This window comes from Oreochromis niloticus, linkage group LG3 (assembly GCF_001858045.2).
Source record: "Oreochromis niloticus isolate F11D_XX linkage group LG3, O_niloticus_UMD_NMBU, whole genome shotgun sequence".
NCBI lineage: Eukaryota > Metazoa > Chordata > Actinopteri > Cichliformes > Cichlidae > Oreochromis > Oreochromis niloticus.
In genome coordinates this window covers 79140379-79284557 of record NC_031967.2, presented here as the reverse complement: position 1 = coordinate 79284557, position 144179 = coordinate 79140379, and the positions used below count along the sequence as shown (strand labels likewise).

The 144179-nt window shown below is 39.7% G+C and overlaps 8 protein-coding genes and 3 long non-coding RNA genes across 23 annotated transcripts; 3 read left to right on the top strand and 8 right to left on the bottom strand.

Annotated features, from left to right (window-relative positions):
* Positions 1-1232: 1232 nt before the first annotated feature.
* Positions 1233-2102, bottom strand: LOC112846125 (uncharacterized). Its single transcript, XR_003218962.1, has 2 exons — positions 1684-2102; positions 1233-1582 (listed from the first exon to the last, which is right to left on the bottom strand). It is a non-coding gene; the product is annotated as an uncharacterized LOC112846125 (long non-coding RNA).
* Positions 2103-15067: 12965 nt separating this feature from the next.
* LOC100711945 (interferon-induced protein 44) lies at positions 15068-20578 on the bottom strand. The gene is made up of 10 exons (XM_019351226.2): positions 20512-20578; positions 20083-20118; positions 19916-19942; positions 19785-19802; positions 19624-19657; positions 16889-17090; positions 16554-16703; positions 16168-16336; positions 15728-15828; positions 15068-15646 (listed from the first exon to the last, which is right to left on the bottom strand). The coding sequence occupies exons 2-10, from the start codon at positions 20108-20110 to the stop codon at positions 15482-15484; spliced, it is 894 nt and encodes a 297-aa protein (XP_019206771.1). The 5' UTR covers positions 20111-20118; positions 20512-20578; the 3' UTR covers positions 15068-15481.
* A 529-nt stretch (positions 20579-21107) lies between these two features.
* LOC109196800 (uncharacterized) lies at positions 21108-28092 on the top strand. Its single transcript, XM_025905376.1, has 6 exons — positions 21108-21121; positions 21349-21380; positions 22195-22241; positions 25804-25837; positions 27086-27283; positions 27510-28092. The coding sequence occupies exons 2-6, from the start codon at positions 21365-21367 to the stop codon at positions 27815-27817; spliced, it is 603 nt and encodes a 200-aa protein (XP_025761161.1). The 5' UTR covers positions 21108-21121; positions 21349-21364; the 3' UTR covers positions 27818-28092.
* A 5874-nt stretch (positions 28093-33966) lies between these two features.
* Positions 33967-34990, bottom strand: LOC100712214 (interferon-induced protein 44-like). The gene is made up of 3 exons (XM_025905239.1): positions 34789-34990; positions 34374-34474; positions 33967-34287 (listed from the first exon to the last, which is right to left on the bottom strand). The coding sequence occupies exons 1-3, from the start codon at positions 34988-34990 to the stop codon at positions 34123-34125; spliced, it is 468 nt and encodes a 155-aa protein (XP_025761024.1). The 3' UTR covers positions 33967-34122.
* A 4890-nt stretch (positions 34991-39880) lies between these two features.
* On the top strand, positions 39881-46866 carry LOC109200894 (uncharacterized). 4 transcript variants are annotated; one of them, XR_002060958.2, is made up of 5 exons: positions 39881-39927; positions 43982-44093; positions 44827-44984; positions 45416-45474; positions 46358-46866. It is a non-coding gene; the product is annotated as an uncharacterized LOC109200894 (long non-coding RNA). The 4 variants fall into 4 exon arrangements; XR_003218964.1 differs by lacking the exon at positions 39881-39927 and adding an exon at positions 43870-43884 and having other exon boundaries at positions 46358-46372; XR_003218965.1 differs by lacking the exon at positions 39881-39927 and adding an exon at positions 43878-43892 and having other exon boundaries at positions 46358-46372.
* Positions 43469-65838, bottom strand: LOC112846124 (uncharacterized). 9 transcript variants are annotated; one of them, XR_003218961.1, is made up of 12 exons: positions 65153-65838; positions 64797-64903; positions 64569-64628; positions 64382-64472; positions 64054-64215; positions 57196-57274; positions 55208-55403; positions 54636-55109; positions 53898-54033; positions 53553-53684; positions 53353-53448; positions 52615-53193 (listed from the first exon to the last, which is right to left on the bottom strand). It is a non-coding gene; the product is annotated as an uncharacterized LOC112846124 (long non-coding RNA). The 9 variants fall into 9 exon arrangements; XR_003218955.1 differs by lacking the exon at positions 52615-53193 and adding an exon at positions 43469-43542 and having other exon boundaries at positions 64797-65836; XR_003218954.1 differs by having other exon boundaries at positions 64557-64628; positions 64797-65836.
* Positions 65839-69777: 3939 nt separating this feature from the next.
* LOC109194479 (interferon-induced protein 44) lies at positions 69778-86708 on the bottom strand. Its single transcript, XM_019356381.2, has 10 exons — positions 86685-86708; positions 86425-86460; positions 72720-72746; positions 72589-72606; positions 72428-72461; positions 71547-71748; positions 71213-71362; positions 70827-70995; positions 70413-70513; positions 69778-70326 (listed from the first exon to the last, which is right to left on the bottom strand). The coding sequence occupies exons 2-10, from the start codon at positions 86450-86452 to the stop codon at positions 70162-70164; spliced, it is 894 nt and encodes a 297-aa protein (XP_019211926.1). The 5' UTR covers positions 86453-86460; positions 86685-86708; the 3' UTR covers positions 69778-70161.
* On the bottom strand, positions 83307-85792 carry LOC112841756 (interferon-induced protein 44). Its single transcript, XM_025905373.1, has 6 exons — positions 85769-85792; positions 85084-85285; positions 84750-84899; positions 84364-84532; positions 83951-84051; positions 83307-83869 (listed from the first exon to the last, which is right to left on the bottom strand). Exons 1-6 carry the CDS (start codon positions 85771-85773, stop codon positions 83705-83707), a joined length of 792 nt encoding a protein of 263 aa, XP_025761158.1. The 5' UTR covers positions 85774-85792; the 3' UTR covers positions 83307-83704.
* Positions 86709-104764: 18056 nt separating the features above from the next.
* Positions 104765-136269, bottom strand: LOC100691509 (interferon-induced protein 44). Of its 2 annotated transcripts, none has more exons than XM_019356368.2 (10): positions 136247-136269; positions 135989-136024; positions 108741-108767; positions 108610-108627; positions 108448-108481; positions 106594-106795; positions 106260-106409; positions 105872-106040; positions 105458-105558; positions 104765-105371 (listed from the first exon to the last, which is right to left on the bottom strand). In XM_019356368.2, exons 2-10 carry the CDS (start codon positions 136014-136016, stop codon positions 105207-105209), a joined length of 894 nt encoding a protein of 297 aa, XP_019211913.1. In that variant the 5' UTR covers positions 136017-136024; positions 136247-136269; the 3' UTR covers positions 104765-105206. The 2 variants fall into 2 exon arrangements, with proteins under 2 accessions (XP_019211913.1, XP_019211912.1); XM_019356367.2 differs by lacking the exons at positions 135989-136024; positions 136247-136269 and adding exons at positions 108949-108984; positions 109300-109376 and having other exon boundaries at positions 104766-105371.
* On the bottom strand, positions 133041-135509 carry LOC112846119 (interferon-induced protein 44). The gene is made up of 6 exons (XM_025905374.1): positions 135328-135509; positions 134643-134844; positions 134309-134458; positions 133922-134090; positions 133509-133609; positions 133041-133422 (listed from the first exon to the last, which is right to left on the bottom strand). The coding sequence occupies exons 1-6, from the start codon at positions 135330-135332 to the stop codon at positions 133258-133260; spliced, it is 792 nt and encodes a 263-aa protein (XP_025761159.1). The 5' UTR covers positions 135333-135509; the 3' UTR covers positions 133041-133257.
* Positions 136270-138408: 2139 nt separating the features above from the next.
* LOC109200780 (uncharacterized) lies at positions 138409-143838 on the top strand. The gene is made up of 7 exons (XM_019356394.2): positions 138409-138457; positions 138817-138848; positions 139386-139432; positions 140762-140807; positions 141110-141211; positions 142912-143106; positions 143339-143838. The coding sequence occupies exons 2-7, from the start codon at positions 138833-138835 to the stop codon at positions 143659-143661; spliced, it is 729 nt and encodes a 242-aa protein (XP_019211939.1). The 5' UTR covers positions 138409-138457; positions 138817-138832; the 3' UTR covers positions 143662-143838.
* Positions 143839-144179: the final 341 nt, after the last annotated feature.

Below are 144179 nucleotides of genomic sequence, written 5' to 3'. Positions count from 1 at the left end.
TTCAGTGAGAAACAGTGAAATGATTTTCCATGTGAAAAGGTGGACAGCAGAAACAGAAAGAAACAGTGAGAACTAAAAGAGAAACAAAGAGCTTTGGAACAACGAGGCAGCAGGAGGACAGCTGCAGTTTAACAGCTTCAATTCACTGACAGGAAACAACATTAGAAACATCATCATCCTCAACTCATCTGCTCCACTGACACTGACACCTTCAACGGCAACACCTTCACTTTACCACCAGTGTTAATGATTGGAAACATCCTGTGAGTGAAAGTGTGTGTCAAAGTGTGTATGTGTGAGTTAGTATCAGGATCAGAGAACGACAGCTTTCCTCTGTTCCAGTCCAGATTCACTCTGATCCTCTGGAGCTTCTTCTGTACTGAGAGATCGGATTCTGCTGATGGTGAGTGTGCTGAGTATTTACCTTTATTGAACCATATTACCCATAATCCAGGCTCTATGCGTCCCTTCCTCTTCACAGATTCTGCTAACACACCCAGTCCCCACCATGTACTGTCTCCAACTTCAACATCCCAGCTGTGAGTCCCTGAGTTAAAGCCCTCAGAGCCCAGGACAGAGCAGGAATGATCAAACCTCTCTGGATTATCAGGAAGCTGCTGCCTCTCTCCTCCTCGTCTCACACTGGTCAGATGTTCAGACAGGATGAGGTCTGGGTTTGCAGTGTTTGGGTCCAGAATGAGAGGAGTGTAGGAGACCATGTCCTTCATGTTGTTCCAGATGTTGAAGGTCAGGTTGCCCAGGTGTTTGGCCTGGTCTATCAGAGCTCCTGAGGGCAGCTGTGGATCATCCAGCAGGGGGCAGCGCTGGACTCTTTCCACTGCAGCCTTGTAGTTGTGCAGGAATGAGACGTCTTCAGCTCTCAGCTCCTCCTCTGTGGCTCTGACTGTGTCTGAAAGAGCTGCTATCTCTCTGCTCAGAGCCTCCATCTTCTCCTTCATCATCCCACTCTTCTGCTCCTCTTCCTCCCTTAGTGCAGCCAGCCTGGCCTCCTCTTCCTCTGCTAGAAACTGCTGAAGCTTCTTAAACTGCTCCTTAATCTGCCTCTCTGTGTGTCGGGCCTGGACCTTAATGTGTTCTGCTGTTTGATCAAACTTCACTTGAACTTCTTCACAAACCTTTAACTTCTTCTTTAAGGGCTCCAGAGTTTCCTGAAGTTCCTTCTTGTGTTGTTGTGCAGCTTCATCGATGGGTCTGAATCTGTGTTTGGTGTGTTTTTCTGAGTCTCTGCAGACGACACACACTGGCTGCTGATGGTCCAGACAGAAGAGTTTGAGTTTCTCAGAGTGCAGACTGCAGAGAGCCTCTGAAGCTCTCTGATCTCTCTCCTGTAAGAACGACTCACACAGGTTCTTTAAAGCTCGGTTTAAAGGTGGATCATACACTGATATTTTATTACAAACTGGACACTCACGTATCTGTTTTTTTCTCCACCATCTCTTCAGACAGTCTTTACAGAAGCTGTGGCTACATGACAGAAGAACAGGATCTCTGAAGACCTCCTGACAGACCGGACAGCAGAGATCCTCCTCTGATCTGGAAGCCATTGAGTCTGTGAGTGAAGCTGAAAACAGCAGACAGGAAGTACAGTCAGTCCTGGCTCCCCTCCCTCCTCTACGACCTTCACTGAAACTTTCTTTGAGTTGTGTTTTTGCTCAAACTCACCTTCAGTGTGTGGAGCGTCAGCAGCTTGAAGCAGCAGTGTTGGAGTTTTCCACTTTTCTCTCCTGTAGCTGGACTCACTCAGAGGAAGCTGCTAGTTTGGTCTGAACTCAGTCTGATCGTCTGTGCGTGTCTCTTTACTGAGGACGAAGAACTTCCTGTTTCCTGGTTTGTCGCATTTCAGTGACATAGAAGCCGGAACTTCATTCAGAGTGTGACAGAGTGCAGACGTTCATTGCAGATCAGAAACGAAACCTTTTTACAAGCGTAGAAAATAAAGTGTGACTCAGTGGTGCAGCTGTTTGGCAGTTTTTATTTCAGACTTTGTTCTGGTTATTGTTCAGGTTCCACAGCAGTGGGAGTGTAATGCAGTCACACAAACACAGGTGGATTTACTTTGGAGAACTTCAAGACATGTTGAGGATGTGATTTATTTAAATCAGCTGTGTTGGATCAAGGACACATCTAAAACCTACAGGACACCGGCCCTTGAGGCCTGGAATTTCCCATCCCTGAGTTACTGTAACAGCAGCCACTTTTCCATCAGACCAACACCAACATTAAATTCTGTCTGACACAAACAACACTTCTAGATGGAGTTTATCCTTTGACTATAAGTCCTCCTGGTTACAAGTGTGTACAAAGATAAAGTTATTCTAAGAACTCAAAGCTGAGGTTCCTCTTTTCTAAGTCTGTATGTTCTCAGAACAGAGGAAGCTGTTTGTTGCTAAATAGGTTTATCACACAAAAGTTGTTATATGAAAAGTCACGTAGACATGTGGTTTGCTTAGGGCACATTTCATGTAACTAATCACACTATGTACAATTTTCTTTTAACAGCATTAAATTAGACTGTATGACTGTATTTGCATTTAACCATCACAATGAATGAACTATTTAAATAAATTAACTATTTATATAGCCAGGGCTACATAAGTGTAAAGAGTGCAGCAACATACATGTTTTAGTGTATGTTGGGGTGGCTGTAGCTCAAGCGGTAGAGCACCTACAGACCTCCGATCACCTACTGATCGAAATGTTAGTGGTTCAATCCCTGGCTCCAGTCTGCATGCCAAGTGTCCTTGGACAAGATATTAGTATCCCTGGGTAAGTTGGTCATTGGAGTATGAATGTCTGAATGTAGTTAGGAGGCACTAGGTATAGCAGAGACGAAAATATGACTCAAACCACTGAAGTGTGTCATAATAAGCAACATGCAGTGACACATGATACACAGGAATATGAGCGTGAACACAGCCTGTCATGTACAGATGTGCTCATGTGGTCTGGTTTAACAGCAGATTTCTTTACATGCAGAGAAGTTCCTGCCTCTTTCACACAAGCAGTGGACAAATATATATTTTTGGGAATATTTCTTCTTTAAAGTATGATGTGAGCCATGTGCTGATATCACTGCTTCTGTCCAATCATCAGTGTCCTTCGATCTCTGATGAATAGTAAGATGTTCTAGCTTTACAGCTTTTTATAGAGCAACATACTGTTTTTCCGGGCTAAATGAAGATCTTCTGCATTACTGAGACATCTTCAGCTTATGAATTATCTGCTTTAAGGTTTCTGAGTTATACCAGGGAGTCAAATTCCTCTGATTTAAGGCGTTCTCCTTTAGAGGAGCCACAGTATCCAGAGCTGTACACAATGAGGATGAAACTGTCATGGTTCAGGGTCAACTGATTCAGTATTTTGAGTTGTATATAGTGTTGGGTCTTCAGTGTTAAAGTCCCCCTGTGTTAAAGTCTCCCTCTCCTTTGTTTATCCCAGTTACGTCTTTGTGTCTTGTCTCCATTTTCTGTCCTCCTTGCGTTTCATTCCATGTTTTCCCAGCCCGTCACTTGTGATGGGAAATTCTACTCTCTACTTTACCCTCACATTTAGATTTATGTGGTTAGAATTTCACTGTATGATTTTTGTGTAACCTTTTCATGCCTAGATGAAGTATGTGTATGTGTCAGTATGACCTCGTGAAATAAAAAACAGCTTAGCTAAGCCTTACAATGTTTCACTTTGTTATCTGATAACCGCTTTGCTCAAAAGAATGAAGCTCAGAGCCAGCGCCAGGTGCTTGTCATGGTTCTGGGTCCGTTGGACCCAGTATTTTGAGTTTATTATGCTTTGGTTTATTTTGCATCTGGGATTGTTTTCTTGTTCTCTTGTTGTGGTTTGATTATGATGATGTCTATTATTAGAGTTTCATGTTTCTGTTTATTTATGTTTAAGGAATTGTTCTCAGTTGTATCTCACGTTTAGTTTAGTTCAGGTTCCTTGTGTCATTCTCTGTCTGTCTCTCAGTGTCAGGTCTGCGTCTTGGTGTAGTGTTCTTGTTTCCTGTTTTATTGTGAAGGTCTGCGTCTCATGTGAGTGTGTTCAGTTTTACCTCTTGTCTCGTCTCATTAATTACTCCCAGCTGTGTCCACCACCTGTGTGTAATCTCCCTGTGTTTCTCTGTGGCCGTTTCTCAATTCTCAAGTACGCGAGTACGTACTCGCGTTCTCGGTGAGTACGTACTTGCCGAGAACGCGAGCACGGACTCGCGATATGTACAATTGGAACACCTGCGTACGTGATGATGTCACAGGTCTGGAGTTTTTACTGCCGTCCCCTCTTAATTTAACTGTGAGTAACATGTGATGAAGCTTAACTGTGATCACAGCCAAACCGGTTTACTCAGGAACAAATAAAACACTGAAATAAACCAAACATTAACATTTAGAAGTGATCTAAGTGACTTATATATCATTTTTAACCTCAGTAGTGAAACCTCTATTAATAAAAATAGTGTACATGTACATACGTGTACATACCTTAATAAAAACAAGCAGGTGAGATGTTAGAACGCTTTTATTTCTATTTTAGTGGACACTCAATACTATAGACAGCTGCTGGGGTTTCTTTAACCTGAGTAGTGAGAAGACCGCGAGCGGGGGGAGGGGGGTTGAAAACGATGTGCCGGGAGTCCGCTGTTGAGTTTTGGACGAAATGCATTCTGGGATATTTAGCTGTACCAAGTCCACACCGATGCATGCTCGATAAAACGGGCGGAGCGAGAACACATCCGGGACTTTTTTGCGTTCTCGGCTTGATGCGTACTTCGAATTGGAACAGTACTTGGTCTCCGACTGATGACGTATCACGAGTACACGAGAACGCAAGTACGCACAAGTACGCATATTGATAAACGCCCTGTGTGTATTTTAGTCACGTCTTTAGTCATTGTAGTTGCTGGTCCGTCTGTGTATCCACCATGTTTTATCCGTGTGTCCCCTGCCGTCATCATTATAGTCTTCCTTCTTTCATGTCCAGGTTCGTGTTCTTGTTCATGCTCAGTAGTTTAGTTGTCCCAGTATAGTTTAGTTCTCCGTTTTGCCGTTTGCCTGCCTTTATTTCGTATTCAATAAATCACCTTCACACCTTCACGCCTGCCTGTATTTGGATCCTTCCTTACCTTTTCCACACGGCTCTTCTCACTCGCCGTGACAGTGCTGGCCTGGGAAAAGATAGCGGGAGTCTTCTTTATTCAGCAACAGCCGGGTTGGACAAAAGACTGTTGTAACTGAAAGATACACAGAGTTTGTGCAATATTATAAAAGGTGTGCTGCGATGCGCCAAGGCCAGAGTGCTAATAACTTAGACCTGTGATGTTTTGATGTGTGTATCCCTTTTCCTGAGCACAGTAATAAATAGCTTGACCACAGCTCTTTCCATGTTGCAGACTATTTACAAAAATTCCAAAACACATGTCTCTCTCCGTTTCTCTCTCATGTGTCCTCACTCCCTCTTGTGTCTGCCTTTTCTCAACCCCTGTGTCAAGCTCCTACTGTCACAGTCCATGTTTCACCATGTTCCTGTTTTATTTTGACAGTCTTGTGTTTCTTGTGCAGTGTGTTTAGTTTTACTTCCCCTGTGGCGTCTTGTTTATTTGTCTCAGCTGTGTTCCCTACGTGTTTCTACTTCCATGATCACACTTGTATCTGTTTATTGTGTAAGCTGTCAGTCATTTGTCATCAGGTATTACATATAGATACACATTACATACAAAATTTGCCAGAGGAACCCACCCGAGGGATTTACAAAGTCACTATCAGCCAATCACATAGCAGCAACTCAGTCATTTAGACATGGTGATACAATAAAGACATCAATGAAGTTCAAACTGAGCATCAGAATGAAGAAGAAAGATGATTTAAGGGACTTTGAACATGAGGGGCTGGTCTTGGTGTTTCAGAAACTGCTGATCTGCTGGGAGTTTCCCACACATGCATCACTAGAGTTTACAGAGGATTGTTGTAAAAACAGAAAATAGCGAGAAAGTGTTTTGTTGAGCTCAGAGGTCAGAGGAAAATGGACAACCTGCCTCATGTTAATAGGACGGCAATAGCGAGTCAAATAACCACTTATTACAACCAAGATCTGCACAAGAGCATCTCTGAGTACTCAGACCACTGAACCTTGAAGCAGACAGACTACAGCAGCAGAAGACCACACCAGGTGCTGCCTCTGTCAGCTAAGAACAGGAAACTGAGGATACGTTTCACACAGACTCACCAAAAGTGGAAAAATATTTCCTGGTCTCATGAGTCTCAATTTCTTCTTAAATATTCAGATGGTTTCATTTTAGTTTAGACAACATGAAAATAGTAAGCCAGTAACCAGTAAGTAATATTAAGTTTGTTGAGTTTAGTAAACTTTGGTGAAATTAGAATACCAAGGAAAAAATAACACTTAAAGAATTATTGCAACCACCGAATATTTCAGACAGTTGGCTACTGGGGGGAGCTAACATAAGAGTTATGAGTTATAAGATAATAAGAATAATAATAATAATAACTAGAAAAATTTGCATTTCCTGCGAAAATGCTGTGTGGATGCCGGAACGCTGAAGCTGTCTGCTGAAAATGACTGAAAAAGATGAAAAGCTGCAAACATTGTATGGCAGTAAAGAAACTGAAAAATTATGCTGAAAACAAGTGAAGAAGCAGGATCTTTTGCTGAAAAGAGGTGAAAAGGCAAAGATTCTGCTTAAAAGGGGTACAGAAGTTCAAATTTGCACTGAAAAGAGGTGAAAAGGTTCCTTCTGAAATGAGCAGAAGATACTGAGATTTGTACTGATAAGAGGTAAAAGGCTGAAAATTCTGCTTAAAATAGGTGAATCAGCAGAATTTCTCCTGAAAAGAGGTAAAGAAGTAGAACGTTGCACTGAAAACAGGTGAATCAGCAGAATTTCTGCTAAAAAATAGATTTCTGTTGAAAACACCTGAAAAAGCTGGGATTTGTGCTGAAAAGGGGTGAAAAAACTCACAATTCTGCTGAAACGGGGTGAAGAACGGGTTTTGGGGTGTTGAGAAGAGTTAAATAAGTTGAACTTATATATTTGGGTACAAATACTATGATTTGGCAATAATACTGTGTTTTAGCACAACTACTGAGATTTGATTGAAATACTATGATTTAGAAGAAATATTATGACTTTGTACAAATACAATGTTTTGGCACAAATAATATGATTTGGTTCGAATGCTATGATTTGAAACAAATAATATGACTTGGCAGAAATACTATTATTTAGTAGAAATACTGTGATTTACAAGAAGTACAATGTTTCTGCAAAAATACTATGATTTTGCAGAAATGCTATGCCTTAGTAGTAATACTATAACATCACAGATATATGATGATTTTGCAGACATTCTGGTTTTACACAAATACTATAATGTGGCAGAAATAATATGTTTTAGCACAAATACAATGATTTGCTATTAATATTATGATTTGGCACATATATACTATATTCAGCAGATTTACTATAACAAAACAGAAAGTCTACGACTTAGTAGTAATACTATAACATAATGGATATACTATGATTTTACAGACAGTCTATGTTTTTGCACAACTAGCATAATATGGCAGAAATACTATGATTTGGCACAAGTACTATGTTTTAGTTTAAATACTCTTATTGGCAGAAATACTATGCCTTAGTAGTAATACTATAACATAACAGATATACTGTGATTTTGCAGACATTCTATGTTTTTGCACAAATACTACAATTGGGCAGAAATACTATGTTGAGGCACAAATACTATGATTTGCTATAAATACTATGATTTGGCACATATACTATATTCAGCAGATATACTATAACATAACAGAAATTCTACGACTTAGTAGTAACACTATAACATAGCAGAAATTTTAATTGGACACAAATACTCTAATTTGGCACAAATACAATTATTTGCCAAAAATATACCATGATTTGGCAGAAATACGATGATATGGCAGAAATACTATGATTTAACATAACTAATATCTTTTGACAGAAATTTCTGCTAAAAGGTACTATTTCTGAACTCAGAATGCTGGGTCAATACTGACCCAGAACCGTGACAAGAATAGCATATGTAGGCAAGTATATTTCTCGTTTTTATTTTATTTTATTTTATTTTTTTTATCAAGCAGCAAAGACCAAAAGGGAAAAAAAGAAACAAGGCAGGGTTTGATGGTTGAATCATCCGTCCCCACCAATGCCAAAACCAAATCTACAGCCTTGGGTCACACCATGGTCAAAGGTCACACATTAGTACAGCAAATAGCATAGTTTTTGTGATAATCTTATGATATTTATGTGAATAATACTAACTACATCAAATATATGGGTTAAATGCTTACATAAAATAAACACTCCACTGTAGGTTTATAGTGTGTGTGTGTACATGATAGCAACTTCATTATGTTGTTTCCTGTACAGGGAGTGCAGAATTATTAGGCAAGTTGTATTTTTGAGGAATAATTTTATTATTGAACAACAACCATGTTCTCAATGAACCCAAAAAACTCATTAATATCAAAGCTGAATGTTTTTGGAAGTAGTTTTTAGTTTGTTTTTAGTTTTAGCTATTTTAGGGGGATATCTGTGTGTGCAGGTGACTATTACTGTGCATAATTATTAGGCAACTTAACAAAAAACAAATATATACCCATTTCAATTATTTATTTTTACCAGTGAAACCAATATAACATCTCCACATTCACAAATATACATTTCTGACATTCAAAAACAAAACAAAAACAAATCAGCGACCAATATAGCCACCTTTCTTTGCAAGGACACTCAAAAGCCTGCCATCCATGGATTCTGTCAGTGTTTTGATCTGTTCACCATCAACATTGCGTGCAGCAGCAACCACAGCCTCCCAGACACTGTTCAGAGAGGTGTACTGTTTTCCCTCCTTGTAAATCTCACATTTGATGATGGACCACAGGTTCTCAATGGGGTTCAGATCAGGTAAATGGTAAATGGTAAATGGCCTGTATTTATATAGCGCTTTCTAGTCCCTAAGGACCCCAAAGCGCTTTACATATCCAGACATCCACCCATTCACACACTGGTGATGGCAAGCTACATAGTAGCCACAGCCACCCTGGGGCGCACTGACAGAGGCGAGGCTGCCGAACACTGGCGCCACCGGGCCCTCTGACCACCACCAGTAGGCAACGGGTGAAGTGTCTTGCCCAAGGACACAACGACCGAGACTGTCCAAGCCGGGGCTCGAACCGGCAACCTTCCGATTACAAGGCGAACTCCCAACTCTTGAGCCACGATCGAGGTGAACAAGGAGGCCATGTCATTAGTTTTTCTTCTTTTATACCCTTTCTTGCCAGCCACGCTGTGGAGTACTTGGACGCGTGTGATGGAGCATTGTCCTGCATGAAAATCATCTTTTTCTTGAAGGATGCAGACTTCTTCCTGTACCACTGCTTGAAGAAGGTGTCTTCCAGAAACTGGCAGTAGGACTGGGAGTTGAGCTTGACTCCATCCTCAACCCGAAAAGGCCCCACAAGCTCATCTTTGATGATACCAGCCCAAACCAGTACTCCACCTCCACCTTGCTGGCGTCTGAGTCGGACTGGAGCTCTCTGCCCTTTACCAATCCAGCCACGGGCCCATCCATCTGGCCCATCAAGACTCACTCTCATTTCATCAGTCCATAAAACCTTAGAAAAATCAGTCTTGAGATATTTCTTGGCCCAGTCTTGACGTTTCAGCTTGTGTGTCTTGTTCAGTGGTGGTCGTCTTTCAGCCTTTCTTACCTTGGCCATGTCTCTGAGTATTGCACACCTTGTGCTTTTGGGCACTCCAGTGATGTTGCAGCTCTGAAATATGGCCAAACTGGTGGCAAGTGGCATCTTGGCAGCTGCACGCTTGACTTTTCTCAGTTCATGGGCAGTTATTTTGCGCCTTGGTTTTTCCACACGCTTCTTGCGACCCTGTTGACTATTTTGAATGAAACGCTTGATTGTTCGATGATCACGCTTCAGAAGCTTTGCAATTTTAAGACTGCTGCATCCCTCTGCAAGATATCTCACTATTTTTGACTTTTCTGAGCCTGTCAAGTCCTTCTTTTGACCCATTTTGCCAAAGGAAAGGAAGTTGCCTAATAATTATGCACACCTGATATAGGGTGTTGATGTCATTAGACCACACCCCTTCTCATTACAGAGATGCACATCACCTAATATGCTTAATTGGTAGTAGGCTTTCGAGCCTATACAGCTTGGAGTAAGACAACATGCATGAAGAGGATGATGTGGACAAAATACTCATTTGCCTAATAATTCTGTACTCCCTGTATCTCTGTTACCATGTTAAGAGATGTGTCTCATGAATGTGCTGCATGAAAAACATTTATTGTGTGTGTGTAAAACACACGCGGGCCTAAAACTCTACATGAAAGTTAATGTATATATTCAGACACATATATAGGTACAAAAATCCACCACATTAGATATATATAGGTATACATGTCATACAAAAATCCACCACAGTCTCCCTTCTCTATTTACTGTGGAGAGCAGAGCAGCAGCGTAAAGGACGTCCTCGCCATACCTGTGTCCATCAGGTCCTCCAGAGGCATGAGCAGTTTGGTGAGTCTCAGCGGTACCACTGTCTTTCCCTTGCCCAGTTTGAGGAGCTGCTGTCCCACGTTGGTCCCAGCATCGCCCGCCTAGACACCACCTGCAGAGCGCCTGTTCATCTGCCCGCAGCTAGTAAAAAAGTTTATTGATACCTGTGCTAATATATGCTAAACCATCCGTTTATACACTGCTAACATGGCTGTGGTATGCTAACAGTGAATGCTGTCGGTGTTTACTGATAGCAAACTGTGGTACGGAGACGACTGTTTAAAATATTTCTAGTGATACTCGAAAGGTCTCATCAAGTCCTGATTTAATTCGATTTATGCTGTTATCAGTGTTAGCAATGATAGCATGGCTGTGGTGTCATATCAATGTATGCTCTCGATGTTTACTGATATCAAACTGTGGTATGAGGACCACTGTTGGTAATCTTTGTAGTGATACTCAGAAGGTCTATCTTATAAAGCACTTTTTTATTTAGACCTTGTTTAATTCTGGTATAGAACCAGTTGAATATTTGTATATAATCCCCGCAGCTGTCAGACTCTGTGACAGAAGTCACCAGCCTTTCTTAAAACTGACATCCAGTAGCGGTTTTAGATACGGGCGACACGGGCGGTTGCCCGGGGCGGCATCGTGGTGGGGGGCGGGATCACGGGCATCGGCAAAAAAAAAAAAATTGCTGCCCCGACATCATGCCAGCGCATATTGGGGATGGCATAGGCACCGATCGGTTTTCTATCGCCCATTTGCTGGAAGTAAGGACGCCCTCCGTTTGCGAGGTGCGCCTGCTGCTTGCAGCGCAGGAAGGAGAGGGCGGGGCGGCGGGGGATCCTCTGGCTGGCTGGAGCAGCATCTAATAACCAACTCGCAAAATAAAACAAAATAAAAACAAACCAACAAACACGAAAACACCAGACATCATGATACAGACTTATAATTTGCACCGATGTTTTTCTTTACACGAAAAGTGAGCGCGAGAGCCCTCGGTGCGCCTGCTCGCTGCTGAAGTCAAAGTAAACTTTATTGTCATCTCCGCTACATACAGTCCAGTATATAGAGAGACGAGACGACGAGGCTCCAGTTACAGCAGTGCAAGTAAACGAACAATAAATATTTAAGAGTAAAAAAATAAATATACACTTTAGGACTCGGGGTAAAGGGATCAATAACAATTTAAATGTATATTTTATATTTTGTTGATTTAAAGTCTCACACACAACCGGTTTTTAAAGTTTAAAAAAAGAGAAAAGAAGAGGAGGAGTGTAGCGACTTCCACAGTCGCTAGAGGCCAGGGACTACCCAGCTCTCATCTCTGTCAAAATCAAACAAGTGAAAGACAGACTGACAACGCCCTCTTAATGTCACCGCTAGCACCCACGTGACTCCCGTTACACATCACCATAGCAACCAAACAAATGAAAACCCAGTGATCATTAAAATTCAATACATTTAATTATGGCTCCTAGAAGGAGAAACGAGCAAAAGATACAGGTAAGCAGATGTGACATTGGATAATGGCAGGTCATCCTAAAACATTCAGAATCAGAATACTTTATTAATCCCTAAGGAAATTATGTGGGTTACAGTTCCTCCAAGAAAAAATGGTAAAAATAGTAACAGTAACAGACTAAACTCCAAACAATATATGCAATAATATAATATTAATTAGTCAGTGTCAATTGTTGATTTGTCCTGTTCTCATTGTATGACGAATTATGTGTTTAGTAGCCGTTTCCATACTATGCATACTCTCTCTCTTCATATGTGTGCGTGCTGTGTGTGTGTGTGTGTGTGTGTGGGGGGGGGGGGGGGGGCAGAGGGAGTGTTCGCCCAGGGCGCCAAACAGTCTAGGACCGCCACTGCTGACATTAGTCATTACAAAAAGTTATTTCAAATAATATTAAAATTCTCAAACAGAAAAACATTAAACACAAATATATAAAATATAAGTATTTACAGAGAGACAGGAATAAAAAGGACCCAGCTTAAAGTGGAAGAGCCTCAGGGAGAAAGAGGAGAAAAATAAGAACATTGTTTCTACCCTGGAGAGCCTGCTGCCTCCAATGTTTGGGTCTAATGTTTCCAAATTTAACACAGCTGTGCTGTTATTAAAAACTAATTAATACATTTGAAATTTCACTAACTCTCTCGTCTGAGGCGGTATGCTCTCCAGAGCAGGAACAAGGCTGAGGAGGAAATGCTCCGTTGGAGACTGACATGGCCCCAGGATGGCCAGCTCCACTGTCGATGGTCCTCGTCCGCCTCAGAGCTGTCCTCCTCTGTGGGCCTGTAAAACACAGCACAAAACACAAAGAAATGATGGGTCTGCTACAAGATTTTCATTTTCAACTTTGCAAAAAACAGGATATAATCAGATTGGTTGTAGATAGTTAGTAAAGGAAATCATGAGGGAATCCAAGCGAGTAAAAGTGCTTGCTGTACATCTGATGCTACAATTACATACCTGTGGGTGCAGCAGCAGCTTTTTCCAGATCAAAAATACTCACCAAGTGGCAAGGGCCCTTCATGGTCACACGGTGGGTGAGCAACGTTAACTATGAGGTGGTGCGGTCAGACAGGGGAAGTGCCACACAAAGATAAGATGCGATATGATTAAGCCTTATCAGTCCCACATATGGGAAATTTCTTGGGTCATGGCAGAAAGTGGACAGTGCAAAGTCCCAAGCAGCAAAAATTAAGAAAAATAATGGAATTGAATAAGATAAAAAGAATAAAATACTATATACAATATAATAAAATATTATCTTTAGTTAGAAAAATTATACTTAGTGGTATTGCAAATGTGTGTATGTGTGTGTGTGTCTGTCTGCGCGTGTGGTTGTCTGCGAAGTGTTTGTTGTGTTAAGTTAATGCAGCTCAACTTCATTCACACCAGGTTAATTACAATATTTACGAGAGATTTCAATCTGGTTCTCGCTCATGTCACAGCACAGAAACTGCTTTACTTAAAGTCACTAATAGGGATGGGTACCGGTGTCCGGTGCCATGATGGCACCGGTTCTGACATAAACGGTAGTAACCAGACCGAAAAGCAGCGCACATTTCGGTGCTTTATTTCGGTGCTTTTTTTTTTTTCCTGAGCCAATTCTAGCCAATCATTTTACGTTTCCGAGGATAGTAGGCGGGGCCAGGTACGTACGTTCTTTTAGAGCAGAGGTACAGATTAAAAACGCCCAAGGCGAAGCGATCAAAAGTCTGGCTGTACTTCACAGCAAAAGATGCAAACTCAGCAGCCTGCAACAAGTGCTTTAAGCTGATACTGTGATACTGTCAAAGGAGGTAACACCTCTCCGATGAAACACCTGGCGACGCATAGCGGTTTTTTAAAAGCCGAGAAATGCGCCGTGTTTGATAGCTTGCTGCTAGACCTCACACCGAGCACATCTACTGCGGGTGTGGTGCCTGTTATCGGACCTGGAGTTAACATCTCCCAAAAACCCGAAGAGTAGAGTGCTGGCCCCTAGCCCTGTTAGCATAGCAGAAATGATGACGGATGATGATGGCAGCAGCAGCCGTTCTCCTCTGCGTGAGTAGCTTCATGTTGTTCGTGTGTAATTTATGTTGAGTAGGCTAACCACATTATTACATTAATGCATGTAAGGTGAACTAGCAAACACCGTCGTAGTTACATGCGGCTGTCTTCTTGTTTGAGGGCAGATACTCCCTTCACCCTGGCCAAAAAGGCTAAAATGACCAAAGAAAAAGTGGAAAACAGCTAAACATGAGAGGTTTTTGGACAAAGTTTGTGTTTTTTCCATTGTTTAAGCACTGCTTCCAGCCAAGAGTAGACCATATATGCCCTATAGCTGAAGAAAAGGCTAACATTGTTATATTTTTACAAAAAAAACAGCTAAACATGAGAGGTTTTTGGACCAATTTTGTGTTCTCCATTCTTTAAGCACCGGTTTGAGCACCGTTTAAGCACCGGCACCGTTTCAAAAGTACCGGTTTGGCACCGGTATCGGATAAAACCTAAACGATACCCATCCCTAGTCACTAATGATCTTTTACTCTGAGCTGATCAGCACATCAAACCTGTTCTTCATGAACTTCACTGGCTCCCTGTGAAACTCAGGATAGTGTACAAACTAATTCTGCTCACCTTCAAGACCCTTCATAACCTCGCTCCTCCTTACCTCTCTGATCTGTTAAGCCCTATCTCTTCTGCCTGCTCCCTTCGATCCTCCTCATCTATCCAGCTTGCTGTGCCTTCCTTCTGCCTCACCACCATGTGAACCAGAGCTCTCAGCTGCTCTGCTCCCAGGCTGTGGAACTCTCTACCCCCAGATATAAGAAACCATTGTTTTCACAGCAAGAGGGGCACCAACAAGATATAAACAGGTGGTCATAATGTTATGCTTGATCGTTGTATGTTCTTCACAGAAAATGAAAGAAAACTCATTCAGAAATATTTATTAATTGTATAATTCTTATTTTAAAAAGGATACAACAGACTTAAATACCATACAAGGTTTAATGCAAATGTATGAGACATTTATTTATCGTAAGTGCACATGTGCATTCTAACATGCAGAGCTGGGTGATGGCTACACAAGCTCATGGCTGGAGTGCATGTGTGAAATTTTTCTGCAAAGACAAAGACAGCTTTATTTTATTTGATTATAAATGTTCTTCGATATATTTCTGTGAAGTTAGTCGTTATTAAGAAAGGAAAAGAGAGAGTTCCTGATTCCTGAAACTTCCTGATTTTTATTTTATCTGGTAGTTAACATCAGTCTGTGTGGAAAAAGTGACTCTTATTATACTGGGATTATGTATTATTCATCGAGTGTATTACATCAGTGTGTATGTCTGAAACTGTCAGGAATGTGTCAGTTTATAATTTAGAGTCAATGAAGTCTTCTCCCAGGTCAATCATCATTCTCAGTGCGCTCAGGATCAAAGTGTCGATGTCGTCATTCAGTTGTGTTTCTTCACTGTAGTTCTTCACAGGAAGGATGAAGTTAAGCGGGATCCCCAGTTTTGAGCTCAGATCTCCCATCTGATTTTTACAGAAACAATAAATTACTATAAGATCTGAGTACAGGTCTGCAATGTTTAATTTTTTTCACCCAAAATTCACCTTTCTCTTCACGAGCTTGCTTTTGTACACATTCTTCAGGTCCTTTTCAGTTTCAGGACAGGCCTCGTCAAATTTGGTAAGAACAGCTAACTGGGGAATACCTGCAATATGAGATGTTTTATGATTAGTCTGAGGTTAACTTGATGGGAATGTTGACTATACATACAGTTTGAACAAATACCACTCGACATCTTGCCTATGAGCGATTCAGTGAAACACTCTGATTGTCTTTCAGCAGAGACTGTGTCCATATTTAACCAGGTATAGTTATAAAACTTTTGTTATCAGATGTTTTAAGACAACCAAGTCTAATGCAGAACATCAGCAATGTTTTTCATGCACATGCATTTGTTTTCTTTTACAAGTAAAGTGTTAGAATAAATAGTCAAGATGTTCTTTAAATGCACTGTAAGTCTGTTACACACTCAGTCCCCTCTTACCCAAGTCGCTGGCTGCCTCTCTGATGGCTTTCATCTTCTGTAACACTGAGCTGTTAATTTCTGTCATGTTACCAGAGTAGACACAAACCACAACATGAACTCTGTCCTCTGGAGAAGGTGAAGGATTGCAGCCAGAATCAGACGTGGACAATGGAGACGCAGGGTTGAACTGCAATATGTTACAAAGATCATAAGCAGTCATTGTATACTGTAACAAGAATCTCAATAATAACATGAATGAAAAAGACTGTGCATATCTGTATTTTTTAAAAAACTTGAATAAATTCATCAATATATGATTTACTTTTTTGATCACAAAATAACTTGAAGAAAATTAGAGAGTTTTACTAAAAGAGTAAACACAGTTCATAGTTTGATGATTGTACCTCATAACCCTCCTTCACATGTCCCATCATGGCCAGTTTGATGTCTTCCACTCTCACTCCTCGTCCACTCCCTTCTTCCAAACCCATCAGGTCATTGAAGACAAATGGGTAAAACTGCCCTGCGTCCTTCTTAATGTTGTGGGTTTCATACTGAAAGACCAAAAAAAAGTTTGCAAACAACTTGGGAGGAGATACGATTTGTTTTAAACATAATCAAATGTTTTAATTACTTATTAAATCTTGAACATGGTGTGTAGGCTGATATTTTACTATAAGTTACAGTTTCACTTGTTACATTTCCAGACATCAAGTCAGTGTAAATAAAAGGAAATTACTTTTTTGGTAAAACTTCCTTTCTCCTCGTTTGTTGTGTTGGTCAAAGCTGGACAGGTTATTCTTCTCCGTAAGACATTGCTGACAGAATTGATGAAGCTGGACTTCCCAGCACCGACTGGGCCATAGAGCAAAGCTCTGCCATGTCTCACTTGGTCATTTTGAAGCTGAAAATTCTTCACATACTGCAGATCTGCCTGGTTCCTGCGAATGGAGTTAAAACAAGTTTAATATAATGTAGATGTAGTTTTAACATGACTAACGGTGTGAAATCATCCTGATACCTCTGTGGGGTTGCTTTTTAAACATCGCTGTTCAATCAGGAAAATGCTAGTTTTAGCATGTTTCCTGTGACCTGTGATAATGCCTGTTATCAGAATAGCATGATAACATTTTCTGAATGACATATCGTCAGGTATCATCAGATTTCCAATGCAAACTAAATACTGACCTCATGATGGAGCTATATTAAAAAAGATAGACGATTACAGAAGCCACAGTAATTCATCCTGAGGAAAACGTGTGTTGTGGAAGTTGTCCATTTAATAAAGCCTGCAGACAAGCGGTGAGCAGTAGCAGAGTGTGAGGCATGCTCAAATCCAGTGGCACCAAGGCATTATACAATAAAATAATGTTAATGATACATAAATGACAGAAATTCTTCCACGATATTCCACCCTTTGATTCTTCAATCACCCTTAAGAATCACATTAATAACAGAATTTCTTTCCTGACATTCTGTAAATCACATCAACATTATTGTACACTTAACCCTCCTGTCATGTTACGGTTCAGATTGACCCAGAACAGAAGAGATGTCACATGTCATCTGCATCACTACAGAAAACGAAAAAAAAAATCAAATCAAAATTATAAAAGAAAATTGTAAAATAATCAATGTCAGTGTTTCTGACACTTTTGTTCCTGGAAACCAACATAACAGAAGGTTGACACTGTGCATCCTCACTTCACTATTCTCTCACCACCCTTTGTTCATCTCCAATCATCCTCACAATCTAAGCTCTCACATGTAAATGACAACAAAGGAAAGACCCTCTCCAGAGTGTCTAATTGTGTATGGCAAAGTGAAACGGTTTAACTCCTCTCTGGGTTGTCGTGCTGGAAATGGTCCCTGTTTCTCACTGGTCCTCTTGAAGCCTTCTCTCCTGTTCTCAGTCTGCATCTGTACCTCAGTCTCTCCTTCCATACTAATCCACCTGTAATTTAAAAAATGAAAGCCAGCCCCGAAAAACTCTCTTTTGCCACATGACCCTTGCCATGTGGCAACTTAACAGAAATAGAGATGCGCAATAAAGTTGCACCTTCTCTCTTAAAAATTTCAGGGCATCTCCCCTGGAGTAGCTCCGCTCCAGGCCTGTAACCCTGTGTTAAAAAAAACCAAAATAAAACACACACATTAGCGAGTGGTGTGTCCTGCTATAAATCATGTGATTAAATCACATGAACAGCCCTCTGCTGTAGAAAAAGTGATGTAGATGTTAGCACAGTGCATCTGTATGCACACTTACTCACAGTGACCTTTGCATTGTAAACAATACAAGGTCATAAATAACACACCGCTGGTAAATTCATAGACACAGAAAGTGGCAATGAAAAGGTTAAGTCGGCAAGGCCCAAAGCTCATGCAGACTAGGATGCTGCTGTCACCTTTCCACTCCTGTAAAAAAAAAAAAAAAAAAACATACATACATACATACGTACATCTACCCTTTTGTCACATCTGGTTGGAGGTAGGTGCAATCTTGCATACTGGTGTCAGGTCAGTCAAGCTTTTGTCAGTCCAGTCAGTTCCCCATTTTTATTGCTGATAGTGGAATCTCTCATGTCACATTGAGTTTCTACTGCCAGCAATATGACGTCATTTCATAAAAGAAAAAGAAGAATTTAGACTGGATTATCTCGGTGAATCCTTTTAAGGACTTTTTATCTGATTGTGTCCCAAATACATGGCTTTCTCATGGATTTCTGCCGATTGTATCCCCGATCTCGTTCTTTCGGTCACTACCCACAGCTCGTGACCATAGGTGATGGTAGGGGCGTAGATCAACCGATAAATTGAGAGCATTGCTTTTACACCCAGCTCTCTCAGACCGGTACAGCGTCTGCATCACTGTGGCCACAGCGTTAATCCATCTGTTAATCTCCCGTCACTTGTTAAGAAGACCCCGAGATACTTAAACTCCTCCACTTGGGGCAGGAACTCGCCCCTGACCCGGAGTGGGGACTCCACCCTTTTCCAGCTGAGGACCATGGCCTTAGATTTGGAGGTGCTGATTCACATTCCCACCGCTTCACACTCGGCTGCAAAACATTCCAAGGCGGCTGGAGGCCATCACCCGATGAAGCCTACATCATCCGCAAAAAGCAGAGATGAGTTCCTGAGACCACCAAAGGTAAAGCCTTACACCACTTGGCTACGCCTAGAAATTCTGTCCATAAAAATTATGAACAGAATCGGTGACAAAGGGCAGCCCTTAGTCACCGATAAAACAATGAAGTTCAACAATATTTTTTTCATGCCTAAAGGTGAATAAAAATACTTGAGAAAAAAACCTGATTGAGGTTGTCATAATTCATGAATTAAAGGGTTAGACTGAATAATTGTTCTTACTACTTATTAGTGCAGCCTTTCAAATGTATATCATTAATTACAGTTAAAGAGAAAAGAATGGGTCCAAGTCAGTCCTGTTCACAAGACTGGAAACTGTAGATTTACCCCCAAGATACTTGTCTCCACGGAGTTTTCAAAGCTGTAAATGTAATTAAAGGCATTTTAGAAAGTGAAATAGATGCAACTGTATTTGTAAAGAGGAAAAAACAGTTTTGTTCAAAATAATCTGCAAATAACAGTAACCAATGTTCTAAAATGAAACTTACTAGGAGAAGGTGGAGGTACTACAAGATCAAATTAAAACACAAACAACATGAAACATATTAGACAGTTATGTGCACAAACATCTGCAAATAATTTGCAGAAATTGCGTTATTAAATTCATGAAATAACTTACTAGGAGGACGTGGTGGAGCTGGAGGTGCTACAAAGTGAAACATACAGGAAGTAATATGCAGTTTCAGTTTCAATTAATATTTCTGAATTGTTTGTTGTGGGAATATAATAAGCAGCTCTTGCCTTGTCCTGCAACAGAGAACAATGTCTTCACTATATGTTACTTACATTTAGGAGAAGAAGAGCAACCTCCCATGGTGAAAACTGAAGAAGTAAAGATGAACTAATAACTAATATATATTAATTAATAACATACAAAACATTTCACTGATCACCCCCCGCCTCCAAAAAGAAAAAGTTTATGGAATAATTATAACCTTAAACTAAATGAGTTCCGAACTTAAACATAAAACCAAAGACTTTGCACAAATATTGTCTTCTACATTAAATTAATGAAGGGAAGGAGGTAAAAATACAACTCTGTTACATTTACTGAGTTCAACAGCAAGTTTTAGAGTATTTGACGATGACTTGATTCTCTAACATATTTTGCAGCATGTGGTCTTCAGACTGAACTTTTCACACATAATAAAACATAAGAAAATTGAACTATATGATTCACTAAGGCTCTTTTTCAACCTGGTAAAGACATCTTACCTGTACTGTGATGCAGGTGCAGATCAAGATCAAGATCAAGTGAAGCTGTTGAAGGAAACACAGTCGGTCTTATATAGATGAATCTCATTCACTTTTACTTTCCTTATGACAAACCATGACTGTTGTAAAAAACCATTTCTGGGAAGCAATTTATCTGATGCTTTGCTTTCCTGACACTTTTTGATCCAAACCTCATCTGACTTTTCCCTTACATGACTTTGCAATTATTAGAAAAGATCAAATGGACAAATGTATTTATCTTTCAAAATGTGAAACTCAGATTCTTTATAAGTGTTTGCAGGCTATAATTAATCATTACTGATGAACACAGCAAATGAAAATGCCTGTTCACATATATTTGTATTGCTTTATCTCTGAAACCAGCAGACTGCTCACTGATTGTTTTTCTGCAAACATTTGTCAATTGCTTAAACATAAATCTCAGAGTAATTGGGGCAAATTTCCAAGACACAGGAGGTTGATTTCTTTTAAACCACATGCTTTATCCTGAAAAAAACAAACAAAGTGAAAGTGGGGAGGCTACTCTATAAAAGACCGAGTGCTTTCTTTAAATAGTTTCACTACTTTCTTGTCACTGCAGCAGCACAAGGTAGGAAGCCAGACTGATGATGTTTTATATTTTTTTGGCATTTTAATTTCTTAAACACTATTAAACCTGAGCGAATTAACTGCTGCAATGCTGACTTTAGTCTGTAATAGACTGATGATCTGTCCAAAGTCTACCTCCTTGTAGAGTATGTTAGCATAGACCTAACATAGTGGACTTGGACATCTGTTACCTTTTGCTTGTTATTTTTATATCTTTCTTTCTTTCAGGTCTTCAGATTTGATCATGGAAAAATCTAAAAGTAAGTGACAAATTGTTTAATGCAGATATCCAACTTAGTCACCACAGTCTTCTTGTTCATGGCATTGATGTAATTCTTATAATAATGACACCTCAATAATACCTCATTTTTATTATAGTGCTGAGTCATTATTAAAGTGCTGACGTTATGCCTGCTGCCTCGCCTCTGTCAGTGCGCCCCAGGGCAGCTGTGGCTACAGTGTAGCTTGCTATCCAACTTAGTCACTGCATTGAATTCATGTTGTTCTTAAAGGCATTGATAAAATTCTTATAACATTTATACTCATAATACCTCATTTTCATTATAGTGCTGAGTCATTATTAAAGTGCTGATGTGATGCCCGTTATGCAGAGTAAAATCTTAAACACTTAAATCCCTCACTCTCAAATGTTTCACACATTATGTTTGTATGCACAACACCAGGGGTAGCCAAGTCCATTCCTTGAGAGCTACTGTCCTGCAGATTTGGATGCATCACTACTCCAACACAGCTGAATCAAATGGTCTCATTGCATCTTCAGCATGGCATCAAGTTTGGCAAAGGCCCGGTAACAAGCCATTCATTTGAGTCCAGTTTGTCGGGACAAGGATGCATTTAAAAGCAGCAGGACAGTAGCTCTCAAGGACTTGGCACCCCTGAACTACACACACAATCATAGCATGGGAGTTGTTTAAGTGGAAAGCCCATGAAAATGCCACCTAACTCCTCTTTTGTTTACTTTGTGTCAATAATGATATAAAAGTCAAATACTATATACTACTACTATAAGCATTTTAAACAACACTCTCTAACTTGTTAAATATTTTTCCCCAGATCAGTCACCCTCTTCACCTTCAGCTGCTCCAACACCACAAGTACAGGTTAGTGAACCTCCTTGGTCCCTCATGTCACAACTAACATAGAACATACACACGCAGAAGTCACTTTATAACAGGAGCTATCATGATGGAGCTAAGAAAAAAGACGCTTTCTTGAACTTTAAGGAGAGAAATGTACTTTGGCCATTAAAATACAAGGTTTGTGGATAATGATTTTGGGGTAAAACTTTATTACAATTACGATGAGCTAACAAAAATTATAAAGTTATTAGAAAATACATAGCTTGTCATTTTTGTAATTGCACAGTTTTAAATATTTTGCTTTCTATTATTGAGTCCATAAAATTTTAACAACAGTGTTTTCATACTTTGCTTTCAGAGTTATGGATTCATCACAAAGTAGAAACCAGTTATTTAGAAGCTTCTAATGCTTAAGATAAGATAACCTTTATTTTTCCCACGCTTGTGAAATTTGTTTTGCTACAGCAGTGGACAGTGCAAAGTTGCAAAGAAAAATTAGAGAAAAACACTGGAATAAGATATCAATAAGATACTGTACATAATAGAATAGGATAAAATAAAATAAAATAAAATAAAATATATAATCGAGTAAAATAGAATAAAATAGAATACAAATGCTATATACAATATGAGTGTAATACAATGATGCCAGAAAGAGAGAGTGTTTCACTTAGTATTATTGCACATGTGTGGATGTGTGTGTTTGATCAGTTGGAGTCTTTGTTGTGGAGTCTGACAGCAGTGGGGAGGAAAGACCTGTGAAATCTCTCCGTCCCACACCGTGGGTGCCGCAGCCACTGAAGGAGCTGCTCAGTGCTGTCACAGTCTCCTGCATGGGGTGGGAGATGTTGTCCAACAGGGATGACAGCTTAGCCGCCATTCTCCTGTCACTCACCACCTCCACTGGGTCCAGAGGGCATCCTAGAACAGAGCTGGCCTCTTCATGGCATTATTCACAATTGTGTGTTTATATGTGTTAAATGATTAACACATATAAACACAAAATGACTAAGATGTGCACAAATATAGTTTATTTATAGAAGTTTTATAAATTATTGCTACTTATTCCAATTCATGGTACAGTTGTTAAGTATTTTATGTGACCTCATCTAAAATGAGGACTATCTATGATTATAATAATGCATTTACACATGAAAATGAAAGGCAAGGTGTCAAAAAAGGTCTCAGCTATCTTTAATCACAAAAAGAAAACTGACAAAGATAAACAGAAATTCAAATATTTATTATCATTATTAGTCTGTACAACGCTTTTCACAAGAGAAAGACAAGAGAAAGACATGTACCATATATATATCTATATATATCTGCCGGTGGTAAATACCACTGGCAGATCTGCTCTGAGATCCACTATCCACTGAGCATTGCTGTTATGGGTTCTTCTCCCATATGCTCTTCCAGTACTGCTCAGTCTCCAGCCTTGATGGTGCTGTTCTCATATGGTTCCCTGCCACTGACAGTACACCTTGCTTGCTATTCTTCTTAGGCACCATGTTTTTTGCACCTTTCTGCAGCTCCCTCCGTGCTTCTTTGATCTTAGGCTCTAGTTTCCTTCTCCTACCGCTTCATGATGACTGCTGCCATGGTATAGATAAGGTTGTTAGTTTTAGTAATGGTGGCGGTAGGTATTGTCGTTAGTGCTGCCTTCACATCATCTAGTAGATCTTCTGAGTGTACTTCACATAGTCTTGGTAACCTGCTACAGAGGATTCATATTTCAAGCAAAGTGTTTGTTCATCCATCAATGTTTCACAAGAAATGTTCGTCCAATGTATTGTTCAGAATCTTATCAAACATACAGACAATCATCACCAAATGGCTCTTTACCTAAACTGTTCTCAGCTCACAGGCAGTAACCTGGGAATTACGATGGATCATATTACGTCCTTGAAATTTTGGTCATATTCAAATTCAAATTCAAATTTTATTTGTCACATACACAGTCATACACAGTACAATATGCAGTGAAATGCTTACACAACTGCTCGTGACCTAAAGAAAAAAGAAAGGGCTATGAATAAGATAGGAAATAAATATGAAAATTAAAAAGGGTAAATTTAACTAGGAAGGAATAAAATAAAATAAAATAAAAAAATTAAAGTTAAAAATTAAATAACTGTACAACACAAATTAGAATGAAGGTTAAATTTAACTGGGAAAGAATTAGAATAAAATATATATAAATTAAAGTTGAAAATAAAATAACTGTACAACAAAATACACAATACACAGTATGGAAATATATAAGAATGTATGAAGAAATATAAATATATATACAATAACAGCAGCTGTACAGTATTAAATGGAAATGAAGAAATATAATGTCCAGTGTTGTGCAAACCACATTGTAGGTGTCTTGTGCAGTGCAAATATGCTTAAAGTGATTTAGTGATGAAGTGATTAGATGACCACGCATCTAATCGAATTAGTGTAAACAATGTCCAGACTGTCCAGTGTGTGTGTAGGAATCATATATGTGGGTCCGTTCTATGTGGTGGTGTGATTGAGAGACCGTATCGCCTGCGGGAAGAAGCTCCTCCTCAGTCTCTCTGTGTTGGTCCTCAGGGAGCGGAATCGCTTCCCTGACCTCAACAGAGAGAACAGTCCATTGTTGGGATGGCTGAGGTCCTTCACGATCTTCCTGGCCTTGGTCCAGCACCGCCTGCTGTAGATTGAGTGCAGGTCAGAGAGCTCAGAGCGGATGGTGCGCTCAGCTGATCGCACAACCCTCTGTAGAGCTCGTCTGTCCTGCATGGTGCTGTTCCCGAACCAGGTTAAGATGTTTCCCGTCAGGATGCTTTCTATGGTGAACGAGTAAAAGTTCCTGAGCACCTTGGAGGGGAGTCGGAAGTCTCTCAAGCGTCTGAGGAGGTAGAGATGCTGTCGGGTCTTTTTCACCATGGTGTTGATGTGACAGGACCATGACAGGTCCTGCGTGATGTGAACTCCGAGGTATTTGAAGCTGTCCACTCTCTCCACTGGGCACTCGTTGATGACTAGTGCTCCTGCTTAGTGCTGAAGTCCACTATCAACTCCTTTGTCTTACTGACGTTTAGAAGGAGGTTGCTCCTCTGGCACCAGTTCTCCAGATTCCTAATCTCCTTCAGGTAGGCCATCTCGTTGTTGTCAGAGATCAGGTGGTGGAGCTGGTAGTGGCATAGTGGCATATATGTAATACTCTATGGTCACAGGCTAAAAATTATTAAACAATTGTCTGAGAAACGGTTTCAGGGCCAAGAAAAACATTACCCAACTATATGACCTTAGCTGTATGAGTATAGGTATAGTTCTGGTTAGATGTTCATCAGTAGTCTCCATTTCAAATGATTAATTCCAAACCAAACTGATATGGGACCATGTTCATGGAAGTCCACTTGATAATCTAAAATACCATTTAGCTTTTAAATTTACTTCATTAAAAACCACAACAATAAACTGTCATTCTGTTAAGTAAGTCACAGCAGCAAATCAACAATAGGATCACACACTTTTTTAAAATAGAGTTTCCTGTCTGAAAAAATGTAAGTAAACAAACAAATTTCAATTTGTCTACAATTTCTTTCAGAGGCCGTGCAAACTTCCAGACAACTGCAGGAAGGGTATGTAATGGTATTTCTAATTCTTGAAATGTATTGCCATTTCTAAATAAAATTATGAAAAGCTTTCTTCTCTGTCATATTGTCATAATGTCATATTTTAATCAGCTGGTTTGTTCGTGTAACTTTCACACTGTGAGAATTTGTTAATGAGTTTCTGACACAGAAAGCCTTCACTTTTATTTCATTTGTTTGTTTTTTTTATAAAGATATGTAAATATCCTCATACATGTTGCGTTTATACATTTAGCCTCTGAACTTGTTTTGATGAAACTGTCCATCAGTGTTTCCTAACCACTGTGTCACGGCACATAGGTGTGCTTTGAGAAATTATCAGGAGTGCCATGGAAGATTAATGGTTCCACCTGATTAGTACTCTAAGCAACCAGCGTAACGGGCAGAATAATCCCATTCTCTTCCATTAGAGGGTAGTACAACTACCTGCTCTAATTAAATGGGTTACCAACTGCAAATAAAACAGAAGAAGAGGGAAAAGAAACTACATAACAGTCATGCTGTGAGTGCGAATGTTGTCATTGTGTTTCTTAAATTTGTAAGTCTTGGTTCAAGCTGTAGGATCAAAGACATTCCTTTGTCTCTGGAGTCAGGTGAGGAACGTTAAGCTCCACAGCCTGGTTCCGATCAGCCTTTCCTCGCTAGCGAATAAAAGACTGGTTGAAGATGTTCTGTCTTGTTTTTGTTCTTCATGAGGAATAAGTCTCTAAACTAGTGGGGTCTGTGGAAGAGCAGACTCAACAGACAATGTTGTGCATAATAGCAAAGGATACATTATTAAAAAGTAAAAGTAGCCAGTCTGACCTGGGTCCTGGAGAAAATTTCAACCCAAAAGAAGACCCTAGCAACAACATTTTTGCTTGCTGCTGTATCGTGTCATTTCTTTAATGAGAAAAACTTGCCGTGGTCCGAAAGGTTGGGAAAGACTCCTCTAAATGACACTGACAGTAAAACAAAATAATTGGTGGATTAACAGTGTTTCCAGAGTTTTTTCCATTAGAGGAAAAGTTTCAACCTCTTACCAATGCCACTCTTTTTATTTTTACAAATCACACCACACTGTGTACCACAGTATGCATTACGTCATTACATGGTAAATACAACCTTGTTTCTTATCAAGAAGACAAAATTTGCCATTTAGTCATGTGTCAGAGTGAGCATCCAATCAAACTTTTTTTTTTAAAAAAGACCTAAAGCTTTTCTGTTAAGTTTTTCCTCTTTTCAAAATGTGTGCAGATGCAGTAAAGATCTACACTTACTGCACAGCTGAGACCTTCGGGGCCGACAAAGATGTGCTGTACCAAGTTGTAAACTTGTCTCAACAGCTACTGGTGGAGAGCACAGACCTACAGAAATGCAACACTGTCATTGTTTTCTGCCCAATCAACTCTTGTGTTAGGTCAGATGTGGAGGCAGCCATGGCTAAAGCACCAGGTACCATTAAGCTTGGTCACAGTAATATGAACTGTGTTCAGTTTTCCATAATTTCTCTTTAACTTTACTCACTATCAATATGCTTATTAATATTTTAATTCAGTTTTGCAGATAATCATGGAAACATCTTTTCTTATGGTTTCAGCCCTCTATCATTCAAAACAGTAACAATGCAATAGCTTTGTATTTGATTTTATTTATTTAGTGTTTTTTCTGCTGTGTGCAGGTAATAAAGACATCATCCTGGTTGTGATGCACCATACCCGAAAGACAGACTACTCAACAAGTGATACAGAGTGGTCTCAAATATTTCCAAATGTCATCCTGCATGTTGATGTTCTCTTTCATGAGACTGAGAGAGGATTACTGAGATGTCAGAAGAATGAACAGGCAATCTGTCAGATACAACAAAAACTACAGGACATTAGCAAACCAACCAACACTGTGGGAGGACTGGGTCTTTTGGCCCCGTTGTTAGTGGCACAGGCGCAGAAACCTAACACTGCAGATAGTAGCAAATGTCTGATTCTGTAGTAACACAGCTCGGACACTGACAATGAAAAAAACGGTGTAGTAGGGACTAGAACAACTAACGATTTACACTTTGCATGAAAAAGGATAAACCTGAATAGTCTAAATGAACAACATATTACTAATTACAATGTTGAATCTTTACAATATGAGATTTAATGTCACAACCAAACGAATGAAAATGCTGATACTATAAGTGTTCATATCAAAGTGAATGATTGAATAAAGTCTCGTGATAATATGAGTCCTCAGTTTCCTTTGTGGTAACACTTTATTTTAGCAGACCTATTTTGCACTTTTATGCTGTGTATAGAAAAAGATTGCATGGTTTACGGTAGAAAGTAGCATAGTTGTACACAGCTCTAACACATTTTACAAATGTTTAAGATCTTTTTAATGATTGATAATGAAACAAAAGTCTACATGAACATCAAGGAATACTTCAGATGTTATTGATTTTGTTTGTCAATAAATTCTTTGACAATTAATTCGGGCCCAGGGCCACCAAAAGCCCCTCCTTGTTCATGACAGTTTTCAGGAACCAGCCTGGCCCTGCCACCTCCCAGCCTTGGGTTTTAGGGACCCTTCTCAGGTTCCCCAGGGGTGTGGTCCTTGGGGCAGACCCTTGTGTCGTATCTACCATGACCCAGTTCCTGCATCAGTCGGGAGTGATGGGGTAAGCCAGCCCTTATGTGGTGTCAGATCCTTAACATTGGGGGGTTCCAGTTTGCCTGAACTCTAAACCTTTAAAGTTTCATATCTATAAATATAAACACAAAAATATCTGAAAGCATTTTGAACCTGACTGGATGCCTTCCGAGCAGGTTCAGTATGCTCCATCGTCTCAGTGTATCTTTCTCTCTTAAACCCCTCCTACAAACTCAGACTCTTCTCCTGCCTACATTTACTCTGGCAACAAATATTTTAATGTTTTGTATCTGTTTGTGCTTTGTATCATTTTCTCTTGTGAAGATAGGTGAGATTTTTTTCAGTTATGAGCTACTTTTATTTTCATTAATATTCTACTGTATATAGTATTTTATTTTATTCTATTCTGTACAGTTGTGTACTGTATTTATTCTTATTTTATTTTATTCTAATTTTTGCTTCATAACTTTTGCACTGTCCACTTCCTGCTGTGACAAAACAAATTTCCCACGGGTGGGACTAATAAAGGTTATCTTATCTTAAAACAATTTAAGGCGAAATTACGCTTCACTTTCGATGAGGTCACTTAAAATACCTAACAACTTCTAACTGTCAGAAATAACAATCAATTACAAAATAATATAATTATTTAAAAATCATTTATTAAGACACAAACATGGAGCTCACATGTTAATCAATAAATATATAAATTTGCATCTAAAGACTTTATAATTTATTTAGAAAGAATACAATGATATAGGGCTTTATCAAGAATAAATATTTATAAATGAACACTAAGGTGAAGTAATGCTTCATAAATGATGAAATAAGATCTTAATAATGGCTTACTAAAGCTCAACAGTTCACACATCAAATAGAAACATGAATCACTTGTAATGATTAGAAACTTGATAGAATTTCAAATCTAGTTTGGGGAGTCATTCAGTGAGAAACAGTGAAATGATTTTCCATGTGAAAAGGTGGACAGCAGAAACAGAAAGAAACAGTGAGAACTAAAAGAGAAACAAAGAGCTTTGGAACAACGAGGCAGCAGGAGGACAGCTGCAGTTTAACAGCTTCAATTCACTGACAGGAAACAACATTAGAAACATCATCATCCTCAACTCATCTGCTCCACTGACACTGACACCTTCAACGGCAACACCTTCACTTTACCAACAGTGTTAATGATTGGAAACATCCTGTGAGTGAAAGTGTGTGTGAAGGTGTGTATGTGTGTGTTAGTATCAGGATCAGAGAACGACAGCTTTCCTCTGTTCCAGTCCAGATTCACTCTGATCCTCTGGAACTTTTTCTGTACTGAGAGATCAGTTTTAGCCGATGGTGAGCATGCTGACTGTTTATCTTGATAGAACATTATTCCCCACAATCCAGACAGACTGTTTCCCTTCCTCTCCACAGACTCTGCCAACACACCCAGTTCCCACCATGTACTGTCTCCAACTTCAACATCCCAGCTGTGAGTCCCTGAGTTAAAGCCCTCAGAGCCCAGGACAGAGCAGGAATGATCAAACCTCTCTGGATTATCAGGAAGCTGCTGCCTCTCTCCTCCATATCTCACACTGGTCAGATCTTCAGACAGGATGAGGTTTGGATGAGCAGTGTTTGGGTCCAGAATGAGAGGAGTGTAGGAGACCATGTCCTTCATGTTCTTCCAGATGTTGAAGGTCAGGTTGCCCAGGTGTTTGGCCTGGTCTATCAGAGCTCCTGAGGGCAGCTGTGGATCATCCAGCAGGGGGCAGCGCTGGACTCTTTCCACTGCAGCCTTGTAGTTGTGCAGGAATGAGACGTCTTCAGCTCTCAGCGCTCCTTCATCATCCCACTCTTCTGCTCCTCTTCCTCCCTCAGTGCAGCCAGCCTGGCCTCCTCTTCCTCTGCTAGAAACTGGTGAAGCTTCTTAAACTGCTCCTTAATCTGCCTCTCTGTGTGTCGGGCCTGGACCTTAATGTGTTCTGCTGTTTGATCAAACTTCACTTGAACTTCTTCACATAACTTTAACTTCTTTATTGTCATTGCACAGTCATACCTTGTACATTAGTACAACGAAAATGGTAATTAACCCACATCGGCACCACACACAACTAAACACAGCACAACACAGCAACTTAAAGTGGATTTTTGTAAAGTGCAAGAAACGTATGAGTAAAAAAAGGTATCCCTTAATTGATAAATAAAAAAATAATAATTGAATGTTCATTCCACATTACTATTATTATTATTATTACTATTATTATTATTATTATTATTATTACTATTATTATTATTATTATTACTATTATTATTATTACTATTATTATTATTATTATTACTATTATTATTATTATTATTATTATTATTATTATTATTATTATTTATTATTATTATCATTATTATTATTATTATTATCATTGTTATTATTATTATTACTATTATTATTATTATTATTGTTGTTGTTACTGCCCCTCAAGATATCCAATCAGGTCAGCTGTTAGCTCTGATTTGGGCTATTGCCCTGTTGTAAAACCTGACCTTGACCAGACATGAAAAAAGAGAGTGTTGATGAATCATGTTTTCTTCTACATCAGGTGGAGACCAGGTGCACGTGTGTCACTTACCTGAGACCAGTATGCACTATGGAAAGAAGGCAAAGCTGACAGAGGCAGTTTGTAGCTATGGGCAATTTTCTGCTGCTTTAACGTAGGTCCTGTGGTACATGTGTAGGTTACTTTGACACATACATAATTATTATTGCAGACCATGTACACACTTCATGGAAACAGAACTCACTGATGACTATAGCCTATGGCTATGACAGCGTCCTTATGTGCCGACACCGGTGTTTTAGCTAGCAAAGCAGCGTGGCTGATGTGGAGTGAAGCCACGTTAATGACAACGTGTACAACCATTGGAGATGTGAGCAGGACAGACGGAAAAGTTTTGACTTTATACCAGTTTTTAAAGTGTGTTGATAGGCCACGTAAAACCAGAGTTATGGTTAAAAAAATACAGATAAATATGCAATGTTTGTATTTTTCTCTGAATACTATCGTTGTTTATATTTAGTGCGGGAAGAAACGGTAAAAAGGGCACTTTATAAGGAAAATGCTCAAAAGCACTCTCCGGCTTTGAGCTAACCGCCCCCCCCCCATGTCATGTCACGTACCATGTCAACCAATCAAGAAATGATATGGCAACAAGGCATTTAGTTGTTTAGGAAGGGGGAAGTTTTAGGAGTGAGTGTTTTGAGATCTGAGAGATTTGAGACATTTAGCGCAAATCTTGTGTAGTTAGTGTGTAGTGTAGTCAATAGTTTTGTTGTGTGTGTCAGAACAATGAGGCGACTGCTGAATGTTACAGGTGTTACAGCAGTGATACATCTCCTGTTGTCAGGCCTGCAGGTATCAGGCTGTTCTCCTTTATCTCATAGTGGACAGAAATTATTTTTTGGAGTGGCACAAATAATTTGTGTGACATCAAATTTGATGCAGAACAGCTGATTGTGCTGTAAATAGTTTGAAATGTTTATTTAAAAAAAACGCCTTGGCAGCATTTAAAAAAATAGCTGCAAAAAACTTTGTTGTTTGCAAAACTCAGTTACTTTTTTAACTATATAATTAATTGCCCAACATTTGTTATTATATACTGTATTTTGCAGACAGAGAGCTACAGGACTCTTTCCCAGACCACAGACTCATAATACAAGTCAGAGCTTTATAAAACAAATTTTGTGTTTTCAAAACTGGAGGTATTGGAGTTGGAGTTATTTTTACTTCTAATAGTGTTAACATACTACACAGGTCATGAACAAGATTTTTTTTAAATTTTCATTTTCAGTGGGCTAAAGCAGTTAATTAAAAGAAGTTTAAAATAAATGTAAATGCTGTAATTTGATTATTTTAATAAACCATTGTTGCGGGTTCAAAAGTATTAGAGATAGATACAAGAGGAAAACCAAAATAACAACACTGGTCCGGCTGGGTTGAGTCAAACGACGATTTTTAATGAACACACGCGTGGGAGATGAACACTGTACGCAGACAGCATAAGATCTTGCCCAATAACACACAAGCAGTTGTTTTTATGGCATGAGGGTATTGTTTATGGCGCCCCATCATGCATCAAGCAGATACAATACAATAAATGTTGACAACTTTTGACACACTTTTGGAACATTCTCTCCGTCTCGAGGGTAGGCACTGACTCTCACTTATCTCCTGGAGCTAACTGTCCCTTCTGCAAACATAATCGTACAGTTACAAGGTTTTGCAAACTATTTTTCGAATATTTGAACTTTTACCTAAACATGAACCCACTAACTGGGTGTGTGTGTGTGTCTGTATCCTAACCTCAAATGCACCCTATTTCACCTCTCAGCTCGTGTGTAATAATCTGAATCAGGTATGTAATATTGAATAAATGTTTTGTAATCGTATGCGGTCTTCTATGCTCTAAGTCACTTTACTCAATAGATCAGCCAGACATCCCGCTGACTGTAGCTTTTAACCCTTACTAACTTGTGCACAACTCCATAATAAGCACCACACTGCAATATATATAAGGATGATCATGGTTACACCTGCAATGAAAGATCATATGATTATACTAACACCTGTAAATAGAAGATTAATATGAGGTTATAACAATAACTGTAATACAAACTTTAATGCAATGCAATTTATTAATTGTATAATTTTTATTTTGGTAAACACTGAAAAGGATACAACAGACTTAAATACCATACAAGGTTTAATGCGACATGAGACAATTATTTATTCTTCAGTGCACATTTGCATTCTAACATGCAGAGTTGGGTGATGGCTACACAAGCTCATGGCTGGAGTACATGTGCGAAATTTATCTGCAAAGACAATGACAGCTTTATTTTATTTGATTATAAATGTTCTTCGATATATTTCTGTGATGTTAGTCAATATTAAGAAAGGAAAAGAGAGAGATGAAACGTGTTTTTTTTTTCAAATTGATCACACTCAGTCATATCAGCTTTCAGTAACAACTTCCTGATTCCTCTGGACCCAGTGGAGGTGGTGAGTGACAGGAGAATGGTGGCTAAGCTGTCATCCCGGATGGACAACATCTCCCACCTCATGCAGGAGACTGTGACAGCACTGAGCAGCTCCTTCAGTGGGAGACTGCGGCACTCACGGTGTGGGACGGAGAGATTTCGCAGGTCTTTCCTCCCCACTGCTGTCAGACTCTACAACAAAGACTTTTGCAGCTGATCAAACACACACATCCACACATGTGCAATAAGACTGCTATATGTGCAATTCTTCTTCTGACGAAGTTGTGTTTTTGTATTTTCCTACTCAGTTGTATATAGTATTTGTATTTCTATTTTATGCTATTGTATATATTATTCTATTCTATTTTATTCTATTGTATATAGTATTTTATTTTATTGTGTGTTTTCTAATTTCTGCTACATAACTTTGCACTTTTGCTGTAACAAAACAAATTTCCCACCTGTGGGACTAATAAAGGTCATCTTATCTTATCTTATCTTCTCTTATTTTTATTTTATCTGGTAATTAACATCAACCTGTGTGGAAAAAGTGACTCTTATTGTACTGGGATTATGTATTATTCATCGAGTGTATTAGATCACTGTGTATGTCTGAAACTGTCAGGAATGAGGCAGTTTATAATTTAGAGTCAATGAAGTCTTCTCCCAGGTCAATCATCATTCTCAGTGCGCTCAGGATCAAAGTGTCGATGTCGTCATTCAGTTGTGTTTCTTCACTGTAGTTCTTCACAGGAAGGATGAAGTTAAGCGGGATCCCCAGTTTTGAGCTCAGATCTCCCATCTGAGTTTTTACAGAAACAAATAAATTACTGTAAGATCTGAGTACAGGTATCGTTGTAATGTTGAATTTTTCCAGCTAAAATTCACCTTTCTCTTCATGAGCTTGCTTTTGTACGTATTCTTCAGGTCCTTTTCAGTTTCAGGACAGGCCTCATCAAATTTGGTAAGAACAGCTAACTGGGGAATACCTGCAACATGAGATGTTTTCTGATTAATTTTCCCCCAAAATTCTGAGGAATTTTTACTATACATACAATTTGCACAACAACAACAATAGTGTTTCACTCTGTCTTTCAGCAGAGACTGTATCCATATTTAACCAGGTATAGTAATAAATTTTTTGTTACCAGACATTTTAAGACAACCAAGTCTAATGCAGAACGTCAGCAATGTTTTTCATGCACATGCATTTGTTTACTATTACAAGTAAAGTGTTAGAATAAATAGTCAAGATGTTCTTTAAATGCACTGTAAGTCTGTTACACACTCAGTCCCCTCTTACCCAAGTCGCTGGCTGTCTCTCTGATGGCTTTCATCTTCTGTAACACTGAGCTGTTAATTTCTGTCGTGTTACCAGAGTAGAGACAAACCACAACATGAACTCTGTCCTCTGGAGAAGGTGAAGGGTTGTAGCCAGAATCAGACGTGGACAATGGAGACGCAGGGTTGAACTGCAATATGTTGCAAAAATCATAAGCAGTCATTGTATACTGTAACAAGAATCTCAATAATAACATGAATGAAAAAGACGATGCAAATCTGTATTTTTTTAAAAAACTTGAATAAATTCATCAATATGTTATTTACTTTTTTGATTACAAAATATCATGAAGAAAATTTGAGAGTTTTACTTAAAGAGTAAACAAAGTTCAGTTTGATGATTGTACCTTATAACCCTTATAACCCTGTGCTGTTTACAGAGTCATAATTCCTTTGCTGATCTCCCTCTGCGCTGTCACTCTTGGAGCTTTGCACACTCCCTTTATCCCTCAGTTTCCATTCCAACGCATGTGTAGGTTTAGGTTTAACTCCTCTCTGGGTTGTCGTGCTGGAAATGGTCCCTGTTTCTCACTGGTCCTCTTGAAGCCTTCTCTCCTGGTCTCAGTCTGCATCTGTACCTCAGTCTCTCCTTCCATACTAATCCACCTATAATTTAAAAAATGAAAGCCAGCCCCGAAAAACTCTCTTTTGCCACATGACCCTTGTCATGTGGCAACTTAACACAATTAGAGATGCGCAATAAAGTTGCACCTTCTCTCTTAAAAATTTCAGGGCATCTCCCCTGGAGTAGCTTCGCTCCAGGCCTGTAACCCTGTGTTAAAAAACCCCAAAATAAAACACACACATTAGCGAGTGGTATGTCCTGCTGTAAACCAAGTGATTAAATCACATGAACAGCCCTCTGCTCTAGAAAAAGTGATGTAGATGTTAGCACAGTGCATCTGTATGCACACTTACTCACAGTGACCTTTGCATTGTAAACAATACAAGGTCATAAATAACACACCGCTGGTAAATTCATAGACACAGAAAGTGGCAATGAAAAGGTTAAGTCGGCAAGGCCCAAAGCTCATGCAGACTAGGATGCTGCTGTCACCTTTCCGCTCCCGTAAAAAAAAAAAAACATATATACATACGTACATCTACCCTTTTGTCACATCTGGTTGGAGGTAGGTGCAATCTTGCATACTGGTGTCAGGTCAGTCAAGCTTTTGTCAGTCCAGTCAGTTCCCCATTTTTATTGCTGATAGTGGAATCTCTCATGTCACATTGAGTTTCTACTGCCAGCAATATGACGTCATTTCAAGAAAGAAAAAGAAGAATTTAGACTGGATTATCTCGGTGAATCCTTTTAGGGACTTTTTATCTGATTGTGTCCCAAATACGTGGCTTTCTCCAGAGCCCATGTTAATGTGGAGAAGCTCAGTTCGCAATTGTTTCTGACAAAATGAGATGTAGCATTTTCAGTTCCAATTGTGCAGGCCTGCTGAAATGACAGACATTATCAAACAAAACTCTTTGTGCACTGTGAAAGTAAAAAAGAAAAAGAAAAAAAGGCATAGTTAAGTCATGAAGCATGCTCTTCATCTTAGGCGGGTAAATCAAACAAAAACTAATAGGCAGGTTCACCTTGGTAACAAAAGAAAATGTATCAGCCAGATAAATCCCCAAAACATTCATCCATCAGCCCCACACACACCGCACAACCCTAATGAGTTTCTTGCCATGTAACCAGGTGTGTGCCATGGAAAAACTTCCCCCACACATCAGAAACAAGAAATTTCATAATCTATTAGTTTCCACTCATCTGACCCCCCTGCAGCATTCTGTTCGCCCCTGCTATAATTCAGTCATCTTCCCCCAAAACAATACTAGTTCACTAGTCTATGTTTCACTTCTCCACCCACTAAGTCAGTTGTTCCCAAACTGTTTTTGCTGGGCCCCCTTTGTTTTACAAGAACCCCACCCCCATACACGCACACGCGTACCTGCACACAAACACAGCCATATTTTGTTCTATTGCGGTTTATTTCACACTTCAAACATTTAGTAAATAAGCAAATACAAGTAATCTGCAATAAATTACAGGTAGTAAGAAAATAAACTACTAACTCTTTTACGCTGCGTCCGCACCTACACGCGTATTTTTGAAAACGCAGCTGTTTCGTCCACACGTAAACGGTGTTTGGAATCACCGAAAAGGAAGATTTTTTTAAAACTCCTTTTTTGCATTTACGTGTGGACGAGGAATACAGAGTTCATCACGCAACGTCACGTTATTGTTAACATGAGATGAATTGCAGAATGGCAGATAGAGACAAAATACTGTTAATCTGACCATCTACAGGTTTTACACGCTTACATATACACACGCAGTTACTGTCCCTCCATTTAGAAAGGCAGAGGCGTCACGGTGTGATTACCCAGATAGCAAGACGACATTGAATCTATGTTGATTTTTCATCCGAACCGTCGTACATGGTCGGGGTTGAAATGCCAATGTTGTAACAACATTGAAATACTGTGGTAAACCGACGGTCTTACTATAGGGACGTTGTAACAATGTTGATTTACCGTTGTATTTTTGTCATTGATATTTGATCTATTTGTAGTCGACCAGGTGACAACAACAACATCGAGAAAACGTCTATTTATAGTTGACGATCATTCGGCTCTGGTCACCATCAAAAACCATCGATTTGTAGTTGAGCATTAAATTGCATTGCAACTGATCGGGTATAAAGTACCAGAGAAAGTAGATTTATTGTTCATTTGTTATCAATGACTTGGTCTAGTTCACCAGCTTTAAAAAATCGTGTCTACGTGCAATTTATGTATAGTTGACCGGGAAATTAAAGCAGCGATCACTTGGACTATTCCGCAGCACCCCTCTCACATTGGTACATCCCCCCAGGTATTCATTGTCTTCTACAGTAGAGCGGGACATTTGATTTACTCTCAGCGGAATTGACCGGAGAAGGCATCAGGTCATGCACTGCACTGGCCTGCACCACGATTAGTATAAGGTAAGAATGAATGATTTTTTTTTCCTACTCGTTATTTCCATGTTTGCATTTGAATAACATTAAAAAACTCGTTAATGTTGTACATTAACAAGTTTTTTACTGTTATTTACGTTGCTCCCACAAAATGTGGGAGCCCGAAATTGTGTCTACTTCTTACAATCCGGCAACAAATAAATTGCACTGCGAACAAAGTATATCAACAAAGAAAACATTTTCGTGTCATAATTTCTTCGTTATATTCCCTTACAAAGCTAGCTTTAACGCTTCGAGGTTTCCTTTGTTCTTGCCGTCGCCTCGGCGCTTGACCCAGACTTTCGCTCTGTAGTTGCTTAGTACTACAAAAAATTCTAAATCTGTGATATATGATTGATAAACGTAATGGTAACTGTATAAATGTGTTCAAGGACTTTGTTACTTTTAATGATTGGAGAGCACCCGCTTCAATTCACACTCAATTCAAACTTTACGTTGCACGCTCACGTAACTTTACGTTGCGTGCTCACCTAACTTTACGTTGCACGCTCACCTACCAATTGCGTTTGCACCTTTCGTCCACACGTAAACAGCGTTTTTGGTCACTGAAAATGGAGATTTCTAAAAACGCCTGCCAGGGTGGATATTTTCGAAAACTCCGTTTTTGCATTTATGTGTGGACGAGAAAAATGGAGAAAACGCAGCGTCAAAGGTCTGCGCCAATTTTGACGTCACACTGTGCGCCACGTTTTTGTCTCGGTGCCATGAATTCCTACAATGGCAGACTTAGACAAAATACTGTTAATTTTAGTATATTCAGTGTTTAAATGCTTACATATACACACACAGTAACTGTCCCTTCACACATAGGACTAAGTGAACACTGTGATACGTCTGACCTTCAGTCCGAAGCTGAAACTCAGACCAGTCATAAAAGAAAGCACAAGTAAAACTTTTTTTATTCTCAAACATATCTTTGATTGTTAAGAATTTATAATCTTGTCTTTTGTACATATCTGTGATGCTTGAATACTGCAATATAACCACATAATATAGTCCAAAAAGTGTAAGTTTGTAAACTTTTTAAAAATGCAAAGCCATGTACACTTGTGCACTTCAAAAATTCCTTGTATACTGCACCTTCTTGCACATGTCCGTTTCCTGTGTGTGTTGTTATAAATCAAACTGTAACTTTAGGAAAAAATATGCCAAAAGAACATTTGTAATTACTTATGAACTTTTTCTACTTATTTCTTTAGACCAAATCCCCTGTACACATATAGTGACTCAGAGGATGAGCAGCCCACAAAAAAACGGTTTCCCCAGGCCCCTCGAGTGAAAATACCAGGTAATAAAATAATGTCTAGTGTCTGTGTACATATCTGTGTGTGACACATGGAAACTTTTTGGACAAGTTGTCTGTATTCTTAAATACTTTAAAAAATTTATCTTTTTCTAAACAGCCCTCACCACTCCGCAGTCTTCCCCCCAGCCCACTGACAGCAGGCATCATAATGCCCCTCCCAACTTCCAGCACCTTTCGCCACTCTGGCCAACACGTTCTCACTCCCAACTCGTCAAATGTGTGACGCATGGTCAGGCTCCCTCTGCTTCACTTATCGACGCGCAGGGTACCCCCCTGGCGTCGAGAATTGACGTGCAGGGTCCTCTCATTGAATACTATAGCGCTCCCTAAACGTTGTTTATTGACGACAAGAGATTGCCGTGGAAGAGCCTGTTGTCCGTATATTTATACATTTCCGAAATCACATTGTAGTGACGTGTACTGAACACAATATATTATATAATGTAAACAACTACCTGAGAAACAGCAGATACAGCAGCTAAATTAATTATAGGCTATTACTTTTGTATCGTTTATTGCATTTATGGAGGGAGAGGTGTATGCTGGGTAATGGCACAGCTAGCGACACGGTGACTTTATTCACCCGCTTCGGCTGTTATCAGTCCATATAATGGGCGTTATTAGCAGAAATCAGTCCCATAGATATGGGCCATCCACCTGCTAGATTGTTCAGAAGGTTGTTATCATCCATCCAGATGGAGGATCACTAACAGGAGCGTGGGAAGACTCCAGAATCCACTCTGGCTGGAATCCGGTGGATACAGCAGTGTTACAGGTAAGACCATTTAAACGGACAGCATTTATAGAATGACTATTAAAAGTCAGCGAGTGTCAATAATGTTAATGTGGTTATGTTAGTAATACACCGAGTGCTAATATAACAGCTTTAAGATGCATTTGTAGATATTATTACGTGTTTTACCGTCTTTATGGTGCTAGCTTAAAGTTACGGTGTAAACGTTAGCTTATATTGTAGTAAAGCTGTTACTGTTTAAACGATGTTGGGACAGAAATATTAGCTTCTGTCATGACTGATGAAGTTACTAGTTAATAAAGTTTCCAGTAAAGTGATTAATCGCAGCCACAGATTAACAGTAAATATCCCGATTAGCTTCAATGCATCTGTAATAAATATGTGCAAGTTTCAGTGCTTCGTTTAAACTGTATGATACTTATACTGACCCAGGGTCAGTGTAAATACAATCCTAGCTGTGTGAACAAAGCTATGGGCAGAAATCTGTGCCATCAGAAACTGAATTTGAATAAGTTAAATTTGAATTTGAATTACTCAGATTGAATCTGAATTGTAACTTGAATGAAAGCTTTTGAAAACTGAATTTGAATTAGTCTAATTTGAAATTGAATTTATGGTTTGAAAATGAATTGATTTGCTTTGAAACTGCATTTTATCCTTTAAAAATTCAGCTCTCGAATAATTTCAGATTCACTTCTCACCATTCAATTTCAGTTCCAAAATTCAGTTTTTTGGGACTTACATCCGGTTCCGGTTCAAGCGCAGATTAATAGAACTACAGACTGATAGCGTTACTGACGGGAATCTACAGCGTCTTGAGCTGAATTAAGACTTCAGAAGTCATTCGTCATGTCGAATGACCAGCGGATAAACTCTCAGGTTGGTAATAAATGTATTACATGTATAAGAACAAGCGTCATGTTAACAATTGATAGCCGTACAGTAACCTTTATGCTTATTGTAGCTGTTAGCTAAAAACGCTAATTTAGCGTAGTTTGCCCTGGATTCAGCTTTGACAAACAAACATGATCGACTGTTTCCAGTAGAATTCCAAAGTTGTCATCTTGTACCCTGTCAGAGCCCTGTATGCTTGCAGAGACCCCTACAGTAAGGAAACATGCAAAACAGTGTCCAAACCTTTGTATTTGAGCTTTATTTATGTCTTACACAGCATCCCAACTCTTTAGCGAACTTAATAACTTTAGCTAAAGTGAATAGTTAGTCTTATTCATTAGTGCAGCGTTACTGGATCACCTCTGTTTGAAGTGATATAATATGATATACAACTATCACTGTGTTTAACTACCATAATAATTCTTAGCGTACTGAGTGCATGCTTATTAGTTGTTTTTTTTAAAAACATACTGCTCCATTGCTATGTTTGACAGGCTGAAGTTGTCGGGTCACCTCCTAAATCGACCATCTTTTACAGGTGTTTTTGTGCCAGAAATGGAGTGTCCACTGAAGACTGAAGATACTGAATCTCTACGCCGTGCCATTGATCCCTCCTGTGCCTTCATCTAGACAAGAGACATTAACTTAACCACTCTCACATGCTCTGTACCTACATCACCTTCCCTGACAGTCGTAGCTTGGCTCATCTGAGGGTGAAATTATAAGAATGTGTTATTTTGCAAAGTGCTCTCTAGGGTTCCTAAATAAAATATGGCATTGAGGTCATTTCTTTTGAATTAATCCCTTCTTCTGAAATATAAGAACCTCTCCTGGTTTAAATGGCACTTTCTGTTCCTTACTTCCTGTTCCACTCCCAAACCCAAATAGATGCTGACAAGCTGACACAGTAATATGGAAGAGGGAGAGAAGCTGGAAAGGACTACTACAAATAAACCCAATGCCTAACAATGAAAAATGTAAAATAAGAACAATAATAATAATAATAAAGATAAAAGATGAAGTAACAAGTTTGTTGTTTTTTTGTTTATTCCAAATGATCATCCAGATGTCTGTGACATGTGATGACAAACACCATAATGGAAGGCCTTAGTCATCACATGCTTAAACTCATCATATATTTTTGCATATGCTGAACAGGCAGTCAGACATGCTGTAACTGTGGGGTAGAAAACTGCATGAACACCATACAGCAGGGGTCTCAAACTCCAGTCCTCGAGGGCATGGAAAAGTTGCATGACACCGGCTCTCGAGGACTGGAGTTTGAGACCCCTGTCATATTCCATATGACAGGTGTGGTTGAACTTCATGAAGACTCTGAAGTTTCTCTTCTCTTCTGGCAGGACAGGAATGTCGCCTTGTCCTGTGAGCCACCGTAAGGATGTACTTAGAGTAGAACTGGACTGTCACCGGCCTCAGGCTCTTCACCTTTTCAAAGACAAAGCAGTCATTTAGATAAAATATTAGATATTGTTTACCTGTAAATGCACAAAGAGAATTTAGAAATATAATTATTGTCAAGAGTGAACAAGCACTGATAGTGTAATTTACAGCTGTGGCCAAACGTTTAGAGAATGAGAAGTGTTGTTTATTTATAAAGTTTGCTGTTTCAGTGATGGTTATATATATTATTATATTGCTTCAAACAGAGGTGATCCAGTAACGCTGCACTAATGAATTAGACTAACTATTCACTTTAGCTAAAGTTATTAAGTTAGCTAAAGAGTTGGGATGCTGTGTAAGACATAAATAAAGCTCAAATACAAAGGTTTGGACAGCGTTTTGCATGTTTCCCTACTGTAGGGGTCTCTGCAAGCATACAGGGCTCTGACAGGGTACAAGATGACAACTTTGGAATTCTACTAGAAACAGTCGATCATATTTGTTTGTCAAAGCTGAATCCAGGGCAAACTACGCTAAATTAGCGTTTTTAGCTAGCAGATACAATAAGCATAAAGGTTACTGTACGGCGATCATTTGTTAACATGACGCTTGTTCTTATACATGTAATACATTTATTACCAACCTGAGAGTTTATCCGCTGGTCATTCGACATGACGAATGACTTCTGAAGTCTTAATTCAGCTCAAGACGCTGTAGATTCCCGTCAGTAACGCTATCAGTCTGTAGTTCTATTAATCTGCGCTTGAACCGGAACCGGATGTAAGTCCCAAAAAACTGAATTTTGGAACTGAAATTGAATTGTAGAACTGAAACTGAATGGTGAGAAGTGAATGTGAAATTATTCGAGAGCTGAATTTTTAAAGGATAAAATGCAGTTTCAAAGCAAATCAATTCATTTTCAAACCATAAATTCAATTTCAAATTAGACTAATTCAAATTCAGTTTTCAAAAGCTTTCATTCAAGTTACAATTCAGATTCAATCTGAGCAATTCAAATTCAAATTTAACTTATTCAAATTCAGTTTCTGATGGCACAGATTTCTGCCCATACAAAGCCTGGCTCCTTTAATCCTGCATGACAAACCTCAGGATGCAGGTTATTATTACTCTTTCCTGCTGGCACACCTGTCACACCTGAGAGTCAGCTAGAAACTTACAGTGACGTGGACATCATGCAAAGACTGCCAGACTCTGTAATACTGTAAATGATCAGTGACTCAGGTTAACACTAAACTTTAAACAGTACCTCTGTGTCTCTGTGTGTGCTGAACATCTGGAATCAGGATTTCATTCAGGCTGCATTGACTGTGGGACTTTTCTCTGTTAAAAACAGGTTGAAGACGGCTCAGAAACATTTGAAGATTAAAATTTAGCGTCATGGCTGCTGGTGGTGTGTAAAGCTTCTACTCAGCTGTATTTTTGTTACTAATTTATGTTTGTTGTTGCTTAACACAGATTTCAGAAGAGCAAATATGAGCACTGTTGCTTAATCCTTAATAGTTTAAAGCAGGACTGGATTGGAAATAAAAAAAAATCCAGATTCTTCTTCCACAGAAGTTTCATTTGTCAGTGTGGATCTGCTGAGTCACCTGAAGAACTCATTTCATTCTCCATGATGTTCATTTACAGAAATGTTTCACAGGAACTGATTCCTCCCAAAGGGTGAACTAGTGTGTTTCCATAATGATATGTTTTTCATATCTCGTTATGAATGTACTTCTTAAATGAAGGCAAGTGTTTGTCCTTTTTTGTTCCTCAGGTACAGTACGTGATATTAAGGGCAGGCGGTCATCACTGGGGGAAGAAAAGAAGCAGACGTACTTCCAAGAGGGAGCTACAGTGAGGACACAGCCTGGTCACTGAGGTCAGAGGTCAGAATCTGAAACAGGTTTATATTCTAGGGGTTATAAAAAATTCTAAATGTATTTATAAAGAAACCTTTAAATAATATTTTAAATAATAATCATAATTATGATTATTATTAGAAATATCAAACATTTAAGTGGATTTTCTGTCACACATATTGTCTTAGCCCTGCGATAACTGGCAGCCTGTCCTGTCTTTGTCCTGTATCAGCTGGGATAGGCTTCATCCTCCCGTGACCTTGAATTGGATACATTGTATTCCAATTATGTAATCTCATCATTTACAAACTCAAGGTATCCAATCAAAATATAAGCATTAATGGTAAAAATGGGAAAGCAGAAATAAGTGTGACATGAATGTAAATGTGTGAGTTGACATAGAGGACAGCTACATGTAGTCTGAAAAACCTTTGTTGTCAAGTTTGTAGGTCCATCACGAGACATTCTTACATAGAAGAGACTGTTAAAGTCTCTAACTCAGTGAAGCATTATTGTTCCAGTCTGTTTGGATAAATATAGTAAGCTGATGTTTGTGCATTTATTGACACATTTTCTTAAGTGCTTATCCAGTTCAGGATCACAGTGGAGCTGCAGCTGGATGTGTTCAGTAAAGAAACCTTACAAAAGTTAACATAAACCTGCATCTCTGTACGTTGTTGTCCACAGGATGAGAAAATCAAACTGGAAGACTGTGGAACATGTTAATAAATGTTTGTGTTTATCCCTGTGTCTTTCACAGGAGGCACTGAAAGGTTTCCCTAATAGTTCCTGGTGAATCAAAGCAGAACCATAAAGGTTGCTGGACTGCATGATGGCCTTACCCCTGAGCAGTCATCCTGTTAAAGGAGGAACCAGTTAGAAGCTGTTTTCAAAGTAGCTGAGCAGATTTCATCTCAAGTAAGCGATTAACTGTTTGTTCGTTTGTTCTGCCACTTAAAGAGCATTTAAGGACGTCTTTTGAGTGTCCAGTTGAATTAATTCTACTGGCTCTCATGGTCATTTGTGATTATGGACATATTTTTCATGTTTTCAACCATTTAGTAAATTCTATCTATTTAGTAATATCTGTCAGCTATAAAATATAATATAAATATAAAAATATCTAAATATCTCCTGCCCTTTATATTTTAATGATGTAAGACCAGATGTCTGTTATCGTGTTACATTAGCATTCCTCACATATCAATGAGATGCTGTACAGTACAATCCTACTGACACAGCAGAGGGATAACGACGGCTATTTAACATCGTTACACGACACATTCGAGCTGCATGATGCAGACAAAGTGACTAAATCATCTTTTTGTGGTTTATTGTCTTCAAACCAGCAGACAAAGCCGATGGCAGAAGATGTTTGGAGAAGAACTTCAGGCCGTGGACTGAAAAGGTATTTTTTTCTTGTTATCAAAAGACATTTGGAGTGACGGCTTCTACAGCTGTGCTGATGTGAAGCTTACAGTCTAAGAAATGACAGTGTTGATATTCAGCACAAAGAGAAAAGCTCACTTGTTTGAATTTATTTACAATCATAGTTTTTATACATTCTGACTGTAAACAGCTTTTACAGCTTTGATATTGTTTGACACTCGATGTCAGGTGATGGTATTTAATTTAAAGGTTTCTATGTCCCAATGAGCCATTTACACTGACCAGTGTTTCACTTTAACTGTAACACATTCATTATTTAGATCCAACATTTCTAAGAGAAATAACTGAATGTAAAAAATGGCAGCACTCAGACCAGGTTTATAGAGATATATGCATGCATTTAGTCATCTAGTCCTGGCAGACCCACCCTTTCCTCCCAAGTTAACTGCAACCCAAAAGAACTAGTGGGGCTATTTACACATTCACAACCAGTGTGGGGTAAAAAGAGCCACTAAAAACCTGTCAGCCTGCACAGCTACAGATGTGCTAAAAGCTATAAGAGTTAGAAGCTCTGCTTATGGAGAAACTTTCTAAGCCTAACAGGGGACAGGTACTCCTGCCCAATTAACATGATATAACCCCACATACAGCCCAGCCATAAAGTGAACCAAGTCATTTGGTTAAAGACAGCATGGGACCAAATGCATGTAACCAGCCTGCACCAACCTGACATTTCTTCCTCCTAAAGCCACTAGTTCCCACACTGGAGTTCCCCGACACTGTGTTAACTGTACTGAGCTTGTATCAACAGTTGCAGCAGGCTAAGCTACCTGAGAGACTGCATTGAACAATTGTTTCTATCTTAATGGTTTCAGCTCAGATGTTCTGCTTTTTCCTTTCAGTAGATCAAAGCAGCTCGTGCTCTGTCTGCTTCCATTCTGATGGCAAGAAGAAGAAGAAGAACAAGAAGAAGAATGCTTCAGCGAAGTGGCGTTCATGGTCTCAGTGGACAGTCATGGTCACACACTGCATGTGGTTTTAAAAGCAACATGTCTGTTCACCACAACAATGGAGATGTGTAATATTAGTGCAGCTACGGTTTGTTCTTGAACATCAGTTTTGTTTTCTACTTTGACCACTTAGAACAAAAAAAGTGTTGTTTTCAGATTCTTTCTTATAAATCTGTAAAGCACCTGTTCATTTTTATTACAATTAGTTTCACATAAATGTTAGTGTTTCCTTTATGATCTTTTAATGCTTACACTACACTGTACACGTCTACATTAGAGACATTTCTGTTACCTATGTATGAGACTGGGCTGCTTGACTACGATTTGGAAATGGATGCAAAATCACACAGATCGTGCTATTGTTTGTTTTTTAATATGATGGACCTAACACAGGAGGTATCTGATTAAGCAAAGATTAGTCCGATCCCATTTCTACCTGTCTCTACCGTTTCAACATTTCACTGAAGTTTGCTCAACTGTAACTGTCAGGATATATATTTATTCCAGCTCTCATAGGGCAAAGAAATGACTCAGACTTGTCAAATGTTCTTTGACTTGATACACAATATGAAGTTTTTCTTACAAATAAAACTATAATGACAAACATGAACAGCTGTGCTTATTTCTGAGACATGATTTTTTTTTAATGTGTTCATATTTAGACATTTGTATGCTGAAACTGTAATGGTGAACCTGAGGTGATGATCAGCAGAAGGCAAATATATATCAATAGAAAACAATATTGAAGTAATGTCTTTACCCTGTGCAGCGTGTGGACGCTGTGCACACAATCACCTTATTCACTGTAGTAAACGTGCACCGCTAGCTCACGTGATTGACTGTCTCCATGGTTACATCGTATATTATTAGCTATGTAAACAGCTTCCAAAGATACCGCCATAGCTCTCTGCAGCTGTAACACTTTCGCACTTTACAAATCATTTCACGTTTTTGATAGTTATGGATAAAGAATGTGTTTTAAAGACATGCTAGGCTGTTGCTATGGTGGTTGCTGTGGACTTGGGTGGACCGCGTCCGATTCCTGTTATTAGCTGTCCGCCGTAGGAAGGCTGCGTTCCGTTTAGAAGTAGCGACAGTCTGCAGTAACTCGAACTCAAACCCCGCTTTGTTCTGTAATTAAAGGGCTTTTACAGCCGTTCATGACACGCACGCACGCACACACACATAAAACACTTTGCCTCACCATGAGAATGCAACTTTATTAAAACAGTTAAAGTATCTGATATAGGATAGAAAAATGAAGCAACCAGAGATTTAATGGTGAAGACTCTGGGTTCTGTAGTTCACGTTTTACAGTCCTGAATGACTCACTGCACATCCATATAATTTATTGAAGAGGAGTTTAGAATGCACTTTACATTTAGACTGTTGCTGTTTAATTTTTTACATTGTTACCATGTCATGAATAAGGTTCACCTGCTGGGGTTTGATGGATCAGCTGGACAATACAGTCAAAGACAGACTTCACCCATCATATGCAAGAATCCTAGTTGGATTTTTGTTTTCACTCATATTTTAGAACCAAATATTGAAAACAATTCTGACAGACTGGATACCTGGTCAGGGTGTACATTACCTTGTACTCAAGCATCCCAGGACAGAGCCCTGCCCCACCATGAGCCTGGGTGGATACGTGGTTATAATATAAAATGACTGATACTGAATATGAATATTTCATGAAAATCAAATTATAATATGAATTCCTAGGTGTTTGTTATATCCAGCAAGAGATTGCCCAGATAGCAAGACGACATTGAATCTATGTTGATTTTTCATCCGAACCGTCGTATATGGTCGGGGTTGAAATGCCAATGTTGTAACAACATTGAAATACTGTGGTAAACCGACGGTCTTACTATAGAGACGTTGTAACGATGTTGATTCACCGTTGTTTTTTTTTCATTGATATTTGATCTATTTGTAGTCGACCAGGTGACAACAACAACGTCGAGAAAACGTCTATTTATAGTTGACGATCATTCGGCTCCGGTCACCATCAAAAACCATCGATTTGTAGTTGAGCATTAAATTGCATTGCAACTGATCGGGTATAAAGTACCAGAGAAAGTAGATTTATTGTTCATTTGTTATCAATGACTTGGTCTTGTTCACCAGCTTTAAAAAAATCATGTCTACGTGCAATTTATGTATAGTTGACTGGGAAATTAAAGCAGCGATCACTTGGACTATTCCGCAGCACCCCTCTCACATTGGTACATCCCCCCAGGTATTCATTGTCTTCTACAGTAGAGCGGGACATTTGATTTACTCTCAGCGGAATTGACCGGAGAAGGCATCAGGTCATGCACTGCACTGGCCTGCACCACGATTAGTATAAGGTAAGAATGAATGATTTTTTTTTCCTACTCGTTATTTCCATGTTTGCATTTGAATAACAGTAAAAAAAACTCGTTAATGTTGTACATTAACAAGTTTTTTACTGTTATTTACGAGCCCGAAATTGTGTCTACTTCTTACAATCCGGCAACAAATAAACTGCACTGCGAACAAAGTATATCAACAAAGAAAACATTTTCGTTTCATAATTTCTTCGTTATATTCCCTTACAAAGCTAGCTTTAACGCTTTGAGTTTTCCTTTGTTCTTGCCGTGGCCTCGGCGCTTGACCCAGACTTTCGCTCTGTAGTTGCTTAGTACTACAAAAAATTCTAAATCTGTGATATATGATTGATAAACGTAAAGTTAACTGTATAAACGTGTTCAATGACTTTGTTACTTTTGATGATTGGAGAGCACTCGTTTCAATTCGCACACGAAAACTTTAGACTCAGTTTGAATGCTCACGTGACTGTACGTTGCACGCTGACCTAACTTTACGTTGCACGCGTACATGACTTTCCGTTTGTGCCTTGTATAATGAATAAGGCTACGTCCACACGTACCAGCGTATTTTTGAAAACGCTGATTTTTCTATGCGTTTGCACCTTTTGTCCACACGTAATTTATGTCTGGCCGTACATTGTGTTTGTATTTCCAGGCACATTTCACGAAGCAGAACGCAGTCTTCAGAGATATCCACGTGAACGCTGTGATACGTCTGACCTTCAGTCCGAAGAAGAAACCCAGACCAGTCTTAAAAGAAAGCACAAGTAAAACCTTTTTATTCACAAACATATCTTTGATTGTTAAGAATTTATGATCTTGTCTTTTATACATATCTGTGGTGCTTGCATACTGCAATATCACCACATAATATAGTCCAAAAAGTGGAGGTTTGTAAACTTTTTAAAAATGCAAAGCCGTGTACACTTGTGCACTTCAAAAATTCATTGTATACTGTACCTTCTTGCACGTCTCTGTTTCCTGTGTGTGTTGTTAGAAATCAAACTAACTTTAGGAAACAATATGCCAAAAGCATATTTACAATTACTTAAGACCGTTTTTAATTTCTTTTCTTTAGACCAAATCCCCTGTACACATATACGGACTCAGAGGATGAGCAGCCTACAAAAAAACGGTTTCCCCAGGCCCCTCGAGTGAAAATACCAGGTAATATAATACTGTCTAGTGTCTGTGTACATATCTGTGTCTGACACAAGGAAACTTTTTTTGACAAGTTGTCTGTATTCTTAAATACTTAAAAAATTATCTTTTTCTAAACAGCCCTCATCACTCCGCAGTCTGCCCCCCAGCCCACTGATAGCAACCATCATAATGCCACACCCAGCTTCCGGCACCTTTTGCCACTCCGGCACAAACCGACACAGCTTTGCGATCTCGCCAGCATGCAGTCTGATGTCTTCCCTATAGATGGTATGCTTTTAAAAAAGTTTTAAAGCTGCATCACAATGTCATTGTACTCTTATCTAAAAAAAAAAAAAAAACCCAATTTATACTCCTGAATGTCATCTTGTTGTGATTTTTTTTTTTTTTTTTTCCTGCAGATTCCAGAGACTCTGTGAGGCCACTATTACAAGGCAAGTTTGAAAATCTTGGAATTTCACAGTTTACATGGTATAACAAATATATGTGACAGGCAAAAACTAGTAAACACTTTTAGCAGTTACAAGAACTAACAAATGAATATCCAACAAAAGGGAATAGAAATACATTGTACTGCCAATACTTTGGTTTATTCTTTGTATGACCTGAAAATCAGGCTTTAGGGAAAACTAAATGACATGTTTCTATCATCAATTACATGAAGTAAACACACAAGCACTTGCATACACATTTAAGACATGAGACACGCTAATTCCATCTCATAAAATGTGTCTATAGGTGAGACGCTTTGTGTTGATTGGTGCTGCTGGACCACACTGGAGGTGCGAGTCCGCCGTGTAATGGTTTATGCCATTACAAAGGAGCTGGCCTCTGTACTCAACTGGGCAGGGGAAAAAAAACCAAGGACCAGACAAAGCAAAAAAGGGCATTTAAAGAGACAGCGCTGTGCAGATGCATATTTGGTAAGTTTTACTGTTTATTGTAGTTTTATGAGCCTAAAGTGAACAATAAAGGGATCAATTGATGTGCTGGGTGCGTTTCACATTTCCTATGTTTTTTTTTTTTTGCTATATTACTTTGTCTTTCTTAATAACAAGACTTTCATGTCCGGTTAATCTGGAGATGGAGTCTTTGGTCTTCGGCTTGTTTTGTCCTCGGGTTGTACACTTTGTACAGCCCGAGGACCCCATGTTTTCTTTTTTTTTTTTTTTTTTTAAAGGATACACGGCACACCATGCTAAGACATCACATTTTCAGCTTATAGCTCTTTGGGAATCAAATGCAGCAGTTTGCTGATTTCCGCCTGGTGACTTTCATGTTTATCAGCCTAGGAGTTTACATACTTTCTCCCTGCTGAAGACAGTTAACAAGAGCTTATTCATGTGCTCTAATTCCCTTTTTTTTGTCTTTGTTTTTTTTTTGTGTGTGTGTCTATTTTTGTCCTAGATGGCCTGGCGCAGCAGGTAGGGGCGAACTCTATGTCTGAGTTGGTCTTTGCTTAAGCAGTCCAGAAATGGCTCAGATATGCTCCAGATCGTACGGGTGGCGCGCAGGACGCACATCATCCATCCCCATCCCGGAGTAAATAATAAAAAGTGACGTGAAACATAGAAATGTAAATAGGACACTTTGTCTTTTAATAAAGTATTTTGCAAATGATACATGTCTATTGACCTTTTTTGTTTTTTGGTTTTTTTTTTTTCAATAAAAAGCAACTGTGCAAAAGAGGTGGAAAATTAACACCATAGCTCAACAGTGTTTCAATATCAGAATCTGACATTGTTTCAATGTCAACAGTATTCGAAAATATAACGTCGAATCAATGTCAGGTTTCAACATTGATTCAACATCAAAACCTGACGTTGTTTCAACGTTAAAAATGGGTGCAAGAGTGACGTTGGGTCAACGTCACACTTCAACGTTGCTTCAATGACGTCGCCTGATATTGACTCAACATTGTTTCAATGTTTCCTTGCTATCTGGGTGATTACATATGTCTGAATTGTTAACCCTAACCCTAGCTCAACAGAGCACAATGCCCTGGACTGTCACTGGACATTACATGCTGTGAACATAAGTAGCTTTGATCACAGTTTATGTTGTAAAAGAGAAGGAATATTGAATATTGAAAAAAAGATCAACATTGTGATATTATGTCTTCCAAACTGACCAGAAACATGCTTGTCAGACTCTCACAGCACAGGATCAGACTCACTGTGCATGACGGCTCAGGCCAATGATGTCTGTTAGATTGTCAGTTGTTTAGTGCTTCTGTACAGTTAGGGTCACCATCTCTATTTCAGTATAATTAATATGCAGAAAACACTAGAAGTTGATTGTCTTCCAATATTCTAACATAATTAGAAAACTTTGACTTTGTAAGTACATATTGTTACAGTCCTAATGCCAATATGATTCTTCATAACTCCTGCTTTGAAATACTGAACTTTAAAATTGACCTGATGAAAGATAATTTACAGTGGCAGTCTGTCAGGATAATTCTGACTATAAGATCACTGTACTGATCTGAATCCTTCTGCAATGTGCTGTGAATGAATGCTGATGCAACTGACTGTGGGAAAGCTGTTAATAAAATGAATCTGTGACACATGCAACACATTCACAGAGGAAGAGGACACAAAGGGAGGACACGCAGAGGCTGTGTTACAGTCAGAAATCCAAATCTTTAGTCAAAAACAGGCAGCGGTTACAAGACAAGCAGTCCATTAAACAGTCTACAGGGTCAAACATGCAGAGAATTCAAACAGCAGTAAAAAAATAACTGGACACTGAAAAACTTAAAGCAATGTGTGACGCAATAAAAGGAAGCAGCGCAGTATATTCACTGAATTATCATCAATTACAAAAGAGAAAAACGACGATTTCTACGGATTATTTGCTTAATTGCAGTTAAGAGTGTGGCTGGTAAAGATGGAAACATACAGAATGTAAACTGTGTGAGTTTGGTGAACTTTGTTAGTAACAAATGAGGTAAAAAAACCCAAAACAGACAAAAGACAGAAAGAGGCTCTCAGTATTCATTAATAATTAGAAAGCATCTAAACATTCTGGTCGTGGATTTTTACAGTCTTAGTTCCGCTCGCTGTCATTATTATAATCATCATGATCAATGGCGAGGTCATGAGGTGGGCGGGGCCGTCTCTGGTGATGTCACCATGAAGGAACAGCATCTGGCACGTGTTGGTGAAACATCCCAGTACACTGGTGTAGTTTCCTCTCCAGCTGTTGGACATTTGACACGTCAACATTAAGGGGAAGAAGAAGAAACAGTGTTAGGTCAGGTGACCACATGGTTTCTAAAATAACTGACAGGAAGTAACCAGGCCGTTAGAAATGGATGGCATGTGTTTCTAGTTACTGTAGTTAGGTAACTCTACTTACCAAAAGCAAAGCTGCTGAATGTTGCAGGAACATGCTCATGTGTGGTGATCATTCAGTGCTGCAGGTCAGACAGTCCAAGACTGATATCCTGTCCATCTGAGAGTTTGAAAACACACATGCAACGATTTAATTGTATTACAGTCAAAGTGGGATGTTCATTTTTGTCCTTTAAAAATGTTTGTGTATTTGAAAGCACTAACATTTTATGATGACTCGGATCATCTCTCTCTAAGAGTGTCTCCTTTAAAGGAGAGACAAGTGTATCCACTGATCCACGTCACTTTACCTGGATGATGACTCCTCTCTCCCTCACTCAGAAACTGGAGATTTACCTACATCATTACAAAAACATCAAAAACTTCTCCCTTTGATTCCATTTCTCCATTCCTGGTGAACATCAGGCAACAAATATCTCAATAAATCACAGTAAAATGTAAAGCACATATTTTCTCTGCTTTGTCTAACCTCTGCAGAGCCTCTGTCAAGAAAAACAAATCTGTAAGCATAAAACAAATACACATTTCATAACACTGCACTGGACAAACCTCGGTCAGTTGATTTCCTCTGTGCAGTGCAGACGAGCATCAGTCAGCAAGTCAAGGTGGTGAGATGGACTCGTGTCCTTGGTGACTCTGCTAGTTCTTCTGAGGAAACACCACCGTCTCTCCACACCATCACCATCTGTGAGCATAGATCAGAATATATATATATATATATATATATATATATATATATATATATATATATATATACATACATATATATATATATATATATATACATACATATACACATATATATACATATATATAGATAGATAGATATATATGTATATATATTTCATTTAACAATTGCAACTGAAAGAAATTAAATATTGAACAAAAATATATTGTCACATTCTGCATTCTCAAATACAAATTTCACAAAGTAAATTTTTAATTAACAGAAAAAATATGAATTACAAAAAATAATTGTATATTATTAAAATATTATGCAACTGTGACCAAAGTCTGAATCTTCATTACAGTACTGTGGACTTACTGCTTGTATAATAGTGATAAACTTTAGGGGAGATCATGATGACAGAAAACTGTAAACAACACTCTAAAGTGTCAAGCTTCTTTTCTTGTTTCTGTGACCTCAGCACGCTGACAGACCTGAAGTTGCTACAGATTTTAAAAAGTGATAATTACAGGGAAGAAACTTCTCTTTTTCATCGCTTTAATCAAACATTTGATGCCTCAGCTGTCTCAGTCCTAAAGCATTCTGCAACTACAACTAACCTGAGGAGGCTTGGATTTGGCTGCAGGTGCCCCTGTACATCCTTCTCAGCAGCACACATGTGGGTACAATTTAATCACACTTCTTCCTGAGCTTTGCTTCATCACAAGACTAAAGGTGGCATCCCGTGTCACAGTCTTATCATCATCCAATTGGAGAAGAAACATTTACAGGCCTCCTGGTTTTGTTTTCTGATCCTGCAAAAAGACTGAGGACAACAAAGCCCAGAGAACACGAGATACACAACATCCAACATTCAGACTCAACAGCCTCCATAAATGAAGAGCACCAGGTTGGTCCAGTTATACTAGATATAAGCATACTTCACATTACTGTGTATCAATAATAATCAAGAGACAAACTTTGAAGATGCAGAGCATGATGTCCCATCATCAGACTGCAAACAAATATCCACCAGGCTTCTTTGTTGGCAGAGGTGATGATTCTCCCATCAGGGATCAGTAGCGTGTATTAACCTGTGGTATAAGCAGCAGTCAGTGAAATGTTACTGTTTCAGATAAGAAATCTGCCACATAAAAGCCAGGGTGGGAGGGATCTCTACAAACTGACTTACCTCTGCAAGTGTGAGGCTGTTCCTCCAGCCTCAACAAAAATCTGACTCTCCAGTCACAGACAAACAAAAAAACTCCAGCTGGGAGATAGAAAACGCTGCCTGGGTCTTGCTGGATGTTGCTGGTCAGAGTCCACACATTAGCAGAGTGCTGCTTGGTCCCACTGACCCATGTGGACAGCGACTGTGGAGAACTGTTCTGGAAAACGGAAAAGAGAATTAAAATGACAAAAAGCCAAATTTCCACAAAGACTCTCTTAGAATCAGCAATCAGAAAATCATTGGTTCATATTACAATTAAATATGACCAGGCTCCTTAAATGTAAGCAGTTAAGATCTGATTTGATTTACATCCTTCACACAGCACATGTGTCCAGGCTGTCAGGTAAACATAGAATTAATCTCAGGTAACATGACTCACAGTAGAGATTCAGTAAGAAAGATTGCCAGCTCTAATATTATTACCACACCAACAGCTCAGATTTCTAGAAGTATTTAAACAAATGTCTTCTGAATATTCAATTCAGGTTCACAGTGGGGGGGGTGTATCATGGAATTTTGTAAATAAAGTCTGCAACACAGAAAGAGCTGTGATCAAGCTATTTATTACTGCGCGCAGGAGAGCCAACACACAGTTCACAGTCATGTCAGCTCTGCCACAGAGGTGGTGCTCCTACTCCTTTATGCATTCCAAGAAAGAGGGAGGAAGTTACAAACTGATCATACCACACTTCACGCGTCTCGCTATGAAACCTAACGGATCAATGGTTAAGCTGTTTTGTGCCCTTGGCCTTATCAGCACCTCTAAAGGGAGTTGTTTTCTCAAACTGCTGACGCTGAAGTAAGTTCATCTAGTTTTAGAAACTTTCACTGAACAGTCTATAACAGTGTCACAACTAAGCATATGCATAAGCACTTAAATACCTTAAATGAGAATAATAGAAAATTTCTATTAGAGCCTGTCCCAGTAGTCATAGGTAGAGCACACCTGGACAGGTACCAGTCTGTCAGAGGACTAACACAGAGACAGACATCAGAGTAACAAATCGATTTAAAATTAATGTAAGCTTGCTGCAGCTGTATGTATGAACATGTGTTTCTGTGCTCACAGTCCACCTCTCAGGAACCTGCAGTTCATTTTAAGTCTACTTTAAACAGACCTCACAAAAGGCTGATGTGGCTGGATCAGTAGTCTGATTTAAGTACGATGCCTTTGGCCAGGGATTAATCTGGCGCATCGCTTCACTGCAGTCTTACATATTATCCCCACACCTGAATAAAAAATATTGATATTTACAAATAACAGATTCAGCTGATGCAGCCTGACTCAATCTGATTCCAGATGTTCAGCACACACAGAGACACAGAGGGACTGTTTAAAGTTTAGTGTTAACCTGAGTCACTGATCATTTACAGTATTACAGAGTCTGGCAGTCTTTGCATGATGTCCACGTCACTGTAAGCTTCTAGCTGACTCTCAGGTGTGACAGGTGTGCCAGCAGGAAAGAGTAATAATAACCTGCATCCTGAGGTTTGTCATGCAGGATTAAAGGAGCCAGGCTTTGTTCACACAGCTAGGATTGTATTTTACACTGACCCTGGGTCAGTATAAGTATCATACAGTTTAAACGAAGCACTGAAACGTGCACATATTTATTACAGATGCATTGAAGCTAATCGGGATATTTACTGTTAATCTGTGGCTGCGATTAATCACTTTACTGGAAACTTTAGTAACTTCATCAGTCATGACAGAAGCTAATATTTCTGTCCCAACATCGTTTAAACAGTAACAGCTTTACTACAATATAAGCTAACGTTTACACCGTAACTTTAAGCTAGCACCATAAAGACGGTAAAACACGTAATATGCATCTTAAAGCTGTTATATTAGCACTCGGTGTATTACTAACATAACCACATTAACATTATTGACACTCGCTGACTTTTAATAGTCATTCTATAAATGCTGTCCGTTTAAATGGTCTTACCTGTAACACTGCTGTATCCACCGGATTCCAGCCAGAGTGGATTCTGGAGTCTTCCACGCTCCTGTCAGTGATCCTCCATCTGGATGGATGATAACAACCTTCTGAACAATCTAGCAGGTGGATGGCCCATATCTATGGGACTGATTTCTGCTAATAACGCCCATTATATGGACTGATAACAGCCGAAGCGGGTGAATAAAGTCACCCAGTCGCTAGCTGTGCCATTACCCAGCATACACCTCTCCCTCCATAAATGCAATAAACGATACAAAAGTAATAGCCTATAATTAATTTAGCTGCTGTATCTGCTGTTTCTCAGGTAGTTGTTTACATTATATAATATATTGTGTTCAGTACACGTCACTACAATGTGATTTCGGAAATGTATAAATATACGGACAACAGGCTCTTCCACGGCAATCTCTTGTCGTCAATAAACAACGTTTAGGGAGCGCTATAGTATTCAATGAGAGGACCCTGCACGTCAATTCTCGACGCCAGGGGGGTACCCTGCGCGTCGATAAGTGAAGCAGAAGGAGCCTGACCATGCGTCACACATTCAACGAGTTGGGAGTGAGAACGTGTTGCTCTGGCAGAACACTCCAAACGACACAGCTTTGCAATCTCCCCAGCATGCAGAGTCTGATGTTGAGGCCTTCCCTATAGATGGTATGCTTTTAAAGTTGTTTTAAAGCTGAATCACAATGTCATTGTGCACTTATCTTCAAAACACCAGTTTATACTCCTGAATGTCATCTTGTTGTGATTTGTTTTTCTGTAGATTCCAGAGACTCTGTGAGGCCACTATTACAAGGCAAGTTCGAACATCTTAGAATTTCAGATTTTACATGGTATAAATGGTAAATGGCCTATATTTGTACAGCGCTTTAACTAGTCCCTAAGGACCCCAAAGCGCTTTACACATTCAGTTATCCACCCATTCACACACACATTCACGCACTGGTGATGGCAAGCTACATATACAAATATCATATATATGTGACAGGCAAAAACTAGCAAACACTTTTAGCAGTTAAAACAACTAATACTTGAATGCAGAATGTTACACCATCACTTATGGATATATTAGTTTTTCGCCTCTCACTGCTTAAGCCATTAATATTTCTGGAATTGTTCTTTGAAACAGATGTGACCTCACAAAAGATGTTAACTATGCTGTCAGACCTGACGAGATCTCTTAACGAACTCCGTGAGGAGGTCAGAGCCATCTGCAATACCAGCTCCAATGAATCGGTAGATGCTGGGGTACTCCCTTTGGATTTGCCCTTGCACAACATTGAGGAGCTAAACAATGCAGAGGCAGCTCTTCAATCGCAAGAGGCAAATAAGGCAATGGTAAGTATATAAAGCTTATGTACACTTTGTAACTATAAAGTGTAATAGCTGTCAGATGTGATTTAAATGCATAACAACGGCATACACACAAGCACTTGCATAAACATTTAAGACATGAGACACGCTAATTCCATCTCTTAAAATGTGTCTATAGGTGAGACGCTTTGCCTTGATTGGAGGGACCACACTGGAGGTGCAAGTCCGCCGTGTAATGGCTTATGCCATCACAAACGAGCTGGCCTCGGTACTAAACTGGGCAAGGAAAAAAACAAAGGACCAGACGAAGCAAAAAAGGGCATTTAAAGATACTGCGCTGTGCAGATGCATATTTGGTAAGTTTTACCGTTTATTGTAGTTTTATGAGCCTAAAGTGAACAATAAAGGGATCAATTGATCTGCTGGGTGTGTTTCACATGTCCTATGTCCGGTTTTTGCTATATTACTTTGTCTTTTTTAATAACAAGACTTTCATGTCTGGTTAATCTGGAGATGCAGTCTTTGGTCTTCAGCTTGTTTAGTCCTCGGGTTGTAGTTTGTACAGCCCGAGGACCCCATGTTTATTTTGTTTTAAAGGATGCACGGCACACCATGCTAAGACTTATCACTTTTTCCGCTTATAGCTCTTTGGGAATCAAATGCAGCAGTTTGCAGATTTACGCCTGGTGACTTTCATGTTTATCAGCCTAGGAGTTTACATACTTTCTCCCTGCTGAAGACAGATAACAAGAGCTTATTCATGTGCTCTAATTCACTTTTTTTGTTTGTGTGTGTGTGTATTTTTGTCCTAGATGGCCTGACGCAGGCCCACCTGACTGAGGGTGGCTGTGGCTCAGGTGGTAGAGCAGATCAGCTACTGATCGGAAGGTCGGTGGTTCGATTCTTGGCTTCCCCGATCTGCATGTCAAGTATCCTTGGGCAAGATACTAACCCCAAATTGCCCTCTGATGCGTTCATCGGAGTACGAATGTGTGTGAATGCAGGTTAGTTTGCACTGTGTTTAGAAGTACTTGTACGAGTGGGTGTGATTGGGTGAATGAGGCATGTTGTATAGAGCGCTTTGAGTACTCCGGGAGAGTAGAAAAGCGCTATACAAGAATCAGTCCATTTACCATTTACGCAGCAGTTAGGGGCAAACTCTCTGTCAGAGTTTGTCTTTGCACAGGCAGTGCAGAAATGGCTCCGATACGCCCCAGACCGTTTGGGTGGCGCAGGACGCACATCATCCGTCCCCATCCCGGAGTAAAAACTACAAAGTTATGTTAAAATATAAATGTAAATAGAAAACTGTGTTTTAATAAAGTATTTAGCAAACGAAACATGTCTATTGACCTTTTTTTGTTTAGTTTTTTTTTTTCCCTGTTACATCACATGCAATGCTTTCTTATTTTAGGATATTAATATTGACATGTTACATTGTGAGACATTTGATTTTTATAAAGGGTGTCCAGTTTGAGGAATAAGTGCAATTATGTGTTTAGGTGGTTTAAGTATTGATGGAAACATGCAGTAGTTTAGTATTGGTTAAAATAACTATAAAGAAAGGTAGATTTCCAGTCATGAGCCATAGCTCAACAGTGTTTCAATATCAGAATCTGACATTGTTTCAATGTCAACAGAATTCGAAAATAGAACGTTGAATCAATGTCAGGTTTCAACATTGATTCAACATCAAAACCTGACGTTGTTTCAACGTTAAAAATGGGTGCAAGAGTGACGTTGGGTCAACGTCACACTTCAACGTTGCTTCAATGACGTCGCCTGATATTGACTCAACATTGTTTCAATGTTTCCTTGCTATCTGGGTATTTTACATGTAGTTTTTTTTTTCCTGTGTAATAATATTCAACATTGCTATCAATACATTTTTCAAATAATGCCTCTCTGTGCAAAATGGGTTTAAAAACATAGGGATACTGTTAGTCCGTGATTTAGACAGGGGGAACAAATCGTGGCAGGATGAGCCTGATACTATTTGTATCCCACTGTAACTTTACTGTATAAAGAGCTAACATCTCCAAAATGTCAGGAGTAGTTAGTTATTACAACAAGGGTTTGTGAACTAAAAATCAAGAATGTTGGATACTGTTTGTCCGTGATTTGGAGAGCCCAGCGCTGCTCCCGACGAAGGGAAAACCAATTCTGCAGAGGAGACCTACCTTGGCACTTGTGCAGGTGAAGCCAAAGGGAAGATATGCTTCACCATATTTTCTAGTCTTTGGCTTAGAATGAAGTTGGTTTGGAAACATATTCAGCGATGCTTCAACTCCTGCTTTGCATTTGTGGAGGCGCCCCGTGCTAGCAGTGTCCAAGCGTTTTGTCCCCCCCTTTTCATACCGCCCCCCCCCCCCCCCCCCCCCTGCAATGGTTCTGCGCCCCCTTGCGGGGGCGGGCCCCACACTTTGAGAAGGTCAGCACTAAGTTAACCTGACAAGATGATGGTAACAGAATCACATGCTTAACATACTATTTGATTCTCATGAGCTTTATTGCGTGTGTGTATGTGTTAGTAGGATTAAGGCATTTTTCTGTTTGTGTGTGTGATTTTGTGTCCTATTTTGTGGTGCTCCAAGACACTTTCTCAATTTTCCCATTTAAAGCAGTCAGTTTTCCTCCCAGATTAATTAACCCAATTTGATTTCCCACACTAAACAACAGCATTCCTCCCCTCCTCCTTCCACTGTGGTCTTATCTCCCCCATGCAGCAGTCCAGTGGCAGTTCTTCTCTTCAGCTTTGTCCTGTGCAATCCCACTGTCTCGTTCATTGCCATTTCACTCCAAGCCATTTCAAAACCACTCCATTTCACCAACTCTCAAACTTAAACAGTCTTCTCAAAGGTCCACTCACACACAGTGAAGTTGTAGCTTAAACGCATCTCCATCCATCCAGTCATGATGATGGCATTTTTCTCCTTGTTGATGCCATTTGCCCATACTGCTGGTGCTGCTGGGTCTCTCACTGCTCAGGACAATGCTGTTGTCTCTTGGCCTGCCATGTTGTTGCTTTTGGAACTGCATTTCTTGTCTTCAGGGAGAGGTTAGTGTTCTTGGAGCTTGCTTTTCAGGATGAGGAACACATGGAAGTGAAGCTACAAAAACAATTCAGCCAAACCTCGGCCTAAGTGTTTCTAATAATGTTAATCTATAATTTTACTCTGACTGCTGCCTGTGGAAAATTGATCCAGGTCTGTTTCCCCACCTGGAATTGACAGACTGAGACATTTTGATAATTCGTCCTTTGGAGGGAGCCCATTTCTGCCGATTGTATCCCCGCTCTCGTTCTTTCGGTCACTACCCACAGCTCGTGACCATAGGTGAGGGTAGGGGCGTAGATTGACCGATAAATTGAGAGCATTGCTTTTACATTCAGCTCTCTCTTCACCACAACAGACCGGTACAGCGTCTGCGTCACTGCGGCCGCAGCATTAATCCGTCTGTCAATCTCCCGTTCCCTTCTCTCATCACTTGTTAACAAGACCCCGAGATACTTAAACTCCTGCACTTGGGGCAGGAACTCGCCCCTGACCCGGAGTGGGGACTCCACCCTGTTCCAGCTGAGGACCATGGCCTTAGATTTGGAGGTGCTGATTCACATTCCCACCGCTTCACACTCGGCTGCAAAACATTCCAAGGCGGCTGGAGGCCATCACCCGATGAAGCCTACATCATCCGCAAAAAGCAGAGATGAGATCCTGAGACCACCCAAGGTAAAGCCTTCCACCACTTGGCTACGCCTAGAAATTAGTCACCGATTCTGCACCGATAAAACAATGAAGTTCAAAAATATATTTTTCATGCCTAAAGGTGAATAAAAATACTTGAGAAAAAAACCTGATTGAGGTTGTCATAATTCGTGAATTAAAGGGTTAGACTGAATAATTGTTCTTACTACTTATTATTACGGCCTTTCAAATGTATATCATTAATTACAGTTAAAGAGAAGAGAATCGCTCTCCGTGAATCGCTACCTTATCGTGGTGGAGAGGTTTGTGTGTCCCAGGGATCCCAGGGGCTATGTTGTCTGGGGGCTTTTTCCCCCTGGTAGGGTCTCCCATGGCAAATTGGTCTTGGGTGAGGGACCAGACAAAGAGCGATTCAGAAGACCCTTATGAAGAGAATATCGAGGGAACGGTTTACCCTGCCCGGGATAGGGTTACCGGGGCCCCGCCCTGGAGCCAGGCCCGGGGAGGGTGCCCGAGGGCGAGCGTCTGGTGGCCGGGCCTTAGTCCATGGGGCCCGGCCGGGCACAGCCCAAAGAGGAGACATGGGCCCATCCTCCCGCAGGCCCACCACCCGCAGGAGGCGCCATAGGGGTCGGGTACATTGTGTGCTGGGCGGCGGCCAGGAGCGGAGGCCCTGGCGGACTGATCCCCGGCTGCCAAGACTGGCAATAGGGACATGGAATGTCACCTCTCTGGTGGGGAAGGAGCCTGAGTTAGTGCATGAGGTTGAGAGGTTTTATGGTCTGATGAAACAAGAGTGAGTCTTGATGGGCCAGATGGATGGGCCCGTGGCTGGATTGGTAAAGGGCAGAGAGCTCCAGTCCGACTCAGACGCCAGCAAGGTGGAGGTGGAGTACTGGTTTGGGCTGGTATCATCAAAGATGAGCTTGTGGGGCCTTTTCGGGTTGAGGATGGAGTCAAGCTCAACTCCCAGTCCTACTGCCAGTTTCTGGAAGACACCTTCTTCAAGCAGTGGTACAGGAAGAAGTCTGCATCCTTCAAGAAAAACATGATTTTCATGCAGGACAATGCTCCATCACACGCGTCCAAGTACTCCACAGCGTGGCTGGCAAGAAAGGGTATAAAAGAAGAAAAACTAATGACATGGCCTCCTTGTTCACCTGATCTGAACCCCATTGAGAACCTGTGGTCCATCATCAAATGTGAGATTTACAAGGAGGGAAAACAGTACACCTCTCTGAACAGTGTCTGGGAGGCTGTGGTTGCTGCTGCACGCAATGTTGATGGTGAACAGATCAAAACACTGACAGAATCCATGGATGGGAGGCTTTTGAGTGTCCTTGCAAAGAAAGGTGGCTATATTGGTCGCTGATTTGTTTTTGTTTTGTTTTACAGTAATAGTCACCTGCACACACAGATATCCCCCTAAAATAGCTAAAACTAAAAACAAACTAAAAACTACTTCCAAAAACATTCAGCTTTGATATTAATGAGTTTTTTGTGTTCATTGAGAACATGGTTGTTGTTCAATAATAAAATTATTCCTCAAAAATACAACTTGCCTAATAATTCTGCACTCCCTGTAGACAACGCAGCCCTAATCACAATCATAATTTGTTGGAAAACGTATTTAAGTTTCCTATTGATTTATCATAGAACTTGAAGTTAATGGCTGAATGCATGGTGATGAGACCTATCATTCAATCTACATTTTATAGCGTATGAAACTGCTCACCTGGACATGAACCTGAGCTCGGCTGATTAAGATTAGTGTCTCCTGTCCATCTTTCTTTAGCAAAACTTGAATAATACCACTGCTTACCTCTTATTGAATCTTTGGGTGCAGACTTAATTGAAGAGCCTCGTATAAACAGGCAGGGTGTGATGTTTAGGGAAACCAAAGAATACAGGCGCCATCATTTCTGCCAGAAGACTCATGGGGTGCAACGAAGCTTTCAATGTGGACTGGCTAGATACCTTCCTTCTGCATTCAGAAAGAAAACAAGAAGGGCATACACCATAAACAATAATAACTGACAAAAATAATGAGACAAGAAATTAAAGTAACAAAATAAGTGCAAATCAAGTTTCCCTGTGTTGCAGTGTAGCTGAATGTTTTTCAACAATTTGATTTACGGTAAAACACATACCAAATATTTCCAGCCAAGGTTTGTTTCAATCTTCAGCATGTTTTTCCTGCCATTGTCTTGAAACTGTTTCATCTGTCCCTCTCATTTGATGCTGTTTACAAAAACAAAACAGCAATATTGTAAAGGGAAAAAGGAAAATGAATTTAATGGAAAAAAAAGAAAAGAAGATTATGACCTGAAATCTCACCATTTCCTGAGAGTCACGGGTCCTTTGAGTATCCTTATGGTTTCTGCTCAAATTCAGTGTCTGAAAAGGGCAGGAACAAAACAAACCTTTTTAATCATAAAGAGAGAGTTCTGACACTGACGTTCACACATCGCCATTGCACATGTAAACGAAGAAACCACCGCCACACCAGTGACATGGGTGGGGGCAGAGTGTCTTCGGTAAAAATGAGCCTTAAACGCGCCATACCTGGTGTATGTCTGCTTGCAGCCTGCTTCAATACACCGAAAGAAACAACGTGGCTCATTCCGATGCAGTTTACAATGAAGCACGTAGCCCCTTGATGACTGAACTACCTTACCACAGAAATTACAGGTTAACATAACTCCATGTACTTTGGTAATTCCTCCCTAGCGAATTAAGCACGCCAAACACAGAAACTAATCCAGAGCAATGCTTCCCTCCTGACAGTAATGCTAACTCAACTCACAAATGCTAACTAAATTCACAACCTCACTCATAAAAAACGAACTGCTAAAATTATCTATAAACGCTGGGCTGGTGGATTTTTATAACAGAGATAACTTGAAGTTGCATGTACTCACCTCACCTCGAACTAATTGTAAGCTGCCAGGATGTCTACAAATTCCGAAGATGCTGTGGTCCAAGCAGCAATAAATGGCGCTAATATACGAGTTCAAAACTGTGTCCGGTAGCGAAGCCAACTTGAGTCTCCTGCATGAAAAAAGGAGCGGTTGGCACACAGCTCAGCAGCGCGCCGCGCTATTGGTCATTTTCAGGTGACATCATCCCGCAATATAATGTCGCTCTTTGTTTCTTTAGGAGGAGATTCGAATTTGATCAGAAGTCACAGACCGCTGCAGCCACGTCTTGCCTTGCTTCCCCTTTTTTTGGTGAAATGGTTCGCTCATACTGCACAATGTTGCTACCAGAATTTTTTTTTTCTGTACACAGTTTACCAGCAGTTTAGCTACCAATCAACAGCGATCACACAAACTCAAAATTTAAGGCGGACCCACTTAAGGTGGTCTGATAATATGGCGTGAAACACAACAACATAAAGTTGTTTTAAAAATAATAATTAAAAAAGATTATTGAAATCAATTTTATTCACAACCATAAACTTTATTTTTAACATCTTCTTTTGCTGTTGATTTTTTTTTTATCAGAAGGTTAACAATGATATACTGCAGGCCTAACTTTTAATCTGTATATCAGTATCTGAATTTAAAAAAAAAAAAAAATACTATCAATTTTATTGTCTGATATTTTCTTTTTTTTTTTCTTTTTTTTTTAAATGGTATTTACTGGTTGTATTATTGCGGTGGACCCTATTGTTTAACATCTTGCTTCTGTAAAAATGAATGTTTTTGTTTGCTTAAAAATCTACAGCTTTATACTGTGAATTCCAATGTGCACAACCCGAACAGATGTAGTTTTACTCAAATAATACCGTAAAATCTGAGTTTTTCAGACATTTTCAACATTACAATATTTAATTGTAAAATGTATGCATATTTATTTGTTTTCACAGACAGTATTTATAATTTCAACATTTTATCACAGTAAAAAACAAAGTTTTATCCAGTCTCACAATTAACGGTTATTCAATCTATTTAATACAGTAAAAGGAAGTTTTTGGTTTTATGCTCCATTACCGTTGGAATTTGACGGTGTTTTGCTGTATATTTTACTGACTTTTGTTACAGTGTAAACAGCTGCAAGAAACTTTGTTGTTTGCAAAACTCAGTTACTTTTTTTGAAGTAGTAACTATATAATTAATTGCCCAACATTGGTCATTATATACTGAATTTTGCAGACAGAGAGTTACAGGACTCTCTCCCAGACCACAGACTCATACTCATTGTCAATAGAAAATTGTACTAAGTAGTCAGTATAATCTTTTAATGATATAAGTCTGCATATGGTAGAGTACTGCATGTTGACCTTTTGATGACTTAGGCTGTTGGGTGGTGATGATGGGTTTAGATTTTATTATTGTCATTTGTATTAAGAAATATTTAACCATATATGCTTAGAGGTGTATAATCGATTGTGTAGTGAAAGGATGTGTGATCTTTAGTAGTCTGCAAAGGCTTTGTGTGCATTCCAGAGTGTTCTGGCATTCACACCCACATCCTGGAATCACACACACACACACACACACACATCCACATTCCAATGTAATATGGAAAACGCACCCAATGATGTATATAAATACAGACCAGGGCAGTGGCAGAGCGGAGTCTCGGAGCCCTCACTTCTGTGCGAGTGCTCTGTGGCTGCCCTTGCTGCAAGTAAAACTGTGTGTTTCTCCTCTCTGATTCTCAGCTGAAGAAGTGTCTTAGAATCTCTTGACACTCATAATACAAGTCAGAGCTTTATAAAACAAATTTTGTGTTTTCAAAATTGGAGTTATTGGAGTTGGAGTTATTTTTACTTCTAATAGTAATAGGCATGCTATTGCTTCTAATAGTGTTAACATACTGCACAGGTCATGAACAAGAATTTTTTTAATTTTCATTGTAAGTGGGCTAAAGCAGTTAATTAAAAGTAGTCTAACATAAATGTAAATGCTGTAATTTGATTATTTTAATAAACCCTGTAACTTGGATGGATTAGATGCTGCTGTGACCACAGTGTAGACTTGTAGTCAAGACCGCCTAATCCGAGACCAAGACAAGACCAAGACCAGAGGGTATCGAGACCAAGACCAAGACCAAGTTGAGACGAGACCAAGACCGAGACCGAGTCGAGACGAGACCAAGACCAAAACCAAGACCGAGACAAAAAAAGTCTTTAAACTGCAGCCAGATGCTGCTTCGTTTACAGGTGTCAGGCATATTTATGTGTTTTTGCTTTCGCACAGCCCTCCTCACCGCTGTCTACTGTCTCACTCACTTACTGAGAGGACAGACGCACGCTCCACTTGACTGTCGCGTCTCTCACCCTCTCTGTTTTTCACATAATGATATTATCCTATATCCTCGCATGTGATTGGCCACAATATGGAGGGATTGGAGCATAACTGAGCCACTGTGTGAGAGCTGAGCAGCGAAAGGAAATTAAGTGAGGGTAGAAATGACTGAAAGATTATTAGGCTCTGTTTTGAGTTTTGTTCAAAAAAGAATGACTTCATATAGGAAAAAAAATAAATATCACATATGCAGGACACCTTAAACTAGTTTTTTAATTAAGCAGCAAGGCAGAACAAAGTCGGGCCTGTATCAAGACACAGGGACTAAACCCCAATTCAACCAGACCCAGAACTGATCCGGAATTAAAACAGGACTACAACAGTAACCAAGACAGAACCAGAATCAGAACTAGATGATAGTAGCACTGAAAATCATCATAGACCTGCACTACACTTATTTTTTAATTCTACCAAAGTACACTATTTAGATTCTGAAAAGTTTATATAATTATTTAGCCTTGTTGTGCAAACAAGCCTGCATAACTTAATAAATATAGAATTTGAAAAGTAACAAATGGTATCTAAAAAGAAACAGGTACTAGATACATGTTCTGATGAGTTTTGGCAAACAACCATTTGACTAACATGTGTGTCTCACCTGCTCTTGATCCATCTCTATTCTGTCCTCATTCTCCTCTCTCTCCCTCTTTGTCCTGACAATCAAGCCAAACACCAACATCATCAAATATACAGTTGAAACCAGATATTTACATACTCTTCAGATAAAAACACAAACACTTTTTTAATTGTAACATCAAATCAGACTAAATGTTTATTTTTTTAGATTGATAAATATAAAAAACATATTTGTTAACTTTAAGGGTAAAGAGAGAAACTATATGTATTTCTTCATTGCAAATGGCACCAAATTGTATTCAAAACTGAGCCACACTTATGGAGCTCCACAATTCTTTTCCTGGTGTTTTGGTTGACATCTCTTGATTTTCACATGTCACAGAAACAGGCTCTGTGTTTTGCCTTATATGCGTCCACAGGTGTGCCACCAATTTACTCACATGGACTCTACTAACCTATCAGAAGCTTCTTCAGCTCAGAATGGGATCGTCTGGAGTTTTCTTATTTATTAACAATAAACTTAGTGTATATGTACTCCTAAATTTGATGAAAGTGATTAAAATAGACAGCTCCCTCTTTTTATTCTGACATTTAACTAATTCAAAAGATATTTCAATATTTATTTATCTAAAACAAAAGTTTACTCTAAATTGATGTTTAACAGTAAAAAATAGTTTTTATGTTTTCTACCTAAAGTGTATGTAAATATCTGGTTTCATCTGTGAATATACTGCTGTATTGAAATTCCTCTTGTTTTGCATAGATATACTGAACAACATACAAAGCATAATATATAAAATAACATCTACCTGAGTTTTTTCTTTGAAAGAAGCTCCTTATGTCCATTGTTGTGTTCATCAGTAGGCTACACAATTGAAACCGATTTAGAGTTTGAAATGTAAGCTAAGACTCTCTAAAAAAAATCAGCATTGTTGTTCGGCTTTTTATTTATCCATTTGTTGATTCACTCGAAGAGCAAGTAACGCAACCAACTGATCAGTTTGATATCAATCTTTTGTGATACACCGTCATATTTACATTATTAGTTCAGTACGAATGATTTGCTTTGGTACCTGGTCAAACTTAAGCTCTCCTCTGTGTGCAGCAAACTCGCAGGCAGCAGCTTCTCCCCCCTCGCTCACATGCGTGTTGTGCTCAGTCGCCTAGTGCCTGAGCTCGGATCATACCAAAATTAGGGGGAATTTACGACGGTGCCCCATGCTTCTGAAAAAATGACCCGGGCTTAAGCCCAGTAAGCCACCCCCCCGCTCCGCTGATGGTTGACTCCAAATCTCCCGAACACTATGTCGATTTGAGAACGGAAGACCGAAACAGGGAGACCAAGACCGAGACCAAGACAAAAGTCCGTCGAGACCAAGACGAGACCAAGACCGCGTAAAAGTGGTCTCGAGACCGGTCTCGAGACCAAGACCGGTCTCGAGACATCCAACTCTACCACAGTGCACACGTCTGATGTTGCTGTTGGCAGGTGGTCATAATGTTATGCCTGATCGTTGTATGTTCTTCACAGAAAATGAAAGAAAACTTATTCAGGAATATTTTTTAATTGTATCATTTTTATTTTGGTAAACACTGAAAAGGGTACAACAGACCTAAACACCATACAAGGTTTAATGCAAATGTATGGGACATTTATTTATCTTAAGTGCACATTTGCATTCTAACATGCAGAGTTGGGTGATGGCTACACAAGCTCATGGCTGGAGTGCATGTGTGAAATGTATCTGCAAAGACAATGACAGCTTTATTTTATTTGATTATAAATGTTCTTCGATATATTTCTGTGATGTTAGTCGATATTAAGAAAGGAAAAGAGAGAGATGAAACTTGTGTTTCTTTTCAGTTTAATCACACTCAGTCATATCAGCTTTTATTAACAACTTCCTGATTTTTATTTTATCTGGTAATTAACATCAACCTGTGTGGAAAAAGTGACTCTTATTGTACTGGGATTATGTATTATTCATCGAGTGTATTAGATCACTGTGTATGTCTGAAACTGTCAGGAATGTGTCAGTTTATAATTTAGAGTCAATGAAGTCTTCTCCCAGGTCAATCATCATTCTCAGTGCGCTCAGGATCAAAGTGTCGATGTCGTCATTCAGTTGTGTTTCTTCACTGTAGTTCTTCACAGGAAGGATGAAGTTAAGCGGGATCCCCAGTTTTGAGCTCAGATCTCCCATCTGAGTTTTTACAGAAACAAATAAATTACTGTAAGATCTGAGTACAGGTATCGATGTAATGTTAAATTTTTCCAGCCAAAATTCACCTTTCTCTTCACGAGCTTGCTTTTGTACGTATTCTTCAGGTCCTTTTCAGTTTCAGGACAGGCCTCATCAAATTTGGTAAGAACAGCTAACTGTGGAATACCTGGCAACATGAGATGTTTTATGATTAACTTGACAGGAATTTTTACTATGTATACAATTTGCACAACAACAACAACAATACTAGTGTTCCACTCTGATTGTCTTTCAGCAGAGACTGTGTCCATATTTAACCAGGTATAGTTATACATTTTTTGTTATCAGAAGTTTTAAGACAAGCAAGTCTAATGCAGAATTTCAGCCATGTTTTTCATGCACATGCATTTGTTTTCTTTTACAAGTAAAGTGTTAGAATAAATAACCAAGATGTTCTTTAAATGCACTGTAAGTCTGTTACACACTCAGTCCCCTCTTACCCAAGTCGCTGGCTGTCTCTCTGATGGCTTTCATCTTCTGTAACACTGAGCTGTTAATTTCTGTCGTGTTACCAGAGTAGAGACAAACCAGAACATGAACTCTGTCCTCTGGAGAAGGTGAAGGGTTGTAGCCAGAATCAGACGTGGACAATGGAGACGCAGGGTTGAACTGCAATATGTTACAAAGATCATAAGCAGTCATTGTATACTGTAACAAGAATCTCAATAATAACATGAATGAAAAAGACTGTGCATGTCTGTATTTTTTTAAAAACTTGACTAAATTCATCAATATATGATTTACTTTTTTGATCACAAAATAACATGAAGAAAATTAGAGAGTTTTACTAAAAGAGTAAACACAGTTCATAGTTTGATGATTGTACCTTATAACCCTCCTTCACATGTCCCATCATGGCCAGTTTGATGTCTTCCACTCTCACTCCTCGTCCACTCCCTTCTTCCAAACCCATCAGGTCATTGAAGACAAATGGGTAAAACTGCTCTGCGTCCTTCTTAATGTTGTGGGTTTCATACTGAAAGACAATAAAAGGTTTACAAACAACTTGGGAGGAGATACGATTTGTTTTAAACATAATCAAAAGTTTTAATTATTTATTAAATCTTGAACATGGTGTGTAGGCTAATATTTTATCATAAGTTACAGTTTCACTTGTTACATTTCCAGACATCGAGTCAGTGTAAATAAAAAGAAATTACTTTTTTGGTGAAACTTCCTTCCTTCTCGTTTGTTGCGTTGGTCAAAGCTGGAGAGGTTATTCTTCTCCGTAAGGCATTGCTGACAGAATTGATGAAGCTGGACTTCCCAGCACCGACTGGGCCATAGAGCAAAACTCTGACATGTCTCACTTGGTCATTTTGAAGCTGAAAATTCTTCACATACTGCAGATCTGCCTGGTTCCTGCAAATGGGGTTAAAACAACTTTAATATATTGTAGATGTACTTTAAAATGAAATCATCCTAATACCTCTGTGGGGTTGCTTTTTAAAGGAAAGCATTTAATTAAAAAAAGAGGTCAGTGCAGCAGTTAGATTAAAAACACGAGGACATCATAACATGGAAACACATTTGTGGAAAGGTCCTCATTTATGTCTCTGAAATGTAGATAAAATATAAAATGTAAATGTAGAAATGTAGATGACTCCTCCCTCCTGTCTTCATCATTAACGATCTAGTCCAGTATTTACTTGGGCGTTACTTAACCAATTAACTAATAACAAACTGTTATATGTCAGCTGGTTTATCTATGAAGATTGCTTAATTTGAATTTTTTTATATTTCCTGTAATTTATTTAAGCACATTATCAGAATAGCATGATGACATTTTCTGAATGGCATATCGTCAGGAATCATCAGATTTCCAATGCAAACTAAATACTGACCTCATGATGGAGCTATTTTAAAAAAGATAGACAATTACAGAAGCCACAGTAATTCATCCTGAGGAAAACATGCGTATTGGAAGTTGTCCATTTAATAAAGCCTGCATAGAAGCGTTCAGCAGTAGCATGTGAGGCATAAAATCCAGTCAGAAGCTGGTTTCCAGTCTTGTTCACAAGACTGGGAACTGTAGATTTACCCCCAAGATACTTGTCTCCACGGAGTTTTCAAAGCTGTAAATGAAATTAAAGGCATTTTAGAAAGTGAAATAGATGCAACTGTATTTGTAAACAGGAGAAAACAGTTTTATTCAAAATAATCTGCGAATAACAGTAACCAATGTTCTAAAATGAAACTTACTAGGAGAAGGTGGAGGTGCTACAAGATCAAATTAAAACACAAACAACATGAAACATATTAGACAGTTATGTGCACAAACATGTGCAAATAATTTGCAGAAATTGCGTTATTAAATTCATGAAATAACTTACTAGGACGACGTGGTGGAGCTGGAGGTGCTACAAAGTGAAACATACAGGAAGTAAAATACAGTTTCAGTTTCAATTAATATTTCTGAATTGTTTGTAGTGGGAATATAATAAGCAGCTCTTGCCTTGTCCTGCAACAGAGAACAATGTCTTTACTATATGTTACTTACGTGTAGGAGAAAAAGAGCCACCTCCCATGGTGAAAACTGAAGAAGTAAAAATAAATTTGATATTAATCAATAACACATAAAATATTTCACTGATCACCCCCCACCTCCAAAAAGAAAAAGTTTATGGAATAATTATAACCTTAAACTAAATGAGTTCCGAACTTGAACATAAAACCAAAGACTTTGCACAAATATTGTCTTCTACTTTAAATTAATGAAGGGAAGGAGGTAAAAATACAACTCTGTTACAGACTGGACTTTCCACACATAATAAAACAGAATAAAATTGAACTGTATGAATCACTAAGGCTCTTTTTGAACCTGCTAACAAACATGGTAAAGACATCTTACCTGTATTGTGATGCAGCTGCAGAGGCAAAGATCAAGTGAAGCTGTTGAAGGAAACACAGTCGGTCTTATATAGATGAATCTCATTCACTTTCACTTTCCTTATGACAAACCATGACTGTTGTAAAAAACCATTTCTGGGAAGCAATTTACCTGATGCTTTGCTTCTGACTTTTCCCTTACATGACTTTGCAATTACTAGAAAAGATCAAATGGACAAATGTATTTATCTTTCAAAATGTGAAACTCAGATTCTTTATAAGTGTTTGCAGGCTATAATTAATCATTACTGATGAACACACCAAATGGAAATGCCTGTTCACATATATTTACAGGTCCTTCTCAAAAGATTTGCATATTGTGATAAAGTTCATTATTTCCTGTAATGTACTGATAAACATTAGACTTTCATATATTTTAGATTCATTACACACAACTGAAGTAGTTCAAGCCTTTCATTGTTTTAATATTGATGATTTTGGCATACATAACTCATGAAAACCCAAAATTCCTATCTCAAAAAATTAGCATATCATGAAAAGGTTCTCTAAACGAGCTCTTAACCTAATCATCTGAATCAACGAATTAACTCTAAACACCTGCAAAAGATTCCTGAGGCTTTTAAAAACTCCCAGCCTGGTTCATTACTCAAAACTGCAATCATTGGTAAGACTGCCGACCTGACTGCTGTCCAGAAGGCCATCATTGACACCCTCAAGCAAGAGGGTAAGACAGAAAGAATTTTCTGAACGAATAGGCTGTTCCCAGAGTGCTGTATCAAGGCACCTCAGTGGGAAGTCTGTGGGAAGGAAAAAGTGTGGCAGAGAACGCTGCACAACGAGAAGAGGTGACCGGACCCTGAGGAAGATTGTGGAGAAGAACTGATTCCAGACCCTGGGGGACCTGCGGAAGCAGTGGACTGAGTCTGGAGTAGAAACATCCAGAGCCACCGTGTACAGGCGTGTGCAGGAAACGGGCTACAGGTGCCGCATTCCCCAGGTCAAGCCACTTTTGAACCAGAAACAGCGGCAGAAGCGCCTGACCTGGGCTACAGAGAAGCAGCACTGGACTGTTGCTCAGTGGTCCAAAGTACTTTTTTCGGATGAAAGCAACTTTTGCATGTCATTCGGAAATCAAGGTGCCAGAGTCTGGAGGAAGACTGGGGAGAGGGAAATGCCAAAATGCCTGAAGTCCAGTGTCAAGTACCCACAGTCAGTGATGGTCTGGGGTGCCATGTCAGCTGCTGGTGTTGGTCCACTGTGTTTTATCAAGGGTCAATGCAGCTAGCTATCAGGAGATTTTGGAGCACTTCATGCTTCCATCTGTTGAAAAGCTTTATGGAGATGAAGATTTCATTTTTCAGCACGACCTGGCACCTGCTCACAGTGTAAGAACCACTGGTAAATGGTTTACTGACCATGGTATTACTGTGCTCAATTGGCCTGCCAACTCTCCTGACCTGAACCCCATAGAGAATCTGTGGGATATTGTGAAGAGAAAGTTGAGAGACTCAAGACCCAACACTCTGGATGAGCTTAAGGCCGCTATCGAAGCATCCTGGGCCTCCATAACACCTCAGCAGTGCCACAGGCTGATTGCCTCCATGCCACGCCGCACTGAAGCAGTCATTTCTGCAAAAGGATTCCCAACCAAGTATTGAGTGCATAACTGACCATAATTATTTAAAGGTTGACTTTTTTTGTATTAAAAACACTTTTCTTTTACTGGTGGGATGAAATATGCTAATTTTTTGAGATAGGAATTTGGGGTTTTCATGAGTTATATATGCCAAAATCATCAATATTAAAACAATGAAAGGCTTGAACTACTTCAGTTGTGTGTAATGAATCTAAAATATATGAAAGTCTAATGTTTATCAGTACATTACAGGAAATAATGAACTTTATCACAATCTGCTAATATTTTGAGAAGGACCTGTATATTGTTTTATCTCTGAAACCAGCAGACTGCTCACTTATTGTTTTTCTGCAAAAAGTTGCCAATTTCTAAAATATTGATTTAGAGGCAACTTCCAAGACACGGGACGTAGATTTCCTACAAACCACATGCTTTATCGTAAAAATAAAACAGAAAGTGGAAGTGGGCAGGCTACTCTATAAAAGACCAAGTGCTCTCTTTGAGTAGTTTCACTGCATCCTCCTCTCTGCAGCAGTCACAGCAGCAGCACAAGGTAGGAAGCCAGACTGATGTTGTTTTATATGTTTTGGTATTTTAATTTCATTTTTTATCTGTCTGGTTGGTTTTGTTTTCTAGTTTGCATTTTCTGATGTTTGAGAACATGGATTACACAGAACAGTTTGTTAGCTGGAGACATATATCACTTTGCTTTTTTTTTCCTTTTTCTTTTTTTTTGCTTACACTATTAAACCTGAGTGTATTAATTGCTGCATTGCTGACTTTACCCTGCAATAGACTGATGATCTGTCCAAAGTGTACCTCCTTGTAGAGTATGTTAGCATAGACCTAACATAGTGGACTTGGACATCTGTTACCTTTTGCTTCTTATTTTTATATCTTTCTTTCTTTCAGGTCTTCAGATTTGATCATGGAAAAATCTAAAAGTAAGTGACAAATTGTTTAATGCAGATATCCAACTTAGTCACCACAGTCTTCTTGTTCATGGCATTGATGTAATTCTTATAATAATGATACCTCAATAATACCTCATTTTTATTATAGTGCTGAGTCATTATTAAAGTGCTGACGTTATGCCTGCTGCCTCGCCTCTGTCAGTGCGCCCCAGGGCAGCTGTGGCTACAGTGTAGCTTGCTATCCAACTTAGTCACTGCATTGAATTCATGTTGTTCTTAAAGGCATTGATGAAATTCTTATAACATTTATACTCATAATACCTCATTTTCATTATAGTGCTGACTAGGGATGGGTACCGGTATCCGGTGCCATTATAGCACCGGTTCTGACATAAACGGTAGTAACCAGACCGAAAAACAGCGCTTTATTTCGGTGCTCTTTTTCCTGAGATGTGATACACTTCAGATTCTAGCCAATCATTTTATGTTTCCAAGGATAGTAGGCGGGCCCAGGTACGTACGTTCTTTTAGAGCAGCGCTCTCTGCTTGAGTAGCTTAATGTTGTTCGTGTGTAATTTATGTTGAGTACGCTAACCACGTTATTATATTAATGCATGTAAGGTGAACTAGCAAACACTGTCGTAGTTACATGCGGCTGTCTTCTTGTTTGATGGCAGATACTCCCTTCACCCTGGCCAAAAAGGCTAAAATGACCAAAGAAAAAGTGGAAAACAGTTAAACATGAGAGGTTTTTGGACAAAGTTTGTGTTTTTTCCATTGTTTAAGCACTGCTTCCAGCCAAGAGTGATACCATATATGCCCTATAGCTGCAGAAAAGTCCGACAATGTTATCTTTTTACAAAAAACAGCTAAACATAAGATAAGATAACCTTTATTAGTCCCACACGTGGGAAATTTGTTTTGTTACAGCAGGAAGTGGACAGTGCAAAAGTTATGAAGCAAAAATTAGAATATAATAAGAATAAATACAGTACACAACTGTACAGAATAGAATAGAATAAATACTATATACAGTAGAATAAAATAGAATAAAATATACAATAGGATAAAAATAGAGTACAAATGCTTTATACAATTTGGTAAAAATACAACGATGCCAGAAAAGAGTATTGCACATTAGTCTTATTGCACATGTGTGGATGTGTGTGTTTTATCAGTTGGAGTCTTTGTTGTTGTCGTTTTTGGACGAAGTTTGTGTTCTCCATTCTTCCGAAAGGTTGGGAAAAGACTCCTCTACATGACACTGACAGTAAAACAAAATAATTGGTGGATTAACAGTGTTTCCAGAGTTTTTTCCATTGGAGGAAAAGTTTCAACCTCTTACCAATGCCACTCTTTTTCTTTTTACAAATCACACCACACTATGTACCACACTATGCATTACGTCATTACATGGTAAATACAACCTTGTTTCTTATCAAGAAGACAAAATTTGCCATTTAGTCATGTGTCAGAGTGAGCATCCAATCAAACTTTTTTTTTTAAAAAAGACCTAAAGCTTTTCTGTTAAGTTTTTCCTCTTTTCAAAATGTGTGCAGATGCAGTAAAGATCTACAGTTACTGTACAGCTGAGACCTTCGGGGCGGACAAAGATGTGCTGTACCAAGTTGTAAACTTGTCTCAACAGCTACTGGTGGAGAGCACAGACCTACAGGAATGCAACACTGTCATTGTTTTCTGCCCAATCAACATTCGTGTTAGGTCAGATGTGGAGGCAGCCATGTCTAAAGCACCAGGTACCATAAAGCTTGGTCACAGTAATATGAAGTGTGTTCAGTTTTCCATATTTTCTCTTTAACTTTACTCACTATCAATATGTTTATTAATATTTTAATTCAGTTTTGCAGATAATCATGGAAAAATCTTTTCTTATGGTTTCAGCCCTCTATCATTCAAAACAGTAACAATGCAATGGCTTTGTATTTGATTTTATTTATTTAGTGTTTTTTCTGCTGTGTGCAGGTGATAAAGACATCATCCTGGTTGTGATGCACCATACCCGAAAGACAGACTACTCAACAAGTGATACAGAGTGGTCTCAAATATTTCCAAATGTAATCCTGCATGTTGATGTTCTCTTTCATGAGACTGAGAGAGGATTACTGAGATGTCAAAAGAATAAACAGGCAATCTGTCAGATACAACAAAAACTACAGGACATTAGCAAACCAACCAACACTTTTGGACTGAGTTGTCTGATTGCCTGATTTTGTAGTAACACAGCTCGGACACTGACAATGAAAAAAACGGTGTAGTGGGGACTAGAACAACTAACGATTTACACTTTGCATGAAAAAGGATAAACCTGAATAGTCTAAATGAACAATATATTACTAATTACAATGTTGAATCTTTACAACATGAGATTTAATGTCACAACCAAACGAATGAAAATGCTGATACTGTAAGTGTTCATATCAAAGTGAATGATTGAATAAACTCTCGTGATAATATGAGTCCTCAGTTTCCTTTGTGGTAACACTTTATTTTAGCAGACCTATTTTGCACTTTTATGCTGTCTATAGAAAAAGATTGCATGGTTTACGGTAGAAAGTAGCATAGTTGTACACAGCTCTAACACATTTTACAAATGTTTAAGATCTTTTTAATGATTGATAATGAAACAAAAGTCTACATGAACATCAAGGAATACTTCAGATGTTATTGATTTTGTTTGTCAATAAATTCTTTGACAATTAATTCGGGCCCAGGGCCACCAAAAGCCCCTCCTTGTTCATGACAGTTTTCAGGAACCAGCCTGGCCCTGCCACCTCCCAGCCATGGGTTTTAGGGACCCTTCTCGGGGACCCCAGGGGTGTGGTCCTTGGGGCAGACCCTTGTGTCGTATCCACCATGACCCAGTTCCTGCATCAGCCGGCAGTGATGGGGTAAGCCAGCCCTTATGTGGTGTCAGATCCTTAACATAGGGAGGTTCAGGAAGCAGAGATGATCTCCGTTGTCCTTGCAAAGAAGACCCACAATGAGCGGGTAGGGTTCTACTCAAGTTATCTCATCTAAGTAAATTCAGACGTAAAAAATATTTAAATAAATTGTTTTACCAGTTGTTCTACTTTTTTAATCTAAAAAAAAAAAACCCACCTGATATTAGAGCTGCCGGGAGAAAGAAGTGTTGACTCATATTAGCTCAACACAAAAACTTGTGAGTTGATAAAGTGACATCCCTATAGAACGAAAAACATATTTTTTCAATAATACTCTTCTCCTGCCTACATTTACTCTGGCAACAAATATTTTAATGTTTTGTATCTGTTTGTGCTTTGTGTCATTTTCTCTTGTGAAGATAGGTGAGATTTTTTTCAGTTATGAGCTACTTTTATTTTCATTAATATAAAAACAGTTTAAGGCGAAATTACGCTTCACTTTCGATGAGGTCACTTAAAATACCTAATAACTTCTAACTGTCAGAAATAACCATCAATTACAAAATGATATAATTATTTATAAAACATTTATTAAGACACAAGCATGGAGCTCACATGTTAATCAATAAATATATAAATTTGCATCTAAAGACTTTATAATTTATTTAGAAAGAATACAATGATATAGGGCTTTATCAAGAATAAATATTTATAAATGAACACTAAGGTGAAGTAATGCTTTATAAATGATAAAATAAGATCTTAATAATGGCTTACTAAAGCTCAACAGTTCACACATCAAATAGAAACATGAATCACTTGTAATGATTAGAAACTTGATAGAATTTCAAATCTAGTTTGGGGAGTCATTCAGTGAGAAACAGTGAAATGATTTTCCATGTGAAAAGGTGGACAGCAGAAACAGAAAGAAACAGTGAGAACTAAAAGAGAAACAAAGAGCTTTGGAACAACGAGGCAGCAGGAGGACAGCTGCAGTTTAACAGCTTCAATTCACTGACAGGAAACAACATTAGAAACATCATCATCCTCAGCTCATCTGCTCCACTGACACTGACACCTTCAACGGCAACACCTTCACTTTACCATCCAAAGTATTAATGTATGGAAACATCCTGTGAGTGAAAGTGTGTGTGAAGGTGTGTATGTGTGTGTTAGTATCAGGATCAGAGAACGACAGCTTTCCTCTGTTCCAGTCCAGATTCACTCTGATCCTCTGGAGCTTCTTCTCTAATGGGAGAGAAGCACAATTACTTTTGTCTGTAGAGGTTCTTCAAACACACCCAGTACCCACCCTGTACTTTCTCCAACCTCAACATCCAGGCTGTGAGTCCCTGAGTTAAAGCCCTCAGAGCCCAGGACAGAGCAGGAACAATCAATCCTCTCTGGATTATCAGGAAGCTGCTGCCTCTCTCCTCCTCATCTCACACTGGTCAGATCTTCAGACAGGATGAGGTTTGGATGAGCAGTGTTTGGGTCCAGAATGAGAGGAGTGTAGGAGACCATGTCCTTCATGTTGTTCCAGATGTTGAAGGTCAGGTTGCCCAGGTGTTTGGCCTGGTCTATCAGAGCTCCTGAGGGCAGCTGTGGATCATCCAGCAGGGGGCAGCGCTGGACTCTTTCCACTGCAGCCTTGTAGTTGTGCAGGAATGAGACGTCTTCAGCTCTCAGCTCCTCCTCTGTGGCTCTGACTGTGTCTGAAAGAGCTGCTATCTCTCTGCTCAGAGCCTCCATCTTCTCCTTCATCATCCCACTCTTCTGCTCCTCTTCCTCCCTCAGTGCAGCCAGCCTGGCCTCCTCTTCCTCTGCTAGAAACTGGTGAAGCTTCTTAAACTGCTCCTTAATCTGCCTCTCTGTGTGTCGGGCCTGGACCTTAATGTGTTCTGCTGTTTGATCAAACTTCACTTGAACTTCTTCATATAACTTTAACTTCTTTATTGTCATTGCACAGTCATACCTTGTACATTAGTACAATGAAAATGGTAATTAACCCACATCGGCACCACACACAACTAAACACAGCACAACACAGCAACTTAAAGTGGATTTTTGTAAAGTGCAAGAAACGTATGAGTAAAAAAAGGTATCTCTTAATTGATAAATAAAAAAATAATAATTGAATGTTCATTCCACATTATTATTATTATTATTATCATTATCATTATTATTATTATTATTATTATTGTTGTTGTTGTTGTTGTTGTTGTTGTTACTGCCCCTCAAAATATCCAATCAGGTCAGCTGTTAGCTCTGATTTGGGCTAGTGCCCTGTTGTAAAACCTGACCTTGACCAGACATGAAAAAAGAGAGTGTTGATGAATCATGTTTTCTTCTACATCAGGTGGAGACCAGGTGCACGTGTGTCACTTACCTGACACCAGTATGCACTATGGAAAGAAGGCAAAGCTGACAGAGGCAGTTTGTAGCTATGGGCAATTTTCTGCTGCTTTAACGTAGGTCCTGTGGTACATGTGTAGGTTACTTTGACACATACATAATTATTATTGCAGACCATGTACACACTTCATGGAAACAGAACTCACTGATGACTATAGCCTTTTCATCAGGATAATGCCCCTGCCTCAAAGTAAAAATGTTCTAGGAGCACAACGGTGAGCTTCAACTGATGACAAATTACTCAGGTCAGGTCTGGATTACTCAGAGTGGGATGTTCTGGTAAAACAAGTCTAAACCATGAAGGCTCCACAACGCAGGTTGCAAATATTGCTAATCTACGCACACCTTCAGGAGTCCAGTGAAATCCATGCGTCAATGGGTGAGGGATGTTTTGACAGCAAGAGGGGGACCAACAAGATATTAGGCAGGTGGCAATGTTCCTTCCAAGCTGCGCACATGCGCAATTGCGCATTGCTGGCACTGTCTCTACGCACAGAAAATCTGCATTGCGCACAAAAAAAAAAGAAAAAGAAAATCGTAAATATGTTAACAACTCTGTTTTGCAGTGTTAGTCAGTAAGTGACTGGCTGCTCCTGTATGGGATTAGAACGATGCCAACTTATCCCATAGTCCAGCCAATTGAGCTAACCCCCCCCCCAGCCTTTCCTATTGGTGGAAATATTTACCATGTCAACCAATCAAGAAATGATATGACAACGTGGCATTTAGTTGTTTAGGAAGGGGGAAGTTTTAGGAGTGACAGCGGTGTTTTGAGATGTGAGAGATTTGAAACATTTAGCGCAAATCTTGTGTAGTTAGTGTGTAGTTAGTGTGTAGTTAGTGTGTAGTGTAGTCAATAGTTTTGTTGTGTGTGTCAGAACAATGAGGCGACTGCTGAGTGTTACAGGTGTTACAGGAGTGATACATCTCCTGTTGTCAGGCCTGCAAGTATCAGGCTGTTGTTCTACTTTATCTCATAATGGACAGAAATTATTTTTTGGAGTGGCACAAATAATTTGTGTGGCATCAGATTTGATGCAGAACAGCTGATTGTTCTGTAAATAGTTTGAAATATTTATTTTAAAAATCGCCTTGGCTGCATTTTTAGGTAAATAGCTGCAAGAAACTTTGTTGTTTGCAAAACTCAGTTACTTTTTTTGAAGAAGTAACTATATAATTAATTGCCCAACATTGGTCATTATATACTGAATTTTGCAGACAGAGAGTTACAGACTCTCTCCGAGAATACAGACTCATACTCATTGTCAATAGAAAATTGTACTAAGTAGTCAGTATAATCTTTTAATGATATAAGTCTGCATATGGTAGAGTACTGCATGTTAACCTTTTGATGACTTAGGCTGTTGGGTGGTGATGTTGGGTTTAGATTTTATTATTGTCATTTGTATTAAGAAATATTTAACCATATATGCTTAGAGGTGTATAATCGATTGTGTAGTGAAAGGATGTGTGATCTTCAGTAGTCTGCAAAGGCTTTGTGTGCATTCCAGAGTGTTCTGGCATTCACACCCACATCCTGGAAGCACACACACACACACACACACACACACACACACACACACATATACACATCCACATTCCAATGTAATATGGAAAACGCACCCAATGATGTATATAAATACAGACCAGGGCAGTGGCAGAGCGGAGTCTCGGAGCCCTCACTTCTGTGCGAGTGCTCTGTGGCTGCCCTTGCTGCAAGTAAAACTGTGTGTTTCTCCTCTCTGATTCTCAGCTGAAGAAGTGTCATAGAATCTCTTGACACTCATAATACAAGTCAGAGCTTTATAAAACAAATTTTGTGTTTTCAAAATTGGAGTTATTGGAGTTGGAGTTATTTTTACTTCTAATAGTAATAGGCATGCTATTGCTTCTAATAGTGTTAACATACTGCACAGGTCATGAACAAGAGTTTTTTTAATTTTCATTGTAAGTGGGCTAAAGCAGTTAATTAAAAGTAGTCTAACATAAATGTAAATGCTGTAATTTGATTATTTTAATAAACCATGTAACTTGGATGGATTAGATGCTGCTGTGACCACAGTGCACACGTCTGATGTTGCTGTTGGCAGGTGGTCATAATGTTATGCCTGATCGTTGTATGTTCTTCACAGAAACTGAAAGAAAACTTATTCAGGAATATTTTTTAATTGTATCATTTTTATTTTGGTAAACACTGAAAAGGGTACAACAGACCTAAACACCATACAAGGTTTAATGCAAATGTATGAGACATTTATTTATCTTCAGTGCACATTTGCATTCTAACATGCAGAGTTGGGTGATGGCTACACAAGCTCATGGCTGGAGTGCATGTGTGAAATGTATCTGCAAAGACAATGACAGCTTTATTTTATTTGATTATAAATGTTCTTCGATATATTTCTGTGATGTTAGTCGATATTAAGAAAGGAAAAGAGAGAGATGAAACTTGTGTTTCTTTTGCAGAAATGACTTTCAGCTTTCAGTAAAGTGACTCTTATTATACTGGGATTATGTATTATTCATCGAGTGTATTACATCACTGTGTATGTCTCAAACTGTCAGGAATGTGTCAGTTTATAATTTATAATTTAATTTATTTATAATTTAGAGTCAATGAAGTCTTCTCCCAGGTCAATCATCATTCTCAGTGCGCTCAGGATCAAAGTGTCGATGTCGTCATTCAGTTGTGTTTCTTCACTGTAGTTCTTCACAGGAAGGATGAAGTTAAGCGGGATCCCCAGTTTTGAGCTCAGATCTCCCATCTGAGTTTTACAGAAACAAATAAATCACTGTAAGATCTGAGTACAGGTTTGCAATGTTTCATTTACCCAACCAAAATTCACCTTTCTCATCACGAGCTTGCTTTTGTACACATTCTTCAGGTCCTTTTCAGTTTCAGGACAGGCCTCATCAAATTTGGTAAGAACAGCTAACTGGGGAATACCTGCAATATGAGATGTTTTATGATTAACTTGACAGGAATTTTTACTATGTATACAATTTGCACAACAACAACAACAATACTAGTGTTCCACTCTGATTGTCTTTCAGCAGAGACTGTGTCCATATTTAACCAGGTATAGTTATACATTTTTTGTTATCAGAAGTTTTAAGACAACCAAGTCTAATGCAGAATTTCAGCCATGTTTTTCATGCACATGCATTTGTTTTCTTTTACAAGTAAAGTGTTAGAATAAATAACCAAGATGTTCTTTAAATGCACTGTAAGTCTGTTACACACTCAGTCCCCTCTTACCCAAGTCGCTGGCTGTCTCTCTGATGGCTTTCATCTTCTGTAACACTGAGCTGTTAATTTCTGTCGTGTTACCAGAGTAGAGACAAACCACAACATGAACTCTGTCCTCTGGAGAAGGTGAAGGGTTGTAGCCAGAATCAGACGTGGACAATGGAGACGCAGGGTTGAACTGCAATATGTTACAAAGATCATAAGCAGTCATTGTATACGATAACAAGAATCTCAATAATAACATGAATGAAAAAGACTGTGCATGTCTGTATTTTTTAAAAAACTTGAATAAATTCATCAATATATGATTTACTTTTTTGATCACAAAATAACTTGAAGAAAATTAGAGAGTTTTACTAAAAGAGTAAACACAGTTCATAGTTTGATGATTGTACCTTATAACCCTCCTTCACATGTCCCATCATGGCCAGTTTGATGTCTTCCACTCTCACTCCTCGTCCACTCCCTTCTTCCAAACCCATCAGGTCATTGAAGACAAATGGGTAAAACTGCTCTGCGTCCTTCTTAATGTTGTGGGTTTCATACTGAAAGACAATAAAAGGTTTCCAAACAACTTGGGAGGAGATACGATTTGTTTTAAACATAATCAAATGTTTTAATTACTTATTAAATCTTTAACATGGTCTGTAGGCTAATATTTTACCATAAGTTACAGTTTCACTTGTTAAATTTCCAGACATCGAGTCAGTGTAAATAAAAAGAAATTACTTTTTTGGTGAAACTTCCTCCCTCCTCGTTTGTTGCGTTGGTCAAAGCTGGAGAGGTTATTCTTCTCCGTAAGGCATTGCTGACAGAATTGATGAAGCTGGACTTCCCAGCACCGACTGGGCCATAGAGCAAAACTCTGACATGTCTCACTTGGTCATTTTGAAGCTGAAAATTCTTCACATACTGCAGATCTGCCTGGTTCCTGCAAATGGGGTTAAAACGAGTTTAATATATTGTAGATGTACTTTTAACATGAAATCATCCTAATACCTCTGTGGGGCTGCTTTTTAAAGGAAAGCATTTAATTAAAAAAAGAGGTCAGTGCAGCAGTTAGATTATAAACACGAGGACATCATAACATGGAAACACATTTGTGGAAAGGTCCTCATTTATGTCTCTGAAATGTAGATAAAATATAAAATGTAAATGTAGAAATGTAGATGACTCCTCCCTCCTGTCTTCATCATTAACGATCTAGTCCAGTATTTACTTGGGCGTTACTTAACCAATTAACTAATAACAAACTGTTATATGTCAGCTGGTTTATCTATGAAGATTGCTTAATTTGAATATTTTTATATTTCCTGTAATTTATTTAAGCACATTTTCAGAATAGCATGATGACATTTTCTGAATGGCATATCGTCAGGAATCATCAGATTTCCAATGCAAACTAAATACTGACCTCATGATGGAGCTATTTTAAAAAAGATAGACAATTACAGAAGCCGCAGTAATTCATCCTGAGGAAAACATGCGTATTGGAAGTTGTCCATTTAATAAAGCCTGCATAGAAGCGTTGAGCAGTAGCATGTGAGGCATAAAATCCAGTCAGAAGCTGGTTTCCAGTCTTGTTCACAAGACTGGGAACTGTAGATTTACCCCCAAGATACTTGTCTCCACGGAGTTTTCAAAGCTGTAAATGAAATTAAAGGCATTTTAGAAAGTGAAATAGATGCAACTGTATTTGTAAACAGGAGAAAACAGTTTTGTTCAAAATAATCTGCGAATAACAGTAACCAATGTTCTAAAATGAAACTTACTAGGAGAAGGTGGAGGTGCTACAAGATCAAATTAAAACACAAACAACATGAAACATATTAGACAGTTATGTGCACAAACATGTGCAAATAATTTGCAGAAATTGCGTTATTAAATTCATGAAATAACTTACTAGGGGGACGTGGTGGAGCTGGAGGTGCTACAAAGTGAAACATACAGGAAGTAAAATACAGTTTCAGTTTCAATTAATATTTCTGAATTGTTTGTAGTGGGAATATAATAAGCAGCTCTTGCCTTGTCCTGCAACAGAGAACAATGTCTTCACTATATGTTACTTACGTGTAGGAGAAGAAGAGCTACCTCCCATGGTGAAAACTGAAGAAGTAAAAATAAATTTGATATTAATCAATAACACATAAAATATTTCACTGATCACCCCCCACCTCCAAAAAGAAAAAGTTTATGGAATAATTATAACCTTAAACTAAATGAGTTCCGAACTTGAACATAAAACCAAAGACTTTGCACAAATATTGTCTTCTACATTAAAGTAATGAAGGGAAGGAGGTAAAAATACAACTCCGTTAAAGACATCTTACCTGTATTGTGATGCAGCTGCAGAGGCAAAGATCAAGTGAAGCTGTTGAAGGAAACACAGTCGGTCTTATATAGATGAATCTCATTCACTTTCGCTTTCCTTATGACAAACCATGACTGTTGTAAAAAACCATTTCTGGGAAGCAATTTATCTGATGCTTTGCTTTCCTGACACTTTTTGATCCAAACCTCATCTGACTTTTCCCTTACATGACTTTGCAATTATTAGAAAAGATCAAATGGACAAATGTATTTATCTTTCAAAATGTGAAACTCAGAAGTGTTTGCAGGCTATAATTAATCATTACTGATGAACACAGCAAATGAAAATGCCTGTTCACATATATTTACAGGTCCTTCTCAAAGAATTAGCATATTGTGGTAAAGTTCATTATTTCCTGTAATGTACTGATAAACATTAGACTTTTATATATTTTAGATTCATTACACACAACTGAAGTAGTTCAAGCCTTTCATTGTTAATATTGATGATTTTGGCATACATAACTCATGAAAACCCAAAATTCCTATCTCAAAAAATTAGCATATCATGAAAAGGTTCACTAAACGAGCTATTAACCTAATCATCTGAATCAACGAATTAACTCTAAACACCTGCAAAAGATTCCTGAGGCTTTTAAAAACTCCCAGCCTGGTTCATTACTCAAAACTGCAATCATTGGTAAGACTGCCGACCTGACTGCTGTCCAGAAGGCCATCATTGACACCCTCAAGCAAGAGGGTAAGACAGAAAGAAATTTCTGAACGAATAGGCTGTTCCCAGAGTGCTGTATCAAGGCACCTCAGTGGGAAGTCTGTGGGAAGGAAAAAGTGTGGCAGAGAACGCTGCACAACGAGAAGAGGTGACCGGACCCTGAGGAAGATTGTGGAGAAGAACTGATTCCAGACCCTGGGGGACCTGCGGAAGCAGTGGACTGAGTCTGGAGTAGAAACATCCAGAGCCACCGTGTACAGGCGTGTGCAGGAAACGGGCTACAGGTGCCGCATTCCCCAGGTCAAGCCACTTTTGAACCAGAAACAGCGGCAGAAGCGCCTGACCTGGGCTACAGAGAAGCAGCACTGGACTGTTGCTCAGTGGTCCAAAGTACTTTTTTCGGATGAAAGCAACTTTTGCATGTCATTCGGAAATCAAGGTCCCAGAGTCTGGAGGAAGACTGGGGAGAGGGAAATGCCAAAATGCCTGAAGTCCAGTGTCAAGTACCCACAGTCAGTGATGGTCTGGGGTGCCATGTCAGCTGCTGGTGTTGGTCCACTGTGTTTTATCAAGGGTCAATGCAGCTAGCTATCAGGAGATTTTGGAGCACTTCATGCTTCCATCTGTTGAAAAGCTTTATGGAGATGAAGATTTCATTTTTCAGCACGACCTGGCACCTGCTCACAGTGTAAGAACCACTGGTAAATGGTTTACTGACCATGGTATTACTGTGCTCAATTGGCCTGCCAACTCTCCTGACCTGAACCCCATAGAGAATCTGTGGGATATTGTGAAGAGAAAGTTGAGAGACTCAAGACCCAACACTCTGGATGAGCTTAAGGCCGCTATCGAAGCATCCTGGGCCTCCGTAACACCTCAGCAGTGCCACAGGCTGACTGCCTCCATGCCACGCCGCATGGAAGCAGTCATTTCTGCAAAAGGATTCCCGACCAAGTATTGAGTGCATAACTGAACATAATTATTTGAAGGTTGACTTTTTTTGTATTAAAAACACTTTTCTTTTATTGGTCGGATGAAATATGCTAATTTTTTGAGATAGGAATTTGGGGTTTTCATGAGTTATGTATGCCAAAATCATCAATATTAAAACAATGAAAGGCTTGAACTACTTCGGTTGTGTGTAATGAATCTAAAATATATGAAAGTCTAATGTTTATCAGTACATTACAGGAAATAATGAACTTTATCACAATCTGCTAATATTTTGAGAAGGACCTGTATATTGTTTTATCTCTGAAACCAGCAGACTGCTCACTTATTGTTTTTCTGCAAAAAGTTGCCAATTTCTAAAATATTGATTTAGAGGCAACTTCCAAGACACGGGAGGTAGATTTCCTACAAACCACATGCTTTATCGTAAAAATAAAACAGAAAGTGGAAGTGGGCAGGCTACTCTATAAAAGACCAAGTGCTCTCTTTGAGTAGTTTCACTGCATCCTCCTCTCTGCAGCAGTCACAGCAGCAGCACAAGGTAGGAAGCCAGACTGATGTTGTTTTATATGTTTTGGTATTTTAATTTCATTTTTTTTTATCTGTCTGGTTGGTTTTGTTTTCTAGTTTGCATTTTCTGATGTTTGAGAACATGGATTACACAGAACAGTTTGTTAGCTGGAGACATATATCACTTTGCTTATTTTTTCCTTTTTCTTTTTTTTTGCTTACACTATTAAACCTGAGCGAATTAACTGCTGCAATGCTGACTTTACCCTGCAATAGACTGATGATCTGTCCAAAGTGTACCTCCTTGTAGAGTATGTTAGCATAGACCTAACATAGTGGACTTGGACATCTGTTACCTTTTGCTTCTTATTTTTATATCTTTCTTTCTTTCAGGTCTTCAGATTTGATCATGGAAAAATCTAAAAGTAAGTGACAAATTGTTTAATGCAGATATCCAACTTAGTCACCACAGTCTTCTTGTTCATGGCATTGATGTAATTCTTATAATAATGATACCTCAATAATACCTCATTTTTATTATAGTGCTGAGTCATTATTAAAGTGCTGACTTTATGCCTGCTGCCTCGCCTCTGTCAGTGCGCCCCAGGGCAGCTGTGGCTACAGTGTAGCTTGCTATCCAACTTAGTCACTGCATTGAATTCATGTTGTTCTTAAAGGCATTGATAAAATTCTTATAACATTTATACTCATAATACCTCATTTTCATTATAGTGCTGACTAGGGATGGGTACCGGTATCCGGTGCCATTATAGCACCGGTTCTGACATAAACGGTAGTAACCAGACCGAAAAGCAGCGCACATTTCGGTGCTTTATTTCGGTGCTTTTTTTCCTGAGATGTGATACACTTCAGATTCTAGCCAATCATTTTATGTTTCCAAGGATAGTAGGCGGGCCCAGGTACGTACGTTCTTTTAGAGCAGCGCTCTCTGCTTGAGTAGCTTAATGTTGTTCGTGTGTAATTTATGTTGAGTACGCTAACCACGTTATTATATTAATGCATGTAAGGTGAACTAGCAAACACTGTCGTAGTTACATGCGGCTGTCTTCTTGTTTGATGGCAGATACTCCCTTCACCCTGGCCAAAAAGGCTAAAATGACCAAAGAAAAAGTGGAAAACAGTTAAACATGAGAGGTTTTTGGACAAAGTTTGTGTTTTTTCCATTGTTTAAGCACTGCTTCCAGCCAAGAGTGAGACCATATATGCCCTATAGCTGCAGAAAAGGCTAACATTGTTATCTTTTTACAAAAAAACAGCTAAACATAAGATAAGATAACCTTTATTAGTCCCACACGTGGGAAATTTGTTTTGTTACAGCAGGAAGTGGACAGTGCAAAAGTTATGAAGCAAAAATTAGAATATAATAAGAATAAATACAGTACACAACTGTACAGAATAGAATAGAATAAATACTATATACAGTAGAATAAAATAGAATAAAATATACAATAGGATAAAAATAGAGTACAAATGCTTTATACAATTTGGTAAAAATACAATGATGCCAGAAAAGATTATTGCACATTAGTCTTATTGCACATGTGTGGATGTGTGTGTTTTATCAGTTGGAGTCTTTGTTGTGGAGTCTGAGAGGTTTTTGGACGAAGTTTGTGTTCTCCATTCTTCCGAAAGGTTGGGAAAAGACTCCTCTACATGACACTGACAGTAAAACAAAATAATTGGTGGATTAACAGTGTTTCCAGAGTTTTTTCCATTGGAGGAAAAGTTTCAACCTCTTACAAATGCCACTTTTTTTCATTTTACAAATCACACCACACTATGTACCACACTATGCATTACTTCATTACATGGTAAATACAACCTTGTTTCTTATCAAGAAGACAAAATTTGCCATTTAGTCATGTGTCAGAGTGAGCATCCAATCAAACTTTTTTTAAGAAAAAAGACCTAAAGCTTTTCTGTTAAGTTTTTCCTCTTTTCAAAATGTGTGCAGATGCAGTAAAGATCTACAGTTACTGCACAGCTGAGACCTTCGGGGCGGACAAAGATGTGCTGTACCAAGTAAACTTGTCTCAACAGCTACTGGTGGAGAGCACAGACCTACGGGAATGCAACACTGTCATTGTTTTCTGCCCAATCAACTCTCGTGTTGGGTCAGATGTGGAGGCAGCCATGGCTAAAGCACCAGGTACCATAAAGCTTGGTCACAGTAATATGAAGTGTGTTCAGTTTTCCATAATTTCTCTTTAACTTTACTCACTATCAATATGCTTATTAATATTTTAATTCAGTTTTGCAGATAATCATGGAAAAATCTTTTCTTATGGTTTCAGCCCTCTATCATTCAAAACAGTAACAATGCAATAGCTTTGTATTTGATTTTATTTATTTAGTGTTTTTTCTGCTGTGTGCAGATAATAAAGACATCATCCTGGTTCTGATGCACCATACCCGAAAGACAGACTACTCAACAAGTGGGACAGGATGGTCTCAAATATTTCCAAAAGTAATCCTGCATGTTGATGTTCTCTTTCATGAGACTGAGAGAGGATTACTGAGATGTCAAAAGAATAAACAGGCAATCTGTCAGATACAACAAAAACTACAGGACATTAGCAAACCAACCAACACTTTTGGAGTGCTGGGTTGTCTGATTGCCTGATTTTGTAGTAACACAGCTCGGACACTGACAATGAAAAAAACGGTGTAGTAGGGACTAGAACAACTAACGATTTACACTTTGCATGAAAAAGGATAAACCTGAATAGTCTAAATGAACAATATATTACTAATTACAATGTTGAATCTTTACAATATGAGATTTAATGTCACAACCAAACGAATGAAAATGCTGATACTGTAAGTGTTCATATCAAAGTGAATGATTGAATAAAGTCTCGTGATAATATGAGTCCTCAGTTTGCTTTGTGGTAACACTTTATTTTAGCAGACCTATTTTGCACTTTTATGCTGTGTATAGAAAAAGATTGCATGGTTTACGGTAGAAAGTAGCATAGTTGTACACAGCTCTAACACATTTTACAAATGTTTAAGATCTTTTTAATGATTGATAATGAAACAAAAGTCTACATGAACATCAAGGAATACTTCAGATGTTATTGATTTTGTTTGTCAATAAATTCTTTGACAATTAATTCGGGCCCAGGGCCACCAAAAGCCCCTCCTTGTTCATGACAGTTTTCAGGAACCAGCCTGCCCCCTGCTACCTCCCAGCCATGGGTTTTAGGGACCCTTCTCGGGGACCCCAGGGGTGTGGTCCTTGGAACAGACCCTTGTGTCGTATCCACCATGACCCAGTTCCTGCGTCAGCCAGCAGTGATGGGGTAAGCCAGCCCTTATGTGGAGTCAGATCCTTAACATAGGGAGGTTCTGGAAGCAGAGATGATCTCTGTTGTCCTTGCAAAGAAGACCCACAATGAGCGGGTAGGGTTCTACTCAAGTTATCTCATCTAAGTAAATTCAGACGTAAAAAATATTTAAATAAATTGTTTTACCAGTTGTTCTACTTTTTTAATCTAAAAAAAAAAACCCACCTGATATTAGAGCTGCCGGGAGAAAGAAGTGTTGACTCATATTAGCTCAACACAAAAACTTGTGAGTTGATAAAGTGACATCCCTATAGAACGAAAAACATATTTTTTCAATAATACCCTTCTCCTGCCTACATTTACTCTGGCAACGAATATTTTAATGTTTTGCATCTGTTTGTGCTTTGTGTCATTTTCTCTTGTGAAGATAGGTGAGATTTTTTTCAGTTATGAGCTACTTTTATTTTCATTAATATAAAAACAGTTTAAGGCGAAATTACGCTTCACTTTCGATGAGATCACTTAAAATACCTAATAACTTCTAACTGTCAGAAATAACAATCAATTACAAAATGATATAATTATTTATAAAACATTTATTAAGACACAAGCATGGAGCTCGTATGTTAATCAACAAATATATAAATTTGCATCTAAAGACTTTATAATTTATTTAGAAAGAATACAATGATATAGGGCTTTATCAAGAATAAATATTTATAAATGAATACTAAGGTGAAGTAATGCTTTATAAATGATAAAATAAGATCTTAATAATGGCTTACTAAAGCTCAACAGTTCACATATCAAATAGAAACATGAATCACTTGTAATGATTAGAAACTTGATACAATTTCAAATCTAGTTTGGGGAGTCATTCAGTGAGAAACAGTGAAATGATTTTCCATGTGAAAAGGTGGACAGCAGAAACAGAAAGAAACAGTGAGAACTAAAAGAAAAACAAAGAGCTTTGGAACAACGAGGCAGCAGGAGGACAGCTGCAGTTTAACAGCTTCAATTCACTGACAGGAAACAACATTAGAAACATCATCATCCTCAACTCATCTGCTCCACTGACACTGACACCTTCAACGGCAACACCTTCACTTTACCATCCAAAGTATTAATGTATGGAAACATCCTGTGAGTGAAAGTGTGTGTGAAGGTGTGTATGTGTGTGTTAGTATCAGGATCAGAGAACGACAGCTTTCCTCTGTTCCAGTCCAGATTCACTCTGATCCTCTGGAGCTTCTTCTCTAATGGGAGAGAAGCACAATTACTTTTGTCTGTAGAGGTTCTTCAAACACACCCAGTACCCACCCTGTACTTTCTCCAACTTCAACATCCCAGCTGTGAGTCCCTGAGTTAAAGCCCTCAGAGCCCAGGACAGAGCAGGAATGATCAAACCTCTCTGGATTATCAGGAAGCTGCTGCCTCTCTCCTCCTCCTCTCACACTGGTCAGATCTTCAGACAGGATGAGGTTTGGATGAGCAGTGTTTGGGTCCAGAATGAGAGGAGTGTAGGAGACCATGTCCTTCATGTTGTTCCAGATGTTGAAGGTCAGGTTGCCCAGGTGTTTGGCCTGGTCTATCAGAGCTCCTGAGGGCAGCTGTGGATCATCCAGCAGGGGGCAGCGCTGGACTCTTTCCACTGCAGCCTTGTAGTTGTGCAGGAATGAGACGTCTTCAGCTCTCAGCTCCTCCTCTGTGGCTCTGACTGTGTCTGAAAGAGCTGCTATCTCTCTGCTCAGAGCCTCCATCTTCTCCTTCATCATCCCACTCTTCTGCTCCTCTTCCTCCCTCAGTGCAGCCATCCTGGCCTCCTCTTCCTCTGCTAGAAACTGCTGAAGCTTCTTAAACTGCTCCTTAATCTGCCTCTCTGTGTGTCGGGCCTGGACCTTAATGTGTTCTGCTGTTTGATCAAACTTCACTTGAACTTCTTCACATAACTTTAACTTCTTTATTGTCATTGCACAGTCATACCTTGTACATTAGTACAATGAAAATGGTAATTAACCCACATCGGCACCACACACAACTAAACACAGCGCAACACAGCAACTTAAAGTGGATCTTTGTAAAGTGCAAGAAACGTATGAGTAAAAAAAGGTATCTCTTAATTGATGAATAAAAAAATAATAATTGAATGTTCATTCCACATTATTATTATTATTATTATTATTATTGTTGTTGTTGTTGTTGTTGTTGTTGTTGTTGTTGTTACTGCCCCTCAAAATATCCAATCAGGTCAGCTGTTAGCTCTGATTTGGGCTAGTGCCCTGTTGTAAAACCTGACCTTGACCAGACATGAAAAAAGAGAGTGTTGATGAATCATGTTTTCTTCTACATCAGGTGGAGACCAGGTGCACGTGTGTCACTTACCTGAGACCAGTATGCACTATGGAAAGAAGGCAAAGCTGACAGAGGCAGTTTGTAGCTATGGGCAATTTTCTGCTGCTTTAACGTAGGTCCTATGGTACATGCGTAGGTTACTTTGACACATACATAATTATTATTGCAGACCATGTACACACTTCATGGAAACAGAACTCACTGATGACTATAGCCTTTTTCAGCAGGATAATGCCCCTGCCTCAAAGTAAAAATGTTCTAGGAGCACAACAGTGAGCTTCAACTGATGACAAATTACTCAGGTCAGGTCTGGATTACTCAGAGTGGGATGTTCTGGTAAAACAAGTCTAAACCATGAAGGCTCCACAACGCAGGTTGCAAATATTGCTAATCTACGCACACCTTCAGGAGTCCAGTGAAATCCATGCGTCAATGGGTGAGGGATGTTTTGACAGCAAGAGGGGGACCAACAAGATATTAGGCAGGTGGCAATGTTCCTTCCAAGCTGTGCACATGCGCAATTGCGCATTGCTGGCACGGTCTCTACGCACAGAAAATCTGCATTGCGCACAAAAAAAAAAGAAAAAGAAAATCGTACCTGTTAATTGAAATTAAAATAAATATGTTAACAACTCTGTTTTGCAGTGTTAGTCAGTGAGTGACTGGCTGCTCCTGTATGGGATTAGAACGATGCCACCTTATCCCATAGTCCAGCCAATTGAGCTAACCCCCCCCCCCCTCCCTCCCAGCCTTTCCTATTGGTGGAAATATTTACCATGTCAACCAATCAAGAAATGATATGACAACGTGGCATTTAGTTGTTTAGGAAGGGGGAAGTTTTAGGAGTGACGGCGGTGTTTTGAGATGTGAGAGATTTGAAACATTTAGCGCAAATCTTGTGTAGTTAGTGTGTAGTGTAGTCAATAGTTTTGTTGTGTGTTTCAGAACAATGAGGCGACTGCTGAATGTTACAGGTGTTACAGGAGTGATACATCTCCTGTTGTCAGGCCTGCAGGTATCAGGCTGTTGTTCTACTTTATCTCATAATGGACAGAAATTATTTTTTGGAGTGGCACAAATAATTTGTGTGGCATCAGATTTGATGCAGAACAGCTGATTGTTCTGTAAACAGTTTGAAATGTTTATTTAAAAAAAAAACGCTTTGGCTGCATTTTTAGGTAAACAGCTGCAAGAAACTTTGTTGTTTGCAAAACTCAGTTACTTTTTTTGAAGAAGTAACTATATAATTAATTGCCCAACATTGGTCATTATATACTGAATTTTGCAGACAGAGAGTTACAGGACTCTCTCCCAGAATACAGACTCATACTCATTGTCAATAGAAAACTGTACTAAGTAGTCAGTATAATCTTTTAATGATATAAGTCTGCATATGGTAGAGTACTGCATGTTGACCTTTTGATGACTTAGGCTGTTGGGTGGTGATGATGGGTTTAGATTTTATTATTGTCATTTGTATTAAGAAATATTTAACCATATATGCTTAGAGGTGTATAATCGATTGTGTAGTGAAAGGATGTGTGATCTTTAGTAGTCTGCAAAGGCTTTGTGTGCATTCCAGAGTGTTCTGGCAGTCACACCCACATCCTGGAAGCACACACACACACACACACACACACACACACACACACACACACACACACACACACATCCACATTCCAATGTAATATGGAAAACGCACCCAATGATGTATATAAATACAGACCAGGGCAGTGGCAGAGCGGAGTCTCAGAGCCCTCACTTCTGTGCGAGTGCTCTGTGGCTGCCCTTGCTGCAAGTAAAACTGTGTGTTTCTCCTCTCTGATTCTCAGCTGAAGAAGTGTCTTAGAATCTCTTGACACTCATAATACAAGTCAGAGCTTTATAAAACAAATTTTGTGTTTTCAAAATTGGAGTTATTTTTACTTCTAATAGTAATAGGCATGCTATTGCTTCTAATACTGTTAACATACTGCACAGGTCATGAACAAGAATTTTTTTTAATTTTCATTGTAAGTGGGCTAAAGCAGTTAATTAAAAGTAGTCTAACATTGTACGGTTTTTACTAAGCTAACTACCTTTAATTTAGTAAACTCCCACCGTAAGGGTGTGTTTTAACTGATGAAACTGTGTCGTACTCAGGCTCGGACATCTGATTGCTGCCTTTTATAAGCTTTATTGTACAAGCATAAGCTAACTCCAGTACAGTAACCGTGCCTTTACAGAAGCCAGGTAATCAACTGAAAGACACAAAATAAACAACCATACAACATTAACAAAACAACCCTATTAATGACAGTACAGTTTAGTAATAGTCATACTTATGGCTTTAACACATTATTTAATCAACACAGAAACTCACCAGCTCGGCTTCATCAGTCATAACAACAATATCAATGAAAAGAAGATCCGGCAGGTAGGATCCATGAGCGGATGTTAACACATACTATCCCAGACTAACGTAAATCACTCCGTCTTAAATAAATTTGTCATTTAAAACAAATTTGGGTCTGATTAATAATAAATCACAACAAATAAATTGGCACGTTAGAAATATAGGAAAGCCCACACACCTCCCACTTGGGCTACGTGCCAGACTAAGTAGGCCACAATAACCAGTAGCACACACATATATAGAAAACAAAACTCTTATAACCGTCCTTAAACAAGTTGGTCTCCACACCAAAGAGTCCCCAATCTGTAAATATTTCTCAGGTATTCAGGGTGATGAACCACGTCCCTCTTGCTCCTCTACTGGCAGTAACACCACCAACCTCCTTACGTCCCTGTGGAGAATGGTGGAATGACATGGTTCCCTGTCCTTCCTAGCCTGGGACCAGTTGATGGGACGACTACAACAAATCCTTACTTTGACGTCCCGAACAACACCCCGGTCATCTGCATCTGCCTCCTCCACACGACCCAGCTTGAAGCGGCCTCTAAGTGCATTCTGATCTGCCACCCAAACAAGGTCCCCAACAGAGACATTTCTCGCCGGGGCATGCCATTTTTGCCGAACAAACAGGTGCGGCCCGGCCAACTGGCTCCAGCGCCTCCAAAACTTGTCCACTTCCACCTGGACTGCCCACAGACGGCTGAATGGGTAGGCAGGAAACTCAAACCCCATGTTGTCACCCCTGGGTCCTGCCCGACCCAACAACAAAGAGTTTGGTGTCACAACATCTACAGTTTCTTCCTGAACTTGAGCTCTGGCACCGATAGGCCTCTCATTGGTGAGGTTGGCCGCCAAATAGAGGAGGGTTTGAAATTCCAGAGCAGTCAAGTTTCCCTCCTCACCAACGTAGCTCAATGCCCTTTTTAACACGCGAACAGCTGCCTCCGCTGCTCCATTCCGATGTGGGGAGTCTGCTGGACTAAACTCCCACATCCAGTCAGACCCAACTACGGCTGCCCTTCTTTGGACCTCTTCTTTGTCGATACTACCAAGGAAATCATAGAGCTCCTTCAGTACAGGTTTAGCTCCCACAAAATTGGTCCCCTGGTCAAACCAGAGTTTCTTGGGGTGACCCCTCAGGGCAGTAAATCGCTGGTATGCCTTCAGAAAGCCCTCAGTCGACAAATCTTCAACTATGTCTGCATGAACTGCTCTTGAGGCCATACAGCTAAAAACCATGCCCCAGACTTTCTTCTTCACCCGTCGCCTTACTGAGTCTCTGACAAAATACGGACCAAACAAGTCCAAAGTAGTGAACTCGAAAGGGGCTGCTGGCGTAGTGCGTACGGGAGGAAGATCACTCATCACCTGAGTGCATAGCTTGGCCCTGCACCTTCTGCAACTTATGCACGAATCAACCACCTTCCGTACGATCCTGGGGCCTTGAACTACCCAGCCCCTCTTCCTCATCCGAAGAAGGGTGGCAGAAACACCTTCATGGTTGACACGATGGGCGTCCTCAGCGAGGAGAGAGCTTAACCGACACTTGTAGGGGATCAAAGGGACCCCGGACCTCTCCTCCTCAACGGATTGAATCCGGCCATGGCACATCAAGAGCCCTGTTGTTTTATCCTTGCGCACAACCAGGCGGTTGAGCGTCGTCGTAGGGAAAGTCACACCTACTTGGGCGGCGAGGCATAAGTCCTGAAACGCCTCTGCCCGCTCCTGGGCCATGGGCACTGCCTCCCACTTTAATCCTACAGCGGTTTGACCCCTGCCAGATAACCAAGAGCGCAAGGCTCTGCGGACATAAGCTATGGACCCACAGAGCTTGGCTAGAGAATTGAACCGTGAAAGATCTATTTGATTTATCAAGGCTGAACCCCAGTACTCCTTGATCCTGCAGACACTAGAAGCAACAAAAGGAGACCCCACAGTCTCAAAAGAAGTAACCTTGTTGCTGAATGGTAACAACTCTGGGCTTACTCGACCGCCGACCACTGTGTTGACACTATCAAACCCATCTGGAGTAGTCTGCGCCATTTCCTGTGACCTTGTTAAGATGGCAGAAAAAGCCTTTCTTTGGAGTCGACTGACGACTTCTCTAGTCCCAGAGGCCACCTCTGCAGCTGACTTTATGGGCCATTCCTCTATTGGCTTGGTTAGTAACATGGGACCGGTCTGCCATGAAGAGTCCTCACTAAGCTGCTCAGGGGAACATCCTCTTGTGACCAGGTCAGCTACGTTGAACTGGCCAGGAAGCCACCACCAGTCAGTGACAGGCCCGGCCTTCTGTATCTCGCCCACTCGATTGGCAAAGAAGGTCTGGAACCCGTAACTCTCTCGTTGGATGGCACCTAACACAGTCTGACTCTCCAGAAAATGGTACCAACGATCTATTTCCAACCGACTGTACTTCAGAAAGTAACCTTTCAGGCGGGTGGCAAAAACAGCTCCACAAATCTCTGCCTTGACAGCATCTCCCTTTTGTTCAATTGGAGTCAATTTGGCCTTGGACTCCACGAGCCGAGTCCTGACCCCTTCAGAAGTTTCCCAGCGCAGGTAAAGGACCGCTCCGTATGAATCACAACTCCCATCAGAGAATGTAATTCCCCAGGGTTTACCCACCCAGCCGGATGGCGTAATACTTCTGGGAAAGGTGATGGTACTCAATCGTGCGTACTCTTCAAAGAGCTTAATCGCTCTCCCACGTAGTTCACTAGACAGCGGCTTATCCCATGTATCCTTAGTCAGTACACCGGCCTCCTGAAAGGCTCTTCTGACAAGAATGACACCTTTCTGCTTCAGGGGCGTTGCCAGACCAAGGGGGTCGTAGAGCCCTGCTACCTGACTCAGCAGCATACGACGGGTGAGGGGATTCGGCGTCTTCTCCCCTATGTTCTCCTCAGTGAGGTCTACTTGAGTACGCATCTTTTTCTTTCTTGTGGAGAAGTTAATAGCCACCATGAGGAAGAGCTTGTCTTCTTCCACGAGATAACCCACACCCAACGCCTTGTTGTCCTCGCTCCGCAGCTGGTTGGGCAACATGATGGTTTCAGGTTCGGCAGGAACAGCACCTTGCCTCCCACTAAAGCCAGACCGCACCCAAGGCTTGAGGTAAAACCCCCCATACTTGAGAATGGTTTCAACCCCCTCCAGGATCTCGCTCAGTCTCTTGGGGTCGTTGTGGGACACAAGGATGTCGTCCACGTAAGTATCATCTTCAATGACACGTCTTTCTTCCACCCTGTTAACAAACTGTGGCAGGAGGGCAGTCTCTCGCATGGCAACCTGAGCGATACAACCTGCAGGCTTGTCACCCATGTTCACACGCACTACAGCATAATCCTTGATGTCCTCCTCCGGGGAATGCCTCCACAAGAAGCGGTGAACATGCACCTCTTGGTCCTCCAGCCACACAGAGTTATACATTTTGGAGACATCCCCTATCGCCGCATGCTCTCCCTCTCGGAAATGGAGCAGCACTGCCCTAATGGGATTCAGAACATCTGGGCCCTTCATCAAGATGCTGTTCAAACTAACACCTCTGTACACCTGGCTGCTGTCCCAAACGAGTCTCACCGGCGTGGTGTTGGAGTGTGGGTTGGGCGCCATCAAATGGGTTATCCGCCACACGGCTCCTTTCCACTCGTCCAACACTGTCTGGGAAAGCTGGATAGCGGACCCCCTTGCCAGCATGTCACGCACCTTCTTAGCATAAGCTGCCTTCCATAGCGGATCTTTCTTGAGGCGCTTTTCTGACTTCAGGAAAGTCGCCTCCACAGCTTTGCGGTTGTTAGGCAGGGTCTCAAGGTCTTCTTTCCAGGGATATTTAGCATCCCAATGGGGCTTGTCACTATGATTGTCACTTAGCTTGAAGGTCAGACCTCCTCTGATGATCTCCAACTCTCTTTCATCAGCAAGTGACATTTCCTTCCCTCCAGGGGCGCACTTCCCGCAGCGGCAACCGCCACACACGGGGTCACAGGCGGCACCAATACTGTCCCACTGTAACCATTTGATGACCTCAGCGTTGGATGTATTCGTGGTACCGACCTCTACGCTGTTCTCTGGTTTCGGGTAACAGTTACGAAGGGCCGCGACTCTCTGAGACCCTGTCTTCATGGAGCACGCGAAATGGGTTGATGAGAAACGTGCAGTCACCTCCACATCTTCAAACAGATCTGGGTGTGCGCCACTGATGGTTTTCCCTAACGGACCATCCCACAGAACCAAGTCACCGCACCTCATCATTCTCTGGGGGGCTAGACGACCCTCTCAGGTGCTGATGAGTAGCTCAATCTTTCCAGGGCGGATCAGTTCCCCCGGTTTGACGGAGCCTGGGAAGAACTTCTCCAGGCGCTCCGAGTCCACTACGTGACCCACATTGGCAATCTCCTCTAACCCATAGCAAACCATCTCATGGAGTCGCCATGTCCCCTTCTTTGTGGCTACTTTTATGCTCACCAGGTATCTCTTTGTCTCTACTTTTGCCTCCATGCCACCAACACCATGAACGACCAAGGTGATTGGTTCACCAGTTAGGCCAAGCCTTTCTGCTGCCTGGTGGGTGATGTAGTTCGTGTCAGAGGCTAAATTGATGAGTGCTCCAATCCAATCTCCCCTCTTGGTAGTGACGTCCAACAACATCATGAGGACCGGGAGCTCCTTCAGACAACTCTCATCTTCCGAGCCTCTGCTAGCACACAACAAGTCACTTTGTTTGTGCAAGCCTTTCGAACAGCCTCCAGCTGCTCCGGGGACAGACCTAGACCAGCAAACACAGCCTCTTGCTCTTCCGTTGGGCCACGGGGTTCTCTCCTTTTCCCCCCTTTGGTCCCTTGCCTAGCTGTATCTTTCCTAGTTGGGGTTTTAAGACACAGGAAGAAATGGTGATCCGATGAGGCATCACCCCTTCTGCATTCCTCATTACGACATAGAAAGTTTTTACTACACGGGTCATCACTCCCATGGGAGTCCAGACACCTGGGACATACCCTGGTCCTTTTCACGTAAGCTCTCCGCTCTGACGGGTTGGCCTTCTTAAACGTCTTACAGCGGTATAAACGCCCTGTATGACCCTCTTCGCCACACAAACAGCAAGGATTCCGTGACAGCTCACCTCTCGTCTCACTTGCAGTAGCTTTGGTGAACGAACGCCTCTCCATCCTCCGATGTGGTCTCTCCTTTGGTTTCTCACGGGGGCTCTGTTCAGCTGCCCTGGCAGTATTAGACTGCCTGATGGATTGCAACTGCTCCAGTTGCACCAGAACTGTCTTCTGATCTTTCAGGAACTACCATAGCTTATCAAACCGGTTCTGTGGAATGACATCGTTGACAGGATCACATCGGTACAAAAGCCACCTTTCCTTCATACCGTCCGGCAACTTACTCTCAAGTGAGCGGATCACTAACTGATTTTTTATGGCATCTTCACAACCTAGGTCTATCAGGTCCAACAGCGCCCTCTCTACAGCTTGGATCAACTGTAAAACCTCTCTGGGTTTGTTGTTGCGCACGCCTGGTAACTCCTGTAGTTCAAGTACGATGTCGTCTGCTATCTGCGATACGTCACCATAACAGTCCTCTAAAACCCGGAAAACCTCGCTCGCAGTACGGCAGTGAGACAGCCTAAGTTCACATTTTACTGAATCAGCAATACTGTCCATGAGGTGGAAGAGTCTGCACTCCGGGGAACCTGTGGGTTCCGCTAACGCTTGGAGGGTCCCCCAGTTACTCTTCCAGCGCCAGTAGCTCCTCCTGTCCCCAAAGAACTTAGGTAGGCTCAGCGGTGCGAGCGCGATCCTCGTTCCAAGCGATCCTTGAGAGACGGTCGACGTGCTCTGTCCTGCCCCAGCGCCATCGGGTCTCACACCATGTATTCCTCGAAGCTGCTGTGGCGTGCTTGAAAGGCCAGGGTTGAACACAGGACTCACGAGTCTCTGGGATAGTGGTCCCTGTGGTGGCGCTTGAAGGGTTACAGTGGAGGGACTTGCAGCTCGTGCTCCATCGGGACCACCTGCATTAACGACTTGGTTACTACTGTCCACCGCAGCACTTTGGTATGCAGCAGGGTTCACGTCAGCATCTAGCGCGCCACCGCCACGCGCAGGGCCATCATCTCCACCGGTCGCGGCGGGCCCACTGAACTTGCTAGTGCTGGTCGTCACTCCACCGTCAGCGCCACCTTCATCACTGCCTTCACCTTCACTGCTAGTCCGGCTCCTAAGGTCGCCACACCCAGATCTCTTTCTTCCATCCAGAGTGGTAGCCAGCACCACCATAGCTACTCTCCTCCTTTCCTTGAGCTCTTTGAGACAAGCTCGCATAACGTTCACCTCTTTCTCTGGAACATAATGATCCCACTTAAGCACAAACTCACTTAGAGCTTCCTCTCTGCCTTCCACAGCAGTGAGCATCGAATCAAACTGATCCTGTTTTGTTTGACCCGTTTTAAGCGCCTCCACCTGGCTAATCGCATCTTTTAGGTCAACTCTTAGACTGTCAAATTGACCTGATGCACAACGGGACCATGATGCTTCCTTTAGTTTCATTTCTGTGGTCTGGTATTTTGAGCGGCAGTCCTGCAGCTTCTTCTCCACTTCAGCTATTTCTGCTGCAAACCCACTTGCATCTTCTTCTTCCATAGCAGCAATGTAATCAAAGCTGCTATCACAAACCTCATTATAGCTGTCTTTGAGTGTCCTACATTCAGACATGAGGTCATGTTCAGTCAGCAGTTCAATGTTAAAAACAATGGAATTGGCCTTCCTAGTAAAAACTGCTTGCGCAGAGGACCGCCTTTTCTTTAATTCTTCTCGGCATGCCATACTGACTTTTTTTTCTTGTTTATTACCGGCGTTATTCCTTCGCCCTCAACAAAGATGGTGGCGACCCACTTCCGGTCGCTTAGCGGCTAGCAACTGAATTAAAAGTTCGTTTTCGGCGGCTGGCTTATCCTATGCCAGCGCCCTAATAGTCCCAGCAAAGAACGAAGTCACGTCGATCGGCCGCGACGATTGGCCGGGCTCCGTCTAATCGCTGGATTCTCCGTAGTCGACACAGACCGTCCTCCGCTTCTCCGTCGCGGGGACTGGCTAAGTGTTGATTACTGTACGGTTTTTACTAAGCTAACTACCTTTAATTTAGTAAACTCCCACCGTAAGGGTGTGTTTTAACTGATGAAACTGTGTCGTACTCAGGCTCGGACATCTGATTGCTGCCTTTTATAAGCTTTATTGTACAAGCATAAGCTAACTCCAGTACAGTAACCGTGCCTTTACAGAAGCCAGGTAATCAACTGAAAGACACAAAATAAACAACCATACAACATTAACAAAACAACCCTATTAATGACAGTACAGTTTAGTAATAGTCATACTTATGGCTTTAACATATTATTTAATCAACACAGAAACTCACCAGCTCGGCTTCATCAGTCATAACAACAACATCAATGAAAAGAAGATCCGGCAGGTAGGATCCATGAGCGGATGTTAACACATACTATCCCAGACTAACGTAAATGACTCCGTCTTAAATAAATTTGTCATTTAAAACAAATTTGGGTCTGATTAATAATAAATCACAACAAATAAATTGGCACGTTAAAAATATAGGAAAACCCACACAAACATAAATGTAAATGCTGTAATTTGATTATTTTAATAAACCATGTAACTTGGATGGATTAGATGCTGCTGTGACCACAGTGCACACGTCTGATGTTGCTGTTGGCAGGTGGTCATAATGTTATGCCTGATCGTTGTATGTTCTTCACAGAAAATGAAAGAAAACTTATTCAGGAATATTTTTTAATTGTATCATTTTTATTTTGGTAAACACTGAAAAGGGTACAACAGACCTAAACACCATACAAGGTTTAATGCAAATGTATGAGACATTTATTTATCTTAAGTGCACATTTGCATTCTAACATGCAGAGTTGGGTGATGGCTACACAAGCTCATTGCTGGAGTGCATGTGTGAAATTTATCTGCAAAGACAATGACAGCTTTATTTTATTTGATTATAAATGTTCTTCGATATATTTCTGTGATGTTAGTCGATATTAAGAAAGGAAAAGAGAGAGATGAAACTTGTGTTTCTTTTCAGTTTAATCACACTCAGTCATATCAGCTTTTATTAACAACTTCCTGATTTTTATTTTATCTGGTAATTAACATCAACCTGTGTGGAAAAAGTGACTCTTATTGTACTGGGATTATCTATAATTCATCGAGTGTATTACATCACTGTGTATGTCTGAAACTGTCAGGAATGTGTCAGTTTATAATTTAGAGTCAATGAAGTCTTCTCCCAGGTCAATCATCATTCTCAGTGCGCTCAGGATCAAAGTGTCGATGTCGTCATTCAGTTGTGTTTCTTCACTGTAGTTCTTCACAGGAAGGATGAAGTTAAGCGGGATCCCCAGTTTTGAGCTCAGATCTCCCATCTGAGTTTTTACAGAAACAAATAAATTACTGTAAGATCTGAGTACAGGTATCGTTGTAATGTTAAATTTTTCCAGCCAAAATTCACCTTTCTCTTCACGAGCTTGCTTTTGTACACATTCTTCAGGTCCTTTTCAGTTTCAGGACAGGCCTCATCAAATTTGGTAAGAACAGCTAACTGTGGAATACCTGGCAACATGAGATGTTTTATGATTAACTTGACAGGAATTTTTACTATGTATACAATTTGCACAACAACAACAACAATACTAGTGTTCCACTCTGATTGTCTTTCAGCAGAGACTGTGTCCATATTTAACCAGGTATAGTTATACATTTTTTGTTATCAGAAGTTTTAAGACAAGCAAGTCTAATGCAGAATTTCAGCCATGTTTTTCATGCACATGCATTTGTTTTCTTTTACAAGTAAAGTGTTAGAATAAATAACCAAGATGTTCTTTAAATGCACTGTAAGTCTGTTACACACTCAGTCCCCTCTTACCCAAGTCGCTGGCTGTCTCTCTGATGGCTTTCATCTTCTGTAACACTGAGCTGTTAATTTCTGTCGTGTTACCAGAGTAGAGACAAACCAGAACATGAACTCTGTCCTCTGGAGAAGGTGAAGGGTTGTAGCCAGAATCAGACGTGGACAATGGAGACGCAGGGTTGAACTGCAATATGTTACAAAGATCATAAGCAGTCATTGTATACGATAACAAGAATCTCAATAACAACATGAATGAAAAAGACTGTGCATGTCTGTATTTTTTTTTAAAAACTTGAATAAATTCATCAATATATGATTTACTTTTTTGATCACAAAATAACTTGAAGAAAATTAGAGAGTTTTACTAAAAGAGTAAACACAGTTCATAGTTTGATGATTGTACCTTATAACCCTCCTTCACATGTCCCATCATGGCCAGTTTGATGTCTTCCACTCTCACTCCTCGTCCACTCCCTTCTTCCAAACCCATCAGGTCATTGAAGACAAATGGGTAAAACTGCTCTGCATCCTTCTTAATGTTGTGGGTTTCATACTGAAAGACAATAAAAGGTTTACAAACAACTTGGGAGGAGATACGATTTGTTTTAAACATAATCAAATGTTTTAATTATTTATTAAATCTTGAACATGGTGTGTAGGCTAATATTTTACCATAAGTTACAGTTTCACTTGTTACATTTCCAGACATCGAGTCAGTGTAAATAAAAAGAAATTACTTTTTTGGTGAAACTTCCTTCCTCCTCGTTTGTTGCGTTGGTCAAAGCTGGAGAGGTTATTCTTCTCCGTAAGGCATTGCTGACAGAATTGATGAAGCTGGACTTCCCAGCACCGACTGGGCCATAGAGCAAAACTCTGACATGTCTCACTTGGTCATTTTGAAGCTGAAAATTCTTCACATACTGCAGATCTTCCTGGTTCCTGCAAATGGGGTTAAAACAAGTTTAATATATTGTAGATGTACTTTAAAATGAAATCATCCTAATACCTCTGTGGGGTTGCTTTTTAAAGGAAAGCATTTAATTAAAAAAAGAGGTCAGTGCAGCAGTTAGATTAAAAACACGAGGACATCATAACATGGAAACACATTTGTGGAAAGGTCCTCATTTATGTCTCTGAAATGTAGATAAAATATAAAATGTAAATGTAGAAATGTAGATGACTCCTCCCTCCTGTCTTCATCATTAATGATCTAGTCCAGTATTTACTTGGGCGTTACTTAACCAATTAACCAATAACAAACTGTTATATGTCAGCTGGTTTATCTATGAAGATTGCTTAATTTGAATTTTTTTATATTTCCTGTAATTTATTTAAGCACATTATCAGAATAGCATGATAACATTTTCTGAAAGGCATATCGTCAGGAATCATCAGATTTCCAATGCAAACTAAATACTGACCTCATGATGGAGCTATTTTAAAAAAGATATACAATTACAGACAGTGTTGGGAAGGTTACTTTTAAAATGTATTCCACTACAGAATACTGAATACATGCCCCAAAATGTATTCTGTAACGTATTCCGTTACGTTACTCAATGAGAGTAACGTATTCTGAATACTTTGGAATACTTAATATATTATCATGCTGTTTACAACTACATGAATGTCCTATTGCTGTGATTTATTACTGTTACTGAAGGTACGTAGTACGAAACGTAGTAAAGGGACCTCTGGCTAATACGGTGGGTTCCGTGTCGGGCTGGTAGCCGAAAACTAGCTTTACTTTGTTGTCTGGGTCAACTTTGCTTGCGGGAGACAGAGAGAGGCGTTGAAAGGCTGCTCCAACGGAACTTATTTTTTCCGGAGGAAAACACGAACACAGTGTACAGTCGAGTCTTAATAGCTTACTTACAAATAGGCTCGTCAGGCACTCTTCTTGGCTGCAGTGGTTATTATTATATTTACATGCTTCCAGCTCCCGTTTTTGCTCCGTGACAGCTCGGACTTTTCCTTTCTCTCCCTCCCTCGCTCACAGACACATAACGTGTATGGCAGTCCATTCTCCCTGCAGCACGGACTACACTGCCCATCAGGCTACATGCTTTAGAGCTATGCCTGTAGCATTCTGCCTTTTAGCTTAGCACAACAACAACAACAACAAAAAAGCGCTCTCTCACCCAGGAAACACGCAGAGAGAGAGCGTCACCCTGTAACCATGGCAACCGTAACGCTGCCGCCTGGAACAACAGAACGTAGCTGTCAAACAAACCCAAACAATCCTGACCCGCGATAATATGAAACAGGAAAGTACCGCCGTGTATTCCATTTATTTCAACAAAGTAACTGTATTCTGAATACCACCTTTTTAAACGGTAACTGTAACGGAATACAGTTACTCATATTTTGTATTCTGAATACGTAACGGCGGTACATGTATTCCGTTACTCCCCAACACTGATTACAGAAGCCACAGTAATTCATCCTGAGGAAAACATGCGTATTGGAAGTTGTCCACTTAATAAAGCCTGCATAGAAGCGTTGAGCAGTAGCAGTAGCATGTGAGGCATAAAATCCAGTCAGAAGCTGGTTTCCAGTCTTGTTCACAAGACTGGGAACTGTAGATTTACCCCCAAGATACTTGTCTCCACGGAGTTTTCAAAGCTGTAAATGAAATTAAAAGGCATTTTAGAAAGTGAAATAGATGCAACTGTATTTGTAAACAGGAGAAAACACTTTTATTCAAAATAATCTGCGAATAACAGTAACCAATGTTCTAAAATGAAACTTACTAGGAGAAGGTGGAGGTGCTACAAGATCAAATTAAAACACAAGCAACATGAAACATATTAGACAGTTATGTGCACAAACATCTGCAAATAATTTGCAGAAATTGTGTTATTAAATTCATGAAATAACTTACTAGGACGACGTGGTGGAGCTGGAGGTGCTACAAAGTGAAACATACAGGAAGTAAAATACAGTTTCAGTTTCAATTAATATTTCTGAATTGTTTGTTGTGGGAATATAACTGCAACAAACAAATAAGATTTAAGTTGCATTGATTTCTAATAAGCAGCTCTTGCCTTATCCTGCAACAGAGAACAATGTCTTTACTATATGTTACTTACATTTAGGAGAAGAAGAGCCACCTCCCATGGTGAAAACTGAAGAAGTAAAAATAAATTTGATATTAATCAATAACACATAAAATATTTCACTGATCACCCCCCACCTCCAAAAAGAAAAAGTTTATGGAATAATTATAACCTTAAACTAAATGAGTTCCGAACTTGAACATAAAACCAAAGACTTTGCACAAATATTGTCTTCTACATTAAAGTAATGAAGGGAAGGAGGTAAAAATACAACTCTGTTACAGACTGGACTTTCCACACATAATAAAACAGAATAAAATTGAACTGTATGAATCACTAAGGCTCTTTTTGAACCTGCTAACAAACATGGTAAAGACATCTTACCTGTATTGTGATGCAGCTGCAGAGGCAAAGATCAAGTGAAGCTGTTGAAGGAAACACAGTCGGTCTTATATAGATGAATCTCATTCACTTTCACTTTCCTTATGACAAACCATGACTGTTGTAAAAAACCATTTCTGGGAAGCAATTTACCTGATGCTTTGCTTCTGACTTTTCCCTTACATGACTTTGCAATTATTAGAAAAGATAAAATGGACAAATGTATTTATCTTTCAAAATGTGAAACTCAGATTCTTTATAAGTGTTTGCAGGCTATAATTAATCATTACTGATGAACACACCAAATGGAAATGCCTGTTCACATATATTTACAGGTCCTTCTCAAAAGATTTGCATATTGTGATAAAGTTCATTATTTCCTGTAATGCACTGATAAACATTACACTTTCATATATTTTAGATTCATTACACACAACTGAAGTAGTTCAAGCCTTTCATTGTTTTAATATTGATGATTTTGGCATACATAACTCATGAAAACCCAAAATTCCTATCCCAAAAAATTAGCATATCATGAAAAGGTTCTCTAAACGAGCTCTTAACCTAATCATCTGAATCAACGAATTAACTCTAAACACCTGCAAAAGATTCCTGAGGCTTTTAAAAACTCCCAGCCTGGTTCATTACTCAAAACCGCAATCATGGGTAAGACTGCCGACCTGACTGCTGTCCAGAAGGCCATCATTGACAGCCTCAAGCAAGAGAGTAAGACACAGAAAGAAATTTCTGAACGAATAGGCTGTTCCCAGAGTGCTGTATATAGGCACCTCAGTGGGAAGTCTGTGGGAAGGAAAAAGTGTGGCAGAAAACGCTGCACAACGAGAAGAGGTGACCGGACCCTGAGGAAGATTGTGGAGAAGAACCGATTCCAGACCTTGGGGGACCTGCGGAAGAAGTGGACTGAGTCTGGAGTAGAAACATCCAGAGCCACCGTGTACAGGCGTGTCCAGGAAATGGGCTACAGGTGCCGCATTCCCCAGGTCGAGCCACTTTTGAACCAGAAACAGCGGCAGAAGCGCCTGACCTGGGCTACAGAGAAGCAGCACTGGACTGTTGCTCACTGGTCCAAAGTACTTTTTTCGGATGAAAGCAACTTTTGCATGTCATTCGGAAATCAAGGTGCCAGAGTCTGGAGGAAGACTGGGGAGAGGGAAATGCCAAAATGCCTGGAGTCCAGTGTCAAGTACCCACAGTGAGTGATGGTCTGGGGTGCCATGTCAGCTGCTGGTGTTGGTCCACTGTGTTTTATCAAGGGTCAATGCAGCTAGCTATCAGGAGATTTTGGAGCACTTCATGCTTCCATCTGCTGAAAAGCTTTATGGAGATGAAGATTTCATTTGTCAGCATGACCTGGCACCTGCTCACAGTGCCAAAACCACTGGTAAATGGTTTACTGACCATGGTGTTACTGTGCTCAACTGGCCTGCCAACTCTCCTGACCTGAACCCCATAGAGAATCTGTGGGATACTGTGAAGAGAAAGTTGAGAGACTCAAGACCCAACACTCGGGATGAGCTTAAGGCCGCTATCGAAGCATCCTGGGCCTCCATAACACCTCAGCAGTGCCACAGGCTGATTGCCTCCATGCCACGCCGCATTGAAGCAGTCATTTCTGCAAAAGGATTCCCGACCAAGTATTGAGTGCATAACTGAATATAATTATTTGAAGGTTGACTTTTTTTGTATTAAAAACACTTTTCTTTTATTGGTCGGATGAAATATGCTAATTTTTTGAGACAGGAATTTGGGGTTTTCATGAGTTATGTATGCCAAAATCATCAATATTAAAACAATGAAAGGCTTGAACTACTTCAGTTGTGTGTAATGAATCTAAAATATGAAAGTCTAATGTTTATCAGTACATTACAGGAAATAATGAACTTTATCACAGTATGCTATTTTTTTGAGAAGGACCTGCATATTGTTTTATCTCTGAAACCAGCAGACTGCTCACTTATTGTTTTTCTGCAAAAAGTTGCCAATTTCTAAAACATTGATTTAGAGGCAACTTCCAAGACACGGGAGGTAGATTTCCTACAAACCACATGCTTTATCGTAAAAATAAAACAGAAAGTGGAAGTGGGCAGGCTACTCTATAAAAGACCAAGTGCTCTCTTTGAGTAGTTTCACTGCATCCTCCTCTCTGCAGCAGTCACAGCAGCAGCACAAGGTAGGAAGCCAGACTGATGTTGTTTTATATGTTTTGGTATTTTAATTTCATTTTTTATCTGTCTGGTTGGTTTTGTTTTCTAGTTTGCATTTTCTGATGTTTGAGAACATGGATTACACAGAACAGTTTGTTAGCTGGAGACATATATCACTTTGCTTATTTTTTCCTTTTTCTTTTTTTTTGCTTACACTATTAAACCTGAGTGTATTAATTGCTGCATTGCTGACTTTACCCTGCAATAGACTGATGATCTGTCCAAAGTGTACCTCCTTGTAGAGTATGTTAGCATAGACCTAACATAGTGGACTTGGACATCTGTTACCTTTTGCTTCTTATTTTTATATCTTTCTTTCTTTCAGGTCTTCAGATTTGATCATGGAAAAATCTAAAAGTAAGTGACAAATTGTTTAATGCAGATATCCAACTTAGTCACCACAGTCTTCTTGTTCATGGCATTGATGTAATTCTTATAATAATGATACCTCAATAATACCTCATTTTTATTATAGTGCTGAGTCATTATTAAAGTGCTGACGTTATGCCTGCTGCCTCGCCTCTGTCAGTGCGCCCCAGGGCAGCTGTGGCTACAGTGTAGCTTGCTATCCAACTTAGTCACTGCATTGAATTCATGTTGTTCTTAAAGGCATTGATAAAATTCTTATAACATTTATACTCATAATACCTCATTTTCATTATAGTGCTGACTAGGGATGGGTACCGGTATCCGGTGCCATTATAGCACCGGTTCTGACATAAACGATAGTAACCAGACTGAAAAGCAGCGCACATTTCGGTGCTTTATTTCGGTGCTCTTTTTCCCGAGATGTGATACACTTCAGATTCTAGCCAATCATTTTATGTTTCCAAGGATAGTAGGCGGGCCCAGGTACGTACGTTCTTTTAGAGCAGCGCTCTCTGCTTGAGTAGCTTAATGTTGTTCGTGTATAATTTATGTTGAGTACGCTAACCACGTTATTACATTAATGCATGTAAGGTGAACTAGCAAACACTGTCGTAGTTACATGCGGCTGTCTTCTTGTTTGATGGCAGATACTCCCTTCACCCTGGCCAAAAAGGCTAAAATGACCAAAGAAAAAGTGGGAAACAGCTAAACATGAGAGGTTTTTGGACAAAGTTTGTGTTTTTTCCATTGTTTAAGCACTGCTTCCAGCCAAGAGTGAGACCATATATGCCCTATAGCTGCAGAAAAGTCCGACAATGTTATCTTTTTACAAAAAACAGCTAAACATAAGATAAGATAACCTTTATTAGTCCCACACGTGGGAAATTTGTTTTGTTACAGCAGGAAGTGGACAGTGCAAAAGTTATGAAGCAAAAATTAGAATATAATAAGAATAAATACAGTACACAACTGTACAGAATAGAATAGAATAAATACTATATACAGTAGAATAAAATAGAATAAAATATACAATAGGATAAAAATAGAGTACAAATGCTTTATACAATTTGGTAAAAATACAACGATGCCAGAAAAGAGTATTGCACATTAGTCTTATTGCACATGTGTGGATGTGTGTGTTTTATCAGTTGGAGTCTTTGTTGTTGTCGTTTTTGGACGAAGTTTGTGTTCTCCATTCTTCCGAAAGGTTGGGAAAGACTCCTCTACATGACACTGACAGTAAAACAAAATAATTGGTGGATTAACAGTGTTTCCAGAGTTTTTTCCATTGGAGGAAAAGTTTCAACCTCTTACCTATGCCACTCTTTTTCTTTTTACAAATCACACCACACTATGTACCACACTATGCATTACGTCATTACATGGTAAATACAACCTTGTTTCTTATCAAGAAGACAAAATTTGCCATTTAGTCATGTGTCAGAGTGAGCATCCAATCAAACTTTTAAAAAAAAAGACCTAAAGCTTTTCTGTTAAGTTTTTCCTCTTTTCAAAATGTGTGCAGATGCAGTAAAGGTCCACATTTACTGCACAGCTGAGACCTTCGGGCGGACAAAGATGTGCTGTACCAAGTAAACTTGTCTCAACAGTAGTGCTGACTAGGGATGGGTACCGGTATCCGGTGCCATTATAGCATCGGTTCTGACATAAACGGTAGTAACCAGACCGAAAAGCAGCGCACATGTCGGTGCTTTATTTCGGTGCTTTTTTTCCTGAGATGTGATACACTTCAGATTCTAGCCAATCATTTTATGTTTCCAAGGATAGTAGGCGGGCCCAGGTACGTACGTTCTTTTAGAGCAGCGCTCTCTGCTTGAGTAGCTTAATGTTGTTCGTGTGTAATTTATGTTGAGTACGCTAACCACGTTATTATATTAATGCATGTAAGGTGAACTAGCAAACACTGTCGTAGTTGCATGCGGCTGTCTTCTTGTTTGATGGCAGATACTCCCTTCACCCTGGCCAAAAAGGCTAAAATGACCAAAGAAAAAGTGGGAAACAGCTAAACATGAGAGGTTTTTGGACAAAGTTTGTGTTTTTTTCCATTGTTTAAGCACTGCTTCCAGCCAAGAGTGAGACCATATATGCCCTATAGCTGCAGAAAAGGCTAACATTGTTATCTTTTTACAAAAAAACAGCTAAACATAAAATAAGATTGTGGGGAATGGGGTAACGGTCGTTCTCCGTGACATTATTCAAACGATGAAAATCCCCACACGGCCGCCACCGACCGTCGGACTTGGGCACCATGTGTAGCGGAGAGGCCCAGGCACTATTCGAACGCTGCACAATGCCGAGGTGGAGGTAAACACAGACGACATGAGAGCTCTCGATTATCACTCGTCGTTTATTCTCATCACCACAGAACTGAACTCTTTTCCCTCCAAAACATAACAACAACACTTCCTGAGGACTGGGTGTGAGTGGAGCCCTCCAGTGGTCCACCACAAGATAACCTTTATCAGTCCCACACGTGGGAAATTTGTTTTGTTACAGCAGGAAGTGGACAGTGCAAAAGTTATGAAGCAAAAATTAGAATATAATAAGAATAAATACAGTACACAACTGTACAGAATAGAATAGAATAAATACTATATACAGTAGAATAAAATAGAATAAAATATACAATAGGATAAAAATAAAGTACAAATGTTTTATACAATTTGGTAAAAATACAATGATGCCAGAAAAGATTATTGCACATTAGTCTTATTGCACATGTGTGGATGTGTGTGTTTTATCAGTTGGAGTCTTTGTTGTGGAGTCTGAGAGGTTTTTGGACGAAGTTTGTGTTCTCCATTCTTCCGAAAGGTTGGGAAAAGACTCCTCTACATGACACTGACAGTAAAACAAAATAATTGGTGGATTAACAGTGTTTCCAGAGTTTTTTCCATTGGAGGAAAAGTTTCAACCTCTTACCAATGCCACTCTTTTTCTTTTAACAAATCACACCACACTATGTACCACACTATGCATTACGTCATTACATGGTAAATACAACCTTGTTTCTTATCAAGAAGACAAAATTTGCCATTTAGTCATGTGTCAGAGTGAGCATCCAATCAAACTTTTTTTAAGAAAAAAGACCTAAAGCTTTTCTGTTAAGTTTTTCCTCTTTTCAAAATGTGTGCAGATGCAGTAAAGATCTACAGTTACTGTACAGCTGAGACCTTCGGGGCGGACAAAGATGTGCTGTACCAAGTTGTAAACTTGTCTCAACAGCTACTGGTGGAGAGCACAGACCTATGGGAATGCAACACTGTCATTGTTTTCTGCCCAATCAACATTCGTGTTAGGTCAGATGTGGAGGCAGCCATGGCTAAAGCACCAGGTACCATAAAGCTTGGTCACAGTAATATGAAGTGTGTTCAGTTTTCCATATTTTCTCTTTAACTTTACTCACTATCAATATGCTTATTAATATTTTAATTCAGTTTTGCAGATAATCATGGAAAAATCTTTTCTTATGGTTTCAGCCCTCTATCATTCAAAACAGTAACAATGCAATAGCTTTGTATTTGATTTTATTTATTTAGTGTTTTTTCTGCTGTGTGCAGGTAATAAAGACATCATCCTGGTTGTGATGCACCATACCCGAAAGACAGACTACTCAACAAGTGGGACAGAGTGGTCTCAAATATTTCCAAAAGTAATCCTGCATGTTGATGTTCTCTTTCATGAGACTGAGAGAGGATTACTGAGATGTCAAAAGAATAAACAGGCAATCTGTCAGATACAACAAAAACTACAGGACATTAGCAAACCAACCAACACTTTTGGAGTGCTGGGTTGTCTGATTGCCTGATTTTGTAGTAACACAGCTCGGACACTGACAATGAAAAAAACGGTGTAGTAGGGACTAGAACAACTAACGATTTACACTTTGCATGAAAAAGGATAAACCTGAATAGTCTAAATGAACAATATATTACTAATTACAATGTTGAATCTTTACAATATGAGATTTAATGTCACAACCAAATGAATGAAAATGCTGATACTGTAAGTGTTCATATCAAAGTGAATGATTGAATAAAGTCTCGTGATAATATGAGTCCTCAGTTTGCTTTGTGGTAACACTTTATTTTAGCAGACCTATTTTGCACTTTTATGCTGTGTATAGAAAAAGATTGCATGGTTTACGGTAGAAAGTAGCATAGTTGTACACAGCTCTAACACATTTTACAAATGTTTAAGATCTTTTTAATGATTGATAATGAAACAAAAGTCTACATGAACATCAAGGAATACTTCAGATGTTATTGATTTTGTTTGTCAATAAATTCTTTGACAATTAATTCGGGCCCAGGGCCACCAAAAGCCCCTCCTTGTTCATGACAGTTTTCAGGAACCAGCCTGCCCCCTGCCACCTCCCAGCCATGGGTTTTAGGGACCCTTCTCGGGGACCCCAGGGGTGTGGTCCTTGGAACAGACCCTTGTGTCGTATCCACCATGACCCAGTTCCTGCGTCAGCCAGCAGTGATGGGGTAAGCCAGCCCTTATGTGGAGTCAGATCCTTAACATAGGGAGGTTCTGGAAGCAGAGATGATCTCTGTTGTCCTTGCAAAGAAGACCCACAATGAGCGGGTAGGGTTCTACTCAAGTTATCTCATCTAAGTAAATTCAGACGTAAAAAATATTTAAATAAATTGTTTTACCAGTTGTTCTACTTTTTTAATCTAAAAAAAAAAACCCACCTGATATTAGAGCTGCCGGGAGAAAGAAGTGTTGACTCATATTAGCTCAACACAAAAACTTGTGAGTTGATAAAGTGACATCCCTATAGAACGAAAAACATATTTTTTCAATAATACCCTTCTCCTGCCTACATTTACTCTGGCAACAAATATTTTAATGTTTTGCATCTGTTTGTGCTTTGTGTCATTTTCTCTTATGAAGATAGGTGAGATTTTTTTCAGTTATGAGCTACTTTTATTTTCATTAATATAAAAACAGTTTAAGGCGAAATTACGCTTCACTTTCGATGAGATCACTTAAAATACCTAATAAATTCTAACTGTCAGAAATAACAATTAATTACAAAATGATATAATTATTTATAAAACATTTATTAAGACACAAGCATGGAGCTCGTATGTTAATCAATAAATATATAAATTTGCATCTAAAGACTTTATAATTTATTTAGAAAGAATACAATGATATAGGGCTTTATCAAGAATAAATATTTATAAATGAATACTAAGGTGAAGTAATGCTTCATAAATGATAAAATAAGATCTTAATAATGGCTTACTAAAGCTCAACAGTTCACACATCAAATAGAAACATGAATCACTTGTAATGATTAGAAACTTGATAGAATTTCAAATCTAGTTTGGGGAGTCATTCAGTGAGAAACAGTGAAATGATTTTCCATGTGAAAAGGTGGACAGCAGAAACAGAAAGAAACAGTGAGAACTAAAAGAGAAACAAAGAGCTTTGGAACAACGAGGCAGCAGGAGGACAGCTGCAGTTTAACAGCTTCAATTCACTGACAGGAAACAACATTAGAAACATCATCATCCTCAACTCATCTGCTCCACTGACACTGACACCTTCAACGGACACACCTTCACTTTACCAGCCACAGTGCGAATGAACGGAAACATCCTGTGAGTGAAAGTGTGTGTGAAGGTGTGTATGTGTGTGTTAGTATCAGGATCAGAGAACGACAGCTTTCCTCTGTTCCAGTCCAGATTCACTCTGATCCTCTGGAGCTTCTTCTCTAATGGGAGAGAAGCACAATTGCTTTTGTCTGTAGAGGTTCTTCAAACACACCCAGTCCCCACCCTGTACTGTCTCCAACTTCAACATCCCAGCTGTGAGTCCCTGAGTTAAAGCCCTCAGAGCCCAGGACAGAGCAGGAACGATCAAACCTCTCTGGATTATCAGGAAGCTGCTGCCTCTCTCCTCCTCCTCTCACACTGGTCAGATCTTCAGACAGGATGAGGTTTGGATGAGCAGTGTTTGGGTCCAGAATGAGAGGAGTGTAGGAGACCATGTCCTTCATGTTGTTCCAGATGTTGAAGGTCAGGTTGCCCAGGTGTTTGGCCTGGTCTATCAGAGCTCCTGAGGGCAGCTGTGGATCATCCAGCAGGGGGCAGCGCTGGACTCTTTCCACTGCAGCCTTGTAGTTGTGCAGGAATGAGACGTCTTCAGCTCTCAGCTCCTCCTCTGTGGCTCTGACTGTGTCTGAAAGAGCTGCTATCTCTCTGCTCAGAGCCTCCATCTTCTCCTTCATCATCCCACTCTTCTGCTCCTCTTCCTCCCTCAGTGCAGCCATCCTGGCCTCCTCTTCCTCTGCTAGAAACTGCTGAAGCTTCTTAAACTGCTCCTTAATCTGCCTCTCTGTGTGTCGGGCCTGGACCTTAATGTGTTCTGCTGTTTGATCAAACTTCACTTGAACTTCTTCACAAACCTTTAACTTCTTTATTGTCATTGCACAGTCATACCTTGTACATTAGTACAATGAAAATGGTAATTAACCCACATCGGCACCACACACAACTAAACACAGCACAACACAGCAACTTAAAGTGGATTTTTGTAAAGTGCAAGAAACGTATGAGTAAAAAAAGGTATCTCTTAATTGATAAATAAAAAAATAATAATTGAATGTTCATTCCACATTATTATTATTATTATTATTATTACTATTATTATTGTTGTTGTTGTTGTTGTTGCTGTTAGCTCTGATTTGGGCTAGTGCCCTGTTGTAAAACCTGACCTTGACCAGACATGAAAAAAGAGAGTGTTGATGAATCATGTTTTCTTCTACATCAGGTGGAGACCAGGTGCACGTGTGTCACTTACCTGAGACCAGTATGCACTATGGAAAGAAGGCAAAGCTGACAGAGGCAGTTTGTAGCTATGGGCAATTTTCTGCTGCTTTAACGTAGGTCCTGTGGTACATGTGTAGGTTACTTTGACACATACATAATTATTATTGCAGACCATGTACACACTTCATGGAAACAGAACTCACTGATGACTATAGCCTTTTTCAGCAGGATAATGCCCCTGCCTCAAAGTAAAAATGTTCTAGGAGCACAACAGTGAGCTTCAACTGATGACAAATTACTCAGGTCAGGTCTGGATTACTCAGAGTGGGATGTTCTGGTAAAACAAGTCTAAACCATGAAGGCTCCACAACGCAGGTTGCAAATATTGCTAATCTACGCACACCTTCAGGAGTCCAGTGAAATCCATGCGTCAATGGGTGAGGGATGTTTTGACAGCAAGAGGGGGACCAACAAGATATTAGGCAGGTGGCAATGTTCCTTCCAAGCTGCGCACATGCGCAATTGCGCATTGCTGGCACGGTCTCTACGCACAGAAAATCTGCATTGCGCACAAAAAAAAAAGAAAAAGAAAATCGTACCTGTTAATTGAAATTAAAATAAATATGTTAACAACTCTGTTTTGCAGTGTTAGTCAGTAAGTGACTGGCTGCTCCTGTATGGGATTAGAACTATGCCACCTTATCCCATAGTCCAGCCAATTGAGCTAACCCCCCCCCTCCCTCCCAGCCTTTCCTATTGGTGGAAATATTTACCATGTCAACCAATCAAGAAATGATATGACAACGTGGCATTTAGTTGTTTAGGAAGGGGGAAGTTTTAGGAGTGACGGCGGTGTTTTGAGATGTGAGAGATTTGAAACATTTAGCACAAATCTTGTGTAGTTAGTGTGTAGTGTAGTCAATAGTTTTGTTGTGTGTGTCAGAACAATGAGGCGACTGCTGAATGTTGCAGGTGTTACAGGAGTGATACATCTCCTGTTGTCAGGCCTGCAGCAGGGGCGATTCTAGGATCAGAGCTTTAGGGGTGCTGAGCACCCAGAGAGCTGCCCAGCCAGGCAAGATAAACTTTATTCGTCACGATGAGACTTCTTCCCTGTGTCTCTCAGTCCCTGCATCCTTAAATGTCTCCAGTTGTCCCGAGTTCTCTATGACTGTCTCCTTGGTGCATTTAAACCCCTGTTCCTTCCTGTCCTCGTCGTCTGTTGTCCTCGTCTCCGTTATCAGTCATCATAATTTTACCATCTCTGTGCAAGTCTGCAAATTTCTTTCTTAAATCATATGATTCTTAGATTCAACAAGTCTCTCTGTGCCTAGGTCCTCATCACAAAACATGACATCACTGTTTTGTACATTTTAACACAATTTAATCCCCATATTTGTGAAAGAAAAGCAAAACACTTTTTTGAAAAGTCTGTAACAAAACCATCAAATCAAAGATAAAGGTTATTTAAATGCTGCAAAAGAAGAATGGATTGGAATAAAAAAATATATATCCTAACCTTAATTACTGGGGGAGGATAATGAATGATGCTCATAGTGAGTAAAAAGTAAACTGAGTGCATTTTTTGGACAGAGATTCACTTTTAATGTGTATGTATAATATAATACAGATACATAAAAAAACACAAACCCAAAACAGAATAAATTATTACAAATAAAAATCTTTACTGCACATACTAAATTTACTAATTTAATAATACTAATTTTGTGTTGTAATATTTAATCGGGTTCATGCTTTCATAGTGGTACTTGGGAGACTTGACATTTTTATCAGGTGGTACACACTGTAAAAAGTTTGAGAAACACTGATAAGGTAAGTGTATGTGTGCTTTTGGAAAACATTTAAAGCTGTAGTACAGAATCTTTTAAACAAGCTAGCTTAAAAAACATTTTTAGAATATAAACAGAGCATCTGCTTCTCTTTACAGCTCCTCACTCCACCAGGGCTCTGTTTGGCACTTTCTGATAGTGCACAAATGTGGTGCACGTACTGCAGCAGTCATACAGACAACTGGACGATCCAAAGGTTGGCCTACCTATTACTGGCTGAGGTTTTAGTAGAATTGTGGCTGAACCACATAAAAATATATCATTAATTTTAATCTCCCCAATCAATGATAATGTTATGTTGGAATGTTGTTAAAGAGGGTCAAAAATGTTTCAACCCAGTTTGTTTTGCAGATTCTGTATAGCAGCTTTAATATAGGGAGAACACAACTTCCTGATTGTATGAGTAAAATCAGGTTTTTTCTCTTTGTCAGTTTAACAGTTTCTGTTTTGCCTGTCACTGTTCCCTGTCTGTTTTCTTACCTGGTTCTTCCTGACCTTGTACTTTCTCCTCACGTTCCCCTCTTTCCTCTCTCCCTCTTTGGACTGACAATCATACACAAATAGATTGTATTCAATTAGATGAAAAATTACATTAATATGAAAAAATACTATTAAGATCACTAACAAAAAGTCCTCTCTCAGTTTACTTTCAACCAAAAGGAAAATAACCAAACCACATGAACATCTAATAAAAGATTTAAATATTGAAACACTGATCCAACATTATTCTTGATTGACGGATCATTTGATTTTACACTTTTACCTGAATGTGGCTCCTTTTTTTGAAAAAACGTCCTTTTATCTATTATGAACCTGGCTGTCTCTCTGTACAAACACACACACACACACACACAACGGTTGTTATAAGGTTAATGAGCATTCGGTCAGTTAGCTAGTTAGTATCCATTTCAAACAGGACAGTGGTAACAACAGTAGGCTAGGGACAATTTTAAGTTTTAGATTTTAAATAGGCTGTATATATTTCAATGGGAGCAACAGGACGGTCAGATGTCGCTGATTTTACTACAGTATAGGACGGACTGCAGTGTTGCAGGTTACCTGGGTGTAATGTTTTTCAGCTAAAAAGAAACATGGCCTGACTCCTACCTAACTATATAAAGAGTAACTGAAGGTTAAATGCAGCTAATATGTCCTGTTTTAAGCCAGGCACTTACACCTCTGCTCCGCTGCGTCTCAGCCACCATCGCTCTGGCAGCAACGGTGCTAGAGCCAGAGTAGGGGAACAGCGAGCTGGAACAAACCATTTTGGGAGGGAGGGGGGGTATCTATACTTTTGTTGTTAAAATGTTATGTCTCAACCAAGCACTGTATGCTTTTTATATTTTTAGCAGTGTGTCGCACAAACAGCAAATATTGTCAAAAAAAGTAAGAAGTCTTTGGGGGTGCTTTGATTCATTTTGGGGGTGCTGAAGCACCCCCAAAAATGGGCTAAAATCGCCCCTGCCTGCAGGTATCAGGCTGTTGTTCTCCTTTATCTCATAGTGGACAGAAATTATTTTCTGGAGTGACACAAATAATTTGTGTGGCATCAAATTTGATGCAGAACAGGTGATTGTTCTGTAAATAGTTTGACATGTTTATTTAAAAAAACGCTCTGGCTGCATTTTTAGGTAAACAGCTGCAAGAAACTTTGTTGTTTGCAAAACTCAGTTACTTTTTTTGAAGAAGTAACTATATAATTAACTGCCCAATATTGGTCATTATATACTGAATTTTGGTGCAATTAGATGGAGATTTTAATGTACACACGTGCGGAGTCCAACAGTTCAATGTTGAACTATCTTACAATAGTCAGAACAAAGACTTTATAGGGTTGGCAGTCTGCCTGTTGCCAGGCAGACTCAAACAAAGCATACGTCACTCCAAAACCACAAACGTTCAGTTAACTTTGAACACAGTTTTAAAAAAGAACATTGTCTTCAGCTCGACCCCAGGTGCTTCCTGTCACCATCCTGCCCAGGCTTATCTTCTGGAACATCAGGTCCACGTTCTGCACAAACCGTCACTCATGCAGGCACAACTTTGCAGTCGCAAGCAAAGCATAATTAACTCTCTTACCTATATAAATGAGTCTATCTAATATATGTGTGTATGTGGGTGTATGTGTGTCTGTGCGTGCACAGAGTGTGCATCTGCTCTCTGCACCTTAGTTGATCTCAACTTAGGCAACCAGGCTAAGGCCATCCTGTGTGTAATGATCTTGACTTATATGTAAAATGTATAAAATAAATGTTTCAATCTAATACAACTACTTAAAACTTAATCAAAGCTTAATCAAAGATAAATGCATCAAAGATGATAATAGCATCATCCAAACTGCTCCTCAGAATGACTTGCACTGAGACTGTGCTTTCGGTTTCACTTCTGCAGAAGCATGCAACTTCAAAAACATATAACTTCCTGTCTTTACACAGAGGATATTTCCTGTCCCTGCAGTCTACACAGAAACATTTAAGATTATAGGAGCATTGAAAAACATTTAAACTTATAGATTCAACTCAACAGTTTAAAGTGGTTCTTACTGGACCTGTAATAAAGACTAATATAATACCAATATATTTGAACATCTGAATGCATCTGAATGCAACATAACTATTAATAATGAAATGGTAATGATGATTATAGAAATAGCAGCAAATAATAGCAGTAAAATATTTCTACTCTTCACAATTGTCAGTATAATCTTTTAATGATATAAGTCTGCATATGGTAGAGTACTGCATGTTGACCTTTTGATGACTTAGGCTGTTGGGTGGTGATGATGGGTTTAGATTTTATTATTGTCATTTGTATTAAGAAATATTTAACCATATATGCTTAGAGGTGTATAATCGATTGTGTAGTGAAAGGATGTGTGATCTTTAGTAGTCTGCAAAGGCTTTGTGTGCATTCCAGAGTGTTCTGGCATTCACACCCACATCCTGGAAGCATGGGAGAGGGCATACCTTGTGTTATTGTTTTATGGTAGGATAAACGTATCTATGTCTGTTTTAGGCTAAGTGCCTTTTGTTTAGATGAACTGCTGGACTTCCAGACCAGCAGGTTTAGGGAAGTCTTTATGGGGTCACAGTCTGAAGCCCATCATTGGGTGGAAAACGCACCCAGTGATGTATATAAATACAGACCAGGGCAGTGGCAGAGCGGAGTCTCGGAGCCCTCACTTCTGTGCGAGTGCTCTGTGGCTGCCCTTGCTGCAAGTAAAACTGTGTGTTTCTCCTCTCTGATTCTCAGCTGAAGAAGTGTCTTAGAATCTCTTGACACTCATAATACAAGTCAGAGCTTTATAAAACAAATTTTGTGTTTTCAAAATTGGAGTTATTGGAGTTGGAGTTATTTTTACTTCTAATAGTAATAGGCATGCTATTGCTTCTAATAGTGTTAACATACTGCACAGGTCATGAACAAGAATTTTTTTAATTTTCATTGTAAGTGGGCTAAAGCAGTTAATTAAAAGTAGTCTAACATAAATGTAAATGCTGTAATTTGATTATTTTAATAAACCATGTAACTTGGATGGTGTCAAAAGATTTCAGGATTTGGGGATTTTGGGGATTTTTATTATTATTTTATTTTATTACTTTATCTTTTGCTCTTTATGTTTATGTTTGCTCTTTCAGTAAGTCACACTTTGTGCCGACTCCTAAATGGGGAAGTTACACTCTGTACTCCACAGGGCGTCTGCACGCAGCAGCTATTTTATCTCTTCCTGTATCACTTCCTGTATGTCCTTTCAATAAAAGACTACTTCTTTATGCTGCAGGGGCGAGTCTCCCTGAGTCTCGACCGTGTACACGTAAACCTGTCTGAGCGTTTTATTCTGACCTGAGTTGCATAACAGGAAAACTCCTGACATTTCTTGGTCCTTCGAGCCGGATGGGACACAGCACTTTTGTGTGACCCCACAGGAAAGCCTCATCGAGCCCTGACGTCGTGAGAAGCCCGCGCTGAAGTCTGTCGACAGCTCCTGTCCAGGTACAGGATAAAGTCCAGAGACGTGAATTCGGGTTCTGGCCAGCGTTCTTATAAGTGGTCCACGGCGGTGGGGGTCGATGAGGTAGACCTGAGAGACCGGCAGCAACCAGGTGAATATTAACACTCAGACACCTCGCGTAAAACGTTTAGGCTCGCCCAGAGGGGCTGGTAGCATTCCTAAAAGTAATGGCTCGCCTGGAAAAGGGCTGGAAGCATTTTTAGATAAACCTCGTCCGTAAAACGTAGTGCGCGTTGAAAAGGTATTGTTGTTGTTTCATTTTTGTTGGTGGAATAAGTTGATTTTACAGCACAATAAGGAGGCTGAACTATTCCACTATTTTGTTTGCTGTTGGCCACCCAAGTACTGGTGAAAAGAGAGAAACAGGTCGTGTTTCATCACATAAAGATGACACCGCTTTCAAGAATAGCTTGAAAGTAGAAGGCCGTGTCAACTACCTCTCTCGATTCTCGTGCCAGAGAAGGTGCCACAGTTGTTTAGTTGTAAAGTATTAAAATAAAGGGATTAAAATGGGTAATGAAGCTTCAAAACTCACTGCTGACGAGCAGTGGTTAGAGAAAAAATGTCCAGGCGCCGGACAAATTAGTGCAAGTAGATGGAGAAATCCTAAAAAAACAAAATGTCCCACTTGGGAAGGTAAATCCCAACTGAAACACAACTGAGGGAAGCTCTTTTGAAAGAAATAGCAGAAACCAAAAACCTAAGAAAGAAAGGGAAACGTTCGCACGAATTGCAATATTTCAAGGCCTGGAAGGCAGAAGCAGCTAGGCGAGAGGAAAACAAAAAGAAAAGACAAGAGAAGAAAGATAAAAAGTCAGAAAAACAGAACTTAACCGCCAGTTTAGTAAAACCGGAAGACGAGACACAGTGCAGTGCTCGCAATATGTGTATTAATCCACCACCATATGCGCCACCACCTCCCACATCTGCAGCCACAGCCGCAGCATCTCCCACATCTGCAGCCACAGCTGCAGCACCACCCATTAAACACTCACCCATATCAGGAAGAACTAGGTCACATACACAACATCCTTATGTGAAAGTACAGACAATGCTAAACAAACTTTCACTCAAAGATAGCCCACAAGGAGAAATAGGAGACACAGTCGATCCACCAGCCACTGGTATCTACCCATTGGTAGCCGTGGCTAACCCTAGATTTGGCCTAATAATAGGGCCAGAAGGACAGGAGGAGCAAGATGACCGCCCACACATACATGTTTTCCGTCCGTGGTCACAGACGGACAGACAAAATGTCCTGAAAGATGTTCCTCCACTGAATGAAGGTTTTACACCATGGAGGGATGCTGTAGAACTGATCAGGAGGCAATGGTATTTAAACGGTCATGAAATGCTTCAAGTAATGCAAGATTTATTAGGTTTAAGGATGGGAACAGTTAGAGGGGATTATACCGGCTCAAACGCCGGGGGTGTAGCACATGCACCAGGAAGCACCGACCTAATCAATGACCTAACAAATTTATATGAGAGAATTAGAGTACGGTTGGCCCCGAGGGCTGACTATGGCAAAATAGGGGAGGTAAAGCAAAAAGAAGCCGAAACAGCTTCTGATTTTCTGGACCGGCTGCGCCCGGTTTTTAGACAGCATTCAGGCCTAGATTATGAAGAAGCCCCAGAGAGACCATACCAACAGCAACTAAAGAACGCATTCTTAAACGGTCTCCTTCCCCCAGTTAGAGCCCACGTTGAAAAACACTGGGTAACAATGAACACTGGTAACCTAGCAGACGCCCTGCAGTATGCAGAACATGCAACCCGAGTGGTAAAAAAGAAAGAGAAAGGAGGTGTTTTCACTGTGGATCCCGAAACAGGATTCATAGCATTTGCTGGTGGATACAGAGGACAGAGACAAGGACAGCAGAAAGGACAGGGAAAGAAAAGTGGTGGTTATAAGGGCTATAAGGGAGACAGGAGACAAAGGGGTGAGAGAGACAATCGCTGTTATGTTTGTGGAAAAGAAGGTCATTTTGCAAGGGACTGTAGGTACAAAAAGGAGGATGACTCAGGAGAGGGTCAGAGTAAGTGACTAGAACAGGAAGTAAAAGAAGAAACAGAAATTTTCAACATAGAACAGTTGCTCCTAGGTTCTGAACACAAACCTACAGTAACAATCCATGTCAGTGGCCAACCTCTAACCATGTTATGTGACACTGGAGCATGTAAAACCGTGCTAAATCAAAAGCCCAAGAAACTAAAATACTCAAGTGACACCCTGATAGTTAAATCTGCGTCAGGCCACACCAGTGTTAAATCAGTAACAGAAGAACTGTTACTAGTACACCATGAAAGCGGCAGAAGTTGTAAAAATCAATGTATATATGACCCATCCTGCCCAGTCAACCTTCTGGGGAGAGATGCTTTAGAGAAACTAAGGATTGGTGTAGTGCCAGGGCTAGAAGGCATGTACGCTAAACTAATGTTACATGAAGAGCAAAGTCCTGAGGCCCGTCAGTTCAATGTGTGTAGGGGACAGGGAGAACCCTACTATTATTGGACACTAGACCTGCCTCCATTAGAACCCTTGCAGCGTATAGCAAATCGCTACTTGCCAACCCATTCAAGAAAGCTAGACTTTGCTGAGTACCACAACACCTTAAGGTTCAAACAAAGCCCAGGTCATGACCCCATATATGACCAACAAGTGCACAAACTAGGACCACAGAAACTCACACTGCAACACCTCTATGTCACCCAAAGCGGTAACGCAGTGTGCTCTGTAATACAGCCAGGAAAGGTACAAGAGCTAAACAGGATGCCAAAACCACATGTGTCAGTAGCACGCAATGACGACACGGACTGGAAAGACTTAGGCCACATCCTCACACAGGTGGAAAGGGACAGATATGAGAAAACTGAAGAAACACATGAAGGGTGGCTTCAGGGCCGTAGAACAGGATGTATGAGGTACACATTAGGGTGGGTATGCACGACACAGCCAGCAACCCACATGACTGACTGCGCAGATGCACACATGCATGAAGTTAGTGAGGGCTGATACACACTCTTTTCCTCTAGTTCTCATCCAGAACTAGAGGAACTACCTGCTAAGCTGTGGTCTACAGGACCAACAGACGTAGGACTAATTAAAGGAGCAGATCCTGTCGTAGTAAAAACCACCACAACTTACAGGCCAGTAAAACCACAGTATCCCCTCACAACAGAGGCCAAAGCAGGAATAAAACCAGTAATAGCAGACATGGAAAAGGCAGGCATCCTAATAAAAACAACTGAAGTAACCTGTAACACGCCCATTTTCCCAGTAAAAAAAGCAAATATGGGAAAATACCGCCTAGTACATGACCTCAGGGCAATAAATGAAGTAACAGCACAAATCCCACCTGTGGTAGCAAATCCACATACAATTCTGAATCAAGTGACCCCCAAGGAACAGTGGTTTTCAGTTATAGATCTGTCTAATGCATTCTTTTCTGTACCACTACACCCTGACTCACAGCATCTGTTCGGGTTCACTTTTGAGGGTCAAAAGTACACATATACGAGGTTACCTCAGGGCTTCCAGAACAGCCCCACTCTGTACGCAGAGGCTCTAAAGAGGTCCATGTCACTGTGCACACTCCCCGCCCCGGGACAGTTTCTCCTGTATGTAGATGATATACTCATCACAGGGAACACACTAGCAGACTGTAAAGTAAACACAATGACAGTGTTACACCATCTAGCTGAGCAGGGCCATAAAGTCTCACAGCACAAACTACAACTGTGGAGCCAAAAGGTCACATACCTCGGGCACACACTCACTGGGGAAGGGAAGACACTGTTAGACAGCAGAAAACTAGCAGTACAAAACGCTCCAAAACCACTCACGAAACAACAGATGATGAGCTTCTTAGGGGTCTGCAATTATTGTAGAAGTTGGATACCTGACTACGCTTTGTTGGCTCAGCCTTTGCAGAACCTGATTTATGGTAAAAATCTGGCACTGAAAGATAAAATAGAATGGACACCAGAAGCAGAAGAAGCGTTCAGTAATTTAAAACTTGCACTCCAATCTCATACAGTTTTAGCATTGCCAGATTATGACAAACCTTTCTGTTTGCATGTAGACGGAGGTGCAGGCTACATGAAGGCTGTGTTGACGCAGGCCTTCGGGGAAAAGCAACGTCCACTTGCGTTTTATTCATGTAAATTAGACTCAGTTGCATCAGGTTTGCCCACGTGCGTGCAGGCCTGTGCAGCTGCAGCAGAGGCAGTTAAGAAGTCTGCTGATATCATTCTTGGACACACATTAATTATCAAAGTTCCACACGCTGTAACCTCCATCTTGTTGCAAGCAAACTTATCTTACCTCACACATGCCAGACAACTCTCTTATGTAGGCATTCTGCTTTCACAGTCACACATCAGGATTGAGAAGTGTGGACGATTAAACCCCAGCACACTTCTCCCAACTTCGCAAGATGGTGACGCACACTGCTGTATAGAGACGCTAAATGAGGAAACAAAACCACGCGCTGACCTTCACAGCACCCCACAGGCTGGTTTCACTAACATCTTTGTAGACGGTTCAGCGTCCAAAAATAGCCTTGGGCGGAACTGTGTGGGTTATGCAGTAACCACAGTTGACACAGTTTTAGAAGCGAAAGCACTAACTTCCTCATACTCTGCACAGAGTGCAGAACTCACGGCCGTCATACGTGCCTGTCAACTGCATGAAGACCGAGACATAAACATATACACTGACAGCCAGTATGTCTTTGCTGCTGTGCATCATTTTGCAAAAATCTGGCAGAATAGGGGGATGGTTACCTCTACTGGCAACCCAGTGCAACATGGGAATCTTTTAAAGGCACTGTTGGAAGTGATAATATTGCCGAAACAGTTAGCATTATGTAAATGTGCTGCACACCAGAAAGACATCTCAGAGGTCACTAGAGGCAATAACTTTGCAGATCAAGCAGCAAAAGCAGCAGCACAACAACCTATAGACACATTACTGTCTGACTCCTCAGTGCAAATACCACTTGATGTGCTTAAAAATGAACAGAAAGCTGCACCAACTAGAGAACAAAAGAGGTGGTTAAAATGTGGAGCTCGCCTGGAGAATGATTTGATGACTTGTAATGGCAAACCAGTACTACCAAAATCCTTACACAAAACAGCAGCGTTAGTGACACACGGGTCCACTCACGTGTCGACGGGAGGAATGGTAGATATACTCTCTAAACATTTCTACACCCAAGATTTCGAAACTTCAGCAAAAGTATTTGTCAGAACATGCATGATTTGCCAAAAACATAATGCACAGGGAAACCTCAGACCGAGAAGAGGTAATTTTCCCACACCACCCCATCCTTTTCATACAATCCACATGGATTTTATTGAGCTAAATGAATGCCAGGGCTCAAAATACGTTCTAGTGATCATAGATGTATTCTCAAAATGGCCAGAAATCTATCCAGTAAAAAAAGCAGACGCCATCTCAGTTGCAAAATGTTTATGCAATCACTTCATTCCAACATATGGCATCCCCACTCTGATAAGATCAGACAATGGGACACATTTTGTTAATGAAGTAATCAGTAAGGTCTCTGAAGCACTAGGATTTAGCATCAAACACCACTGTGCTTACCACCCTCAAAGTGCCGGACTCGTGGAAAGAACTAACGGCACAATAAAACAGAGACTGAGAAAATGCATGGAAGAAACAGGGAGACCATGGCCTGAGTGTATAGGCCTGGTAAAAATGTGGATGAGACTGACACAAAGTTCTCAGAAACTCACACCTTTTGAGATCATTCACGGCAGACGATTTCCACTGCCAATTACAAGTGAGCCTATAGATAAGTCAATAAGAGAAACTACACTAGCCGAGTGGATGACTAAGTTACTTGAAAATAAAGAGATTGTTCTAAACAACCAACTGCCGAGTGACATCTCTCCAGTGTCTTGCAGGTTGAAACCAGGTGATTGGATCCTGATCAAAGTGCTCCAAAGGAGAAATTGGAGTTCACCAAGGTGGGAAGGTCCTTATCAAGTGCTACTCACCGCACCTACTGCCTGCAAAATAGCAGAAAGACCATCTTGGATCCATCAAAGCCACTGCAAAAAAGTGAGTGACAACCTGAACGTTTAGACGCCGACACCCCTAACTCCTGGTGATCTACTGGTGGAGGGAGGGCTGATCGGGTATACCCCACCTTCTTCTTCTTGCCAGTAGTCTACTCATCAGCGGTCACAGGTGTGTCTGGTCATCATGAAGACACTCGTACTCTTAGTGGCTACTGTTGCACTCCTGGTGAGTTTATTAATACTCACCCGAAAGAAAAAAGATGAACAACACCACCTGCAGACAAGATGGACGCATGACAACTCACATCTCCGTGATATGACACAAGACCACATTCATCCATGGATGAACAACGCATGGTATCGATATATACATGACAGCACACCCAGAAAAGACTGCTATGTTTGCTCCTACATGCCCCCAACGACACAATACGCCACCCTGTATGCGAAGGGAATGGACATAATTCAAGCAAAGTGTGCCGCGAGCTACGCCAGCCTTGGGTATCAATTCCAGGGAATCGTGGTCAACCATGAGGAACCTCTCCAGATAGGACTGCGAAATGGCACATGTGACGAATGGTTCTGGGTTGACCTAAAAGTGAAGCACAGAAGTAAGGCTAAATCATTCCCAGTCTTTCTTGAAAACAATGGGAATTTGAGCCACAGCCTTTGCTACCGCCAAGAGAACGGATCCACGCCAATGGGAAACACCACCAACTGCAAAGCAGTACAGACACACGCTCCTGGAGGGCCCGTGAAGAGCAGCAACATCTCAAATGGCACCTTCTGGGTGCAAGGGATGGCCTGGATCTGTGGCCAACAGGCCTATTTTATCCTTCCTGGGAATTGGACAGGTCAGTGCGCTCCCATTTTCATATCTGACCACACTTTCAAGATAACCATGGACGCCACGTCTTCAACATCAACAACAAGGAAAAGACGAAGCACCCCGAACCTCAAGCAGCATGATTCTGTGTGGGGTTCCGATGTCCCAGAGGAATTCAAACTTTGGACTGACAGACAGAAAGTTATTCACGCACTCTTCCCATGGGTGGGGGTAGGAAAACACGCTTTAAGGATAGAGACTCTGAACTACCGCTTTGGACTTTTTCTGAATGCTTCATGTAAAATCGACGATGAACAGGATCAGGAAATTGACGCCCTGTGCATTGCAGTAATGCAACACAGGGTAGCATTGGACATGATTCTCGCCGAGAAAGGTGGACTATGTATCCTTTTTAACAACACATGTTGCACATACATTCCGGATAATGTGCACTCACCGAACATGACTGATGCTCTGGAAACACTCAGACAACTTCGGGATACACAACAACGAGACTATGCCACAAACACAGAAGACTGGCTTACGTGGCTTTTAAGCAGCTCTTGGAAGTCCCTGCTGATTAAAGGACTTGTTTTTGTTGGTGTTCTTCTGCTGTTGTTGTGTCTTTTCACTTCATGTGTCATACCTTGTCTGAAGAACATGGTATCAAAAATGGTAACTGCTTCAATTCATGCTTACATCACCCTATCACAAACTGATGAAGATGGTAATGAGATAGACACTTGGATATAACATACTCACAAAACCCACTATTTTATGATGTCTTGGCTAAAAATGTCTACAAGTGGCCATAGAATGATGCACTGTTAGTGGTTGCTATGTACATATATAGAAGGAAAGATCAAACAACAGGTGGGAATGTCAAAAGATTTCAGGATTTGGGGATTTTGGGGATTTTTATTATTATTTTTATTTTATTACTTTATCTTTTGCTCTTTATGTTTATGTTTGCTCTTTCAGTAAGTCACACTTTGTGCAGACTCCTAAATGGGGAAGTTACACTCTGTACTCCACAGGGCGTCTGCACGCAGCAGCTATTTTATCTCTTCCTGTATCACTTCCTGTATGTGCTTTCAATAAAAGACTACTTCTTTATGCTGCAGGGGCGAGTCTCCCTGAGTCTCGACCGTGTACACGTAAACCTGTCTGAGCATTTTATTCTGACCTGAGTTGCATAACAGGAAAACTCCTGACAGATGGATTAGATGCTGCTGTGACCACAGTGCACACGTCTGATGTTGCTGTTGGCAGGTGGTCATAATGTTATGCCTGATCGTTGTATGTTCTTCACAGAAAATGAAAGAAAACTTATTCAGGAATATTTTTTAATTGTATCATTTTTATTTTGGTAAACACTGAAAAGGATACAACAGACCTAAACACCATACAAGGTTTAATGCAAATGTATGAGACATTTATTTATCTTAAGTGCACATTTGCATTCTAACATGCAGAGTTGGGTGATGGCTACACAAGCTCATTGCTGGAGTGCATGTGTGAAATTTATCTGCAAAGACAATGACAGCTTTATTTTATTTGATTATAAATGTTCTTCGATATATTTCTGTGATGTTATTCGATATTAAGAAAGGAAAAGAGAGAGATGAAACTTGTGTTTCTTTTCAGTTTAATCACACTCAGTCATATCAGCTTTTATTAACAACTTCCTGATTTTTATTTTATCTGGTAATTAACATCAGTCTGTGTGGAAAAAGTGACTCTTATTGTACTGGGATTATGTATTATTCATCGAGTGTATTACATCACTGTGTATGTCTGAAACTGTCAGGAATGTGTCAGTTTATAATTTAGAGTCAATGAAGTCTTCTCCCAGGTCAATCATCATTCTCAGTGCGCTCAGGATCAAAGTGTCGATGTCGTCATTCAGTTGTGTTTCTTCACTGTAGTTCTTCACAGGAAGGATGAAGTTAAGCGGGATCCCCAGTTTTGAGCTCAGATCTCCCATCTGAGTTTTTACAGAAACAAATAAATTACTGTAAGATCTGAGTACAGGTATCGATGTAATGTTAAATTTTTCCAGCCAAAATTCACCTTTCTCTTCACGAGCTTGCTTTTGTACGTATTCTTCAGGTCCTTTTCAGTTTCAGGACAGGCCTCATCAAATTTGGTAAGAACAGCTAACTGGGGAATACCTGCAATATGAGATGTTTTATGATTAACTTGACAGGAATTTTTACTATGTATACAATTTGCACAACAACAACAACAATACTAGTGTTCCACTCTGATTGTCTTTCAGCAGAGACTGTGTCCATATTTAACCAGGTATAGTTATACATTTTTTGTTATCAGAAGTTTTAAGACAACCAAGTCTAATGCAGAATTTCAGCCATGTTTTTCATGCACATGCATTTGTTTTCTTTTACAAGTAAAGTGTTAGAATAAATAGTCAAGATGTTCTTTAAATGCACTGTAAGTCTGTTACACACTCAGTCCCCTCTTACCCAAGTCGCTGGCTGTCTCTCTGATGGCTTTCATCTTCTGTAACACTGAGCTGTTAATTTCTGTCGTGTTACCAGAGTAGAGACAAACCAGAACATGAACTCTGTCCTCTGGAGAAGGTGAAGGGTTGTAGCCAGAATCAGACGTGGACAAGGGAGACGCAGGGTTGAACTGCAATATGTTACAAAGATCATAAGCAGTCATTGTATACGATAACAAGAATCTCAATAATAACATGAATGAAAAAGACTGTGCATGTCTGTATTTTTTTTAAAAACTTGAATAAATTCATCAATATATGATTTACTTTTTTGATCACAAAATAACTTGAAGAAAATTAGAGAGTTTTACTAAAAGAGTAAACACAGTTCATAGTTTGATGATTGTACCTTATAACCCTCCTTCACATGTCCCATCATGGCCAGTTTGATGTCTTCCACTCTCACTCCTCGTCCACTCCCTTCTTCCAAGCCCATCAGGTCATTGAAGACAAATGGGTAAAACTGCCCTGTGTCCTTCTTAATGTTGTGGGTTTCATACTGAAAGACAATAAAAGGTTTACAAATAACTTGGGAGGAGATACGATTTGTTTTAAACATAATCAAATGTTTTAATTACTTATTAAATATTGAACATGGTGTGTAGGCTAATATTTTACCATAAGTTACAGTTTCACTTGTTACATTTCCAGACATAGAGTCAGTGTAAATAAAAGGAAATTACTTTTTTGGTGAAACTTCCTTCCTCCTCGTTTGTTGCGTTGGTCAAAGCTGGAGAGGTTATTCTTCTCCGTAAGGCATTGCTGACAGAATTGATGAAGCTGGACTTCCCAGCACCGACTGGGCCATAGAGCAAAACTCTGACATGTCTCACTTGGTCATTTTGAAGCTGAAAATTCTTCACATACTGCAGATCTTCCTGGTTCCTGCAAATGGGGTTAAAACAAGTTTAATATATTGTAGATGTACTTTAAAATGAAATCATCCTAATACCTCTGTGGGGTTGCTTTTTAAAGGAAAGCATTTAATTAAAAAAAGAGGTCAGTGCAGCAGTTAGATTAAAAACACGAGGACATCATAACATGGAAACACATTTGTGGAAAGGTCCTCATTTATGTCTCTGAAATGTAGATAAAATATAAAGTGTAAATGTAGAAATGTAGATGACTCCTCCCTCCTGTCTTCATCATTAATGATCTAGTCCAGTATTTACTTGGGCGTTACTTAACCAATTAACCAATAACAAACTGTTATATGTCAGCTGGTTTATCTATGAAGATTGCTTAATTTGAATTTTTTTTATATTTCCTGTAATTTATTTAAGCACATTATCAGAATAGCATGATAACATTTTCTGAATGACATATCGTCAGGAATCATCAGATTTCCAATGCAAACTAAATACTGACCTCATGATGGAGCTATTTTAAAAAAGATATACAATTACAGAAGCCACAGTAATTCATCCTGAGGAAAACATGCGTATTGGAAGTTGTCCACTTAATAAAGCCTGCATAGAAGCGTTGAGCAGTAGCAGTAGCATGTGAGGCATAAAATCCAGTCAGAAGCTGGTTTCCAGTCTTGTTCACAAGACTGGGAACTGTAGATTTACCCCAAGATACTTGTCTCCACGGAGTTTTCAAAGCTGTAAATGAAATTAAAGGCATTTTAGAAAGTGAAATAGATGCAACTGTATTTGTAAACAGGAGAAAACAGTTTTGTTCAAAATAATCTGCGAATAACAGTAACCAATGTTCTAAAATGAAACTTACTAGGAGAAGGTGGAGGTGCTACAAGATCAAATTAAAACACAAACAACATGAAACATATTAGACAGTTATGTGCACAAACATGTGCAAATAATTTGCAGAAATTGCGTTATTAAATTCATGAAATAACTTACTAGGGGGACGTGGTGGAGCTGGAGGTGCTACAAAGTGAAACATACAGGAAGTAAAATACAGTTTCAGTTTCAATTAATATTTCTGAATTGTTTGTAGTGGGAATATAATAAGCAGCTCTTGCCTTGTCCTGCAACAGAGAACAATGTCTTCACTATATGTTACTTACGTGTAGGAGAAGAAGAGCTACCTCCCATGGTGAAAACTGAAGAAGTAAAAATAAATTTGATATTAATCAATAACACATAAAATATTTCACTGATCACCCCCACCTCCAAAAGAAAAAGTTTATGGAATAATTATAACCTTAAACTAAATGAGTTCCGAACTTGAACATAAAACCAAAGACTTTGCACAAATATTGTCTTCTACATTAAAGTAATGAAGGGAAGGAGGTAAAAATACAACTCCGTTAAAGACATCTTACCTGTATTGTGATGCAGCTGCAGAGGCAAAGATCAAGTGAAGCTGTTGAAGGAAACACAGTCGGTCTTATATAGATGAATCTCATTCACTTTCGCTTTCCTTATGACAAACCATGACTGTTGTAAAAAACCATTTCTGGGAAGCAATTTATCTGATGCTTTGCTTTCCTGACACTTTTTGATCCAAACCTCATCTGACTTTTCCCTTACATGACTTTGCAATTATTAGAAAAGATCAAATGGACAAATGTATTTATCTTTCAAAATGTGAAACTCAGAAGTGTTTGCAGGCTATAATTAATCATTACTGATGAACACAGCAAATGAAAATGCCTGTTCACATATATTTACAGGTCCTTCTCAAAGAATTAGCATATTGTGGTAAAGTTCATTATTTCCTGTAATGTACTGATAAACATTAGACTTTTATATATTTTAGATTCATTACACACAACTGAAGTAGTTCAAGCCTTTCATTGTTAATATTGATGATTTTGGCATACATAACTCATGAAAACCCAAAATTCCTGTCTCAAAAAACTAGCATATCATGAAAAGGTTCTCTAAACGAGCTCTTAACCTAACCATCTGAATCAACGAATTACCTCTAAACACCTGCAAAAGATTCCTGAGGCTTTTAAAAACTCCCAGCCTGGTTCATTACTCAAAACTGCAATCATTGGTAAGACTGCCGACCTGACTGCTGTCCAGAAGGCCATCATTGACACCCTCAAGCAAGAGGGTAAGACACAGAGAGAAATTTCTGAACGAATAGGCTGTTCCCAAAGTGCTGTATCAAGGCACCTCAGTGGAAAGTCTGTGGGAAGGAAAAAGTGTGGCAGAAAACGCTGCACAAGAGAAGAGGTGACCGGGCCCTGAGGAAGATTGTGGAGAAGAACCGATTCCAGACCTTGGGGGACCTGCGGAAGAAGTGGATTGAGTCTGGCGTAGAAACATCCAGAGCCACCGTGTACAGGCGTGTGCAGGAAGTGGGCTACAGGTGCCGCATTCCCCAGGTCAAGCCACTTTTGAACCAGAAACAGCGGCAGAAGCGCCTGACCTGGGCTACAGAGAAGCAGCACTGGACTGTTGCTCACTGGTCCAAAGTACTTTTTTCGGATGAAAGCAACTTTTGCATGTCATTCGGAAATCAAGGTGCCAGAGTCTGGAGGAAGACTGGGGAGAGGGAAATGCCAAAATGCCTGAAGTCCAGTGTCAAGTACCCACAGTCAGTGATGGTCTGGGGTGCCATGTCAGCTGCTGGTGTTGGTCCACTGTGTTTTATCAAGGGCAGGGTCAATGCAGCTAGCTATCAGGAGATACTGGAGCACTTCATGCTTCCATCTGCTGAAAAGCTTTATGGAGATGAAGATTTCATTTTTCAGCACGACCTGGCACCTGCTCACAGTGCAAGAACCACTGGTAAATGGTTTACTGACCATGGTATTACTGTGCTCAATTGGCCTGCCAACTCTCCTGACCTGAACCCCATAGAGAATCTGTGGGATATTGTGAAGAGAAAGTTGAGAGACTCAAGACCCAACACTCTGGATGAGCTTAAGGCCGCTATCGAAGCATCCTGGGCCTCCGTAACACCTCAGCAGTGCCACAGGCTGATTGCCTCCATGCCACGCCGCACTGAAGCAGTCATTTCTGCAAAAGGATTCCCGACCAAGTATTGAGTGCATAACTGACCATAATTATTTAAAGGTTGACTTTTTTTTTGTATTAAAAACACTTTTCTTTTACTGGTGGGATGAAATATGCTAATTTTTTGAGATAGGAATTTGGGGTTTTCATGAGTTATGTATGCCAAAATCATCAATATTAAAACAATGAAAGGCTTGAACTACTTCAGTTGTGTGTAATGAATCTAAAATATGAAAGTCTAATGTTTATCAGTACATTACAGGAAATAATGAACTTTATCACAGTATGCTATTTTTTTGAGAAGGACCTGTATATTGTTTTATCTCTGAAACCAGCAGACTGCTCACTTATTGTTTTTCTGCAAAAAGTTGCCAATTTCTAAAACATTGATTTAGAGGCAACTTCCAAGACACGGGAGGTAGATTTCCTACAAACCACATGCTTTATCGTAAAAATAAAACAGAAAGTGGAAGTGGGCAGGCTACTCTATAAAAGACCAAGTGCTCTCTTTGAGTAGTTTCACTGCATCCTCCTCTCTGCAGCAGTCACAGCAGCAGCACAAGGTAGGAAGCCAGACTGATGTTGTTTTATATGTTTTGGTATTTTAATTTCATTTTTTATCTGTCTGGTTGGTTTTCTTTTCTAGTTTGCATTTTCTGATGTTTGAGAACATGGATTACACAGAACAGTTTGTTAGCTGGAGACATATATCACTTTGCTTATTTTTTCCTTTTTCTTTTTTTTTGCTTACACTATTAAACCTGAGTGTATTAATTGCTGCATTGCTGACTTTACCCTGCAATAGACTGATGATCTGTCCAAAGTGTACCTCCTTGTAGAGTATGTTAGCATAGACCTAACATAGTGGACTTGGACATCTGTTACCTTTTGCTTCTTATTTTTATATCTTTCTTTCTTTCAGGTCTTCAGATTTGATCATGGAAAAATCTAAAAGTAAGTGACAAATTGTTTAATGCAGATATCCAACTTAGTCACCACAGTCTTCTTGTTCATGGCATTGATGTAATTCTTATAATAATGATACCTCAATAATACCTCATTTTTATTATAGTGCTGAGTCATTATTAAAGTGCTGACGTTATGCCTGCAGCCTCGCCTCTGTCAGTGCGCCCCAGGGCAGCTGTGGCTACAGTGTAGCTTGCTATCACCACTGTGTGAATGTGTGTCTGAATGGGTGGATGACTGAATGTGTAAAGCGCTATACAAATACAGGCCATTTACCATCTACCATGCTGTGCAGAGTCAGTTATATTATTTCACATTTAACTCCCTCACTTACAAATGTTTTACACATTATGTTTCTGTACACTACACACACAATCATAGCATCGGAGTAGTATAAGTGGAAAAGGCAATAAAAATCTCAGCTAACTCCTCTTTTGTTTACTTTGTGTGAAATATAATACAAATCAAAATAATATAGCACTTTTTAACAACACTCCTTGACTTGTTAAATATATTTTCCCCCAGATCCATCACCCACTTCGCCTTCAGCTGCTCCAACACCACAAGTACAGGTTAGCGAACCTCCTTGGTCACTCATATTAGAACTAACATAGAACATACACACGCAGAAGTCACTTTGTAACAGGAGCCATCATGACAGAGCTAAGAAAAAACACTTTGTCTTGAATTTTAAGGAGTGCAATGTGCAGTACTTTGGCCATGAATATGCAAGGTTTATGGATAAAGATTTTTGGGTAACACTTTATTAGAACTACAAAAATTGTAAAGTTATTAGAAAATACATAGCTCATCAGGGATGTTTAGGAGTTTGGAATTTCATAATTCATTCTTCAAGTTCAACTTCCTTCTGGTTTGTAGTTTTAGCTAGCTTTAGATAAACTATATATAGGCAACTGGAAATAGATCAGATTGATGCTGACTTGCCTATCAGCATCAAATCAGATCTATTTACAAAATTAAACAAAGAAGTGTACGTTGTCCAGCTTTGGGCTTTCACACAGGTGTGTTCAGGTGGAATTAAACCTGAAACCCTGCCAGCACATTAATTCTATTATTATTAATGCTCAGTTGGCACGATAAGCACAAAACTCTCAAAATGGAATGTAGCATGAATATATAGATTCATGCTATTTTTTAAGCTTATATAAGTTTGATATATATATGTATGTATGTATGTATGTATGTATGTATGTATATATATATATATATATATACATATATAAATCTGTAATAAAATATCTATTAATAAATAAATACCAATCTGTACTGATGTAGTACAAATACTTTTTAAATCATGTGATTTAATAGAAGTGAAGACTTTTAGCTTTAAGTAAAGGGCTATATCGGAAGTATTGAAGTAACTACTTCGAAATCACAGACTCTTTTAGCTCATGTAGCCAAAGACCCTGTGGACTCATGGCATGGAGAAATGTCTCTTCATCCCTCGATATTTTACAAGAATTGTGTGTCCATTTTATTGCTCAGAATTTGATCAATCATACAGACAATGATCACCAAACGGGCCTTCACCTAAACTTTCCTCAACTCATGTTCATAGTCACATGTGTCATTTTGCAGGCAGTAACCATTTGGTTTTAGCTTTAGAGTTTCCAGAAGGTTAACGAACAAACTGATGGATTTACATGTAAACTGATTAGGTTAGTGTTATTCATAACAGACAGACCATAGCAAAGTTATTTATTCTTTTGTCTCTACTCTAAATTATTATTTACTTCCTTAAAAACAACAAAAACAAAGCTGTTATTCTGTTAAGCACCAAATCAACAGTAGGTTCACAAACTTTTTTGAGAAGTTCCTATCTGAAAAAATCACATTTTAAATAAACAAAGAAAAGTCAATTTGTCTACAATTTCTTTTAGAGGCTGTACGCACTCATTGAAAAGCTTCCAGACAACTACAGGAAGGGTATGTACCAACTTATTAGTAGTAATGTATTGCCATTTCTAAATAAAATTATGAAAAGTTTTCTTCTCTGCCACGTGCCCTTTTGGTCACGTGGCATCATTTCATGTCATATTTTAATCGACTGGTTTGTTCGTGTAACTGTAACACTGTGAGAATTTGTTGATGAGTTTCTGACACAGAAAGCCTTCATTTTCCAAAGCTCCATCAGTAATGCCTCCTGGTATTGCTTATCTTGGACAAACAATTTCAGCTGAACACCACACACTGTAATGCAGACTAAAAATCCCTTTTTATCTTTCTAGCTGCTATAACTTTGTGGGAGGCCTATCACCGACGCCATACAAACAACAGAATCAACGAATTCTTCAAATGCTTGGAAGAATGTGTGAAGCACCCTCATACAGGTTTGTTTCGGGTGGCTATGGCTCGGGTGGTAGAGCAAATCAGCTACTGATTGGAAGGTTGGTGGTTCAATCCTTGGCTTCCCCAGTCTAAATGCCAAATATCCTTGGGGAAGATACTAACCCCAAGATGCTCTCTGTTGCATTCGTGTGAGTGTTTTTTAGTTTGCACTTGAGTTTAGTGCTTGTGTGATTGAGTGAATGAGACATGTTGTATACAGCGCTTTAAGGACTCCGGGAGAGTAGAAAAGCACTATATAAGAATCAGTCCATTTACCATACAGGTGTGTGTATGCACAGTTTTTACCTTTTCATTTTGGCATTTCAGGTCGCATACTGTCGTATTGCATTCCACATATTACCTGATACTGTTAGACAAAGTTGTTGGTAATAGTAAAATAGGGACCCGTGTTTAGATGACTTTCATAAATATTCTCTACATCACACTGACAGTAGTACTAAATAATTAAATAACTGGTAGATTAACAGCAGAGATGGGCAGTAATGTGTTACAAGTAATGCTTACTGTATTCTGATTACTTTTTCAAGTATCGAGTAATGTAAGGGATTACTATTGCAAAAAAGTAATTTGATTACTGTTACTTACCCATAAGCACGCTGCATTACTGCGTTACTAAACCGTGATTTTGTTTGTGAGAGTTTCTCATGAAAATGACATAAGTGCGTGCGACATCCGTGGCAGCAACAGATGTGTAGATCAACAATGCGACTATGACCATGTAGCGTTAAAATCCTGGAACACACTCTTCGTGGGAAGAAAACTTCTTTCTACTGCAAAAAATTAAACTTCAAATCTGAGCAGGCACCTAGCAAGCCACCACAAGAATGTGAAATTCACAGAGAAACCCCCAGGATACCCCCACTGACATGAATGTAACGGGCAAATCTCCGACTGCTCCACTCCTGCTAAGCAAGTGAAAATTGATTTAAGAGGGACAGGAATTAGAGCCGCTGAATCTTTGATTTTATTTATTTTTTGCTGTGTTTTACTTACATCTATGTGAAAAAGTGAGTGTAAACACTAAAAATTATTTTATTTTATATGCTGGAATATGGAGAAAATTGGTTTAAATGTTAAAGAAATTTCTTCAAGTCAAAGACTGTTGCATATAATTCAATTTGTGCTTAATTTAATGTGCATATCATTAAAAGATTAATTTTATTAGATTAACTAATAAAACAATTTTTACAAAGACACTTTCATTTTACTCTCATTTTACCTGATGGATTATGCAGAAAAAATAGAATTGGGTTAAAAGGTCTATTTCTTTATTATGTATTCATGTTGTTTATCATGTTTTAAAAAGTAACTAACTAGTAACTAATTATTTTTGAAAAAAGTAATCAGTAAGGTAACGAGATTACTGTCTTGGAAACTAATTATTTTTTTCAAGTAACATGACAAACACCGATTAACAGTGCTTCCAGAGTTTTTTCCATGGGAGGGACAAAGAAAAGTTTCAACCTCTTACCAATGCTGCTCTTTTTCTTTTTACAAATCACACCACACTGTGTATCACAGTATGCATTACTTCATTACATGGTAAATACAACCTTGTTTCTTATCAAGAAGACAAAATTTGCCATTTAGTCATGTGTCAGAGAGAGCATCCATTCAACTTAACAGAAAAGCATTAGGCCTTTTTTTTTTAAAGTTTTTCCTCTTTTCAAAATGTGTGCAGATGCAGTTAAGGTCCACATTTACTGTACAGCTGAGACCTTCGGGGCGGACAAAGATGTGCTGTACCAAGTAAACTTGTCTCAACAGCTACTGGTGGAGACCACAGACCTACAGGAATGCAACACTGTCATTGTTTTCTGCCCAATCAACTCTCGTGTTAGGTCAGATGTGGAGGCAGCCATGTCTAAAGCACCAGGTACCATAAAGCTTGGTCACAGTATTATGAAGTGTGTTCAGTTTTCCATATTTTCTCTTTAACTTGACTGACTATCAATATGCTTATTGATATTTTAATTCAGTTTTGCAGATAATCATGGAAACATCTTTTCTTATGGTTTCAGCCCTCTATCATTCAAAACAGTAACAATGCAATGGCTTTGTATTTGATTTCATTTACTTAGTGTTTTTTTTTTTTCTGCTGTGTGCAGGTAATAAAGACATCATCCTGGTTCTGATGCACCATACCCGAAAGACAAACTACTCAACAAGTGGTACAGAGTGGTCTCAAATATTTCCAAATGTAATCCTGCATGTTGATGTTCTCTTTCATGAGACTGAGAGAGGATTACTGAGATGTCAAAATAATGTAAAGGCAATCTGTCAGATACAACAAAAACTACAGGACATTAGCAAACCAACCAACACTGTGGGAGCACTGGGTCTTTTGGCCCCACCCCAAAGTGAGAGTTTGTTAATGGCACAGACTCATGAACCTAACACTGCAGATAGTGGAAAATGTCTGATTTCGTAATAAGACAGCTCGGACACTGACAATGAAAAAAACTGTTTAGTAGAGACTAGAACAACTAACGATTTACACTTTGCATGAAAAGGATAAGTCTAAATAATCTAAATGAACAACATATTACTTATTACAATGTTGAATCTTTACAATATGAGATTTAATGTCACAACCAAACAAATGAAAATGCTGATACTGTAAGTGTTCATATCAGAATGAATGATTGAATAAACTCACGTGATAATATGAGTCCTCAGTTTCCTTTGTGGTAACACTTTATTTCAGCAGGCCTATTTTGCATTTGTATGCTGTCTATACAAAAATGTATGAAAACATGTATGATAATGAAACTAAAGTCTACATGAACATCAAGGAATCCTTCAGATGTTATTGATTTTGTTTGTCAATAAATTCTTTAACATTTAATTAGGGACCAGGGCCACCAAAAGCCCCTCCCAGTTCATGACAGTTTTCAGGACCCAGCCTGCCCCCTGCTACCTCCCAGCCATGGGTTTTGGGGACTTCCA

Bases quoted from the DNA above. Each gene is read 5' to 3' on its own strand.
- LOC100691509 (XM_019356368.2), bottom strand. From the start codon at position 136,016: ATGGGAGGTAGCTCTTCTTCTCCTACAC. The intron at 106,796-108,447 runs GTAAATCTACAG...CCCCATTTGCAG, and splicing joins TGGAGACAAGTATCTTGGGG to GAACCAGGAAGATCTGCAGT. The intron at 105,559-105,871 runs GTAAGAGGGGAC...TCATGTTGCCAG, and splicing joins AGAGACAGCCAGCGACTTGG to GTATTCCACAGTTAGCTGTT.
- LOC100712214 (XM_025905239.1), bottom strand. From the start codon at position 34,990: ATGACTGCTTATGATTTTTGCAACATATTGCAGTTCAACCCTGCGTCT. The intron at 34,475-34,788 runs GTAAGAGGGGAC...CTCATGTTGCAG, and splicing joins AGAGACAGCCAGCGACTTGG to GTATTCCCCAGTTAGCTGTT. The intron at 34,288-34,373 runs GTGAATTTTAGC...GTAAAAACTCAG, and splicing joins GCAAGCTCATGAAGAGAAAG to ATGGGAGATCTGAGCTCAAA.
- LOC109194479 (XM_019356381.2), bottom strand. From the start codon at position 86,452: ATGGGAGGTAGCTCTTCTTCTCCTACAC. The intron at 71,749-72,427 runs GTAAATCTACAG...CCCCATTTGCAG, and splicing joins TGGAGACAAGTATCTTGGGG to GAACCAGGCAGATCTGCAGT. The intron at 70,327-70,412 runs GTGAATTTTGGC...GTAAAAACTCAG, and splicing joins GCAAGCTCGTGAAGAGAAAG to ATGGGAGATCTGAGCTCAAA.
- LOC109196800 (XM_025905376.1), top strand. The intron at 22,242-25,803 runs GTTAGTGAACCT...AATTTCTTTCAG, and splicing joins CTCCAACACCACAAGTACAG to AGGCCGTGCAAACTTCCAGA. The intron at 27,284-27,509 runs GTACCATTAAGC...TGCTGTGTGCAG, and splicing joins AGCCATGGCTAAAGCACCAG to GTAATAAAGACATCATCCTG.
- LOC109200780 (XM_019356394.2), top strand. The intron at 139,433-140,761 runs GTTAGCGAACCT...AATTTCTTTTAG, and splicing joins CTCCAACACCACAAGTACAG to AGGCTGTACGCACTCATTGA. The intron at 141,212-142,911 runs GTTTGTTTCGGG...AAATGTGTGCAG, and splicing joins TGTGAAGCACCCTCATACAG to ATGCAGTTAAGGTCCACATT.
- LOC112846119 (XM_025905374.1), bottom strand. The intron at 133,610-133,921 runs GTAAGAGGGGAC...CTCATATTGCAG, and splicing joins AGAGACAGCCAGCGACTTGG to GTATTCCCCAGTTAGCTGTT. The intron at 133,423-133,508 runs GTGAATTTTGGC...GTAAAAACTCAG, and splicing joins GCAAGCTCGTGAAGAGAAAG to ATGGGAGATCTGAGCTCAAA.
- LOC112841756 (XM_025905373.1), bottom strand. The intron at 84,533-84,749 runs GTACAATCATCA...AACATATTGCAG, and splicing joins ATGTGAAGGAGGGTTATAAG to TTCAACCCTGCGTCTCCATT. The intron at 83,870-83,950 runs GTGAATTTTGGT...TGTAAAACTCAG, and splicing joins GCAAGCTCGTGATGAGAAAG to ATGGGAGATCTGAGCTCAAA.
- LOC100711945 (XM_019351226.2), bottom strand. From the start codon at position 20,110: ATGGGAGGTTGCTCTTCTTCTCCTAAAT. The intron at 17,091-19,623 runs GTAAATCTACAG...CTCCATTCGCAG, and splicing joins TGGAGACAAGTATCTTGGGG to GAACCAGGCAGATCTGCAGT. The intron at 15,829-16,167 runs GTAAGAGGGGAC...CTCATATTGCAG, and splicing joins AGAGGCAGCCAGCGACTTGG to GTATTCCCCAGTTAGCTGTT.